Source organism: Hemitrygon akajei, chromosome 5 (genome assembly GCF_048418815.1).
Source record: "Hemitrygon akajei chromosome 5, sHemAka1.3, whole genome shotgun sequence".
Classification (NCBI taxonomy): domain Eukaryota; kingdom Metazoa; phylum Chordata; class Chondrichthyes; order Myliobatiformes; family Dasyatidae; genus Hemitrygon; species Hemitrygon akajei.
Window position 1 is genome coordinate 123,686,342 of NC_133128.1, and position 121,896 is coordinate 123,808,237.

General features: G+C 41.6%; 1 protein-coding gene across 2 annotated transcripts; it reads left to right on the forward strand.

Annotated features, from left to right (window-relative positions):
- Nucleotides 1-12,950: 12,950 nt before the first annotated feature.
- acadl (acyl-CoA dehydrogenase long chain) lies at nucleotides 12,951-120,114 on the forward strand. 2 transcript variants are annotated; one of them, XM_073046360.1, is made up of 11 exons: nucleotides 12,951-13,046; nucleotides 16,204-16,380; nucleotides 43,585-43,722; nucleotides 58,931-59,095; nucleotides 68,132-68,198; nucleotides 71,128-71,292; nucleotides 76,544-76,645; nucleotides 80,404-80,517; nucleotides 90,592-90,719; nucleotides 114,139-114,225; nucleotides 118,059-120,114. In XM_073046360.1, the coding sequence occupies exons 1-11, from the start codon at nucleotides 12,997-12,999 to the stop codon at nucleotides 118,147-118,149; spliced, it is 1,284 nt and encodes a 427-aa protein (XP_072902461.1). In that variant the 5' UTR covers nucleotides 12,951-12,996; the 3' UTR covers nucleotides 118,150-120,114. The 2 variants fall into 2 exon arrangements, with proteins under 2 accessions (XP_072902461.1, XP_072902462.1); XM_073046361.1 differs by lacking the exon at nucleotides 12,951-13,046 and adding an exon at nucleotides 15,815-15,858.
- The last annotated feature ends 1,782 nt before the right edge of the window (nucleotides 120,115-121,896 follow it).

The following is a 121,896-nucleotide window of genomic DNA, read 5'->3' on the forward strand; positions in this document are numbered from 1 at the left end:
CCTACAGACTCTCACAGCTACCTGGACTATTCCTCTTCCCACCCTGTCTCTTGCAAAAGTGCCATCCCCTTCTCACAATTCCTCTGTCTCTGCCACATCTGCTCTCAGGATGAGGCTTTTCATTCCAGGATGAAGGAGATATCTTCCTTTTTTAAACAAAGGGCTTCCCTTCTTCCACCATCAACTCTGCTCTCAAATGCATCTCTCCCATTTCCCGCACATCTGCCCTCACACCATCCGCCTGCCACCCCACTCGGGATAGGGTTCCCCTTGTCCTCACCTACCACCCCACCAGCCTCCAGGTCCAACGTATAATTCTCCGTAACTTCCGCCACCTCCAACGGGATCCCACTACCAAGCACATCTTTCTCTCCCCCCTCTTTCTGCTTTCCGCAGGGATCACTCCCTACGCGACTTCCTTGTCCACTCGTCCCCCCCATCCCTTCCCACCGATCTTCCTCCTGGCACTTATCGTAAGCGGAACAAGTGCTACACCTGCCCTTACACTTCCTCCCTCACCACCATTCAGGGCCCCAAACAGTCCTTCCAGGTGAAGCGACACTTCACCTGTGAGTCGGCTGGTGTGGTATACTGCGTCCGGTGCTCCCGGTGTGGCCTTTTATATATTGGTGAGACCCGACGCAGACTGGGAGACCATTTCACTGAACACCTACGCTCGATCCGCCAGAGAAAGCAGGATCTCCCAGTGGCCACACATTTTAATTCTACATCCCATTCCCATTCTGATATGTCTATCCATGGCCTCCTCTACTGTCAAGATGAATCCAAACTCAGGTTGGAGGAACAACACCTTATATACCGGCTGGGTAGCCTCCAACCTGATGGCATGAACATTGACTTCTCTAACTTCCGTTATTGCCCCTCCTCCCCTTCTTACCCCATCCCTGACATATTTAGTTGTTTGTTTTTTTTCTCTCCCTCTGCCCATCACTCTGCCTGTTCTCCATCTCCCTCTGGTGCTTCCCCCCCCCCCTTTCTTTCTCCCGAGGCCTCCCATCCCATAATCCTTTCCCTTCTCCAGCTCTGTATCACTTTCGCCAATCACCTTTCCAGCTCTTAGCTTCATCCCACCCCCTCCGGTCTTCTCCTATCATTTCGCATTTCCCCCTCCACCCACTAATTTCAAATCTTGTACTATCTTCTCTTTCAGTTAGTCCTGACCAAGGGTCTCGGCCCAAAACATCGACAGTGCTTCACCTTATAGATGCTGCCTGGCCTGCTGTGTTCCACCAGCATTTTGTGTGTGTTGTTTGAATTTCCAGCATCTGCAGATTTCCTCATGTTTCCTCTCTATCGCTACCTGGGATTAGGGATGGTATGCCGTGGACAAAATTTGTTTTGCTCCCAGTTCCGTAACTATCTGTTGAAATAGACCCGATGTAAAATTACTGCCCTGATCTGATTGTATCTCCTTGGGCAGATCTACTAATGTGAAGAACTTAATAAGTGCCTTCACCACTGTTTTAGCCTTTAGGTTCCTGAGGGGTATTGCCTCTGGGAACCTAGAGGCAGCACATATAATGGTTAACAAGTATTGGTGGCCACCTGCATTCTTTGGCAGTGGGTCAACACAATCCACAATGACCCTGGAGAAAAGTTCGCCAAAATCTGGTATGGGGCGAAGTGGCACTTTTGGGATAGTGCGATTCGGTTTCCCTACCCCTTGATATGTGTGACAGGTTTTACAAAAGACTGCCACATCCTTTCTTATACCCAGCCAATGAAATTCTTTCATAATCTTGTGCCCTGTCTTTCTAACTCCAAGATGTTCCCCTAAAGGCATTGCATGAGCCATCTTTAAAATTTCTGTACGGTAACCCTTTGGAACCACCACCTGGTGCACCACAGCCCAATCCTTATCGGCAGGTACTGTCAATGGTCTCCACTTCCTCATTAATACCTCGTCCTTCAGATAGTAACCCATTGACTCCCTCTGAATTTCATCCTCAGAAAGAGCAGTCTCTTTTAAAACTGCAATCTCAGGATCCCTATCCTGTTCTTCCATAAGCTTCTGCCTGGACAATGACAAACCCCTCTTATACGCCTCACTACCTGAGTCCTGGTCGAACACGGACAGTAGAAAAGTTTCAGATAAGTCAGTAGGATCCGTACCCCTGTCTTTGCTATCGTGGGCACCTAACCCCTCCCATCCAGATCGCTTCACTTCTGCAGCCTTCATTCTCATGCTTCTTGTGACCGCGCATGCGGGATAAAGTTCACTGTCTGTGCTTGTCTCATTAACAGCAGGACGGCTTGTTAGCTGTAACCATGGGTATACATCTTTTCCTGCCAGTTCATTTCCCAACAAGACGTCCACGTTAGTTATTGGTAATTTAGGTCGTATCCCTATCTCAACTGGTCCAGACACTAAGTCACATTTCAAAATTATTTTGTGCAAAGGCATGACCTCTGTTCCCTTGCCAATACCTTCCAGAATATTCACTTGATCCGTTTTTGTCTCATCACCAAATTCTAAGACATCATTTAATATCTGTGACTGAAAGGCTTGTCTTTCAGATATTGCACCAGATTCTCACTGGAACTAGGGGTGACCCCTCCTTCACAGACACAAAACCCTTGATAATAAACCACTCAATGCCTTCCTGAACTCAGCCAGACCCCACCTTCCTTCGTGTGGTCTGGGCCACTGGTGCACACATGTCGGGGCTTTCCCCCTTTTCCTTTCCATTTCTTTCTTCCGAATAAGACAGTTAGATGCCACATGGCCAGGCTTCCTGCAGTAGTAACAGGTAAAACTGGAAAACATATCTTTGGTCGGTTTCCCCTCCTCTTTACCTCTGTCACTAGCTCCTGCCTTGTTTCCTGTGTTACTCGGTGGATTATCCCAGTAACTCTTCTGATAACCCTTGCTCGGGAAAAACTTAATCTTGTGAGTCAGGGCAAACTCATCTGCTAACCTAGCGGCCGCGGAAAGTGTCTCAACCTCTTTCTCTTCTAAGTATGTCCATATCTCACTAGGGGCACACTCTTTAAATTCCTCGATCAGCATCAGCTATCTCACTTTGTGTTAGTCCTCATCTACCTCTTTCAAGGCACACCACCGATCAAAGTACCTCTCCTTTTCATGGGCAAACTCTATATATGTCTGGTTCCCAGACTTCCTCAAACCTCGAAACTTCTGTCGGTATGCTTCTGGCGCCATTTCATAGACCTTAAGCACAGCCTCCTTCACAGCATCATAATTAGTCGACTCAGTCACAGACAAGGCAGAATATGCCTTACCTTTTAACACACTTTGCAGCGATACTGCCCAGTCCTCCTTCAGCCACTTCCTGTTCTGAGCCATTTTCTCAAAATGTAGGAAGTACCTATCAACGTCTCCTTCAGCAAACGGAGGTAACAACTTAATTTCCTGACTGACATTAACTGATACACCCCTTTTGCCACCATGGCCTGACACTTGACCCTCTTGATACCGCATCTCCCTCTCAAACTCCGTCTGTTTCTCTGCCTCTACAGCCTCAAACTTAAGTCTCTCCATTCTTAATTGTTCTAGTCGTAACAGGGTCTCCTCATCACCTATCGGAAACTCCTGTAGCGACTTCTCCTCAAATAACTGTTTCCCAACACAATATTCACCTATTTTCCTCCTAATTCCTGCCTTTGTCATACTCCTCTGTATTCTGGAAAGTTTCCATTTTTTTAGCAATGTCACATAGAACCTCCTTTCTGGCTCTCCTCAAAAACAGAGGAGTAGGGTTCTCTATAAATTCAATAGCCTCTATTTCTGCTATTTTCCACACACAAATTAATTACAAGGGATTTCCTCAATCAAGTTAAGCCCCCACAATTTCAAAAATTGGCTCCAACCAAATTTGTTCAAATCCCAGACGCAGGCCCCAATTTTGTCACAAACCCCATGACAAGTGGAAAAGGACCAGCAGAAATGGAACACACCTGGAGTCTGGTTTACTATAAATTAAGACTATATTTATTACTACTACGAATTAATATCATTAAAACTGGATAATACGATACAGGTTATAAACTATTTTATATATATATCTCCATAAATGTGTGTGTGTGTGTGGATACAAAGATAATAGTCCCAGAGGTAGATATCAGTCTTACAGTGTCAGGTAAGTTTAAGCAGCTCAGTTCACTTTGTGTTGCGTCGAGTTGAATTGATGGAGTTAATTGAGTTGATGTTTACATTGGCAGCTTTAGTTATTCTTGCTTCTGAAGTCTTTAGAGTCACTTTGTGTGAACCCCACACAGACACAGATGGACAGAGCCCCTTCTAGGGAATGGTCTACTAACCCACGGCATGGGTTCACCACCAGCAGACCCCCACAGGCAAGCTCTTACCCGCACTGGTAATCACGGGTCAAAATAAATCAGTCCGTGGCCTCCACCCTCGTGGTGGTCTTAAACTCCATCAGTGGTTTCTTGGGTAGCTTCCGCAATTCTCCCGTGTCGTGTCTCCTCTGCCGTTATCAGACCCAAAAGCCTCAACTTTTTATAATCCATTCGAAATTCCAGCCGTCCGTTAGCTCAACTGTTCTGAGCTGTTACCATGGTGACTTCCCAGCTTGTGTCTCAGCTGGCGCCGTACTCTCTCTCTCTAGGTCACAATTATCAAAACCAAGTCAGAGTCCTCTCTCTCTTTTAATTGCCTCCTTGTTCATTAGGCTGCTGAATTTTCTAGCAGTTTCTCACCTGCATGACACCTATTAATAATTACTCTGATTATTATGATCAAATACCTTTTAATATTGCTATAAACTATTTTACTTACCTTGGTATTAAAATTACTAAAAATTTTAAAGACCTATATAAGTATAATTTCTCTCCTCTAATTGAATATACACAACAAATGCTCTCTAAATGGTCGCCTATGTCGATGTCATTAATTGGTCGAATAAGAGCTATAAAAATGGTTATTTTACCGAAATTTTTATATACATTTCAAGAGGTTCCATCTTTTGTTCCGAAAATGTTTTTTGATAAAATAGATTCCATGATTCTGTCATACATTTGGAATAATAAAAGCTCCAGAGTGAACAAATCTTTATTACAAAAATCAAAAAAAATGGAGGACTTGTGTTACCAAACTTTAGATTTTATTCTTGGGCAATTAATATTCATTATATCACCTTCTGGATTCACGGTATAGATAACCAGGACTGTCCTTGATGTTTACATTTGGAGGAGAATTCAGTAAGGGGGTTTTCTTTGGCTCCTTTACTGGTAGCTCCTCTTCCTTTTTTGCTCTCCAGGATAGGTAGACAAGGTCTTAGTCCTATTGTTAAAGCATACTTTAAAAGTTTGGTTTCAGTTTCGTAGATTTTTTGAATTAAATAACTTTGTACTCTCTAGTAATATCCATTTTAACTTTTTCTTTAAACCATCAACTCTGGATAAGACTTTTTTAATATGGAAAACCAAGGGAATAAAAACTTTTTTAGATTTGTTTTTAGAGGACTGTTTAATGTCTTTTTCACAGTTAGTGGATAAATATGATATATCTAATGCACATATTTTTAGATACTTACAAGTTAGGAATTTTTACGTGATTTTTTACCGAATTATCCATTTGTTCATTTACCAAATATGATGCATGCTATTTTTCAACTTAAACCACTTCAAAAACAATTGATAGCCATTATATATAAACAGTTAATGAATGCACGTATGATGCCTAATGATAAGGTTAAACGTGCTTGGGAAATGGAACTTCAGCATTCACTTTCAGATGATCAATGGAGTAAAATTTATTATCTAGTTAATAATTCATCTATCTGCACACATCACTCCCTAATTCAGGTTAAGATAGTACACAGGGCGCATATGTCAAAAGATAAACTAGCGCATATTTTTTGTAATATAGGCCCCACCTGTGACAGATGCAATGCTGCGGTGGCTACTCTAATTCATATGTTTTGGTCCTGTGCAAAGTTAAACAATTTTTGGAGGGATGTTTTTCGAATGTTATCAAAAGTCATAGGTGTGGACTTACAACTGTTACGACTTACAACGTGGGTATCTTATACTTGTCATGTGACAGTGGTGTTGAAGTTATACTGGACTTAAGGTAGTGGTCTTGTGATGGTGGAGTGATGTCATTTTCCTGCCAGTAGAGGTCATGTGACAGGCTTTTTTTACAGGGTATAAAAGGAAGACCCCTCCCTGTGAGGAGGGGCAGTTCGTGGCTGGATTTGCCATTTTGACTGTGTGGTCCAATGTTATGACGCAGTTTGGTTGAAAGGTGGAGTTTTATTTAATGCCTAAAGTTTAAAAGGTCATTGCCGGCAGTTTCATTACAATACTGCCAGTTAAAAATCAGTGGAGAGTGAAGATTGGAGTTCGGGAGTTAAAAGATCGAGGAAAATCGATTTCGACGGTGAAACAGGTTCGACCTTGTTTGATCCTCATTCGGAAGGAATTCGTTGGCTGTGCCCATGGTAACCCCTGCAAATAATAGCAGAAAGGATTGGGTACAATTTTGTCAAGGAAAGGTCAGTGCCTTTAAGCCGTTTCATTTTCATCTTTGTAAATTCTCCGGGAAAAGTATAGTTCAACTGGGAACCACAACAACATGACGTGAAAGAGAATTTAAATCATCTAAAAAGATTTTATTGGACTGTAAGCATTTTGAACTTTTGCAGTACTACTTTGAAGAACTGTTTTTGCAACATTGCCTTAAGAACTGTTTTCACTTTATTCCTTTAAGGACTGTTTAAGCTGCCGCACAGCAGCTGATTTCTGGTTACGTTAGTTGTTTGTTTACTTTTTGGGGGTTTGTTTTTCAGTGTTTAATAAATGTTTTATTTGTTATAAAAAAACCCTGCCTCACTTATATAGTTATTGTTGCTGAATCCGTAACACGACCTAATTCACTTATGGCAATCTTTGGGGTTATTCCAGAGGAAACAGGAAGTGTTCCTGCTTCCGCTCAACATGTGATAGCCTTTTCAACTTTACTGGCTAACAGAGCTATCTTGTTAAACTGGAAGGATTCTAATCCACCTACTGTTTTTCATTGGCTCTTCTTCATTATGTCCTGTTTAAGTTTGGAGAAAATTAGAAGCCAGACATTTGACACGTCTTTTAATTTTGAGCAAGCCCTGTGACCTTTTATTCAATATTTTCATATGATTTAATGTTTTTTCTCTTTTTCTATCTTTTTTTAGGTAAATTTTTTTCTTTCTTTCTTTTTTTCTCTTTTTGTTCCTCTTTATCCACGAAGGTTCAGAACTGACCAGAAGGATGTTTTCTTTTCTCTTTTCTAATTTTATCCTCAAATGGACTGCCCAGTCTCTCCTTTTTGTCTTAGGTTAGTTTAGAGGGTTTTTTCCACTCTATTTAAAAAATTTCTGTCTTTTTTTTCTGTATGATTTGCCAAGAGGAGTAGTGGTTTCTTGTTTATATATAATAGCTTAATATTATATTTATATGACTTTGACAGTATATATCCCTTTTGTTTGTACGTTTTTGCATTATTTTTTTGCTATAACTTCTCCTCTGATTAGTATCTTTTTCTGTTAAAAAGCAATAAAAAAGATTTAAATGAAATGAGAAATACACATTGCTATATTGGGGGGTTGGGGGAAGGGCACTGCACGCTAACACCAAAACCCCATCCCAACTGTGAAGCATGGTGGAAGGAGCATCATGGTTTGGGGCTGCTTTGCTGCATCAGGGCCTGGACAGCTTGCAACCATTGAGGGAACAATGAATTGAAAATTGTATCAAGATATTTTACAGGGGAATAGCAGGTTAGCAGTCCGTCACCTGAGGCTTAATAGAAGTTAGATAATATAACAAGACAATAATCCAAAAGATGAAAATAAATCAGCATCAGAATGGTTTAAAAAGAAGACAATTCATGCTTTGGGTTGGCTGAATCAAAATCCTGACTGTCCCAACCATAATCCTATACAAATGTTGTGGAAGGACCTGAAGCAAGCAGTTTGTGCAAGGAAGCCCACCAACATCCTAGAGTTGAAGCAGTTTTGTAAGAAGGAATTGTCTAAAGTTCCTCCAAGCCAATGTTCAGGACTGATCAACAATTACTGGCAATGTTTGGTTGAAGTTATTGCTGTACAAAGGAGTCACACCAGTTACTGAAAGCAAAGGTTCACACACTTTTTCCAACACGTACATGTAATATTGAATCTTTTTCTCAATATATACACAAACAAGTATAATTTTTTGTGTTATTTATTTAACTGGGTTCTCTTGATCTCATTTTAGGATTTACATGAAGATCTGATCATGTTTTAGGTCGTATTTATGCAGAAATAGAGACAATTCTATAGGGTTAACAAACTTTCAAGCACCACTGTATAGGGAGACATTGACCAGACTGGATCTTCATTTCCTGGAATTCAGGAGAATAACGAGCAACCTCATACAAATTTATAAAACCATGAGGAGTATGGATAAGATGGATGGTCATAATCTTTACCCCAGGGCTGGGGAGTACAAAACTATAGTGCACACATGCAAGATAAGAGATTTCAAAGAGACCTGAGAGGTAACTTCTTTAGACATGGGATGTGAGTACCTGGAATGAGCTGCAGAGGAAGTGGACAAGCAAGTACAGTGATGGATATTCACCATCCAGGGCCAATGAGCCTGTTTTTTGCCAAGCTGGTCTATCTAACAGCAGATGATATTTCTAGAGATCAAGGAGTTGTTTTTGAGTAACAAACTTCAAACTGATATTCTTTGTTCAGCTTCTTGTCATAAACGGAAGCCAGTCTTCAGTTCTAAATGTAAATTGTAAGGAATAATGAGTCTGAAGCTAAGGACAGCTTTGCACGCAAAGCACTGTCTATAGAACACAGACTACTGGCCCACAGCACAGGGCTGGTTCTTGAACAGACAAAGTATAAGACAATGGTGTTATGTTATCTGGCTTGCATCAAACCAGATAACACTGGCTAAGTTATTTAGTTCAGGGAAGCTTGCAGACCAGATTGATACTATCACTTAGCACTTCAATAGCTGATCTATTAATAGTTGGAAAGTTTGTATACTTAAAGAGTCAGTTCACACATTAATTGTGGGCATCTGGGAATCTCTGTCCTGGAGATTTTAGACCACCTGTGTGAAAGAATATCTGAAAGAATATCTCATGTGTGAAGTCATCCAAGTGCCCCAAAAAACAGTATAAATGTAAGTGAGCAGTCAGGCTTATTAGGAATGGTTAATAAACATCAAGAAGTATGACAAAGATGGGGTGAACTAGATTCCATGACTTTGCCTTCGATTTCTGCAATGGATGACTTGTTCATCTGCAATTAGTTTTGTGTCTTTTTAGCTTATAGGGATTGATTCTGTGTTTTGGAAATCCTTTGTGTTTTAGAAGTCATTGGTAATTTGGAATTTTTTTGTAAAATGGAAATCATCTGCGAGTTTTAAATATGCTTTAGGAATTGTATCTAAATTTAAACATGTATTGCTAAAAATAAATTAGCCATGTTTTAACTAGTTTGTTAGCTGGAAGTATCTCCTCCATGGCAGGGAGGGGGAATGCACCACTTAAATAATGGGTAGTGGAAGCTGAACTTGCTGTGGTGAATAAACAGGGAAGTGATCAAGCCTTTGAAGAGTACGTAGCCACAGTGTAACCTCTCTTTAGTGAGGATATCCATAGCTATCTATATCTGATAGGGCTTAACATCTTTGTTTGGGTTTAGAACTTTGCAGTCAGCAAACCAAATACCATCGCAGTACAATTGCAATGTTTAAGAGTCATTTGGGTAGGTAGATGGAGGGGAGGGGTTGTGTTGTTTATGGGCCAAAGTAACAGTTAGCAGGATGTGGTCAGCATAGACCATTTGGGCTGAAGGGCCTGTTTCCTTGTTGTATTGCCCCGTGGTTCTATCCTGCTATGTTCTGCTCATTCAAGTATCTGTCCAGATACTCCTGAAATGTTGTTATGTTTCTGCCTCCAACCCTCCTCATGTTGTGAAAAATTTACCCCTCAGTTCCCTTTAAAACTCCTCCCTCTCATCTTAAACCCAATATCATGTAGTTTTAGACACCCCTGTCATGGGAAATAGACTAAACATGCCTCTTTTAATTTTTTATACTTCTATCATTCCAACTTTCAGTCTCCTTCAATTTAGGTTAAACTGATCTAACTATTCAATCTCTTCTGATATTTCAGGCCCTCCAATTCAACGTACACTGTCTGCCTTCAGACAACATGGGGACCAAAACTGCACACAAGGAACCCTGTGGGGAATTCAGAAGAAACTTCTTTAGCAGATGTGTGCTGAGAATATTATCTCACTCCCATTTGCAGGGATTGTTGAGGATGGTAAAGATATGCAGTGTACAAGAGAAAGATGGACAAGCAGATGTGAAATAGAGGTTCACACGGTCAGAGTCAAAAGAGGAAGAAAGGAAACTATCCCTCTAATTTTTTTGTCCAGCTGTGTGGGCCAACCACTGCTCTGAGCAGGAAATTTTTACATGGCCTGAAATTAGCAATGTGTTTTTTTGTAATATGCATTCTCTGAATATTTAGAATGAAAATTGAAAAGTCACATACTTTTGATTATAGTTAGTAATTGTGTATTGAAATACGATACAACAAAGAAAATCTTTCACATTTTGTAAACTATTTCTCATCAGTCTTCATTACAAATCCATTGTCTACAAACACTGTCCAAATGATACGCCTTAATCCTCATTCGATCATCCAAATGTTCCACTTCCAGTCTGTTTCTGGATGTACATCCGACTGAATTCGTAAGACTGAATCCACGTTCACAGTCATGTCGAAAAGTTGAATCAAGAATTGACAGTTCTTCAAATTTCATCATCAGTGGATGTCTTATTTGTTGTTCCTTTCCACGCCTCGTGTCACACTGGGTGGCAACCTGGCCGTTTCTTTAGCATTTTCTGTTCTTTACAAGGCTGAGTTACTCAACCCAGCACGGATGGTAAGCATGCAGGGAGCCGCCCGGGTTTGAACCTGGGACCACTCGCCTTGAAGTCCAGTGCGGATGCCACTACACCACCAAATTGAACCAGTCTTAACTTTCTCAGTAGGGTCAAATTAGAAATCACAGTTTTGAAGCAATGGTTTGTCAAAGTCCATAATAGTAGCTGAGTATTGTATTATCAGTCATACAACATTCTCTTTTCCAAATTGATTGTGTTTGCAATAGCAACAGGGACGAAAGCTTGCCATTAACTCATCATCAGGAAATCTATTATCCAAGTGACGCACATTGAATGAATCGAATAATCGGTGCAGTGCTGATGTCAGACTTACAGATGCAAGCAGATCTTTCACTTTGTCACTCCAATAAATGGTATTGTAACTTAAATGTAATGTGTTTTTTTTGCTTTTGCATATTGCAGTATTTCAATTGTTTTCAAATAACCTTTGTGAAGGAATTTACAAAGAGATGTCAGATCTTCTAAAACATCATTTAGGACAATTAATGCTACTTGATATTGTGGATTGATGAAAATCTTGAGGCAGTAGTTGCTGATTGAATCATTACATTCATTAACTTGCTCTTTGCAATACTGGATTAAAACATCTTAATTAGCAAAATGTCTGAGAGCCAATTCTACTTTGTTCAGTTGTCTAAATGACACTACCTAAAATTCTGTGACATTAGCTAATCCTTCCAGCTTTCCTTTTTTAAACACAAGAATATCTGCAGATGCTGGAAGTGCAAGATATAACACACAAAATGCTGGAGGAACTCAGCAGGTCAGGCAGGATTTATGGAAAGGAATAAACAATTGACATTTCAGGCAGAGGCCCTTCATTCACCAGGACTATACGCTGTTCCTAGTAGTTTTTCTATATCCTGCATAATCGATATTTACAGGACATTTCACAATTATATTAACATAGATTTCAAAATTATATATTTTTAATCAAATTATACTTTATTCAAACATAAAATTATGTACAATAAACCATTCAATGACTCAGTCCTTTACAAATGTTTCCATTACAGTCTTTTACATTCCCACACTTTTGCCACCCACGTGGCACTCTGTTACTTCATATTTACATACACTTGTTCAGGGGTATACACCCCGCCCCCCTACCCCTCAACTCCCGCGGGAGAAGAACCCTAGACCGTGGTCCTTCCCCACCGGGCCCTTGCGGTGGCTGCACCAAGTTTGAGTGCGTCCCTCAGCATGTACTCCTGCAGCCGAGAATGTGCCAGTCGGCAGCATTCCCCCACGGACATCTCCGTGTGCTGGTAGACCATCAAGTTTCAGGCCGACCAAAGAGCGTCTTTCACCGAGTTGATGATCTGCCAGCAGCAGCGGATGTTGGTCTCCGTGTGCGTCCCCGGGAACAGCCCGTAGATCAGAGAGTCCTCTGTCACGCAGCTGCTGGGGATGAACCTCGACAATGTCCCTTCCATCCTCCTCCAAAATTTCAAAATTATATTAGCACAATTTCAGAGTTATACTAACATTAGGTAAAAGAAAATTCCAGCTGCGCGGTACCAAAGGTTATGTGCACAGGAGCATTTCAGTTGCGGTATGGCCATGCAGTTTAAAGGGAACAGTGAAGATGGGATAAGCTTGAATGGAAACTTTGGAGTGGCTGGGCTCAATGGCGTAAGAATCAGGATATCTGATAAACCCTAGGATTTATACCTTAATGCTAATGAAAAGACGCCAAGTATGCGAGTGGCACTCAAGAGGGTCAGTCTGTGTGGCTGCTGCCAGTGTGTTGCTAAGGAATAACGCTGTCAGAGGGGTAGCGTAAAGGTGTTCTGCACTGTGGGTGGGGGCGGTGCCGAGGGATTTCCGCACTCTTTGAGAGGGGCATTGCCGAGGGAGCTCCGCATTGTATGCATGGAGGAGTGATGTTGAGGGGGCTTGACACTGTGGGAGAAGGGTGATGCCGGGGCGGGGTGGGGCTCGGCACTGTAGGAGGGAGGGGTGGATCTGGGAGGACTCCGCCCCCAGGGTTGCCCTTCCCGCCGCACGCATGCGTAGCCTCAGGCAAAGATGGCGGCGTTGTGGCTGGGTTGGAGGTACAGCCGCGGTATAGCACGTAGGTGAGTGGCGCGTTCGGCCCCAGTGTTGGGGTCTGAGGCAGGGCAGTGACTGGACGGGAGGAAACTGTCTGTGGCAGGGGAGCTGTGGCCTGGCCGGGGTCCGGGTGGGAATTCGGAGTACCGTCTCCATGACTGGGCTTGGCTGGGTGGTAGGGCAAATGGGGAGGAGTTAGTGGCGGTGGTTTTGGATTGGGGGGAGAGGGATGTCAGTGGGCTTTTGTCGATAGTGGGGGTGGGATGAGAGGGTTACTGAGGGTCTAGGTGAGGGGGAATGTGGTCGTAGTGGTGGGGGTCATTGGGACGTGACTGACAGGAGATTAGCTATGTGGGTAGCGCAGTGCAATAGTCAGCCCCAGGATCTGTGCGCCACTTGATGTTCCTGTGAGTAGTGGGTTGCTGAAATGAGGTGTGCTCCTAGTTTGGAGAATCATTGAATGTGGTGGCTGAAGGGGGTGCTCTGAAAATTGAAGGTTACCATTGGAGGGTTAGTTACATTTTTGGTGGGCTTGTTGTCCCTGTGGTGAGGTAATTAATGGCCATTGAGGATGGGTTGGTCATTGAGTGATAGAGTGGATGGGGACTAGCTGATGGGATAGAGGATGTTGTTCCAGGACAAGACATATGAATCTCTTCATAATCAGTAGGGAAAGAAAGTTTCATAATCTTTATCTTTAATGATGTTTCTTAAGATTTGTTCCAATAACTTGACCTACCAGAGATAAACTACTATATCCTTTTAAAGCACCTGTATAATGCTAGCAGTTTACTAATCCTCTGGCATTGCCTCTGTAGCCAGGAAGGATCAGTATACAATGGTTGTAAAATAGTCATTTGAAATCTTACCTCCTGATATCATGCAGGTAATCTTTGGCTTTCCAATACTGCTTCATTTGATATCCTCATGCATTGAAAGTGCAGAGGGGCTTGGGGTTCTAGAGCAGGATGTCCTTAAGTTTACTTTGCAGGTTGTGGTTGCTAGTAAGGAAGGCAAATACAATATCAGCATTCATTTCCAGAGGACTAGAATATAAAAGCAAGGATGTAAAGCTGAGGCTTTATAAGGTGTTGGTCAGACCACATTTGCAGTATTGTGAGCAGTTTTGGGCACTTATCTAAGATGGGATGTTTTGGTATTTGAGAGGGTCCACAAGAATGAATCCAGAAATGAAAGGGTTAATGTGTGAGGAGCATTTGATGGCTCTGGGCCTGTACTCGCCGGAATTTAGAAAAATGAGTACCTCATTGAAATGTTTTGAATATTGAAAGTCGTCGATAGACTGGATGGAGAGGATTATTTCCAATAGTGAGAGCGTCTTTGGACCAGAGGGCACAGCCTGAATAGAATGACGTCCTCTTGGAACAGAGATGAGAAATACCTTTAGCCAGAAGGTGAAGAATCTGTGGAATTCACTGCCACAGACAGCTGTGGAGGCCAAGTCATTTGGTATATTTAAAGTGAAGGATGATAGGTTTGTGATTAGTAAGGGTGTCAAAGGTTCCGGAGGAAGGCAGGAGAATGAGCTTGAGAGGGAAAATAAACCAGCCATGATTGAATAGTATGTATGACATCTGTTAGTCTTGCGAGACCATGGATCTATGCCTGGAAAGTCTCCTCCAGGGCGCAGGCTTGGGCAAGGTTGTATGGGAGACCAGCTGTTGCCCATCAGCAAGTCTTCCTCTCCAAGCCACCAATGTTGTCCAAGGGAAGGGCAAGGGCTGATACAGCTCGGCACCAGTGTCGTCGCAGGAGTTGCTGGAACGAGGGTGAAGACAGCGTTGGACTGCCTTAGGGACTCCAGCTCCAGATTTGTCCTCAGGGTTTACTCCTGAAGCCTTTCCCATGAGTGGGTATGGTCGCAAGGCAGTGGAGGTTTGAAATCAGAGTGTTCTCTCTTAGATGGACTGCCTTCCCAGGCTGACGAGCCCATTTACCCAATCGAATAGTGGAGCAAACAGAATTGGTTGAATAGCCTAATTCTGCTTATATGGTGTTGTTCTTTATGTATGTAAAAGCAGTGGAGCAGCAGGTAATCTGGGTTCAGTGTCAACCTCCTGTGATTCTCCCTGGTCCTCTGGCTAAGGAGAATAGAACCAGGGTTACAGTGACTAAAAGTATAGTTCATTTATCATTTAGGGCTGGATTGAGGATTAAGTTTTTCTTGCAGAGGGTAGTGAACCTTTGGAATTCTCAAGCCCAGAAGGCTGTGGAGACTTTTGTCTGTGGTTAGGTTGAAACATATTTAAGGTTTTCTAGATTTTAAAGAAAGCAAGGAACATAGGGATAGTTGGTACTGATATGGAACATAACCTCTCACTATTCACCTGCCCACTCCAGAGTGTTCTGTGCGAACTGTGATAATCCTTGATACAGCATTGGAGAGGCACGATGACATCCTGCATTCGCATCTGTGACTGCAGGAACACCTCTCCTTTGACTAATGGTTCAATGCAAGTGTCACATAGCACCCATTGCACTGCACTCTGGTTGATTTTTCATTGATCCTGCAGTAGTTACTATTCTGTATATTTGTTGAGTGTGCTCACAAGAAAATGAATCTCAGGGTTGTATATGGTGCAATATGTACTTTGGACTTTGATAAAATAATTGACGTTGAACTTTTGAGAACATTAAATGAAAAATGAGTTCAGAGTACGGTGTATTTAATTAACTATTAACTTCATTGCAAACAGTGTCTGGATCGGTAAGCTATTCTAAATTCAATAGCCAGTCCATCAAATTATATTAATATGCAGCTAGTTAAATTCATGGACATATTTATACGATGATTCAGATTCTGCGCTCTAGTCACAGGTATTTTCACAGGCAACGTTTGCCTACGTTTGAAAATTAATAAAAAGATTTAAAAAGAAAGCAATGAATAGTTCACCCTTGGCTTTATTTGGGGCCCTTAAACTGCTGAACTCGTCTCTTGCATAAAATCTTTAGTCTTTTAAAATCAAAGGTTGTCAACACCTTATCGGTGAATTGTATTAATGTTGCATTAATAACACAAAAACAATTGATTAATGAAACATTACAAGAAATGCCAAAGATGTACAGGCACAAGGAAATATTAGTAAAGACTTTGGTGAACACATTTTTGTAAGCATTAACACTAATATTTGATTGTAAATGTTTATACAAATTTCTTTTTAGATTATTTACTACATCTGCACAATGTAATGAAACCCACAAAGTTTTTCGTCCAGAAACCTTCTCGGCAAAGAATCTAATGGACATTGGCACTCGTCGGATATTTTCTGAAGAACATGATATATTAAGACAAAGTGTGAGGCGATTCTTTGAAGAAGAGGTGGTTCCGTATCATACACAGTAGGTGGCCTTGTCACTATTGAGCATAACACATGAAATACATAGTTTGTGTTATTTTCTTCATGACACTTAATGATGTGACAGTATGATATTGTTGAACTCTGTTGATATTGATTTGTCCACTGTCAGATGTGTCAATGTTGTTAATGCTTCAAAGCCAGCTGTGTGTGATTCTGATCACGTTTGCTGCCTATGATATCAGTACCTGTTATATCTGTGTGATATTCATTCATGCTCACAGAGTTGTGAACTACTGAAGGCTGTGAAGTGTTGTATGTGTAATGCCCTGGTTCATATTTTACTGTTATGCTGTATGTATTTTTGACAGCTCTATTAGAGCAGTCTGTTCTGTTTTCATGCTTGTTTGGGTTACTGTTGAAGATAAGAGATGAGGGGAAATGTGTGCCATCCAATTAGGATGGTTGGATTAAGGGGAGGTTTCTCTGGTGAGGGACACTAAGGTTGGGCTTGGAGCTTTTGTTCAAGAGGAGATGAAGAGCGAAGACATTGTGGAGAATCGGTTATAGCATATGATCCGGTGGGAGACTCGTTTGTTCGAGATGGATTGTGAGTGACATTCGGAAGGTGGTGTGTGCTCTCATATTGACCGAGGGCCCAGCACGTGAGTGACAGAGAAGTTCAAGATGACCTCCAACTTGTGCACATTTGACTGTTTAATTAGAATGGGCCCTTTCCTTTCTGTTATTCTTTACTAACCCTTTAAGATTTGTAAATATTTCTTTAATTGTATGCAGTGTACTGTCTGTTATTTTGTGGGATTAATTTGTAACAGGGTAGCAATGACAGAGCATCCACACAATCTGGGGTTGGGATGGGTTCAATCATGCCTCAATCTCACAACTTCAGTGGAGGAGGTTGCCTTCCCTAGACTTACAGCCAAGGAAACCAGGGTGTTTCATTGTGGGGGCTCGTCCGGGATCGATTTCATTGGATGCTCTGCGATTGCCCTGAACATTGATCCAGTGGGTTGTGTGTTTAAGCCTGTGTTAAACTATTGTCCGGTAAGGTGATTACGATATGTGGTTATGAATACTGCAGGGATGGAGCAGAGGTCTGATAAAATGGCAGGGAAAGACTTTGTTCTAGTTCAGAAGAGCACTGAAGTAACGGCAGTCTGAGTTGGTAGCGGCCTTACCTCCCTGGCTAATAAATGTCAAAATCCCTGCTGTTGTAGGAACAGCCTGTTCTCGGGAAGGAAGCCCACCACTAAAGGGGAGGAGGAGTATGAGACTTGGGCAGAGCAGACCTCTCAGTTGCTGGATGAGTGGCAGTGCTCTGTTGACAAAAAAAGACAGTGAAAGTTTGAAGGGGCCAGTGAGTTTGATGTAGTGAGACCCATTGCTTCCTCTGCGGACTACATGCAAGTGCTAGAAAAGGTGTTTGGCATGATGGGAAGCCCATTAGAGTTTATGATGGGGTTTCAGAAAACGTCTCAGGAGAAGGAGGAGAAGCTTTCTGCCTACATTTTTCGGCTAGAGAGGCAACTAAATTGCGTGCAGCTTGTGGGGGGCGGGGGCATTCAAAAGGCTGAGGTGAATCCGTTAAGAATGGACCAAGTGGCAAAAGGCACCCATTCGCTGGACCTGATTGGGGTCTCCGAATGTCTTGTAAGATGTGTTCCCCCCCCCCCCCATTTGTCAATCTGATCAGAGAAGTAAGAGAGGAGGAGAATGCGATGGAGGCGCGGGAGTCCTCCATCCACAGGATACAATCCTCAGTAGTGGTCACCTTGGTTGAAGTGACCACTGATAACCCACCCCGGGAAGTAGTGAAGGAGCTCATGGCAGAGTTTAGGACTGAGATGCTTCCGTAGTTATCAGTGGGTTCACCCCCCCCATACAATAGGGCTGATAGGGAGGTACCCCTTAAAGGGGACGGACTATGCTGAGGGCTGCTGGTGGCCGGGGTTCCGCAAGAAGGGGAGGAGCCGCTATTGCCTGTTATAACTGTGGTGAATATGGATACAGCTTTCCCCCGCTATCTGAAGGTAGAGCATTCCTATGAAACCATTCATAAGCTGAAATGGCGTAAAGCGAAGCTATTACCATTAATTTATATGGGAAAATTTTTGCGCGTTCCCAGACCCAAAAATTAACCTACCAAATCATACCAAATAGCAAATAAAACCTAAAATAACACTAACATATAGTAAAAGCAGGAATGATATGATAAATACACAGCCTATATAAAGTAGAAATAATTTACGTACAGTGTAGTTTCACTTACCAGAATCGGGAAGATTGAGCCAAAACTGATTTGTAGAGAAAAATCGGCACATACACGCATGTGCACACACCTGCCCACACAAGGCTTCATGGTCATGGTAGTCTTTCTTGGGGTAAACACAAGTTTAAAGCGGGTGTCTTTTTTCGTAAAAGCGAAAATCCTCTTTTGGTTAGCGAAAACAGGTACTAATGTAGGTCTTTCATAAAAGCGAAATGTCGTAAAGCGAACTTCAGGTGGGACTGTGAACGATGGGAAACCCCTCAGCGAGTGAGCCCCTGTGTACCTAAGCGGAGAGACCCAGTGATGGAATGGCCTGGCATCTCAGGGGGGCGGGGGGAGAGGGAGAATCACATTTCCAGCGATATATCAAGGAACGACCTAAAGCCAAAAAAACCTTTTCCTGAAGGCTTCGAGGTGCCAAGCTCCAGTACATTGCTACAGATTGAGGGTATTTAAGCTAGAGCCATACTTGACACTGGCTCTCAGGTTACTCTACTCTACCGTTCATTTTACAACCATTATTTGTTGTCAAAACCAGTCATGTTACGGCCTGGGGAAATAACGAGAGTGACAGGAAACACCAAATTTCCAGGAGTGCCTGAGGCTAAGGCCCAGTTGGTGGATACTCCAGAAGACCACGAAGAGGAGTCAGGCTTACCTGCTGGGGTACTGGTGAGGCCTGAACTGCACCTCGGTTGTACAGGTGAACAGGATGACAGTAGGTGTCAGGAACACTTCAGAGCAGGAGGTCACCTTTGGGCGGGGGGATGCCAATGGTGCACTTCTTCCCAGTGACTGTAGTGTCTAGTGTTCCTGTGAGACAAGCTGGGGAGAAACTCTCTCTGAAAAGAGGAAAGATGACTGCTGAGTCATTCAACTTTGGGGACTCCCCAATATCTGGAGGTTGGAAGAAGAGGTTGATTGAGAAAATGTTGAAGCTGGAAGATGTCTTTTCTACTGACGAATTTGATGTGGGTTGTTCCAGGAGCACTCACTACACCATCTGGGTGACAGAGGACACCCTGTTCAGAGAAAGGTCATCTGCAAGGGAGAGGACATCCGGCAGCATCTGCGGAAGTTGAAGGAAGCTGGAATCATCACTGAGTTGAGAAGCTCTTGCGTGTCTTCAAATGTAGTGGCCAGGAAGAAGAATGGGAAGGTACAGATGTGTTTGGACTATCAGACTCTGAACAGGCATACAGTCCCCAGCCAGTATACAGCCCTGAGAATCGAGAACACACCAGCCTGCCTGAATGGTGCAACGTGGTTCAGTGTGCTGGACTTGAGGAGTGGGTATTACCAGATACCCATGAATGAGGCTGATAAAAGAGAAGACTTACCTGAAGTATGTGTCTGATATGAGAAGGAAGCTGAAAAAGGCTTATGAATTAGCTGAGGTCTTGGCTGCCAAGCAGAATCAAGGAAAGAGGAGGTATGATCAATAAGTTAGGTTCTCCCAACTCATGCCTGGAGACTGAATCCTCTTAAAGAATTTGGGGCTACCTGGGAAGCATAGTTGGCTGACCGCTGGGTGGCTACGCCCTATGTAGTGGAGAGTCAGATGCCAAATGTGCCAGTTTTCTGGGTGAAACCTGAGGATGGGAATTAGCCTGTCAAGATTCTCCATCGGAACCACCTTCTACCTCTGAGACAAGAGGTGTGTGTTGACCCAGAGCCTGACCTGGACCCTACACCTAGTAAGAGGACTCTGTGGCGACATGAAGAGACCGAAGAATGAGCAGCAGGAAAGATTATACTGGCCCCTGCTCCTGAATGGGATGTGGATTCGGAGGATGAGGAAGTAGGGGTGTGGTATATGCTGCCTTTTGCTCACCCCCCACTAATTGAGGAAGAGATTCCCAACCCTTCTTGTGCTGAGGCAGGTGAAGTCGGGGGGACTATCTATGGACAGGCAGGTTTGCAGCTGGTTTAAAAAGGGGAGCTGGGCTCGAAAGTAACTGGGAATGAAGCTGAACTCAGCCAAGTGGTTCCTAAGATGCCAGAAGGCACGAGTAATAGACCGGGGGACACCTCGCCATGTAGACCAGAAGTATCCCAAGGAGTGTCTGAAACTGAAGACTTGGATGATGGGATATGGAGGTCTCAAAGAGTCAGGAGACCCCCCCAGATAGGCTGGCCTATGTAGCACTGGGTGGAGCAGAGGGTTGTGACTATTCCCCTAGAGAGAGATGTCACTACCATTTACAAATGGATTGGAGGTTCTGACATCACAAGATTCCTTTGAAAATGTTATTAATGACGGGATGACAAATTATTTCAAAGTCATGAGGACATGACTTTTGGTGGGGGAGAGGGTAATGCCCTAGTTCATATTTTTTCTGTTATGCTGTATGCATTTCATTTTAGCAGCTCTGTTAGAACAGTCTGTACTGGTTTCATGCTTGTTTGGGTTACTGTTGAAGAGAGACGAGAAATGTGTGCCATCCAATTAGGATGGTTGGATTAAGGGGAGGTTTCTCTAGTGAGGAACACTAAGGTTGGGCTTGGAGCTTTTGTTCAGGAGGAGATGAAGAGAGAAGACGTTGGGAAGAACCGGTCATAGCATACGATCCGGTGGGAGACCCGATTGCTCAAGATGGATTGTGAGCGATGTTCGGAAGGTGGTGTGTGCTCTCATATTGACCGAGGGCCCAGCGTGTGAGTGACAGAGAAGTTCAAGATGAGCTCCAACTTGTGCACATTTGACTGTCTAATTATAATGGGCCCTTTTCTTTTTGTTATTCTTTACCTTTATAGTTAAGATGTGTAAATATAATTCCTTTAATTGTATGCAGTGTACTGTCTGTTATTTCGTGGCATTAATTTGTAACCGGGTAGTAAATGACACAGCATCCACACAAACCGGGGTTTGAGCGCGCCTCAATCTCACAAGTTTGGTGGGACTGGAGGTTGTCTTCCCTCGACTTGCATGCCAAGGAAACCAGGGTGTTTCATATGCAATACTGAGGTCAAAGTTAAACAGCACACGAACAAGACCTTCAGATCAACTAGTCCATACTAACTGTGATGCTTATTCAAGTACTCTTTCAAATGCCTTTTAAAATTTGGAGTTGTGTCTGCTGCTAACAGTTTCTCTGGCAGGATCTTCCGTATGCCCACCACCCTTTAACTTGCCTCTCAGATCGCCTTTAAATTTTCTCCCTTCTCATCTTAAACGCCACGCCAGATGGATTGAAAAGGCAGGGTGTTGGGACAAGAGATGAGGGTTGTGCTCCATGATGTTTACTCCTCTGTTCACTGTGCCGAGGCGGTGACCTGCTCCGGGCTTTGTGTCTGAGGACTCATTTTCATTCTAGGTGCCATTTGCTTACTTTTATTACTTGCACTATTTGTTTTTTTCTCTGTCTGCACATTGGGTGTTTGTCGCTCTTTATTTTAATGGGTTCTTTTGGGTTTCTTTGCTTTGTGGCTGCCTGTAAGGAGATGTATCTCAAGGTTTGTGCGTACTTCATGTATATTTTATTTGATAATAAGTGAACTTCGAACTTTTAATTCCGTCTTCTAGTTTTAGACACTCCTAGCCTGGCAAAAAGACTGTGACTGGCCTTTGCTGAATCTGTGCCCAATATAACTTGATAACCCTCTATACGCCACACCTGATTTTATAAACCTGTATAAGGTCATCCCTCAGCCTCTACTCAAGGGAAAACAGTTCCAGCATGTTCATAACTCAAGTCCAACATCTTGTACAGCTGTGTCATGACACCCCGACTCCTGCAGTTAACACGCTGTCTGATGAAGGCACATGTGCCATATGCATTTTTCACCATCCTGACTACCTGTATTGCCACTTTCAGGGACGATGTCATATTCTGCAACACTCCCCAGGGCCTTTCATTCACTGTGTCTGTCCTTTCCTGGGTTTTGTGTCATTTGCATATTTTCAAATCATGCCACATGCATTCGCATCTGTATAACAAACAACAGGGCCCAGCACCATCCTTGTGGTACACCACTAGTCACAATCTTCCAATTCCTAAAACAATTTGCCACCAAAACACTCTGCCCCCATCATCTAATTTTGTATACAATATTTCAACTTGACTTGGATCCAATGGGCTAACTTTTTAATACCTGCCTTTCCAAGTGTAGATTGATCTTGTTCCTCAGTATTTTTTCCAATAATTTGCCTTCCACTGGCATTTTCCTCTGGTAATTCTGGTTTGTTGAAATGTTATATCCGATCTAGAAGTGAAAGAAGAATAGAAGGGATGCAACTGATAGTGCTGCTGCCTCACAAGTGTATCAACCTGAATTCCTGTGTTCAATCCTGACCTTTGGTGTTGTCTGTTACTGTTTGCATGTTCTCACCATGGCCATTTAGGTCTGCTTCCACATCCCAAAGTCATACTGGTTGTAGGTTAACACATTACAATCAGTTACCTGTAATGTTGGTGACAGGAGGTGACTCAGTGGAGTGGCGGGGTGGGAGTTGGCAGCAGATGGACTTATGAGAGTGAACAGGTTAGAGGGAAATGATGGTTGAACTGGACTCACAAGAGAGACTGCAGCTACTAGGAATATGAAGCAACACTGGAGGAACTCAACAGGGTAGCATTCGTGAAGGGAAATGGGCAGTCAGCATTTAAGGTTGAAACTCTTCATTTGGACTCCTCCCTGAGATCCTTGCAGAGGTTACACTGGAAGGACTGGAAACTGAGTTGGAAGCCACATGGGACAAGCTGGTGGCAGAGACAAGCATCCATGGCTGCGATAGTGAGTCTAGCTGAACACATGATTGAAGCACAACAGTGCAGTAGAGACCACAGGGGAGCAGTGAGTTCACAGAACTCTTGTTGAAGAGAGGAGGAGAACTTTTGCATGGTAGAGATACTTTGGAGGTACTTCTCAATGGAGCAGCAAAATGAAACAGACTGCAGATGCTGGAATCTGAAGCACCACAAACACACTGGTCAGGCAGCATCTATGGAGGGAAATGGGCAGTTGACATTTCAATTCAGGACCCTGAATCTGGACTCAATCTTTCGTACTGTGATGTAATGAAATATGGGAATATAAAACTAACTGTTAACGGTTTCTGGATGAATGACAGTCGAATTTACTGGGCAAAGGCAGTAGCTCCCCACCCCCGAATTTGTTGTATTTGGAGGAAATGTAGCATTCTGGCAGACAAAGATTATGCAAAAGCAAAATCCTTCAGATTCTGATAGTCCAAAATAAATGCTAGGAGTATCAGGAGGTAAGGCAACAGTTTCCAAAAGAGAAACAGTTATTGTTTAAGAATGGTGATGATCAGTAACACCAAACACTGTGGACTCCTTGCTCCAATGTTAAGTGTCCCCAGGGTGATACAATGGAATGGTCAAGTGTAAGTCTGCGAGTCAGATAGTGACTCATCTGTATTGCAAGGAGGAGAGGTGTGGATTGAATACTGATATTGCAGCATTGTGTTCAGCAAATCGTTCAGGACATCTTCATGCTTTAGGTCCCAGAGCTATCTGGTCCAAATCACATTGATAAGCAATTGATTCCTGGCCTGTCTTAAGCTCTTGTAGCATTGGTAGCTTCACTTTCCCTTATCAGGCTGTAGCCACTGTAGTAAGCATTAGTGTCACGGTGTTAGTTTTACTAACTTATTTGGTAGACGAAGAAGCTCCAAAACAGTGACATCAAAGCAATTGGGACTATCAGCTCGCTAACAGTAAGTTCTATTGCAATTCATAACAGAAAGCATACTTCTGAATGATTATATCTTGTGATGGGTTTACAGTTTTTGCTTTGTGAAGGAGGAATTTGCCATTTTACGTTTTTATTCATTTTCAGGCACCCTACCATGCTCTGAACTTTAGAGATCAGTTGCAATGAACAGATCAGAATTAGAAATAAGTTAGTAAAGCAACAAGTCTGTTTGAACTTCCTTGCAGGCTGTCTTAGACGCTCACAATCTTTTTTGATTTGAGCACTAAAGAATGCACAAACTCACCACCAGTTATAATTTCAATATATCTCATGACACAAGCTGAAATATTTACTATATTTTTGACCCTTACTGTGTAATCTGTAAAATATTCAAGAACGGAATCCATAGCTATTGGGCACATATTGGCAGAGTAGCATAGTGGTTAGCACAACGCTTTACGGTGTCAGTGATTGAAGTTTAATTCTCACTACTGTCTATGAGGAATTCATATGTTCTCCCTTGTAATCCTGTAGGTTTCCTCTAGGTGCTTTGGTTTCCTTCCACATTCCAAATGATGTGTGGATTAGGGTTAGTAAATTGTAGGTGTGCTATGTTGGTGTCATAAGCATGGTAGTACTCACTGGCTGCCCCCAGCACATCTTCAGACTGTGTTAGTCACGAATACAAATGACGCATGTCACTCTTTTGAAGTACATGTGACAAATAAAGGTAATCTTAGATTTTAATCTTATCTAAGAAAAGATATACTGGCATTGGAGAGGGTTCAGATGAAGTTCATGAGAATGAACCCGGGAATGAAAGAGTTAATGTATGAGGAATGGTTGATAGGCCATTCACTAGAATTGAAAAGAATGGGGGGGGAAGGGGGGAGAATTTCATTGAAATCTACTGAATATTGAAAGCCCTAGGTAGAATGGTCATGTAGAGGATGTTTCCTATAGCATTGATGTCTAGGACACAATCTCAGAGTGCAAGGATGTCACCTTTAGAACAGAGATGAGGAGTTTCTTTTGTCAGCGGGTGGTAAACTTGTGGAATTCATTGTCACAGACTACTGTGAAGGACAAGTCATTGGGTATATTTAAAGTGGAGGTTGATAGATTCTTGATTAGCAAGGTGAGGAAATAAATCAAGGATTGATAAACCGGGCTGAGTGGGCTAACTCTGCTCCTATGTCTTGCATATTTATGGTTATGGTCTTAATGAAAGGCTGTTTAGCCATTGTCTACTTCTGTAATGAATCATCATTTCAGAGATCATCTAATTTCAGGAATAAACCTGCATTCAAAGATCATTCAAGATGCATAATTGAATTAATGGAGTTTATTTCAATTGTCAGTGCATTTCAGGAACAGACATTGCTCAGTGATTTTCTCAATATCGTTAATATAATTATTTAACATCCACTGTTTTCAGTTATATATGGTAGAGTGAAGGAACTAATGGCATTGTGACCAAGTTGCAGACTTGGTAGTTGGGGGGACATGGAGGGAGGGATTTGGCAGAAGGACTTGGGCAAGCTGGGATAGTGAGCAAAGTAGCGGATGGAACACAGCATAGGGAAGTTTGGAATTATGCTGTTCAGTAGGAAGAATCAAGGTCTAGATTATTTTCTAAATGAGAGAAAATTCAGAAACCGGAGATGCAAAGGGACTTGGGAATCCTAATTCATGAGTCCATCAAGATTAACTTTTAGGTTGAGTCAGTGGTAAAGAAGACAAATGCAATGTTAATATTCATTCTGAAAGGACTACATCATAAAAGCAAAGGTTATACTTCTGAGGTTTCATAAGGCATTGATCCAGACTACACTTGGAATATTGTAAGCGGTTTGGACTCTATCTGAGGAAAGGTGTACTGGCCCGGGAGAGAGTTCAGAGGAGGTTCACACGAATGATCCCTGGAATGAAAGGCTTAACATTTGAGGAGTGTTTGATCTATCTGGGCTTGTACTCGGGAGCTCAGAAGGATGTGGGACCTCATTGACACCAACAAGATACTGAAAGGCTTGAATAGAATGAACATAGAAATATTCTATTAATATAAGAGTCTAGATTCTGAGCACATGGCTACAGAATAAAAGAACCTTACTTTAAAACTGAGATGAGAAATTTCTTTAGGCAGTGTGTGGTGAATCTGGAATTTATTGCCACAGGGATGTGGAGGCAAGTCGTTTAGTCTATTTAATGCAAAGATTGATAGGTTCTTGATTGGAAAAGGGATATGATTTACAGGTAGGAGAATGGTGTTGCAACAAATAATCATTGAATGGTGGAGCAGACTTGATTGGCCAAGTAGCCTAATTATGCCCATAACATATGATCCAATAATCTCTGAAAGTGCAACATCCCATATCCTTAATACTTTGGCGCCAGACTAACAGATATTCTATATTACTGGATGTTGATTTCCGAACACATCTGTATTTCACCGTTTTTCTCCATGTTATTTTAAAAGGAGATAGAGACCCAGTTAGCTTCAACTCATATGTTTAATATATCAAAATGGGCTTAAACGTACAAGTACTCAGACCTCTCCTTCATCCTTGTTGGTTGTCAGTTGTATCCAACAATGACAGCAGACCTGTGTGGGAGGGTTTTTGAAGTATAAAAGCTGTTGCACTTGGTAGTTGTGCTATCTTGACCTTGGAAATCCAGGTCCATTGGTACGAGTAGACATCACAAACTGGGCCCTTGGTTGCAGTAGGTGACCTTGACTACTGTGACTTGTGATGCTCTTCACTCTCCACAAAGTGTTGCAGAACAGTCTCCCTGGCTGTCGGATCTTCTCTTTATCTCATCCTTCCAGTTTCCCAGAGCTGACTTCACATGCGAGGACAGATGTGTCCCTATCTCATCTCAACAGGGTATACTGAACTTCTGGAGTTTACTGTGCTTACCTTTCTCTAATATTGAGAATGCAAGGTGGCTTTTGATATCCTTTAGAGTTTCTTTTCACACCTGCATTTTGTAATGCTAGTTGCACTTTCTTGTTTTTTTTCTCTCTCCCTGTTACCATGACTGATGTATGCTTTAATCTTATTTACATAATCTTAAAAGTTTTACATTTTTGCTTAGCTCTTTAGTAAGGTTATATGCTTTAACATCTAAACCTCCCACCACTCTAATAATTTGCAAATTTGCTCTAAATCACAGGCATCAGTCTTCAAATTTAGAACTTCAGTTTTTTTCCAGTAATTGTTTTGCATTTCCCCTTTTTGAAATCAATAGTAAAACTATTGTGATTGCTTTTAGATAAGCGTTAATGCACAATTAAGGTTTAACCAAATCTGGGTTCTTTGAACAACACCAGATCTAATATATCCTAATCTTTGTTGTTTTGAGGAAAATCATTTGCAAAATATTGTCCTGAAAACTCTTGAAATTCACTATTTTTCAACCAGGAGATCATTTATTTTATCTAATCTGGATGGAAATCAAAATCTTCTGTTATGACTACTTTGCTCCATGCAGTTCAGGCTAGTTTGTAATTTGTGGCATATAGGAGTGTAGATGAGGAAAGTAGAAAGAGACATAAACCAAGATTCCCATTCTGACTGCAGTCATCTTAGTCCTGTGAGTGAGCATGCATAGACATCAAATTACTGCATCCAAGTTAACTGGGCACCAACTTCTTTTCTTTTACCCTATTCCTTATAACCCCCACCCCTCCCCACTTTCAAGGAGCAAGATTACAGGGAGTACTCTCAAAGAGCATTATATATTGTCATATCAGATAACTCACAGTGGACAAAAATAAATAAATTAAGAAATTATACATTTATTTATCTATTTATCTGTGAACAGCCATCAATATTGTTGCAGATATGATGAGCACAGTGTTCTGCAAAGTTGCAACATTATCTCCCAATTTTTATATTCTGTGTTCCAACTTATAAAGCAAGTATGTCATATACCTTCTGCACCAGCTATTGTTGGATCTCTGTTAGTGTTTTAACCTTGGTGGGCAGTCTTAATTCTTAATGATCATTATTTTTAACTTTAAACAAACATAGTAAGCAAACAAGAGAAAATCTGCAAGTACTGGAAGTAACACATGCAAAGTGCTGGAGGAACCCAGCAGGCCCAGCAGCATCTATGGAAAAGAGTACAGCTGACATTTCAGGCCGAGACCCTTCAGCTGGACTAAACAGTACGAAACAAACTAAGTAAATATAAAGAAGGATGGTGGGTTGGCATTACCCAATTTCAGATTTTATTATTGGGCAGTTAATATTAGATATTTGATATGTTGGTTGAAAGAATGGGATGGTCCTTTTGGCCCTCATTGGGTGAGTTTGGAAACCAAATCGGTTTCTGCTTATGCTCTGGGTTCTATCTTAGGGACATCTCTCCCTTTTGCTCTTTCTAAATTGCCGAAGCGAATTGACAACCCGATAGTTAAATATACCTTACGTATATGGTTTCAATTTCGGAAATTTTTCGGGTTGACTCAATTCATGTTAAATAGTCCTATTGTATCTAATTGTTTTTTCCATCCCTCAATTATAGATCATGCTTTTTTGGCTTGGAAAACTAAGGGATTATTAAGATTTTCCGACTTATTTTTGGACAACTGTTTTATGTCCTTTGAGCAACTAGCTAATAAATATAATTTGCCTAGATCTCATTTTTTTAGATACTTACAGGTTAGGCATTTTTTAAGTACGGTACTTCCTTCGTTCCCAAATTCTCTGTCTTCAGATACTTTGGAAAGTTTGTTTGAATTAAACCCTTTTCAAAAAGGGCTTATATCAAAACTTTATAATATAATTATGAAGATACGTTCAGTGCCCTTTGATAAGACCAAAAATGATTGGGAAAGAGAACTTAATCTTATTATTCCTATTGAGAATTGGGATAGAATTCTTAAATTAGTTAATACATCATCTATATGTGCCAAACATTCATTATTACAATTTAAGGTTGTACATAGGGCCCATATGTCCAAGGATAAATTAGCTCATTTTTATTCTCATATAAACCCTATTTGTGACAGATGTCATTTAGAAATCGCTTCTTTAACTCATATGTTTTGGTCATGTCCACTTTTGAGAAAATATTGGAAAGATATTTTTGATATTATTTCGGCGGTATTGAACATTGATTTACAACCCCATCCTATTACCGCAATTTTTGGTTTACCGATGATGGACTTACTTCACTTATCTCCTTCCGCCTGTCGAATGATTGCTTTTCTCACTTTGATGGCTAGAAGATCTATTTTGTTGAATTGGAAGGAAATTAATCCTCCCACGGTATTTCATTGGCTTTCTCAAACTATGTTATGTCTAAATTTAGAAAAAATTAGAAGTGCTGTATTTGATACTTCTATTAAATTTGAAAAGATATGGAGACCATTTATTCAATATTTTCATATGATGTAATGGCCCTGTGCCGGGCTTATTGTTTTTTTTCAGCTTTAATCGTATGTATGTTGAGAGGATCGGAGTTGACGTCATTGATGTTTATGTATACTCGTGAGATACTATGAACAGCCCTTTTTTTTTTCTCTTTTTAAAAGTTTTTTTTATTTTTTTTTCTTCTTTGTTTTTTGTTCTTTTTCTTGATACTAGATTAGTAGATTAGCTAACTTTCTTAGATAGATTTTTTTTTCTCTTTTTTACACTATATATTATGAAATATCTAAACTTACCTTGTTCATATATATACTATACGGTTTATGTTTTGGGAAACTTACTTATGCTCTATTCATTGTTTATGTATTACTTTATGTATAATGGGAGTCTATATATTTGTAATCCCTTACCATTATTTGAATTGTATCTCATTCATAATATTCTAAATATTAATAAAAAGATTGAAAGACAAACTAAGTAAATAGCTGAGAAACAAAAGAGAGGTGAATGAATGGCAAAGAAGACAAAAGTAAAAGATGGCACCTCTGAAAAATCCATCACCAATATAATCAAGATGAAAGAAATTTCTTAAAATAAACCAATGACTGATTGAACAATTACATCACATGGATAATGTGCTATAATGAGAAAGGTGATGAACCATTAGTTTAACTGTTATACCGCTTTCTGCCAGTAAGTGGTGACGAACCACCACATACTGTGCAAAATACATGAGTTTGTTCAAAAAATACAAATTATGATTAAACCTCAACTTTAGTATAAGTATAGATGACTTAACTACAACATTAGTCGTACATTAATTTATCTTTTATTTTTAAAAAAATGTTTTCCAACAGTTCTCCCCCACTTTGACTCTGTAAGGTAGTGGTCGCCAACCCGTCAATTGCGATCGACTGGTCGATCTTTGAGACTTTCCCAGTAGATCCCGAAAAAAAAATAAATATAAATACACAAATACTGTTGAGAGATTGTTTCCGGGTTGCGGGGTTTTAGTTCCGTTCTTTCTGCCCAGTGCACATGCGCGTAGCTCCCCCGCACCATACAGTGTACTTCAGTGGTCCCCAACCACTGGGCCGCGAGGAAACAATATGATTTGTCGATATGAAACGATATGAGTCAGCTGCACCTTTCCTCATTCCCTGTCACACTCACTGTTGAACTTGAATGCACACAAGGTCATTAGTCGCCTAAACGCAGTGATACCTTCGCACCAGGGATCACTGGTTGGCCTTGCGCGGCCGGCAAGAAGTGCAGTTGATAATGGCCTGGAGTGCGGACAGATGGGTGCTGATTTAAACCTGTTTAGCACACTGAATGTTTGTGGGGAACCCGGTGCTAAAATATTCGCAGCTGACCTAATTCGGGCTCAGGGTTTTGTAAGTAGCAGAGCAGCTACCGCGCTGCAATCTACTGAAAGTCATCCCTCGAGACAAACTTTTGTCGGCTGATAGATCCTACCTACCTACTGGGGTTGGGGGGTGTGGGCTCGCTCTCTCCGGACTGCGACCGCCGCGGCCCTGGCATGGGGACCTACCTAATCCTCTCACCCCACCCATGACCAGCCGCACCTGGCCAAAGCGTCTGGCGGCGGGCGGGAGGCTGGAGTTCGGGTCCCAAGGCTGTCTAATGAGGCAGTGAAGCACTCAAAACTGCTTCGGTACCTTGAGTCCAAGCACCCTGCACTTAAAGACAAACCCACTGAGTTTTTTCAGCAGAAAAAACGTGAGCAGGCGGGACAGAAGCTAAGTGCTGAGAGCCATGTAAACTAAATTGTGGAATAGACTGGACATAAGGAACCTGCTTCGAGTATCGCTGTATTCCGGTTGTGTTTAAACCCTCCCGGTCAGCCGGTCCACAAGAAAATTGTCAATATTAAACTGGTCCGCGGTGCAAAAAAGAGTGGTGACCCCTGGTGTACATACATTATTTCTACTTCTGGGTTGTGGGGTTTTACTTCTGGTCTTTTCTGCCTGGTGCGCATGCATATGACTAACCGATTTTGATCTTGCCTTTCACTAAGGCCGAGGTAGGGGATCTTGGGCTTAAAAAGGTTGGTGACCACTACTGTAAGGGATCCTGGCAGAATCAGATCTGAAAATTCAGAGCTGGAAAAAAACTTTAAAGTATCTACGTTGCAGAGTAATCGAAAACTACTTCTCAGAAGCATTTATAGTACTGCATATTCATTTTTACCGGCACATCATGAGAAAGGTAAACAGGCAGATATATAATAACAGCAAAATAAAGTCTATAATGTCCAATAATTATTTTCATGCTTGAAGTCTTACACATTACTTGTTTTACTCTGGAGTCACTTAGTTCTCTCACTTACTTTAACCTTCTACCTTAACTGTTGCATTGGTAATTAACAGTACTTGGTAAGGACCTTCCCACTGAGCTCTGAGGGGTTCCTTATGTGGTTTCTTGACCAGGACCTACTCGCTAGATATCAAGGTGTGTCCTCCTCCTGATGGACCACTTCAATAACAGTAACCTGTTGGGAAGCAGACTGACCAACTTGGGTTAATTTCACACAATAATCAATTAAGCTGTTATCCATAATGTGTATATCAGCTTCTCTGAGATCGAGAGCTTCTGGTATTGTCATAGGTTTCCCCGTCACCACTTCAAATGGACTCAATTTTGTTTTCTTGTTTGGGTTTGTCCTGATGCTGGATAAAACCAAAGGAAGTGTTGTAGGCCATGGTACACTTTCCTCGTAATTTATTCTTTCAGCTTGTCCTGAGGACTTTGGATGATGTGGACAATGAAAAGACCATTCAGTATTCATCACTCGACATAATTCTTGACAAACAGTGAAATGTGTTCCTTGGTCAGAGTCAATGTGGCATGGCAATCCCCATCTAGGAGCATAGTCCTTCTTCAGAGTTTTGGCTGTGTGTATGCCAGTAGCTTTTCTTCGTGGTATGGCTTCCACCCATCTTGAAACATCTGAATATCCTTGGCACTTCGTTAGAGTAATATAGTCCACTGGTAGATGTAAAATAATGGACAGCTGGGGCAGGATTACTTGGTTGAGTTAGCTTCTCCATTTATCTGGGGTTGTTTCCTGGCAAGTCATAATCTCTCAACTGTTTGTTGAGCTTGTAACCTGAACGTTGGATTCCACCACCATTGGCAGAATCTGTCGACTATTTCCTGCACTCCAATGTGTCCTAATGAGTATCTCTGTTGTGCCAGATAAGGAGGCAGCTCAGCTGGGGCTACCAGTCAATGACTACTGCTGTATCCCCATACTCCATATTTGTTTAATAATCCACCATTTTCTATCCTGTATCACTTTTCTTCATTTGAGCACTGATCTTGCACTTCTCCAATATCTTGCATGTTCGTCTGTGACATAATGTTTACCTTGGTTTTCATGGTTTCAGGTATTGGGTTTTCTTCCATTTTTTTTTTCAATTTTCTTTATTCCTTCTTTCACTACTCTTTTTGCAGTTACATCTACAAATGCACTTCCATGGCTTTCCAGTGTGGTCATTTTAGAGTGACCTTTACATTTTAATATGGCAGCTTCTGATGGTAGTTTCATAACTTCCATTGGTTCTTGTACTAGTTTGTCATTCTTGATTGGAGTTACCACGGCTGTAAGAAATTCTCTTTGTCTCTATAAGTTTCCAAAGGCTTGAACATCTCCGAAAGCATAACAAGAAACCATCAGATATTAGCTGATCTTCCTTCTGCTGACTTGCAGATATCTATGAAAGCTTTTAGTCTGCCTGTTGTGCAGAGGTGCCAAGAGCCATGTTTTCTTTTTTTTAAAACTTTTTTTTTATTGTTTTCAAATGGTTACAGAATAAATGTGTATGAAAAAAAATGTTACCCAGCCCCCCCTCCCCTTAACCCCTCCCCCCTAACATCCCTATTAAAAAAATAAGAAAGAAAAAAAAAGGAATGCCTGGATATTGGGAGCCATGTTTTCTGAGGGTATCACTTCATTTTCTGTGACCACAGCCATTCGAATTCCTCCCTCAATGGTTCAGCCGTCAGTGAACAGAATCAGATCTGGGTTTAACAAAGGCACTTCTTTATGGTAATTTGCATCTGCTTGGCATGTTATTGTTCTTGCACAGTCATGATCATGAATAGTCTTCCATGTCCACTGACAACAATGTAACTAGATTCGCTAGTCTTGCTCATTGGATGATGGTATTAGGTGCTTCAAGAACAGTGGACCATTTGGACCACTGGGCAGCTGTCACTTGTGATGGTCAGTAAAGTATGCACTGAATGTGGACTTCGAACTTTTAAAGTCTGATCCAGAGCAATGTTAGAAACAGTCACAACTGCTAGATAAATTGCTTGCACTGCTCATAGACATGAACCCTATGTTAAGGCTACATTATCCAATTTGGCAGAGTAATATCCAACAGGATGCTGCTAATCTCTCTGTCCTTGAGTTAAAACTGCCTTCATGTAGCCGTGCTTCTCGTTGACGTACAGGGTAGATAGTCTTCTTGTATCAGGGATTCCAGGTGCAGTACTTCATATTGTCTTTAAAGTTTGAAAAGTTTCCATATGTTCTTCATTAAAGTCACAGGATTATCAGAATGCTAGCTGCCCTTCAGCAGAACAGTAATGGGTTGAGCAATTTCAGCATTTGAATTGACCCACGCTCTGTTATAGTTGCATAAACCCAGGAATGATGGAAGTTTCTGGACTTTTGTAGGTGGTTTTGTTGATTTAACAGCCTTGACATGATTTTCAGTGATTTCCTGTTTGTCTTGGGAAATTTTCTGTCCCAAGTAAATCATTTCTTGCTCTTACAATTGTGTCCTGTCCATATTTGCTTTGTATTCCTTGAAGGCTAGATAATCAAGCAAATAAAGTACATCACTTTCATTTCCAACTAGTAAATAATCATATTGCTGTGAATTCCAGTTTCTTGTTCTGTTGGTTATATGACATAGACAGTTCATTCACCTTATTTGGACTTTGTTATCCCGCTCCACTTGTTTGGTAGTTTGCACCAGATCACTGTAGGAAATGACAGTTTCATTCCAATTTGCTCTTGTTATCTTCACCATTTTGGCAACATCTGGTTTCAAACCATTCATGAAAGTCAACTTGAGAAAGCCGTATATGGATTCTTCCATGTTATCTTCAGTTGTTGCTTGAACTCCTGAGTAGCTGATCTAAACTGTCTTCATATTCAGAAACATCATCTAAAGCCTTTTGTTTGCAGTCAGTCACTTCCATTCTATATTGGGGATTAACCATTGGCACCGTTCACCATTTTAATTTTCTAAATCAGTGCGTTCACTTTTTAAAGCATCTGTCTGTTCTTGCATCTCGTTATGCTTGCACTTCCGCAGCTCTGTTAAGGTCGCTAGCATCCAAGTTGTCTTCTTAGTTCTTGACCACACCTTTCTGATCTGACTACATATCATTTCAACATCACTTATATAGTGGCATGCAAAAGTTTGGGCACCCCTGGTCAAAATTTCTGTTACTGTGAATAGCTAAGCGAGTGAAAGATGACCTGATTTCCAAAAGGCATAAAGTTAAAGATGACACATTTTTTAATATTTTAAGCAAGATTACTTTTTTTTTATTTCCATCTTTTACAGTTTCAAAATAACAAAAAAAGAAAAGGGCCCGAAGCAGAAGTTTGGGTACCCTGCATGGTCAGTACTTAGTAACACCCCCTTTGTCAAGTATCACAGCTTGTATATACTTTCTGTAACCAGCCAAGAGTCTTTCAATTCTTGTTTTGGGGATTTTCGCCCACTCTTCCTTGCAAAAGGCTTCGAGTTCTGTGAGATTCTTGGGCCGTCTTGCATGCACTACTTTTCTGAGGTCTATCCACAGATTTTTGATATTTAGGTCAGGGGACTGTGAGGGCCATGGCAAAACATTCAGCTTGCGCCTCTTGAGGTAGTCCATTGTGGATTTTGAGGTGTGTTTAGGATCATTATCCTGTTGTAGAAGCCATCCTCTTTTCATCGTCAGCTTTTTTATAGATGGTGTGATGTTTGCCTCCAGAATTTGCTGGTATTTAATTGAATTCATTCTTCCCTCTACCAGTGAAATGTTCTCTGTACCACTGGCTGCAACACAAGCCCAAAGCATGATTGATCCAACCCCGTGCTTAACAGTTGGAGAGGTGTTCTTTTCATGAAATTCTGCACCCTTTTTTCTCCACACATACCTTTACTCATTGCAGCCAAAAAGTTCTATTTTAACTTCATCAGTCCACAGGACTTGTTTCCAAAATGCATCAGGCTTGTTTAGATGTTCCTTTGCAAACTTCTGACATTGAATTTTGTGGTGAGGACGCAGGAAAGGTTTTCTTCTGATGACTCTTCCATGAAGGTCATATTTGTGCAGGTGTCGCTGCACAGTAGAACAGTGCACCACCACTCCAGACTCTGCTAAATCTTCCTGAAGGTCTTTTGCAGTCAAACGGGTTTTGATTTGCCTTTCTAGCAATCCTACAAGCAGTTCTCTCGGAAAGTTTTCTTGGTCTTCCAGACCTCAACTTGACCTCCACCGTTCCTGTTAACTGCCGTTTCTTAATTACATTACAAACTGAGGAAACGGCTACCTGAAAATGCTTTGCTATCTTCTTATAGCCTTCTCCTGCTTTGTGGCATCATTTATTTTAATTTTCAGAGTGCTAGGCAGCTGCTTAAAGGAGCCCATGGCTGCTGATTGTTGGGACAAGGTTTGAGAAATCAAGGTATTTATAAAGCTTTGAAATTTGCATCATTTGGCCCTTCCTCACAATGACTGTGAACAAGCCATAGCCCTAACAAGCTAATTAAGGTCTGAGACCTTGGTAAAAGTTATCTGAGAGCTCAAATCTCTTGGGGTGCCCAAACTTTTGCATGGTGCTCCTTTCCTTTTTTCCCCACTTCAAAATTGTACAAAGCAAAAATAATACACTAATCTTGCTTAAAATGTTGAAAAGAATGTTTCATCTTTAACTATGACTTTTGGAGATCAGTTCATCTTCTACTCAACTATTCACAGTAAGAGAAATTTTGACCAGGGGTGTCCACACTTTTGCATGCCACCGTTGGCTAGTCTTCACTAGACTTGGCATCGATAGCAAATTTCTTCCATATTTCTTTATCAACAGGATCAAGTTTATATGCATCACTTAAATAAGTGCTTAAGATTTCAGTTAACTTTTCTCTCCCATCTGAAAACTTGAGGGAATCACAGGTCTGTTGTATTAGAATCAATCTTAAGGAGACGTCAAAAATCTCACAACCCCATTGTGACTATAATGTCAGGTTATAACCCTGAAACAAACAATCATCCGGTACATTAAACTTTTGTCTGCTTCTTGTCCGACAACATATATCAGACAAACGAGAAAATCTGCAGATGCTGGAAATTCAAGCAACACACACACAATGCTGGGGGAACTCAGCAGGCCAGGCAGTATCTACGGAAAAGAGTACAGTTGATGTTTCCGGCCAAAACCCTCCTGCCAAAGAGTTCTGGCCCAAAACGTCAACTGTGCTGTAACTTATATCGGACTTTGGGTTTCTTCAGTAATTTATACTGGCCCCTCAGGTTGCACAACCATGAGCATTTTAACCTGATCCACCACAGGTAAAAATAAAATACAGCCTCCACTCACTCTTAACCTCCTTTTAAACTATATACTGAAGTTATTTATTCTCGGACAGTTGAGGAACGGAGGAAGTTGTTTTACCTCCCTGATACACGATTAAACTTCCTTTCTTTGTTCAGTTTTCTTCAAGTAATTATCCTATGTTCGGGTGCCAAATTGTTGTTATTTTCTGATCCTTAGGGTTCTTCTGGGAGTCAAGAATGGTGAGCTATCTTAATTCTTAACAATTGTTTATTTTAAAGTTTAAACAAACAAAGAGCTGAGAAGTGAAGCAGAGAAGAATGAACAACAAAGAAGGCAAAGATAAAAGATGGATCTCTGTAAAATTCATCACCTTTATAATCTAGATAAGAGAAATTTCTTAGATAAAATAAACCAATCTCTGGTTGCACAATTATATCATATACGTAATGTGCCAATACTTAGCCAATGAAAAATTAGAACGGTGATAAAATCTTAGTTTAACTCCTGTACTGCTTTCTGTCAGTAAGTGGGGACAAACCACCACATACTGTGCAAAATACAGAAGTTTGTTAAAAAAGGACAAATTCTGATTAAAGTAAACTTTAGTAAATGTACATATGATTTAACTACAGCTATAGTATTACATTAATTAATTTAATATCTTATAGCAAGTATTTTAAAAACAGTGGTTTCCAACACTACCTGTTGTTTTAGAGAAGTATGGACTTGAACCCTGAGGGCTCTCTGTTTGTCAATATTCCTTAGTGCTCTACCAATTATATATGTCCTATCCTTATTTCCTATAGTGCATCACTTTCAGTTCGGGTTTAAATACCACTTCCTCTGTTTAACTTTCCATCTGATCCTTATTCAATTTAGACAACCTTCATCATTATCTACAGCACCACAAGTTCCTGTGTCATTTGCATTCATAAGATCAGAAGACTTTGGGACAGAATTAGGTCGTTCAGCCCATCGAGTCTGTTCCGCCATTCCATCATGGCTGTTTTATTATCCCTTTCAACCGCATTCCCCTTCATTCTCCCCTTAACCTTTGATGCCCTTAGTATTTACCTTTGCATGAAATATAGTTAGACTATGTTTAGTCATTAGAGCTTTATTTTCATTGTTCAGGACAACAAATTGCAATGCTACTCCATCCAGTGCAAAACAGCACACTGGCAATTCAATTACTAAAAACACAATGACGACATTTAAAATAACAAGTGATTTATTTAGAATGACATCTAAGTTTCAACTAAGTTAAAAACAAGCATCTCTAAAATGAAGAGAAACAGTGCCTGTCCCATTGATGTTGTTCATGACAATGTTATAAAATACATTGATTAAATATAAAATAGCTTCGAGAATTAAAAAAACAGCTTTGAAATCAAAGGAAGGTAACTGCCCCATTTAAATCCAAATATTGCACATGTCTGTGTATTGCACTTGGAGATAGTCCATAGTGTCTATGAATTATGGGTAGGTGGGGGGGGGGCATTGTTCAGATGCATGACAGCCCCAGGCAAAAAGCTGCTTTTCAGTCTGGATGTCTGCGCAGAGATCTTTCTCTATCTCCTGCTGGAAGGTAGGAGATTGAACAGGTGATTACTGGCCTGGGATGAACCCACCGTGATGTTGTGAGCATGCTGTAGACAGTGTGAGTTATAGGTGGCTTCCATATCTGGTAGTTGTGTCCCAGTGATGATCTGTACAGTTCTGATTACTATTTGAAGTGCTTTCTGGTCAATTTTGTTGCAGCTAGTGTACCATACTGTCATTCAATAGGTCAGTATGCGTAGTGGCGCATCAGTAAAAGTTCACCAGTAGTTTTTTGGGCAAATTTGCTCATGTAAACTCCTAAGTTCACACAGGCGCTGCTGAGTCTTCTCTACTATCAAGGAGGTGTCGGTGGTCCAAGAGAGCTCCTCTGTGATGTTCACTCCCAAGAACTTAAAGCTGGAGACCCTTTCCACTGCTTCACTGTTTGAGGAGTGGAGCTTTTTCACACTACCTTGATTTCCTGAAGTCGATAATTATTTACTTGTTTTCTTTTTTATGTTGAGTAAAAGGTAATGATTATCGCACCATTCAGTTTTCGCACCTCCTCTTTATATGCTGTTTTATTATTTGTAATTAATTCAGCACTTTGGTGTTGTCTGCAAATTGGAGGATGGAGATGGTGGTATAGGCAGGGTTACAATTGTGAGTGAAAAGAGTGTAACGGGGTGGACTTGATACACATCCCTGCGGTGCACTAGAGTTCACTGTCAGGGAGATTGATGTGTACTTGTCCATTCTGAGTGTCTGGGTGCAATTGGTAAGGAAATCCAGAATCCAGCTGCAAATTGATGTATTGAGTTCCAGATTGTCAACTTGTTGGGGAGTATGGTGTTGAACGCAGAACTGTAGTCACTAAAAAGTATTCTGGTGTAGGTGTCCTTTTGTTCCAGCTATTCCAGTACAATACGGAGAGCAATGGAGGAGGTGTCTGCGGATTATCTCTTTGCCTTATAGGCAAACTTGGTGCTGGTCAGAGTAGCAGGGTGGTGTTCGTAACAGGGGATATAACCAGTCTCTCCAGGCACTTAGCAACTATGGAGGTAAGTGCAACTGGTCTGCAGTTGTTGAGGCATGTTGGGGTTGGTGTGATGATTGATGTTTTAAAGCATGCAAGGACTGCAATAAGGGACAAAGAGGGGTTGTAGATTTCAGTAGAAGCCTCTGCCAACTGGTCAGCGTAGTCCCTGGGTACACTGTCTGGTTCAACTGCTCTGTGTTATTGATACTGCAGAGAGTGCATCTCACGTTCTGTGCTCAGTGTCCTCCTCAGGTGTTGAGGCCTTTGTCACTGTTGTCCCTGCCAAACCGAGCAAAGAAGTTCTTCAGCTTCTCAGCTAGTGTGGCATCACTGTTTGCAGGGCAGGAGATCTTTCCTTTATAGTCAGTGATGAACCTGATGTCTTCCCACATGCATCGGGGGTTGGTGGCGTTATTGAAGTGTGTCTTTCTGTTGTTTGTATCTGTCCTTGCGATTTTAATGTCTCTCCTAAGGTTTGACTTGGCTTCACTGTATGCTGCAGCATCGCTGGATCTGTAAACAGCATCTCGAGCCCTGCACAGGTTCTGGACTTTGTTGTTCATCCATGGCTTCTGATCGGGAGCACATGGATGTTTTTATTGCTGGTGACATTGTCTACATAGTATTTGATACGGTGCATGACGAATCATGCGTTACTTGGCATGCAAACAGGTTGTAGTCTGTGCCCTCAAAGCAGTCCTGAAGCAATGAGACAACTCCCTCAGGCCATTCTGTCACTGACTTGGTAATTGGTTTTGCATTCCTTTTTACTGTTTTATAGGTTGGTTTAGAAATAAAGACAGATGGTTGGACTGTCCCAGGTGAGGACATGACAAAGCCCTGTATGCACCTGCAATATTGGTGTAAACCTGATCCAGTCTATTGTTGCCCCTTGTGGGCATTTCACATTCCTGCAAAAATGTAGGGAATACTGTCTAAAGGCTGGCTTGATTGAAATCACCAGCTAAGTTGAAGGTGCCATCAGGCTAGGCAGACATTAATAGCATCATGTAACTGTACTAATGCTAACTTAGTGTTGGCTCGTGGTGGGATGTTGACCACTGCAATGCACTTTAGCATGAGATATTCCAGTTTGGGACATCAGTGACCATCTGGAACAGACAGGAGCTCTGGGTCAGAGTACCTGCACCAGACATTGTTAACATGAATCCATAAACCACCACCTGAATCTTGCATTCTGTCAGCTCGGTAGGCCAGATGGCTTGCTGGCTCAATAGCTGCATCAGGTGCATTTTGATCCAGCCAGGTTTCAGTGAAGATCATTACACAGCCGTTGAGTAAATTCCTTTTGTATGGTAAGTTTCAGTCTGATTTCATCCATTTTATTAGCGATCGATCAGGTGTTTTCAAGGAAAACGCTTGGAAGCAGAGTCTTGAAAAGTGTAGCTTTTAGCTTAGCACTGTTCCAGGCTCACCTGCCACCTTTCTGCTTCCTCTCGTTGTGCTGTCTGCAGCATCTCCCGGCTGGTGCTTGTGCCTGGCTTCCCCAGTGTTATGGCGATCTCTGATGGTATGTGTTCTGTCAGAATAAGCTGAGATTTCTTAATGTTCTTCATACACTTGATAATGATAGTCAGAAATTGCTGTCGGCTATATCTTAGAACGTTTGCTTGAAACTGCTGTGACTATGCGTGCCACCATCTCCATAGCCAATAACTTGGCCTCCAGCCATCTGTGGCAATGAATTTCACAGATTCACCACCCTCTGACAAAAGAAATTCCTCCTCAGCTCTGTTATAAAGGAACATCCTATTCTGAGGCTGTGCCCTCTGGTCCTAGAGTACCCCACTATAGGAAACATCCTCTCCGTGTCCACTCTATTTAGGCTTTTCAATATTTGAAAGCTTTCAATAAGATTCCCCCCCCCCCCCCATTCTTCTAAACTCCTGCGAGTTCTGGGCCAGAGCCATTAAACACTTTACATATGTTAATCCTTTCATTTTCAGGATCATTTTTGTGAACCTCATCTGGACCCTCTCCAATGCCAGCACATCCTGGGGTGTAGTAATAGTAAATCTGGTCTAGTGGATTTATCTACCATCAAACCTTTCAGCTTCCCAGGCACCTTCTCCTTCGTAATTGCAACTACACTCATTTCTGCTGCCCCCTGACACTCAAATTTCTGGCACCTTCCACAGTGAAGATTAATGCAAGAGGTCACTGAGGTCCTTTGACCCATCTAGTCCATGCTGAAAATATCTGGAAAAATCTTTGGTATCTGCGTTATATTATTTGCTCACATAACTTTATATTTCATCTTTTATTCCCTAATTTTTTAGTTGCTTTCTGTTGGTTTTTAAAAGCTTCCCAGCCCTCTAACTTACCACTAATTTTTGCTATATTATATTCCTTTCTCTTTTGCTTTTATGCTGCTTTTGCCTTCCCTTGTCAGCCATGGTTATCTCATCCTTCCTTTTGAATGTTTCCCCTACTTTGTTATGTATTGATCCTGATGCTTCTGAATTGTTTCCAGAAACTCCAGCCTTTGCTGTTTTGCTGACATCCCTGCTGGTGTCCCCTTCAAATCAACTTTGGTCAGCTCTTCTCTCATGCTTCTGTAACTCCCTTTACCCCATGGTGATACTGATACATCTAATTTTATCTTTTCTCTCTCAAACTGTAGGTGAATTCTATCATATTATGATCACTGCCTCCTAATGCTTCCTTTACCTTAAGTTCTCAATCTTACTAATCATATCTCCTATATTCCCATCCTCAAAGGTTCCAAAGGTACACCTAATGTCAGAGAAATGTATACAATATACATCCTGAAATGCTTTTTCTTCGCAACCATCCACAAAGACAGAGGAGTGCCCCAAAGAATGAATGACAGTTAAATGTTAGAACCCCAAAGACCACTCCAGCTCCTCTCCCTCCCATGCATAAGCGGCAGCAAGCAACAATTTCCCCTCTCTCCACTGGCAAAAAAAAAAGCATTGGCACCCGCCACTGAGCATTCAAGCATGAGCAAAGCAACAGCAAAGACACAGGCTTGCAGTTACCCCAAAGATTTTGTGTTTTACTCGGTATTCAACATCACACAGGCTCGCTCTCTCCCTAATAAGGGAGAACGAGGTCTTTTCGTTTTCACAGTGAGCGGGAGATATAACAAACAACTAGCTGGTTTATGATGTTAAAAATATGTTATGTCGCTTTTTTCGAGCTCTGTGCCCAAAGATCTGGGCACACAAGCTGTAGGTATTCCAACTCCCCCGACGACACACGGGTCTCCTGCCTTGACACCCACCTTTGATCCACTCCTCTCCAGAGCCCTGAGATCCTAGGCCTCCAAGGCCGAACCGTTGACGTGCCACACAACAACGGCCGGTTATGAAACCCCAGGAGTGGATCCCATTCCTGCAAAGAACCGTAGTCAGTGTGCAACTCCAGGTCAGGGTCTTCAAAAAAAAAACCCTGAAAGGGGAAAATAAAGATATTAAAGATGGAAATAGAGCTGTTTCCAAAGATCCAAGCAAAGGAGTTGCTATTTAGTGCCATCATCACTCCGCTGTGCTCCTAGTTGTTAATGTATATGTGTAACAGCAAAGGTGATACCATATGTGAAACTATAATAAAACTGAGAATAGAGATGTCATTGCTGTAAGAATTAACAAATAGAAAACTGTGCAAGAAATGGTGAAGTGCTGCAGACACATCATGTACATTCAGTGCTCCCACTTGGAATCAGGTGTCTCAGTATATAACTGTTATTGTTCCAGATGGGAGAAAGATGGCCAAGTGAGTCGAGAAGTTTGGGAAAAGGCTGGACAGCAAGGTCTTCTAGGAGTCAGTACACCTGAAGAACATGGTGGGCTCGGTGGTGATATACTTTCTGCTGCTGTGGTTTGGGAAGAACAGTAAGTATGTTATGTGTAATAATGGCTGAGAATAAGGAATGTTTGCTAATGTTTATACTGATCTACAATAGCTGTAAATTGAGTGTCAAATTTGCCTTTTTGCACACAGCTCGAATATTATTGGGAAATTGTTTCAGCCTTCACATCAACATCTCTGCAAAAGTACATCTGTTAGTTCTGTTAGTAATCTGTTATTTATGGTTATTTATGTCAAAAAGCTTATATGGTCATAGTAGACCCTCTGGTTTTCATTATCAAGCTAAATAGGTAAACTGGTTTATTATTGTCACGTACACTCAGTAGTCACTTCATCAGGTACACTTGTACACCTGCTCATTAAAGCGAATGTCTAATCAGCCACTCAATACATAAAAGCATGCAGACAAGGTCCAGACATTCATTTGTTGTTCAGGCCAAACATCAGACTGGGGAAGAAATGTTTTCAGAATCAGGTTTAATATCACCCGTGAAATATGTTGTGAAGTTTGTTAACTTTGCGACAACAATAGAACGCAATACATGATAAATATAGGGTAAAAGGCATGTGTGTGTGTGCATATGTGTGTATAAATGTATCTTAAATAGTTAATTTATGATATGTAGTGCAAAAACAGAAATTTGAAAACCATTTGTGAGGTAGTGTTCATGGGTTCAATGTCCATTTTTTGAAATCAGATGGCAGAGGGGAAGAATCTGTTTCTGAATTGCTGAGTGTGTGCCTTCAGGCTTCTGTACCTCCTTCCTGACGGTAACAATGAGAAGAGGGCATGTCAAGTTGGTCGAAGCAGTCTTGAGGAGGACTTTGTAGAATGCATATGTGACAGCTTTCTTGAAAAGCATGTTACTGAACCTACAAGGCTTTCTTGGATCTGGTCCTGTGCAATGAGACAGGTAAAATTAGCAATCTTGTAGTTGGGGATCCTCTTGGAAAGAGTGATCACAGTATGACTGAGTTTCTCATATAAATGGAGGGTGCAATAGTTTTGTCTAAAACCAGTGCATTATACCTAAACAAGGAAGACTATAACGGGATGAAGGAGGAGTTGGATAGCGTAGACTGGAAACACAGGCTATCTAGTGGGACGGTTGAGGAGCAGTGGAAGACTTTCAAAGAGATTTTTCACGGTGCCCAAGAAAAGTATATTCCAGTTAAAAGCAAGGGCAGTAAGGGTGGTCAGAGCCAGCCATGGTTAACTAAGGAAATAAATGAAGGTTCAAACTAAAGCTCGTACGTACAAAGTCACCAAGACAAGTGGGGAAACTGGAAGACTGGGAAAACTTTAAAAAGCAACAAAGAACCATTAAGCAAGCAATAAAGAAAGGGAACATAGATTATGAAAATAGACTAACACAAAATATCAAAACAGATAGTAAAAGTTTTTATAATTATATGAAGCAGAAAAGGGTGGCCAAGGTGAACGTAGGTCCCTTGGAGGACAAGAAGAGGGAATTGATATTGGGTAATGAGGAAATGGCTGAGGCTTTGAATGACTATTTTGTATCGGTTTTCATGGTGGAGAACACATTTAACATGCTAAAGAGAGATGATATGGATGCAATGGGAGGTGAAGACCTTCATACAATAACTACCATTAAAAAGGTAGTGCTGAACAAACTAGTGGGCCTAAAGATAGACAAGTCCCCTTGTCCTGATGGAATGCATCCCAGGGTACTGAAAAAAATGGCAGAGGTTATAGTTTAGACTTCAGTGACAATTTACCGAAATTCTCTGGACACTGGGCAGGTCCCGGTGGAATGGAAGAAGGCGAATGTCATGCCTCTGTTCAAAAAAGAATGTAGGCAAAAGGCAGATAACTATAGGCCAGTTAGTTTAACATCTGTAGTTGAGAAAATGCTTGAAGCTATCATTAAAGAAGAAGCTATCATTATAGAAGAAAGAGAAAGAAATGGATTCATCAGGCAGACACAGTATGGATTCAGCAATGGCAGGTCCTGTTTGACAAACATACTGGAGGTCTTTGAGGATATAACGAGCACGGTGGATAGAGGAGAATAGATGGACGTTATTTTACTTGGATTTCCGGAAGACATTTGATAAGTTGCTACATAGAAGACTTATCCATAAGATAAGGATGCATAGAGTTGGGGGTGATGTATTAGCATGGATAGAAAATTGGTTAATCAATACAAAGCAGAGAGTTGGAATACATGGGTGTTTCTCTGGTTGGCAATCAGTGGTGAGTGGTGTGCCACAGGGGACGGTACTGGGTCAACAACTGTTCATGATATATACATTAATGATTTGGGAGAGGGGACCTAGTGTAGTGTATCTAAGCTCGCTGATGACACTAAATTGAGTGGAAAAGCAAATTGTGCTGAGGATACGGAGAGTCTGCAGAGAGATATAGCTAGGTTAAGTGAGTGGGCAAGGGTCTGGCAGGTGGAGTACAATGTTGATAAATGCGAGGTCATCCACTTTGGAAGGAAAAATGGAAGATCAGATTATTATTTAAATAGTAAAAGATTGCAGCATGCTGCTGTGCAGAAGGTCTTGAGAGTGCTTGTGCATGAATCGCGAATGGTTTGCAGGTGCAGCAGGCTATCAAGGCACATGGGATGTTGGTCTTCATTGCTAGAGGGATTGAATTTAAGAGCAGGGACGTTATGCTGCAACTGTATTGGGTACTGTGAGGCCACTTCTGGAGTACTGCGTGCAGTTTTGGTCTCCTTACTTGAGGAATGATATACTGGCTTTGGATGTGGTGCAGAGGAGGTTCACCAGGTTGATTCCAGAGATGAGGGGGTTAAACTACGAGGAGAGATTGAGTCACCTGGGACTGTACATGCTGGAATTCAGAAGGATGAGAGGAGATCTTATAGAAACATAAAATCATGAAAAGGATAGGTAAGATTGAGGCAGGAAAGTTGTTTCCATTGCTAGATGAGACTAGAACTAGGGGACATAGCTCAAGATTCGGGAGAGTAATTTTAGGACGGAGATTAGGAGGAACTGATTTTCCCAAAGAGTAGTGAATCTGTTGAATTCTCTGCCCAATGAAGCAGTGGAGGCTACATCAGTAAATATATTTAAGACAAAGTTGGATAGACCTTTGTATAGTAGGGAAATTAAAGGTTATGGGGTAAAGGCAGTTAGGTGAAGAGGAGTCCGTGGCCAGATGAGCCATAATTTTATTGAAGGGCGGAGCAGGCTTGATAGCCAGGTGGCCTATTCCTGCTCCTATTTCTTATGTATTTTTGTCCTGGGTGGTGAGGGGTCTTTGATGGTGGAAGCTACTTTTCTGAGGCAATACTCCTTGAAGGTGTCTTGGATATGACGGAGACTAGTACCCATGATGGAGCTGACTGATTTTATAACTCTGCAGCTTACTTTGATCCTGTGCAGTAGCCCCCCCCCCCACCCCTTGCCCCATACTAGATTGTGTTATAGCCAGTCAGAAGGCTCTTCACGGTACATCTGTAGAAGTTTTCGAGTGTTTTAGGTGACAAACCAAATCTCCTCAAACACCTGATGAATTCTAGCTGCAGTCTTGCCACCTTTATAGCTGCACCGAAATGTTGGGACCAGGTTAGATCCTCAGAGATATGCTGGTAAGATAATGCTAAAGATCATGCAAGCAAGACTCCAGCAATATATGGAACAAGAACTGCCAGATATACAAGCTGGTTTTAGAAGAGGCAGAGGCACCAGAGACCAAATTGCTTACCTACACTGGATAATGGAGAAATCGAGGAAATTCCAGGAAAGTATTTATGTTTTATTGACCACTTTAAAGCCTTCGGCAGTGTGGACAATAATAAACTGTGAAAAATCCTTAAAGAACTGGGGATATCTGGATATCTGATCTGCCTTTTGAGAAACTTGTACAAAGATCAAGGAACAACAGTTAGAACTGAACATGGAACAGTAAACTAGTTCAAGATTGGGAAAGGAGTATGACAAGGCTGCATACTGTCACCCTAATCTATATGCTGAACCCATCATGAGGAATGCTGGTCTAGAGGACTCAAATGTTGGAATCAAAATTGTTGGACAAAATATTAACAGCCTCAGATATGCAGATGACACTACTCAAATGGCAGAAAGTGAGGAGCATCTGAGGAAGCTTCTAATCAAAGTAAAAGAAGAAAGTGTAAAAGCTGGCTTGTTGCTCAATATTAAGAAAACCAAGATTATGTCGACCAGCCCTATTAATTCCGTGGTAATAAATGGAAAGGAAGTAGAGGCAGTGATGGATTTTGTCTTCCTCAGTTCAAAAATTTCTATAGATGGTAACTGCAGCCATGAAATTAAACAGTGCTTACTTCTGGGGAGAGCAGCAATGGCCAATTTAGAAAATACTGAAGAGCAGAGACATAATATTGTCTACGAAGATCCGTATAGTCAAGTCTATGGTATTTCCAGTTGTGATGTATGTCTGTGAGAGCTGGACTATTAACAAAAGAAACAACGCCTTTGAACTTGGATGCTGGAGGAAAGTGTTAAGAGTTTGATGGACAGCAAGAAGATCCAACAAGTCAGTTCTTGACAAAATACAGCCAGACTGCTCACCACATGGCTTGATTATGAGACAAAAGCTCAAATATTTTGGCCATATCTTGAGGAGACAGGATTCCTTGGAGAAGACTCTCGTGTTAGTTAAAACAGAAGGTAAAAGAAGGAGAGGGCAACAGGCTATGATGGATAGATAATATTGCTCAGACAATGCGTATCACCTTGGGGGATCTTATAGAGAGACAGGTTCCAACAAGAAGACTTGGTGTGCAGGAGTCCATGAGGTCACAAAGAGTTGGACTCAACGACTGAACAACAGATTTGAGCTATGCCTAGCCACACTGTCATGGGACAGTAGAGCGGTGGGCTAAGTACGTACATCCCTGAGATGTGCTAGTGTTGATTGACAGTGAGGTGGAGATGTTATTACCAATCTGCACAAATTGTGGTCTTCCGGTTAGCAAGTGGAGGATCCAGTTGCAGAGTGAGGTACAGAGGCCCAGGTTCTGTAGCTTTTCAATGAGGACTTTAGGAATAATCTACATGACTTTGACCATGGATTGATTGTTGATGCCTGTCAGGGTGCTTTGAGTATCTCAGTAACTGCTGATCTTCTAGGATTTTCATACATAACAGTCTTTAGAGTTTACAGAGAAACAAAAAGCATCCAGTGAGTGGAAATGCCTTGTTAATGTGAGGGGTTAGAAGAGAATGGCCAGACTGGTTCAAGCTGACACGAAGGTGACAGTAAATCAAATAACCATATTTTACGACAGTGGTGTGCAGAAGAACATTTCTGAATGCATAACATATTGAACTTTGAAGTGGATGGCTACAGCAGAAAACCATGAACATGCACTCAGTGGCAAGGGTAAAAGGACTCTGATGGCAGTTGTATACAGGCCTCCAAACAGTAGCCAGGATGTGGATTGCAAATTACAGCAGGAGATAGAAAAGGCTTTGTTAGAAAGGCAATGTCATGATAATTGTTAGGGATTTTAACATGAAAGTGGATTGGGCAAGCCAGGCCAGTACTGGACCTCGAGAGAGAAGTTGTAGAATGTCAAAGGGATGGCTTTTCAGAACAGCTTGTTGTTGAGCCCACTAGGAGATTGGCTGTGCTGGTTTGGGTGTTGTGCAATAACCCAGAGGTGATAAGAGAGTTTAAGGTTATGGAACCCTTGGGAAACAGTGATCACAATATGATTGAGTTCACTTTGAAACTAAATTCCAATGTGTCGGTATTTCAGTGGAATAAAGGAAATTACAATGGCATGAGAGGGGAACTGGCTAAAGTTGACTGGAAAGGTACCCTTGCAGGATGGACAGCAGAGCAGCAATGGTTGGAGTTACTGCAAAAAAAAAAAATGAGGGAAGTGCAAGACAGATATATTCCAAATAAGAAATTTTCGAATGGAAGAAGAACACTTCCAAGGCTCACAAGTGAAGTCAGAGCCAAAGTAAAAGCAAAAGAGAGGGCATGCAAGGAAGCCAAAGCTAGTGAGAAGATAGAGGATTTGGAAGCTTTTAAAAATTTGCAGAAGGAAACTAAGAAAGTCATCAGGAAGGAAAGGATGAATTATGAAAGGAAGCTGGTGACTAATATCAAAGAAGAAACTAAAAGCTTTTTTAAGTGTATAAAGGGTAAAAGAGAGTTGAAGGTAGATATAGGACCAATAGAAAATGACACCAGAGATACTGTAATGAGAAACACACAGATGGTAGAGGAACAGTGGAATCAGTCTTCACAGTGGAAGACATCTACAGTATACCGGACATTCAAGAGTGTCAGGGAAGTGAAGTTTGTGCAGTGAAAATTACAACTGAGAAGATGCTCTGGAAGCTTAATGGTCTGACGGTGGATAAATCTCCTGGACCTGATGGAATGTACTCTCTGGTTCTGAAGGAAATAGCTAGAGAGATTGCGGAGGCATTAACAATGATCCTTCAAGAATCGATAGATTAAACATAGAAAAAAGTACAGCACAATACAGGCCTTTCAGCCCACATTGTTGTGCCAAACATGTACTTAACTTAGAAATTACCTAGGGTTACCCACAGCCCTCTATTTTTCTAAGCTCCATTTACCTATCCAGGAGTCTCTTACAAGACCCTATCATATCCGCCTCCACCACCGTCGCCAGCAGCCCATTCCACGCACTCACCACTCTGCCTAAAAAAACTTACCCTTGACATCTCCTCTGTACCTACTTCCAACCACCTTAAAACTGTGCCCTTTCGTGTTAGCCATTTCAGCCCTGGGAAAAAGCCGCTGACTATCCACACGATCAATGCCTCTCATACACCTCTATCAAGCCACCTCTCATCCTCTGTTGCTCCAAGGAGAAAAGGCCAAGTTCACTCAACCTATTCTCGTAAGGCACGCTCCCCAATCCAGGCAACATCCTCGTAAATCTCCTCTGCACCCTTTCAATAGTTTTCACATCCTTCCTGTAGTGAGGTCACCAGAACTGAGCACAGTACTCCAAGTGGGATCTGACCAGGGTCCTATATAGCTGCAACATTACCTCTCGGCTCTTAAACTCAATCCCACGGTGTACCGTATGCCTTCTTAACCACAGAGTTAACCTGCATAACCTAATCTATCTAATGGAATGCTAGAACAGGCCCAATACAGTAAATGTCCTTCTATTGTTTCAATGACTATTCACACTGCAAATTTACCCAAAGATGTAAGTTGGAATGGTGAGGTGTGTTGTCTCTTATCCACTCCACTTTTACCTTGTACTTTATTTGTGATTGTTTGTTTAGATATTTCACTGATGATATGTCTTTTGTATATTGCTGTGTATCAAAAATCAGTCAAATATAATCCATGTTTCATTACAGTAGTAACATATTCATGATTCAGATTACTGATTCAACTCCTCAATTCTTGTATTTCAAAGAAGCAGAAAATATGATGACTATTCAATTGCTGATCTTTTCCAACCTGACAATTCTCCTGAGTATCTGCACTTCTGAAGTTTGGCCCTTAGCATATTCCTGATGTTAATTAGTAGTTATCAATTCTGGAATGCTTTGCCCCATCATTTCTGGCATTGTACTGGATGACTAGAAAATTGCAGATGTTACTCTGCTATTTAAGAAGGGTGGGAGGGAGCAAAAAGGAAACTAGACCAGTTAAGCCTGACATCAGTGGTTGGGAAGTTGTTGGAATTGATTATTAGGGATGAGGTTACAGAATATCTGGAGGCACATGACAAGATAGGTCAAATCCAACATGGTTCCCTAAAAGCAAAATTCTGCCTGACTAACCTACTGCAATTTTTTAAGGAAATTACAAGCAAGGTAGACAAAGGAATTGCAGTAGATGTGCTGTACTTGGATTTTCAGAAGGCCTTTGACAAGGTGCCACACATGAAGCTACTTAGCAAGGTAAGAGACCATGAAATTACAGGGGAGTTACTAACATGTGTGGAACATTGACTGATTGGCAGAAAACAGAGAATGAGAATAAAGGGATCATATTCTGGCTGGCTGCTGGTTACCACTGGAGTTCCACAGGGGTTGGTGTTGGGACCGCTGCTTTTTACAATGTATGTCAGTGATTTGGACTATGGGATTAATGGATTTGTGGCTAAATTTGACGATGATACTAAGATAGGTGGAGGAGCGGGTAGTGTTGAGGAAACAAAGCCTGCAGAGAGACTTGGATAGTTTAGGGGAATGGGCGAAAAAGTGGCAAATGAAATACAATGTTGGGAAGTGTATGGTCATGCACTTTGGTAGAAGAAATAAACGGGCAGACTATTATTTAGATGGGGAGAGAATTCAAAATGCAGAGATGCAAAGGGACTCGGGAGTCCTTGTGCAGGATACCCTAAAGGTTAACCTCCAGTTTGAGTCGGTGGTGAAGAAGGTGAATGCAATGTTGGCATTTGTTTCTAGAGGTAAAGAATATAAGAGCAGGGATGTGATGTTGAGGCTCTGTAAGGCACTCGTGAGACCACACTTGGAGTATTGTGTGTAGTTTTGGGCTCCTTATTTTAGAAAGGATATACTGACCTTGGAGAGGGTTCAGAGAAGATTCATGAAAATGATTCCAGGAATGAAAGGGTTACTGTATGAGGAACATCTGGCAGCTCTTGGGCTGTATTCTCTGGAGTTCAGGTGAATGAGGGGGGGATCTCATAGAAATGTTCCAAATGTTAAAAGGCCAGAACAGATTAGATATGGCAAAGTTATTTCCCATGGTAGGGGAGTCTAGGACAAAAGGGTATGACTTCAGGATTGAAGGACATCCACTTAGAACAGAGATGTGGAGAAATTACTTCAGTCAAAGGTTGGTAAATCTGTGGAATTTGTTGCCACGAGCGGCTGTGGAGAAGTCATTGGTGCATTTAAGGCAGAGATAGATAAGTTCTTGATTAGCCAGGGCATCAAAGGGTATGGGGAGAAAGTAGGGGAGTGGGGATGACTGGAAGAATTGGATCAGCCCATGATTGAATGGAGGAGCAGACTCGATGGGCCGACTGGCCTGCTTCTGCTCCTATAACTTATGGTCTTATCTCCCTTGTTCTGCCATTACTCTAAACCAGTTTCATTAGGATTATGGTAGGACTTGCTGGGTGCAGCATCAGACAGATAATATGTGAAGCTGCAATTGAGGACAATATGCACACTAAATCATTAAAACGACTTTCATTAGGTAGAGCTATGCATTGCACCATCAATGCATCAGATCTGATTTCTGTGCTCTACCACATCTTGTCACAGTGGCGGTAATGAAACAGCTAAAGGAAAGAGCTGAATAAGGATAGGGAAGGAGAAAAAGTCTCTCCAGACAGATTAGCTGCAACTCACCTTCCATCAGCTGGCAACACCACCAGATTTATCTCTTTTGGTCCCCATCTGATCACACAAATTCCCTTTGTTCTCTTCTTCCCTTCCTTTAACTTAAGTTAAAACTTAAAACTTTTCCTAGTTTTAATGAAAGGACCTTTGACCCAAACATGGATGTTGTTTGACCTGCTGAGTATTTTCATTATTTTTTGTTTGTTGTGTTACGAACCCCGTAACTGGGTATCTTACCAGCAAAGATAGGAGTATCCGTTGAAGTCTGATGATACTATTTTTAACAGCATTTATTAGTAAAAATACACAAAAATAATATCAATGCAAATATACAGATAATATACGTCATCAATACTAAACCTAAAAGTGCGGGTATAATAATAATCAATAAGAGATAAGCTCTATCGTTGTCTAGGGGATAATGAATTGTCCGATGGAAATATAAAGTTCAGTTCAGTTCAGTTCATGCAGGCTGTGGTAGTTGTTGATCACTGTGTTGCAATTGTTGGAGAGAGAGAGAGTAACAGCTATTGACTTGCCGACTTTCCTTTTACGATCTTGATCCGTCGTTGTTGTGGCCATTCACGTATGACCCCTCCGTCCTTTAGCTAGACCGTTCCGTGGAGGACTCGTCACCCAGGCAAGGGTAGACACACACACAAGCCTCCACCAGTCTCGTAGCGTCTCTCCTGGTGCGTCTGAGGGGTGTTTCCCCAGACCCTACTTTTATCCCCACTCACGGGGTCTCAGGTGTCAATCAGGTTGGGATGATGCAACACATCAACCAGACCACTCTGGTTGCCCCTTGAGGGGTTTCAATGAATAGAACAGTACTCAATACACAATTCCTTCTCCAAGAGACAATAGCAGTAATCAGTGGTTCCGTTCCACTTTTGTTAGGAGGAGACATTCCACCTTTGTGTATCCCTGCGTTGTCTCTCTCTCTCATTACTGACATGAGCTGTTTATCTCTCTCATTTTCTTGGTATCAGACCCAAAATAATAGTGATTTTGCGATTCTCAAAAAGGGGGGGGGGCGACTTTGCACCCTTCTGCCCATCAGAGTTGCTCCTCATTCGTAACACCCCCATCCTTCTAAGAATTTTCACCCAAAAAGGGGAAAATTAACTAATACAGAGTCTTACAGAATTTCAGAATCTAACGTAATACAAGAGTTTTCACTACAGAGTAATACAGTTATACATTCAATTTAGCATCTAGATAAACAGTCAGCGAGTACATTATCACTTCCTTTAATATCTTAATATCTTGTACCTTAATAAATTCCAGTAGCATCAGACTCCAATTTAATGACCACTTTTTTTATTCCTTTTCTTCAGCAAAAACAAAACTAAAGGGTTATGATCTTAAGTATATAATACAAAATGTGAACCAATACATGTGTGATTATTCTGTAGTACATTACAAAAGTTTATGCAAATACTAATCTTTATTTTACTTTTAAACTTAACTGTCAATCTTCCATGGTGTTGTCTTTATTATTTACATGCTTTGTCGAAATCCCTTAAAACCAGATTCTGTTATTTAAAGTGGCATTTTTTCAACCGTCGCCTCTTTTCCAGTTAACTCTCACGTGGTTAGCTTGCTCACCAGTGTGGAATAGGCTTTCGCATACTCCTTTAATAGGAGTTATTTTATCAACAATGTTTTCCAAACTTAGCCCATCTTCTGAACTTCCACACCATTCTTTATTTTTAAGCAAGTCGTTAGTTTTATCTTCAGGACCCTTCATTCTATTAGTTTTCAGTTTAATATCTGCAAGCGATCCCTCTTTGTCCAAACAAGATTTCAAATTCTGCCTCTTCACAGCACACCCTTGAATAAAATTAGCGAGTGGGGTACCTTTACATTCCAAATCAAACTGTAATTGATTCGCAGGCACCTTGTTAACAAGCCATTGTTCCTTCAGCCTGGTTACTGCTTCTGACACCAATCCAGACTTTAAATTTTCTTCATTCAATTTAGGAATTACACTTTTCCCTTCTCCTTCAATAATAATATCCACATCACCACCTTTTATCTCCTCACTAACTTTTAACACACCTTCTAACACAAACAACTGGGAATTCTCACTTCCCACTCGTACCAAGGTTAACCCTTTCTTCACTGAACCAAGTCCATCTGACCCAAAAGGACTGCATACCTTTTCAACTAAATCAGATACCTCAGACTTTTCCTGCGTTTCATTACTAGGTTCAGTACCATGTGCATCCACATCTTGAACACACTCAAACGGGACATCTGCCTCTTCCAGGCTTTCAATACCTGTCCCCTTTTCAAATTCTAAGTTCCCCTGATCCTCCCAGTTACTCTCTGGGCAACTCCCTTTCGGAGTAAACTCAACCCTGCGGATTAAAACAACCTCATCTGCTAACCCAGCAGACTCCTTCAAGGTAATGGCATCCTTTTCATCTAGGACTGCCCTTTTTTCATTATCGGGAACACCTTTAAATTCTTCAACTTCTTCAAACAGTTCTGTCAAGCCAGACAGATCATCCATGTCCAACCTTGGACCTTCTAACAGACTTATCTGTTTCTCATTTTTACTCTGTGCCTCTATAAATTTCCTCCTGGCTAAGGGTAGGTCTACCTCCTCTCCTTTACTCTCTTTCACCTCCCTATTCTCCGTTTTACCACCCTCTAACCCCTCTTGGTACAGGGTCGGTAAAAACGTCTCAACCAAATCGATACTGGACTGATTTAAACTGGTCTCTTTCTCAGCTGCCTTTTTCGACGTGCTGCGAGTGATCGCACATGCGGGATAGATCTTGGAACCTAGGGACGGGTCCTCAACACTTACAGGCTAGCTCGTCAGCTTCCTTGCTGAACACACGTTACCACCTGCTAAATCATTACCAAGAAGGACGTCCACGCCTTCTCTCGGTAATTCTGACTGTACCCCTATTTCAACTGGTCCAGATACCAGATCACAATTTATAATGATCCTATGCAAAGGCACAGCTTCTGTCCCTTTTCCTATGCCTCTCAAAACTACCTCTCCAGTCTCAGGACCAAAATCTAGTACCTTACCGAGAATCAATGACTGCTCAGCTCCAGTATCTCTCCAGATCCGCACTGGAACTGGTGTTTCTCCCTCTTTCACAGACACGGTCCCTTCTGAAATAAATTTCTCACGCCCCTCTCGTATTTTATCTACCTGGGGCTTTCTCGTCGATTTGCTGATCGACACAATACACCCTGTAGGGACTGCTGCGTTCCCTTTTCCTGTCTCCTTCCTCGGAGCAAAGCACTTAGATGCAATATGACCAACCTTTCCACAATTAAAACAGGTCAAGCCAGGAACCCTCCTGCCAGCTTGCCTTTCTTCCTCGTAACTTTTACCACTAGCTCCCTGCTGAATTTCTGCCTCAGCCGGCGGGCTTTCTCTACCGTTCCTATGGTCTTTCTGGTAACTCTTATTCGAGGAAAACTTTGTCTTGTGGGTTAGGGCATATTCATCTGCAAACCTGGCAAGTTCTGATATGGACTTATTCAGCTTCTTGTTCAAATAAATCCGGATATCATCCGAAACACAACCTTTAAATTCCTCAATCAGAATTAACTCCCTGAAACGTCGAAAATCCTCTTCCACCCTTTCTGCCGCACACCAGCGATCCAAGAGCACACCCTTCTCAAAGGCAAACTCTGCATACGTCTGATTCCACACTTTCTTTAAATCTTTGAACTTTTGTCTATAGGCCTCAGGTACCAATTCGTAGGCCCGAAGAATGGCCTGTTTTACTTCCTCGTAATTTTCATACTCCTCCACAGACAACGCCGCATATGCCCATTGTGCCTTCCCTTTTAATACACTTTGTAACAACGCCACCCACTGATCTCTGGGCCATTTCTGATTCACTGCCACCTTTTCAAAAAGCAAGAAATAACTATCAACATCCATCTCCTCGAATGGAGGTACTAACCTAAACTCCCTACTAACATTAAACCTCTCCTGTCGGTCTGCCCCTTGGACCCTTCTCTCTTGCTTTAACTTCTCCATGTCCAGCTCATGCTGCCTCTGTTTCTCCTTCTCCCTTTCCTCTGCTTCCTGCTCTTTTAACCTAATTTCATGCTCCCTCTGCTTTTCAGCTCTGTCCTTCTCCTTTTCAGCTGCTTCCAGCTGTTTTAACCTAATTTCATGCTCCCTCTTCACCTCTAACTCCTTTAGCTGGAGCTCATACTCCCTTTCCTTCTGTTCCAACCTTAATTTTTCCAACTCTAACTGAGCCGTCCCAATAGCTGGTACCTTTTCAGGGGTAGGATCCATTACCTCAGCCGAAAACACCTCCTTATTAACATAATACTGAGCTATGGCCCTCTGTATCTCCCACTTTTTCATTGACGACTTCACCTCTGTGAGTTTTAATCTTTTCGCAATATTTACCAAGTCCGACTTTGTGGCATCCTCTAGCGCCTCCGGAGTCGTGTTTTTTGTAAATTCGTCTACGTCCATCTTTGCTGGTTTCCCATCTGGTTACCCGCACAACCAGATCCAAGTCTGGACTTAAAAGCCCGATTCCCTGGCCCTCCCAATTTGGTATCAAATCTCGAGACGAGGCCCTAAGTTGTTACGAACCCCGTAACTGGGTATCTTACCAGCAAAGATAGGAGTATCCGTTGAAGTCTGATGATACTATTTTTAACAGCATTTATTAGTAAAAATACACAAAAATAATATCAATGCAAATATACAGATAATATACGGCATCAATACTAAACCTAAAAGTGCGGGTATAATAATAATCAATAAGAGATAAGCTCTATCGTTGTCTAGGGGATAATGAATTGTCAGATGGAAATATAAAGTTCAGTTCAGTTCAGTTCATGCAGGCTGCGGTAGTTGTTGATCACTGTGTTGCAATTGTTGGAGAGAGAGAGAGAGAGAGAGAGAGTAACAGCTATTGACTTGCCGACTTTCCTTTTACGATCTTGATCCGTCGTTGTTGTGGCCATTCACGTATGACCCCTCCGTCCTTTAGCTAGACCGTTCCGTGGAGGACTCGTCACCCAGGCAAGGGTAGACACACACACAAGCCCCCACCAGTCTCGTAGTGTCTCTCCTGGTACATCTGAGGGGTGTTTCCCCAGACCCTACTTTTATCCCCACTCACGGGGTCTCAGGTGTCAATCAGGTTGGGATGATGCAACACATCAACCAGACCACTCTGGTTGTCCCCTGAGGGGTTTCAATGAATAGAACAGTACTCAATACACAATTCCTTCTCCAAGAGACAATAGCAGTAATCAGTGGCTCCGTTCCACTTTTGTTAGGAGACATTCCACCTTTGTGTATCCCTGCGTTGTCTCTCTCTCATTACTGACATGAGCTGTTTATCTCTCTCATTTCCTTGGTATCAGACCCAAAATAATAGTGATTTTGCGATTCTCAAAAAGTGGGGGGCGACTTTGCACCCTTCTGCCCATCAGAGTTGCTCCTCATTCGTAACAGTTGTAGTTCAGATTTCCACCATTTGTATTTTTTTTAGTGGTTCAATTAGGTAAAGTAGAGTTGGTCTAAATTAGAACTAAATCAGGAGCACTGCTGTAAGTGAGAAAGAATAAAGAGAGGAGGGAGGGGGGAGACCTGAAAAAGAATGAGAAAACTGATTTCTGGATGGATATCAGTGATTCTAAGGAACACATGGACTTTGCTGAAAATAAAACATGCAACAACATAACTGCAGTACATGAAGTTACTTACCTTTCATCATCTCATTTAAGATGGTTTTTAGTTCCATGTAAAGAGTAAGTTTCCTCCGTTGATTTGTACAGTACTAAGTGTTAGTGTAAAATGGGATTGGCATAGTGTTTAATGGTTGGTGTAGACTCAATAGGCAAAAGGGCCTGTTTGAGATGCTGAATGATTGTATGACTGATGATTGTACTCTTTTCTAGGATGTATGCGAACTGCAGTGGACCTGGCTTCAGCTTACATTCAGACATTGTCATGCCTTACATCACTCATTATGGATCTAAAGACCAGATTGAGCGTTATATTCCTCAGATGGTTTCTGGAAAATGTATTGGTGCCATTGCAATGACAGAACCCAGTGCTGGCAGGTAGGAGATTTGAAATATGCCATCAGCTTTTCTGATGTGAAGTACATTGTGTTGTAATTCACTGTGAAAGAAATCATCTTTCTTTCTCATTCATTGGATAGGTTTCTTCCTTGTGATGCTTCATCTCTTTCCCAACTCCCTCGAAGATGCTGACTTTCACCAGGATTATGTTTCCTACTCACTAATAGAACAGATGATCAATTTTTTAGGTTCTACACATTTTAATGCAGCGGTCAGTAAACTGACATTAAGAGAAGGCATCTTGACTAAAGATATGTACACAACGCTGGAAGAACTCAGCAGGCCAGGCAGCATCCATGAGAAAAGAGTAGCCAACGTTTCGGGCCGAGACCCTTTATCAGGAATGGGGGGGGAGAGAGGGCTGAAGCCCAGTAATAGAGATAGGGGAGGGGGTAGGGCCTAGAGGTGCCAGGTGGAAAACCAATCAGAGGAAAGATAAAGGGGAGAGAGGGAGGGGATAAGCATGAAAGAACTGTAGAGATAAAGAAGCAGAAAGTTGAAAGGGGAGAGAGGCAGAGAGGGACCTGGGATTTGGAGTGAGGTTAGAATAGGAGAGAGGGGTTGTATGTGTATTCTTTGGAACTCGATCTGCATGACTTCATACTTTACCGCCGTTATCATACTTTGTCGCTATTATCCCTTAATCTGGTCTAGTATAGGACCAGAGGGCACAGCCTCAAAAAACAAGGACATCCCTTTGGAACAGATAAGATGGAATTTTTTTTGCCAGAGAGTGGTAAATCTATGGAATTCATTGCCACAGATGGTTGGCCAAGCCATTGGGTACATTTAAAGTGGAGATTGATTCTTGATTAGTTAAGACATCAAATGTTACAGGGAGAAGGCAGGAGAGTGGCATTGAGAAGAATAATAAATCAGCCAGGATGGAATGGCAGAACAGACTCAATGGGTTGAATGGCCTAATTCAACTCCGAAGCCTTATGGTCTTATTAGAGAATCTTGAGTGCTGCTCTTAAGTTACAGCTTATTACAGGTGTGTGTTCTGAAAATTCTAGTCAAAACAGAGATGAATAGATACCTGGATAGAGGATATGGGGATGGAGTGGGAAAATTGTGTTACAAATCAGCATGCATCTTACTGAATGGGGAGGGGCCTGCATCTCCTCCTATTTGGTTGCTTGGATGGACACTTACTCCTATTCTTGTGAATCAGGAGTGCACATTCAAGCAACCCAACTTTCCATTTGTAAGACTTAATTATGCTTAGAGTATGCCTTTAAATTTAAGTAATGTTTCACTGCATGGAGTCCAGATTGGCCATGAAGTACCCCATTTAAGGTTTCTATTTACAGTACTCTGCATTAGTCTTAGGCACATATACAGTTGCAAGAAAACATTTGTGAACCCTTTGCAGTTACCTAGTTTTCTGCATTAATTACTCAAACAATGTGGTCTGACCTTCATCTAGGTCACAATAATAGACAAATACAATCTGCCTAAACTAATAAACACACAAGCAATTGTACTTTTCATGTCTTTATTGAACATACTGTTTAATCATTCACAGTCCAGGCTGGAAAAAGTATGTGAACCCTTGTATTTAATAACTGGTGGAAACTCCTTTAGCAGCAATAACCTCCACCAAACATTTCCTGTGACTGCTGATCAGACTTGCACAATGGCGAGGAGGAATCTTATATTATTCCTTGATACAAAACTGTTTCAGTTCATCAATATTTCTGGGATACCTTGCATGAACAGCTCTCTTCAGGTCTTGCCACACCATCTTAATTGAGTTAAGGTTTGGACTCTAACTTGTCCTTTCCAAAGCATGAATTTTCTTCCTTTTAAACCATTCTATTGTTGATTTACTCTTGTGTTTCAAATCATTGTCTTGTTGCATCATCCAGCTTCTATTAAGCTTCAAGTGACAGACCGCTACCCTGACATTCTCCTGTAAAATGTCTTGATACAATTTTGAAATTATTGTTTGAAACAATTGCAAACTGTCCTGGCCCTGAGGCAGCAAAGCAGCCCCAAACCTTAATGCTCCTTCCACCATGCCTCACAGTTGGGATGAGGTTTTGGTGTGCAGTGTCCTTTTTCCTCCAAACATAGTGTGCATTTTTGCCAAAAAGTTCAACTTTTGTCTCATTTGTCCACAGAACATTGTGGAACATCCAGATGGTCTTGTGCAAACTTGAGACGTGCAGCAGTGTTTTTTTTGGCAAGCGGTGGTTTCCTTCGTTATGTTCTTCTATGAACACCAGTCTCGTTCAGTCTTTTTCTTATAGTGGACATGTGAACAGAGACCTTGGCAAATTTTAAGAGATTTCTACAGGTCTTTTGCTGTTACCTTTGAGTTCTTTTTCACCTTAGTCAGCATTGTACATCGTGCTGTTGGTATGATCTTTGCAGGATGCCCACTCCTAGGAAGAGTAGCGACAATACTGAATTTTCTCCATTTGTAGATAATTTCTGTTACTGTGAACTGATGAACAGTCAGGTCTTTAAACTGTTTTTGAACCTAGGCTGTGACTGTTTAAATGGTGTACTGAGAATTGATGAGAAGTACAGTTGTTTTTTGGTGTTACTAGTTTAGTTAGATTATGCTTGCCTATTTTTGTGACTTAGATGAAGATGAAATCACATTTATTGCAAAGGGTTTCCAAACTTTTTTTTGCAAATGTGCCTTGGGTGCTTCAGACGTTTGCATAGTACTGTAGTAATTTTATGTATTGTACTGCTGCAAAGAAAACAAATTTCATGACGTGCAAGTGGTGATAAATCTGATGTAGTTCTCTTATTGTGGACTGAGAGTGAGAAGGGGGCAGAAAAGGGAATCATGGTTGGGGAAAAAGGGAAGGGACAGGGGAGGAGCAGGAAGCACCAGACAAACATCCTGTAATGGTCAATAAACCAATTGTTTGGAATCAAGTGACCTTGTCAGTGTCTTAGGGCTGGGTGTGTCTGCACCCATGACACCCCACTCCCATCCCTGGCACTCCTTTGCCACCTGTCCCATTCCCTCCCATGGCACTCCACCCTCGCCATGCCCAGCGTACTTTACTCTCACCAGATTTACCAACTCGCTCTCTGTTGACAAATACAGCACCGTGCAAAACTGTTAGGCACCCTAGTTATATATACGTGCCTAAGACTTTTGCATAGTACTCTATATACAGCATCTGGAACCACATGGATTGTATTACAGACATAAGTGTGAGAGTAAAAATCTAAAGTGCTTATATCTGGCTTTTTAACATTTATATTCAGACTCTAGTTAGGCTGCCTTTTTGAATAAATGCATCCGGTTAGTTTGAATTAGTATTTTGTTAACTACTGATGCCTAATAATATTTTTTTTCCAATTATATGGTTATGTAGTGTTCAGCCTTATTGAGAGGTTTTCAGTTTCCGTTTGGCTCCAGTGTGACCTTGAGGGTGAGCTCAGTTTGTCGAAAGCAGACAATTCCCTAAAGCTCTGCCTAATTACTTTACGTGTAAGCTTGAAGAGAAAAGTACTGGATGTTCATTTGATTGTTGAGGATATAATAGCTGAGAATGTACTTAACGCTCAGTGCTTTTTCCAGCTAGGCAAGGTCCATGATCACAATCAAAATCAGTTTTAATATCACTGGCATATGTCATGAAATTTGTTTTGTGGCAGCAATACATTGCAATACCTTAAATCTATAAATTACAATAAGAAAAAATGATTAAAATTAAATAAGTAGAGCAAAAAGAGAGGAAAAAAATAAATGCTAGTGTTCATATGTTCAGAAATCCGATGACAAAGAGGAAGAAGCTGTTCTCTGAAATGTGTGTGTGTCTTCAGGTTCCTGTACGACTTCTTTGATAGTAGCAATGAGAAGAAGGCATGCCCTGGTGATGGGGGTCCTTAATGCTGCCTTTTGAAGGTATCCTTGATGCTAGGGAGGTTAGTGCCCATGGTGAAGCTGGTGAAGTTTACAACTTTCTGAATCTTTTTCTGATCCTGTGCAGTGGTCCCTCCATACCGTATGGTAATGCAGCCAGTTAGAATGCTCTCCATGGTACATCTGTAGAAATTTGTGAGTGTCTTTGGTGACATACCAATTCTCTTAAAACTCCTAATGAAATATAGCTGCTGTTGTGCCTTCTTTGTAATTGCATCATTATGTTAGGCCCAGGTTAAATCCTCAGAGATTTGACACCCAGGAACTACTTAACCTTTTCCACTTCTGGTCTCTCGATGAGGACTAGTGCATATTTCCTGGACTTCTTCCTGAGGCTTGCAGGCAATTCCTTGGTCTTCCTGACGATGAGCACAAGGTTGTTGCTGCAGCACCACTCAACCAGCTGAACTACCTCTCTCCTGTACAGCATCTCGTCACTATCTGAAGTTCTGCCAGCAATAGTTGTGTTGTCATCAAATTTATAAATGATGTTTAAATTGTACCTAGCCACACAACTGTAGATGTAGAGAGAGTGGAGCAGTGGGTTAAGCATTCATTCTTGAGATGTGCCAGTACTGTTCATCAGCAAGGAGGAGATATTATTTCTGATTCGCACAGGCTGTTGTCTCCCAGTGAAGAAGTCAAGGATCCAGTTGCAGAGGGAGGTACAGAAACCTAGGAACTTGTTGATTAGAACTGTGGGTATCATGGTATTGAACACTGAAACGTAGTCAATAAACAGCAGCCTGGCATAGATATTACTATTGTTCAGGTGATCCAAGGCTGAGTGGAGAGCCAGTGAGGTTGCATATGCTGTAGACCTATTGTGGTGATAGGCAAATTGCAGCGAGTCCAGGTCCTTAGGCAGGAGTTGTTTCTACCCATGACCAACCTCAAAACACTTCATCACAGTAGATGTGAGTGTCACTGTGATAGTCGTTGAGGCAGCTCAGCCTGCTCTTCTTGGGCACTGGTATGATTGTTGCTCAATTGAAGCAGGTTGGAACCTCTGACTGAAGCAGTGACAGACTGAAGATGTCCTTGAACACTCCTACCTGGACTTCTAGTATAGTTCTGGATCATCCATCTTAAATGCCTCAGATCTAGTCCTCAGCGCACTACGTCTCCTGGTTCAATCACAGCTTTTGGTTTTGGTATATCTGGTATGTTCCTAAAGGCACACACTCATCCACACAGGTCCTGGTGAAGTCAGTGACAACTGTGACATACTCATTCAGACTCAAAGATGAATCACTGAATATTGTTCAGTGCACGGACTCAAACAGTCCTGTGAGCACTCCTCCGCAGCCATTGACCATACCTTCTTGGTCCTCACCACTGGTGCTGCAGTCTTTAGTTTCTGCCTATAGAAATACAGCCAGGTGATCAGATTTCTCAAAGTGTGGGTGTCAAGTGGCATGGTCAGTGTTCTAGCCACACAGTCATGTGTATACAGAGAGCAGAGCAGTGTGCTAAGCACACACCCCTGAGGTGCGCCAGTGTTGATCGTTAGCGAGGAGGATATGTTATCACCAACACGTACAAACAAGCTGGATGAACTCAGCAGGTCGGGCAGCATCCGTTGAAATGAGCAGTCAACGTTTCGGGCCGAGACCCTTCGTCAGGACTGAAGAAAGAGGGGGCAGGGGCCCTATAAAGAAGGTCGGGGGAGGGGGGAAGGTGCTAGGTGAAAAACCAATCAGAGGAAAGATCAAGGGGTGGGGGAGGGGAAGCAGGGAGGGGATAGGCAGGAAAGGTGAAGAAGGAATGTAAGGGGAAAGCACTCTGGGTAGTAGAAGAAGGCAGAATCATGAGAGAGGTGATAGGCAGAAGAGGAGGCAGAGTGAAAGTGGGATGGGGGAAGGGAGAGGGAGGGAATTACCAGAAGTTGGAGAATTTGATGTTCATACCAAAGTGCTGGAGATGTTCCAGATCGGCTGAACAGGACTGAGACAGAACCGTCATGTTTGTGTACTGCGATAAGCTAATCATAAAGCATACATCACATCCTCTGCCTTTAAAAGAATGAGCTGTCCTGTCTTTGCGGAGAATGGTGAAGCCATCGGGCTGCAGCACTGCATCTGAAGTTGCTGGTGTGGGTCATGTTTCCATGAAGCAGAGGATACAGCAGTCGCTGATTTCCCTCTGATACAGCAATCCTGCTCTGAGATTTCTAATTTTACTTTCTGAATACTGTACATTTGTCAGCAGGATAGTTGGAAGTGGAAGTTGAAGGCCACTGTGTTTCAATCTTACCTGTAGGCCAGTAAGGTGTCTCTGTTTCCATTTTCTTAAAGGGAATCGGCACTTGTGACCCGAGTCTATCTTCCGAGGCTCATCGATTTTGAGTATTGATGTTTTTATTTTTAATATCTTAAGACAATGCTGCTCTATTTGCTTTATACTTATGACTGTGCAGCTAAGCAGAGCTCCAATGCCATTTTTATTTTGCTGATGACACCACTGTCATTGGCCAAATCAAAGGTGGTGACAAATCAGTATATTGGAGGGAGATTCAAACTCTGGCTGAGTGGTGTCATAACAACAGTTTCTCACTCATTTTCAACAAGATCAAGGAGCTGATTATTGACCAGGAGGAGAAATCCAAAGATTCATGACCTAATGCTCATTGAGGCATCATAGGTGGAAAGGGATAACTTTAAATTCCTCAGTGTTATCATTTTAGATGACCTGTCCTGGGCTTAGCACGTAAGTGCAATTACAAAGAAAGAACGGCAGCATCTCTACTTCTTTGGAAGTTTGTGAAGATTTAGCATTACATCTAATACTTTGACAAGCTTCTAAAGATCTGTGTTGGAGGGCATGTTGAGTGATTGCAATGCAGCCTGGTATGGGAGCACCAATGCCCTTGAATGGTAAATCCTACAAAAAGTACTGAATAGAGCCCAGTCCATCATGGGTAAAGACCTCCCCACCATTGAGCACATCTACACGGAGCCCTGTCGCATGAAAGCAGCATCTATTATCAGGGACCCTACCACCCAGGTCATACACTCTTCTTGCTGCTGTCCTCAGGAAGAAGGTAGAGGAGCTCATGATTCACCACCAGGTTCAGGAACAATTATCATCCCTCAACCAGCAGGCCCATGAACCAATGGAGGTAACTTCATTCAACTTCACTTTCCCTATCACTAATCTGTTCCCACAACCTATGAACTCACTTTCGAGAATTCTTTATCACATGTTCTTAATATATATTGCTAATTTGTTAATTTTTTTCTCTTCTGTATTTGCAATTTGTTGTCATGCACATTGGTTGTTTGTCCTGTTGGATGTGCTTTTTCATTGATTCTATTATCTTTCATGGATTTACTGAGTATGCCCGCAAGAAAACGAATCTCATGATTGTATATAGTGACATATATGTACTTGATAATAAATTTACTTTGAACTTTAAAGTACGCATGGCTGTGACTCCAGTTTTCAGTTGTCGTAGTCCTAAGTAGAAATATTTGATGATTTCCATTGGAGTTGCACACAAAAAGTCGCCACTTAATGGTGCCATCTTACCATGTCTATTAATTTAATTAATAATTAGAGGCGCTGTAATTTTTGTTTCCTCTCTGCATTGACTGACATTTGCCAAATAATGTGCAACTGAAATAATTTAGATGTTGCTCTTCCCGACCCACTGCTAGCATTAGTTAATGTGACACAGTAGAGGTTTAAACCTTGCATCTACTTGTCTGAAATGGTTGCATACATCAGTCTGATCACATGTTACTTTGGAGACATAAAGGCCTGCAGATGCTGGAATCTGGGACAAAAGCAAACTAATGGAAGAATTCAGCAGATTAGTAACATCTGTGGATTGAAGTGGGCAAACAGTGTTTCAGTCAAGATCCTTTCTTTGGGGGGAGGTCTTAACTCAAACAGCTGACTGTCCATTTCTCTCCACAGATGTTGCCCGCCCCACTGAATTCCTCCAACAACACGTTACTTTAGGTTTGTATTAATGTCTATATTGAGCTCTCAAAATTGATGTCTACCTTGGTGGTAAGATAACACCATAAAACAAAGGAGCATAATTAAGCCATTCCGCTCATCAGTTTTCTCTGTCATTCAGTCATGGATGATTTATTTTGTCCTCTCTAGCTTTGTCTCATAACATTTGATGCCCTTACTGCTCACAGTGCTCCAAATGTGGTCTGATCAATGCCTTTATAAAGCCTCAGCAATCCATCCTTGTTTTTGCATTTGCCCTCCTTGCTATCAACTGAACCTGCAAATTAACCTTTAGGGAATCATGCACTAGGACTCCCAATTCACTTTGACCTCCAATTTCTGAATTCTCTTCTCATTTTGAAAATAGTTTATTTCTTCTGTGAACGTGCATGGCCGTATACAGAAATGTACATCCCTATATTGCATTTAATCTACCACTTTGCCTACTCTCCTACTATGTCCAAGTTCTTCTACAGACTCCCTGCCTCTCCATTTAGCTTTGTATCATCTGACTGGTTCATGCAGAATACCACTGGCAGCCAACTAGAGAAGGCCTCCTCTATCCCTACTCTCTGCCCTCTGCCAGTCAACGATGCTAGTCTTTCCTGTAATGCCATGGGCTGTTCTCTTGTTTAGCAGCCCCGTGGATGGCACCTTGTCAAAGGCCTTCTGAAAATCCAAATAAACAATATCCACTGACTCTTTTTGTCTATCTTGCCTGTTATTTCCTCAAAGAATTCTAACAGATTTGTCAGGCAAGATTTCCCCTTAAGGAAACCATGTTGCCTTTTGTCTTTTGTCAGATTCCATCTCCTGCCATTCACTATTTAACTGCTAAATAATAGTGATATTCATGACTGGATGCAGAAGAACAGCCGAGGTTTGACTTGCTATGTTCAACAGGATTTAATTTGCAAGATAGGAAAGGGGCTTGCAAATAAAATGTAGTATTAAATGAATCTTCACAGTGGCTCCCTTATAGCCAGAGAGAAATATGAGCCAACTCTGCCTTATCTACCTGAAACACCAAACAAGCTGACCATGTTCTTAACTCTGCTATCAGCTGTCAGCTGATACAGTCAAGCATCTTAGAAATAAGAGACAGGGTTTCCCACCCCATGCTTGCTTAACTTTAAATTTTGACTCTTTAGTGATTTACAAGGAGTACGAACAAATGCCAAGAAGGATGGTGGTGACTGGATTCTCAATGGCAGCAAAGTAAGGAATAATTCACAATAAAATTCCTTTAGTTAATGTGCCTCCTCCTTGATAATGATCAAGTGCTACAGTATGCACATTTTGCTCTTCAGATGCCAGTGGAAAGTAATGCCACATAAAGACCAGTGTTTATTTGATACTTCAGTTTGCTGTTATTTCTGGTCAGTCAAACAACTTAAGTTATTATTTTTAGAATCATTTGTCTACATTAAACTCCAACTTCCAATTCATTTGTCTGCTTAAAAATAGCTTTTACAGCTTTACTATGAACACAAGGCATTCTGAAGATGCTGGAAATTCATAGTAACAGACACAAAATACTAGAGGAACTCAGCAGGTCAGGCAGCATCTGTGAAGAGGAATAAAGAGTTGATGTTTCGGGCCAAGATCCTTCATCAAGACTTCCCATTTCTCATCACAAGTCCTATTTGACTGGGATGCATGTTTTTACATACTGTCAAGAGTTTATGGATGTCTCAACACTACCATTTTTTTTCTTTTCAATAATTTCATGGACTGAGACTGGGCACAGAAAGCAGTGGCAAATGTTGAGTTAGACTGCTTATTATTTGTTGATAACCACGTTATATAAAAAGGATAGGACAAGTGTTCTGCTGACCTTCATTCCACAGATTTGCTGTGTAAAGTTCCCAGGCTCTGGATTCAACTGCAGTCCGCTGCTCCCAGGTCTGGTGTATAGCTGAGCCTCTGCCTGTATCAGACATTATTTGTTGCCTCCACCCTTTGACTAGAGTGCCTTAGCTTGCACTTTGAAAAATGATCACCTTTGTTCAGCCGTCTCTGGCAGAACAAGGTCAAGTGAGCAGTACTGAAATAATTGCCAGGCTTTCCATTTTAATGATGTTGCTTGAGAGATAAATGTTGGCTTAGACGCTAAGATAACATTGAGGTTCCTTGTCAGAATAATAGACCTACCTGATCCACCAAAGAAAAAGAAAAGATAACGTACACTGTTACATGCAAAAGACAACATTACAGAGTGTGCAGTGGAGCACTTCGTCAGTTCCAAGCTAGATTGTCTCTCAATGGTAAGTGCAAAACCACAAAATGGAGGACCTCAGCAGATCAGGCAGCATCTACAGAAAGGAATAAAGAGTCAACGTTTTGAGCTGAGACCCTTCATCTGGTCTGTAATGTCTTTGTTCTTTTCTATAGACGCTGCCTGACCTGCTGAGTTCCTCCAGCATTTTGTATGTGCTGCTCTGGATTTTCAGCATCTGCAGAATCTCTTGTTAATGGCTTGTCGCTGTTTCTTTTGTATGGTATCCAATGATAGCTGAAATGGAATTTTCAAACTAAGATAAATGAAATTTGGGTTCACATGAGCTAAAAGGAATAATTCTGATTTATTTTCACATTTATCTTGGCTAAAAGGCAAAAATTTTGGCAAGTAGTTTGAGGGGTTGGTTGAAGGGGTGGTAAGTTATTGAAAGGACAAAGTGGTAACAAGGGGGGGGAGGAGGAAGGGGAAATTTGGTTTTTGCTGGGTTGCGGGTGGCAATACACAGTCTCTTTCAGATTCCTTTCTGCTGTTATTCCAAAGGTGGACTGTACCCAGGCCGCATCAATTTTAACTGATCACTGCCTGAACAACACCAGAGGTGAAGGAATAAAAGTAGGAAACACAATAAACAGCAGTGGCTGCCTGGCGACTGGGAAGGTCAGGGCAGTGGGGGTGGGGGTGAGAAATAAAACAATAATTTTAGAGGTCGCACAGTAGTGTAGCGGTTGTACAAGACATTGGTGAGATCGCATGTGGAATATTGTGTTTAGTTTTGGTTATTTTGCTGTAGGAAAAATTACATTAAGCTGTGAAAAGTGCAGAGGAGGTTTATGAGGAGCAACACACACAAAATGCTGGAGGAACTCAGTAGGCCAGGTAGCATCTATGGAAAAGAGTAAACAGTCAGAGTTTAGGCTGAGACCATCTGCTGAGATGTGGCCACACTCAGTTTGGAGGAGAAACACCTGGTATTCCGTCTGGGTAGCCTCCAATCTGTTGCATGAATGAACATTGATTTCTCAAACTGCCAGTAATTGCAGTCCCTCCACTATTCCCCATTCACATTTCCCTCTCTCACCCTGTCTCTTTACCTGCCCATCACTTCCCTCTGGTGCTCCTCCCCCTTCCCTTTCTTTTGTGGTCTTCTGTCCTCTCCTGTCCCAGATTCTTCCTTCTCCATCCTTTTATCTCTCACCAATCAACTTCTCAGCTCTTTACTTCACAAATCACCCCTCCCACCTATCACCTACCGCCTTGTACATCTTCCTCTCCTCTCCCCAACCTTTTACTCTGACGTCTTTTTTTCCATTGAAGGCATAAGTTTAAGGTGAGAGGGGAGAAATTTAATAGGAACCTGAGGAGTAAATTTTTCTCACAAGGAGTGGTCACCGTATGGAATGAACTGTCAGAGAAAGTGGTAGAAGCAGGTACACTAACGACATGTAAAAGGTAGTTGGACAGGTACATGGATAGGAATGGTTTAGTGGGATATGAGTCAAATGCAGGCAAATAGAACTTAACTAGAAATCTTAAGCAGGATGGACCAGTTGGACTGAAGGGCCTATTTCTCTGTTATATGACTGTGATTATTGGTACAAAAATAAGTGATGTTTTCACTGGCAAAGATCATTAAGCAAAGGACGTCATGCTTTCATAAATGGCCAAATAAACAGAGGAGACTGCAAATGTATTTTGTACACAATATATTGAATTCAGGCGCGCTGTCTGAAGGACTGGTGGAAGCAAATTCAATCTTAAATCGTTGAAAAAGAATGAGATGTGGAAAGGAGAGGTTTATAAGCAGAATGGGACTAATTAGAGATGGTTTCTCAAAAGTACAGACACAATGAAGAATAAATATGGTTCGAAAGCTATCTCCCTTTACCAGTAATTTCTCTGTCGTAGGTTTTTATAACAAATGGCTGGATGTGTGATGTGGTCATTGTTGTAGCTGTAACAGATCCTCAAGCCCGCTCTAAAGCCCATGGGATAAGCTTATTTCTTGTGGATAATGGCATGAAGGGATTCATCAAAGGAAAGAAGCTGGAGAAGATTGGCTTGAAAGCACAGGTTAGTTTGTCTTTATTTGCACTACTGAACTAAATTTTTAAATAATTGTTTTCCATAACTTTGTTAGACTTCAAGTTTGAATTACGTATCAGAGAGGTTGCATGGTACCTAAAAGACATGATCAACACAGTAGAAGACCATTCTGGAATGGAGGAATTTCATGTAGTCCTATTCAGTCTCACCCAGTATTGTATCAAATTAAATCTTATGGCACATCTGGCTTGGCTCCTGTAGCTAGTTAATTTAATGGGTTTTTATTATAATAATGTCTGAGTAAGTCAATTTAGAACATAGAGCATAATAGAGTACGGCACAGGATCAAGGCCCTTTGGCCCAGGTTGTTTTCGCTGAACATAATGCCAAATTAAACAGAAACGCTTCAGCCTGCATGAAATTCATATCCCTCCATTCCCTGCATATTCATGCATCTCTTAACAACCTCTACTAGTGTATCTGCCAGTAGTACTAGCCCTGGCAGCTAGCTTCAGACATTTACCATTCCTTGTATAGAAATTGAATTTGCCCTGCACATCTCCTTTGATCCTTCTCCTTCTCACTTTAAATACATGTCCTCTTATACTTGACATTTCTAACCTGGGGAAAAGATTCTCACTATCTATCCTATCCGTGTCTCTCATAATATTGTAAACTTCTATCAGGTTTCCCCTCATCTTTCAATGCTCCAGAGAAAATAACTTAAGCTTGACCAACCTCTCCTTTTAGCCCATACCCTCAAATTAAGGCAACATCTTGGTAAACCTCTCATGCATTTTTTTCAAAGCTTCTACATAAAGGGACCAGAAATATACTCAATACTTCAAGTGTGGCTGAACTAAAGTTTTAAACAGCTGCAAACGAAGAGTACCCTACTCTATACTTTAATTTCTTCCATCTAATTTTAATTTATGTTGATGCTGTCATGGCATAGAGTATTACAGCACAGGAACAAGCCGTTGGCCTAACTGATCCACATCGACCAAGACTTCCTTCTGAGATAGTCCCATTTGTCTGTGTATGGTGCATATACCTCTGAACCTTTCCTATCTATGTACATCCAAGTGCCTTTTAAATGTTAATGTACCTGCCTCAACCATTTCTCTGGTAGCTCATTCCATGTACTGACCACTCTACGTTAATTATATCCAGTGTGGTGGCCAAAACAGTGCACAATATTCCTAGTGTGGCCTAACCAATGTTCTCTACAACTGTAATGTAATGTCCCAACCCGTATACTTAGTGCCCCAACTGAGGAAGACAAGCATGGCATACTCCCTCCTCACTCTCTATCTACTAGTGTTCTTATTCAACAACACTTTCTGGAGACCTGCAAATTATGGTTCAATTTCAAGTCTATTGTCATCTGACTGTACGTACAACCAAACTAAACAATGTTCCTCCGGACCATGGTGCACCCTCAAATAAAATATCACACATAGCACATCAACTTAAAATATTACCATAGATAAGTAAATAAAATAATTCAAAATACATGTAGTGCACAGCACGGGTAAACAGTGTAATAAATATTCCTGCCCTTGTTTAAGTTCCAAAATGCACCACCTCTCAATTGTTTGAGTTAAATTCTGTTTTCTCTTTCCTTGCCAACTTGCCCACCATTAGTTAATTGGTTTAGTTCATTGTTATTTACATCGGAGTGCGAGTAAATTCCTTGCTCAGTGAAGCTGATCAAAATCTTGTTATAAGCTTCAAAAGCTGTCTGCACACTTGGCACTTATATTCTCATCAAAATTATTAATAAATATCAGAAACCACAGGGGAGCTAGCACCAGTCTCTGCATCATACAGGTTTTAGGCCTCCACTGTGGAAACACAACCCTTCAGAAATCAACAGCCTCCTACTGTCAAACCTGTTTTGTATTCAATCTACTTACTCGCCCTGGATCTGAGTATTCAAATCCATTATCAGAAACTTTGCTGGAGTCCATGTAGACTCTACAAGGATGTTCCTTCAGAACAGAGATGAAAGGAATTTCTTTAGCCACAGGGTGTTGAGTCTGTGGAATTCATTACCACAACTGGCTGTGGAGGCCAAATTATTGGGTATATATAAAGCAGAGATTGATAGATTTGTGATTAGTCAGGGCGCTAAAGGTTACAGGAAGAAGGCAGGAGAATGGGATTAAATGTTAATCTATGTTTGGAGCCAAAGGAGATGGGGGAGATCTTAAATAGATTTTTTGCATCTGTATTTACTTGGGAGATGTATTCAGAGTCTTTGCGATTGAGGCAAAGCAGCAGCAAGGTCATGGACCCAAAACAGATGACAGAGGAGGAGGCGTTTGCTGTGTTGAGGCAAATTAGAATGGATAAATCCCCAAGGCCTGACAAGGTGTTGCCTCAGAATGCCTTGTGGGTGTCAAGTATAGAAATTGCAGGGACCCTAGCAGAAATATTTAAAATGTTCTTAGTGACAAGTGAGGTACCAGAGTATTGGAGGAGAGCGATGGTTGTTCTGCTCTAAAAATAAACAGGAAATTATAGGCTGGTAGGCATGACATCAGTAGTGGAAAAGTTATTGGAAGGTATTCTAGGGATCCAATATATGAGTATTTGGATAATCATGGACCAATTAAAGATAGTCAGCATGGCTTTTGTGTGAAGTATATCATGTCTAACCAGTCTTAGAGAGTTTTTCGAATAAGTTACTGGTAAAGTTGATGAAGGCACTGCAGAGGATGTTGTCTACATGGACTTTAGCAAGGGATTTGACAAGGTCCCATGCGGGAGGCTGGCCAAGAAGGTTCATTTGCTTGACATTCAAGATGAGGTATAAATTGGATTAGACATTGGTTTTATGGGAAAAGCCAGAGAGTTGCAGTAGATGACTGACTGTAGGCCTGTGACTCTTGGAGTGCTGCACGAGTATTGGGTCTGTTGTTGTTTGTTATCTATATCAATGGTCTGGATCATAATATGGTTAGCTAGATCAGCAAATTTGTAGAAGATGCCAAGATTGGGGGTTTAGTAGACAGCAAGGAAGACTTTCAGAGCTTGCAACAGGATCTGGACCAGCTGGAAATAATAGGCTGAAAAATGGCAGATGGAATTTAATGCAAACAGGTGTGAGATGTTACACTTTGGTAGGACCAAACAGGGTTTGGTTTAGCCCACTGAATGTTTTGGCACTGAGGAGTGCATAAGAAGAAAGGGATATGGATATACAGGTCCATAATTCGTTGAAAGTGCCAGTATAGGTAAATAGGGTAGTAAAGAAAGCTTTTGGCACATTATCCTTTGTAAATCAAAATATTGAGTTCAGGGAATGGGATGTTATTTTGACAAATTTTAAGACATTTGTGAGGCCTAATTTGGAGTATTGTCCTGACGAAGGGTCTCGGCCTGAAACGTCGACAGTGCTTCTCCTTATAGATGCTGCCTGGCCTGCTGTGTTCCACCAGCATTTTGTGTGTGTTGTTTGAATTTCCAGCATCTGCAGATTTCCTCGTGTTTCCCCGTGTCTGCAGTTTTAGCCACTGATCTACAGCAAAGATATAAATAAGGTTGAAAGTGTATGGAGGAAATTTACAAGGATGTTGCCGTGTCTGGAAGACCTGAATTATAAGGAAAGATTGAATAGGTTAGAACTTTATTGCTTGGAGTGTTGAAAATTGAGGGAAGATTTAATAGGGTTATACAAAATTATGAGGAGTATAGATAGGGTAAATGCAAGCAGGCTTTTTTCATCAAGGTTGAGTGGGACTACAACTAGAGGTCATGGATTAAGGCTGAAAGATGAAAAGTTTAAGGAGAACTGTACTGTACTGCCAGTGGCAGTTTAAATGGTTTGGCATGTACTGTACTGTTTGGCATGGACTAGATGGGCTGAAAGGCACATTTCAGTGCTGTCCTTCTCTATGACTGAGAAAGAGAATAAATCAGCCATGGCCAAATGGCCTCATTCTTCTCCTATGTTAATAGTCTTAGACAATATCTACACCCTGGCCTCACCAATCTTGATTATTTCTTCAAAAAACTCAATTTCATTTGTAAGACACAATTTCCCATTCACAAGTGCATGCTGTCTATCCCTAATCAGTCCTTGCCATCCCAAATAAAAATAAATCTATCCCCTCAAAATCTCTTCCAGTAACTTTCCCTGCACTGATGTAAGGCTCACTGGCCTGTCGCTCTCTGACTTATCCCTGCAGCCCTTCTTAAATACAGGAACATCGTTATCTATCCTGTAGTTTCTAGTACCTCACCTGTGGCTCACAAAGGTACAAAAATCTCTGCGAAGGCCCCAGTTTCCTCTCTCTTCCCATATCATCCCAGGACACACTTTGTTAGGCACCCATGCTGATTGTTGTACCCTCCCTTCTACCATCCCCACTCCTGTACAATATAACCCTCTTCAAACACACTTTTAACTTCCTTATTTATGTTACAAGTTCTGTTTTGTAGCCTATAAATAATCCCTCTGAATGAGTTCTACCCTGTGCTGTTCATAATCTCTGCCCAAAACGATTCTATTTCTACATCATGAACTGCTGAGACAAGTTAATTTCTCACCACTCTGCTGATCTCGTCCCTGATTAACTGTACTACATCTTCTTTCCATTTTTAACTGTTCTTTTAACTGAATGTCATCTCCCTGTTTTGGTCACCCGGCTGCTATATTTCCATTGTATTTCTGTGTTTCCTAAGAAGCAGAGTCTCAAAAAATAAATGGCCTCCCATGCGAAGGAGTTTATTGTTAAGGATCATTAAACCTTTGGCTTAGGCTATTTCGTACAGCTATGGACGCAATTATTGAGTATATTCAAGTGCCTAATCCTTTTATCTAGATTCCAGCTAAATCAAGTCTCTGATGCTGGGGATCTGATTTACATCTCTTCTACACATTGCCTCCGGAAGCTGTAAAATCTCCTTTATGCGGGTATCTAAAGGCATGATATTGAAATCCATTTGGTATACTGTTATTTCTAAGCATGGTGGTTTCTAATTTTAGATTTATTGATTTAAGATAATTCACTTTTCTTTAGTTTTATAGAAAATATTTGATCATGGTTATGTATTACACTGCTGGTTGAGTGTTTGTGGGACATTTTCTCCTTTTAAAAAAAACTTTTCTGTTGCAGTTTCAACAGTTATTTAGTCTGTTCCTTGTGTCATTTGAACATAAGCACTGAGCTTTACTGATGTTCTTTGAGCTAATGGAAAAGATACAGAAGCTGTAAGTGTTGCTGCCTTGATTGACATGAAAATGCCCTTGTTGTTTTTCAATGGGAAGGATACATCTGAGCTCTTCTTCGAGGATGTCCGCTTGCCAGCTGATGCTCTACTAGGAGAGGTTAATAAAGGATTCTACTATTTAATGACCGAGCTTCCACAGGTAACAGCTGCACGTTTATGTATTGCTGTGTTTGTGATTTGACAGTTTATATCCTTTTTATATTCCAAGATCCCTTTTACCTTCTTACCACTTTTGTGTGCTAGAAAAGAAAATCCAATCATAGAAAAGCTCACCGCATTTCTAGCCCCAGATATTGACACAAAATGCTGCAGACTGAGATCCACTGGTTCTGTGTGAAACATTACATTGTGAGGAAAAATTACTGGAACTACTCAGCAGGTCAGGCAATGATAGGTCATTGACCTGAAATCTCTTTCTCCCTGCTGAATGCATATAGCATTTTCTATTACAGTTTTCAGAATCCGCAGTATTTTGCAACTGAACCTGGCTTCTGCAGTGAGCATAGAACAGTGCAGCACAGGAGCAAACCCTTCGGCCCACAGTGTTGTGCCAGACTAATTAAGATAATGATGTCTCATTACACTAATGCCTCCTGGTGACACAATGACCCAATCATTCCATTATCTGCGCATTCATCTGCCCATCTAAGAGCTTCTTAAATGCCTCTATCGTATTTGCCTCCACCAATAGCCCAGACACTGCATTCTATGCAGCCACCACTCTCTGTGTAAATAAATATCTTGCCCACGCACTTTTGAATTTTCCCCCTTCTATCTCAAATGCATGCCCTTGAGAATTAAATATTTTGAACTTAGGACAAAGATACCAACTGTCTACCTATGCCTCTCATAAATGTTATAAACTTCATTTGGGCCTATGCTCAGTCTCTGCATCTCCAGAGAAAACAACCCAAGTTTATCCAAGCTTATGCCCTCTGATCCTGGCAGTACCATGGTAAATCTCTTCTGCAACCTTTCCAAAGCTTCAATGTCCTATAATGGAGCAACTTAAATTGAATGTGGCCTAAGTAGAGTTGCCTAAAGTTGCAACATTAAGTTCTTGACCCTTGAATTCAAAACCTCGACTAATAAAGTCAAGCTTACCATACACCTTCTTTCCCACCATATTGTGCAGTGCCTTTAAGGGAGCTATGGACTTGGACCCCAATATCCCTCTATACATCAGTGTTAAGAGTCCTGCCATTAACTGTGTACCTTCCCTTTAAATTTGATTTTTAAAGTGCAGCACCTTACATTTGCCTGAATTAAACTCCATCTGCCATTTTACTGGCCATATCTCCAACTGATCAGTATACCACAGTTTCCTCAGCAAGGACCAGGACCCATTGTAATTTTTCTATTGCCACAAAAGGTCAGCAGCGGACGCAATCTCAATGGTTCTCCACATGGCTTTAGATCACCGAGACAACACAAACGCCTACATCAGGATACTGTGCATTGTCTGTAGCTCAGCATTTAATACCATCATTTCCACAATCCTGATTGAGAAGTTGCAGAACCTGAGCCTCTGTACATCCCTCTGCAATTGGATCCTCGACTTCTTAACCGGAAGATCGCAGTCTGTGCAGATTGGTGGTAACATATCCTCCTCGCTGACGATCAACACTGGCGCACCTCAGGGGTGTGCTCACTGCTCTACTCTCTGTATACACATGACTGTGTGGCTAGGCATAGCTCAAATACCATCTACAAATTTGCTGACAATACAACCATTGTTGGTAGAATCTCAGGTGGTGACAAGAGGGCATACAGGAGTGAGATACACCAACTAGTGGAATGGTGCTGCAGCAACAACCTGGCACTCCACGTCAGTAAGACAAAGGAGTTGATTGTGGACCTCAGGAAGGGTAAGACGAAGGAGCACATACCAATCCTCATAGAGGAATCAGAAGTGGAGAGAGTGAGCAGCTTCAAGTTCCTGGGTGTCAAGATCTCTGAGGATCTAACCTGGTCCCAACATATTGATGTAGTCATAAAGAAGGCAAGACAGCGGTTATACTTTATTAGGAGTTTGAAGAGATTTGGCATGTCAACAAATACACTCAAAAACTTCTGTAGTTGTACTGAAGAGAGGATTCTGACAGGCTGCATCACTGTCTGGTATGGGGGGTGGTGGGGCTACTGCACAGGACCAAAAGAGCTGCAGAAGGTTGTAAATCTAGTCAGCTCCATCTTGGACACTAGCCTACAAAGTACCCAGGACATCTTTAGGGAGCAGTGTCTCAGAAAGGCAGCATCCATTATTAAGGACCCAGCACCCAGGGCATGCCCTTTTCTCACTGTTACCATCAGGTAGGAGATACAGAAGCCTGAAGGCACACAATCAGCGATTCAGGAACAGCTTCTTCCTCTCTGCCATCCGATTCCTAAATGGACATTGAATCTTTGGACACTACCTCACTTTTTTAATATACAGTATTTCTATTTTTGCACATTAAAAAAAATCTATTCAATATACATAATTGATTTACTTTATTATTATGTTTTTATTTTATTTTTATTACTTTTCTCTCTCTGCTAGTTTATGTATGGCATTGAACTGCTGCTGCTAAGTTAACAAATTTCATGTCTCATGCCAGTGATAATAAACCTGATTCTGATTCCTTTGGCATTCTTACTGTATCCACTTGCAACCAAAGTTCAAAGTAAATTTATTATCAAAGTACATATTATCATATTCAACCCTGAGATTCATTTTCTTGCGACAGTACTCAGTAAATCCAGTAACCTTAACAGAATCAATGAAAGACCGCACAAACCAGTGTGGAAAAGAGAACCAACTGTGCAAATACAAAAGGAAAGAAAAATAAATAATAATAATAATAAATAAGGAATGTGAGTTGAAGAGCCCTTGGAAGTGAGCCCATAGGTTGTGGGAACAGTTTCGTGATGGGGCAAGTGAAGTTGAATAAAGTTGTTCCATTTGGTTCAAGAGCCTGATGGCTGAGAGGTAATAACTGTTCCTGAACCTGGTGGTGTGGGTCCTGTGGTTCCTGTACCACCTTCCTGATGGCAGCAGCTAAAAGAGGGCATTGCCAGCGTGGTGGGAGGTCCCTGATATGGATGCTGCTTTCTTGCAACAACCTAGATGTGCTCAGTGGTGGGGAGGGCTTTAGTTTTGATGGGCTGGCGCTTATCCACTACTTTTTTTGTAGGATTTTCCATTCAAGGGCATTGGTATTTCCATACCAGTCTGTGATGCAGTAAATATACTCTCCACCACAATACAAGTTTTTCAAAGTTTTAGATCTTTGTGTGAGCAATATATTTATTAATGTGCCCTCCAAGGCATTCATACTTATCACATTCTTAAGCAGTGGACTGGGATATGTCTTTGACTACCAGCATTAGGAGTGGAGCTGTCCACGAGTTGTTAAATTAAGTTTTGGGAGCAGTGATCTGCACTGAGAACCCCTAAGAATTAATTCCAGTGTGATGATAGTATGACCAGTTACTGGGGAGAGGTTGCTGAAAAGATCTTTACAGGTAGAAGTACTGAACTTTATTTCCAGAACTAAATTGGCAGGGATGGATGGTTTATTGCCATGTCGGGCTACTATAGGTCTCTGCTAAGTCAGAAGTTCATCAGGTTCACTGGAATGGGATATAACCAAGACTGAAAATAGGTTCATGCTACTCGAGATTCGCTTCCCTTAACACCTGCTAGGTAAATTTTGGAAAATATCCATTCTGTCAGGAGAGGGGAGAACATTGAACCATAGCTTTATTCCTGCCATTGACAAACTTTTTGTATGATTGGGTTTGATGTTTTTAGAAGAGTCAAATTTGTACTATTATATAACCAAAAATAGTCAGATGTTGTTACCGGTAAAATGACTACTGTCTGAAACAACCTTTGACCCTTTATGTTTATAGGAACGATTGCTCATTGCAGACATGGCCCTTGCCAACTGTGAATTCATGTTTGAAGAAACAAGAAAGTATGTGAGACAGAGAAAAGCCTTTGGAAAAACTATTGCTGATTTGCAGGTGAGTTTGTATTCTTTAACACTGCAGAAAAAAGATGGAATTGAGATGTTAAAAGATGTTACCTGCCTCTGGAGGAATTGAGTGTCTTCTTTGACAGGACTGTTGATGAACGAAGAGGATATAACAAACTAATCAGGCTTATTATCACTCTTATATGATGTGAAATTTGCTGCTTTGTGGCAGCAGCACAGTGCAAAGACCTAAAATGACATCAAATTATGTTTAAAAAGTGCAAAATAGGAAATAATGAGGTAATGTTCATGGGTTGATGGTCCGCTTAGGAATCTGGTGGAAGAGGGGAAAAAGCTTTTCCTGAATCGTTGAATGGATCTTCAAGCTCCTACACCACCTTCCCAATTGTTGTAACATGAAGAGGGCATGTCCAGGATGGTAAGGGTCCTTAGTGATGGATAACTACTTCTTCAGGCACCTCCTCTTGAGGGCAGGAAGGGTTGTGCCCATGATGGAACCAACTGAGTCTACAATCCTCTCTATATGGCCTCTTGCAATCTTGTGTATTGGAGCCTCCCTTACCAGACTGAGCTAATCTGTCGGAATACTTTCCACAATACATCTTTAGAAATTTGCAAGTCTTTGGTGACAAACCAGATCTCCTATGGTAAAAATAGAGGTGCTGGTCTGCTGCCTTCATGATTGCATTAATGTGTTTGGCCCAGGACACACCCTCAGATGTTGTTGCCCAGGAACTAGAGGCTGCTCATCCTTTCAGCCATTGACCCCTCCATAAGGACTGGTGCATGTTCTTCCAACTTCCCCTTCCTGAAGTGCACAATCAGTTCCATGCTCTTTCTGATATTGAGTGCGAAGTTATTGTTGTGACACCAATCAACCATCTGTTCTGTCTCATGCCTGTACACCACCTTGTTGCCATATAGGGTATTACCAATAACAGTGGTATCATCTGCAAATTTATAACTGATGCTTAAGTGCTGCTTAACCACACAGCTATGAACATAGTGAGGTAGGCAGCAGACTTAGCAAGTGTCTTTGAGCTATATGTGTTCATTGTCATTGAAGAGGAGATGTTACCACTGATCTGTACCAAATGTGGTCTTCTAATAAGGAAGATAAGGGTCTTGTTGCAGACCATGGTACAGACACCCAGGTTTAGAAGCTTGGTGATTAATACTGGGGGGATGATGGTATTGAATGGTGAGCTGTAATCAATGAATAGCAACCTGATAGATGTTTTGTTGTTATTTGTGCTCCAAAGCAAACTGGACAGCCAGTGAGATTGTATCCTCTGTAGATCTGTTGTGGTGTAAGCAAACTGTAGCAGATCCTAGTCCTTCTTCAGGTAAGAGTTAATTTTAGCACCTACTACTTTCTCAAAACACTTCAGAACAGTAGATGAGAGTGCCACTGGGTGATAGTTGTTGAGGCAGCTCACCCTGCTCTTGGGCACTGGTTTAAAAGTAGATGGGACCCTACATCTGCAGCAGTGGGAAGTTTAAAGGTTCAAAAGTCCAATTTAATGTCAGAGAAATGTATACAATACACATCCTGACAACACAGGGAGCACCGGACACAATATACCACACCAGCTGACTCACAGGTGAAGTGTCGCCTCACCTGGAAGGACTGTCTGGGGCCCCGAATGGTGGTGAGGGTGGAAGTGTAAGGGCAGGTGTAGCACTTGTTCCGCTTGCAAGGATAAGTGCCAGGAGGGAGATAGGTGGGAAGGGATGGGGGGGACGAATGGACAAGGGAGTTGCATAGGGAGCGATCGCTGCTGAAAGCAGAAAGGGGGGGGAGGGAAAGATGTGCTTGGTAGTGGGATCCCGTTGGAGGTGGCGGAAGTTATGGAGAGTTATACGTTGGATCCGGAGGCTGGTGGGGTGGTAGGTGAGGACAAGGGGAACCCTATCCCGAGTGGGGTGGTGGGCAGATGTGTGGGAAATGGGAGAGAGGCATTTGAGAGCAGAGTTGATGGTGGAAGAAGGGAAGCCCCTTTGTTTAAAAAAGGAAGACATCTCCTTCATCCTCGAATGAAAAGCCTCATCCTGAGAGCAGATGCGGCGGAGACAGAGGAATTGTGAGAAGGGGATAGCATTTTTGCAAGAGACAGGGTAGAAAGAGGAATAGTCCAGGTAGCTGTGAGAATCTGAAGGCTTATAGTAGAAATCAGTAGATAGGCCGTCTTCAGAGATGGAAACAGAAAGATCAAGAAAGGGGAGTGAGGTGTCAGAAATAGACCAGGTAAATTTGAGGGCAGGGTGAAAGTTGGAGGCGAAGTTAATGAAGTCAACGAGCTCAGCATGCGTGCAGGAGGCAGCTCCAATGCAGTTGTTGATGTAGTGAAGGAAAAGAGGGGGATGGATACCCAAATAGATTTGGAACATGGACTATTCCACAAAGCTGACAAAAAGGCAGGCATAACTGGGACCCATGCGGGTGCCCATGGCTACACCTTTGGTTTGGAGGAAGTGGGAGGAGCCAAAGGAGAAATTATTGAGAGTAAGAACTAATTCGGCTAGACCCGACGCAGACCAGTAGACCGTTTCGCTGAACACCTACGCTCTGTCCGCCAGAGAAAGCAGGATCTCCCAGTGGCGCCACATTTTAATTCCACGTCCCATTCCCATTCTGATATGTCTATCCATGACCTCCTCTACTGTCAAGATGAAGCCATACTCAGGTTGGAGGAACAGCATCTTATATACTGGCTGGGTAGCCTCCAACCTGAGCATCGACTTCTCTAACTTCTGTTAATGCCCCTCCCCTTCTTACCCCATCCCTGAAATATTTAGTTTTTTTTCTCTCTCTGCCGATCAATCTGCCTGTTCTCCATCTCCCTGTGGTGCTCCCCTCCCCCTTTCTTTCTCCCTAGGCTTCCCATCCCGTGATCCTTTCCCTTCTCTAGCTCTGTATCCCTTTTGCCAATCACCTGTCTGGCTCTCAGCTTCACCCCACCCCCTCCAGTCTTCTCCTATCATTTCGCATTTCCCCCTCCCCCTCCTACTTTCAAATCTCTTACTATCTTTCCTTCAGTTAGTCCTGACGAAGGGTCTCGGCCCAAAACGTCTACAGCGCTTCTCCCTATAGATGCTGCCTGGCCTGCTGCGTTCCACCAGCATTTTGTGTGTGTTGCTTGAATTTCCAGCATCTGCAGATTTCCTCATGAATACACATCCTGAAATGCTTTTTCTTCACAACCATCCATGAAAACAGAGGAGTGCCTCAAAGAATGAACGACAGTTAAATGTTAGAACCCCTAAGTCCCCCCCCAGGTCCCCTCCCTCCTCCACGTAAGCGGTAGCAAGCAACAATCCCCCCCAACCCCACTGGCAAAAAAAAAGCATTGGCACCTGCCACTGAGCACTCAAGCGTGAGCAAAGCAACAGCAAAGACACAGGCTTGCAGTTACCCCAAAGACTTCGTGTTTCACCTGGTATACGACATACCACAGGCTCTCTCTTTCCCTGATAAGGGAGAAAGAGTTATCTCTGTTTTCCCAGCGAGCAGGGAGACATAACAAACAACTCGCTGGTTTCACGATGTTAAGTCTGTTGCGTCGCTTTTTTCAAGCTTTGTGCCTGAAGACCTCATAAATCAAGGATCTCTGGGCACACAGCCATAGATATTCCGATTCCTTCGACGACACACAGGTCTCCTGCCGTTACACCGACCCTTGATCTGCCCCCTCCAGAGCCCCAAGATCCTCGGCTTCCAAATCCAAGCCGGACTCTTGGGCCAAACCCTTTGCATGCCAAACAACAACAGCCAGTTACAAAACCCCGAAAGCGGGTCCCATTCCCACTAAGAACCAAAGTCAGCATGTAACTCCAGGTCAGGGTCTTCAAAAGAACCCTGAAAGGGAAAAATAAAGATATTAAAGATGGAAGTAGATTAAAAGGCATGTTATAGTATAAAGAGAGGTTGGGCAAACATGCTATTTTAGAATATAGAACACTATAGCACAGTGCAGGCCCTTCAGTCTACGGTGTGCTGTCCTTTTAATGCACTTAAGATCAATCGAACCCTTCCCTCCTACATAGCCTTCTATTTCTCTCTGGAGTATTAGAGTCTGAGGGGAGATGTGATAGAAATTTATAAATTTATGAGAAGCATAGACAGAGTAGACAGAATCTTTCTTTTGTAGGATAGAAATATCAAATATTAAAGGGCATGAATTTAAGGTGAGAGGGGGGAAGTTTAGAGGAGATTTGACGAACGAGGTTTTAATACAGAAGGGTAGGTACCTAAAATGAGCTGCCAGAGTAGTGATGGAAGCAGGTACATTAGTAGTGATTAAGAGGCTGTTAGATAGACACACATGATTATGTGAGCAATGGAGGGATATGGATAATGTAAAGGCAGAAAAGATTTAGTTTAATTTGGAATTGTGTTTGGTGAAAGTGTTGTGGGCTGAGGGTTTGTTCCTGTGTTCTACTGTTTGGAGTTCAATGTTGATTCAGTTATCAAAGCGAAAAGTGAAAGTTGTTGAATTGTAGATCAGCTTTGAGTTGTGGAGTGCATGAATAACATTAGTTGCTATCTATATCCCCTTTTGTCCCTCACTCTCGGAAATTTAAGATGACTTTCTTCACTGCCCTTTTGCTCTTCCTAGATTCTGATTATTTAAAACCCTGTTCAACAAGAGATTGACTGTCTTCACCAATGACACAAATACGGTAGCTACAAGATCAGATCAGAGGCTGGAATGCTCTTTGTTTGACTGAACAGCTGCAAGTGTCAACAACTCAAGTTCAACCACCTTGGGCAAAGTAGTTCACTTGACTTGTACATTAGCTAATACCCTTAACATCAATTCCATCACCATCACTGTCCCGTAGGCTCCATCTACAAACACATTGTGTTAGTTGCTTAGGCTACTCAGAGTTTTTCCCAAACCTGGCAAGAAAGACAAGGGAAATCAGGTGCATGGGAATTGCAGGTTCCCCTCTAAGATGAACTTTACCCTGACTGGGGTATTCAAAATGAAGTTTATTAATACAGATATCATGAATGTCATAAAATTTGTTGTTTTTGTGGCAGCAGTACAGTACAAGACATTAAAAATTACTATAAAGTACAAAAAATTAATAGTGCAAAAGGTGAATGGTAAGGTAGTCATGGGTTCATAGACTATTCAGAATTCTGATGGCAGAGTGGAAGGAGTTCCTAATATTTTGGCCGTCTCTTTAGACTCCTGTAGAAACCTCACCAATGGTAGTAATGAGGATCAAACATACCTCAGATGATGAGGGTCCTTGATGATGGATGCTGCCTTCTTAAGTCACATCATAAACACAGATTCTGCAGATGCTAGAAATCCAGAGCAATGCACACAAAATGTAGGAGGAACTCATCAGCTTCATAGATGCTGACTAACCTGCTGAGTTCCTCCAGCATTCTGAGCGAGTTGCCTTCTTGAGGTGCCACCTTTTAACTAGTGATACAACCAGCCAGTGTGTTGTCTGCCGTACATACATAGAAATTTGTGACAAACAAAATCTCGTTAAACTCCTAATGAAGTTATAGCTGCTGCTGTGCCTTCGTAATTGCATCAATATGTTGGGTCCAGATTAGATCCTCAAAGCTGTTGATGCCCAGGAACTTCAAGCTGCTCACCCCTCACTGAGGACTGTTGTGTGTTTTCCTGACTTCCCCATCTTGAAGTCCACAATCAATTCCCTGTTCTTACTGATGCTGAGTGCAAAGTTATTGCTGTGACACTACTCAACTAGCTAATCAATCTCGCTTTTGTATGCCTCCTCATTGCAATCTGAGATGCTACCAACAGAAGTTGTATCATTGCTGAATTGTAGATGGCGTTTGAGCTGTGCCTAGCCAGACAGTCATGAGTATAGAGAGAATAGAACAGTGGGCGAAGTACGCATTCTTGAGGTGCTTCTGTGTTGATTGTGAGGAGCAAATATTACTTCCGATCCACACTGACTGTATTTCTGATGAGGAAGTCACGGATCCATTTGCACAGGCAGGTACAGAGATCCAGGTTTTAAAACTTGTTGATTATTACTGGGAAGATGATGGTGTCGAACGCTGAGCTGTAATCAATAAATAGTAATCTGATGTAGGTATTGCTGTCCCAAGGCTGAGTGGTAAGCCAGTGTGATTGCATCTATTGTAAACCTATTGAGGTGGTAGGCAAATTGCAGTGAGCCCAGAAAGTTGTTATTCCAGGAGTTAAACCCCGAGGAAAAATTCAGAGTTGGAGTCCTGAAGGCGGCTGACTGCTGTACCCAGCACAGGCATAACAACTCCTGTGATGCTGCTGGCACTAAACTGTATTAGTTTTGATCATTCCTTTGGACCTATCATCAGCTTGGAGAGGGGGGTCCCACTACTTGGGCAACAGACAGAGCTCCATATCAACTCTGCCTTAGAAGCACAGCCAGATGATCAGACTTGTCAAATGGGATGGCAAGCTAAGCATTGTTGATGGTGGTGTAACAGTATCAAGTGTGTTGGCTCCTCTGGTTCCACCAGAGGAAGTATGGAGCTAATCTGTTAAAAGAGTTTCTCAGGCTGGCCAAGTTGAAGTTCTTCACAATGATCAGGAAAGCAACAGGGTATGCTGCCCCGTGACTTGATTAGGTGATTAGTTCCTCCAGTACCAGTTTGAGCTTTCAAGAAGAACTTGAAAATATGATAATTATTATCAGTACATAAGCCAACTAGAGGAGAGGCTGTATTTGATCTGGTATTGAGAAACGAACCTGGTCAGGTGTCAGATCTCTTGGTTGGAGAGCATTTTGGAGGTAGTGATCACAACTCTATCTTCTTTACCATAGTGCTGGAGAGGGATAGGAGCAGACAATTTGGGAAAACATTTAATTGGGGTAGGGGAAAATAAAATGCTATCAGACAGGAATTTGGGGGCAGATATTCTCAGGGAAATGCATGGCAGAAACATGGCAAATGTTTCGGGAACATTTGCATAGGGTTCTGCATAGGTATGTTCCATTGAGGCAGGGAAATGATGGTAGGGTAAAAGAACCATGGTGTACAAAGGATGTGGAACTTGTAGTTAAGAAAAGGAAAGATTACGAAAGGCTTAAGAAACTAGGTACTGATAGAGTTCCAGAAAATTACAAGGTTGCCAGGAAGAAACTGAAGAATGAAATTTGGAGAGCTAGAAGGGGCCATGAGAAGGCCTTGGTAAGCAGGATAAAGGAAAACCCCAAGGCATTCTACAAGTATGTGAAGAGCAAGAGGATGAGCCTTGTGAGAATAGGACCAGTCAGGTGCAATAGTGGAAATGTGCATAGAGTCAGAGGAGGTAGTGGACATGCTTAATGAATACTTTGCTTCAGTTTTCACCAGGGAAATTGTGGACTGAAATGCTTAAGCATATAGTCTTTAAGAAAGAGGATGTGCTGTAGCTGTTGAAAGGTATTAAGTTAGAGTTGCTGGGACTGGATGAGATATACCCCAGGATACTGTGGGAAGCGAGGGAGGAGATTGCTGAGTCTCTGGTGATGATCTTTGCATCACCAATAAGGGTGGAAGAAGTACCAGAGGATTGGAAGGTTGTTCTAGAAAGGGAGTAGAGATAACCCAGGAAATTATAGACCAGTGAGTCTGACTTCAGTAGTGGGTAAGTTATTGGAGAAGATCCTGAGAGGTAGGATTTATGAGCATTTGGAGAGACATAATCCGATTAGGGATAGTCAGCATGTCTGTGTCAAGGGCAGGTCGTACCTTACGAGCCTGATTGAATTCTTTGAGGATGTGACAAAACACATTGATGAAGGTAGAGCAGTGGATGTAGTGTGTATGGATTTCAGTAAGGTATTTGATATAGTTCCCCATGCAAGGCTCATTCAGAAAGTAAGGAGACATGGCATCCAAGGAAACCTTGCTTTGTGGATCCAGAATTGGCTTGCCCACAGAAGGCAAAAGGTGGTTGTAGATGGTTCATATTCTGCATGGAGGTTGGTGACCAGTACTGTTCTGCAAGGAACTGTTCTTGGAGCCCTCCACTTTGTGATTTTCATAAATGATCTGGATGAGGAAATAGAAGAGTGGGTTAGTAAGTTTGCTGATGGCACTAAAATTGGGAGTGTTTTGGATAGTCTGGATGGTTGTCAGAGGTTACAGCGAGACATCAATAGAATGCAGAACTGGGCTGTGAAGTGGCAGATGGAGTTCAACCCAAATAAGTGTGAAATGGTGCATTTTGGTAGGTCAAATTTGAATACAGAATATAGTGCTAATGGTAAGATTCTTGGCAGTGTTGAGGGTCACAGAGATCTTGGTATCCGTGTCCATAGGACACTCAAAGCTGCTGTGCAGGTTGATGTCATTAAAAGGCCGTATGATATGTTGGCATTCATCAACCATGGGATTGAGCTCAAGAGCCGTGAGGTAATGTTAAAGCTATATAAGACCTTAGTTAGACCCCACATGGAGTACTGTGTTCAGTTTTGGTCACCTCACTACAGGAAGGGTGTGGATACTATAGGGAGAGTGTAGAGGAGATTGACAAGGATGTTGCCTGGATTGGAGAGCTGGCCTTATGAGAATGGGTTGAATGAACTTGGCCTTTTCTCCTCGGAGTGACAGAGGATGAGAGGTGACATGATAGAGGTGTATAAGATGTTGAGAGGCATTGATTGTGTGGATAGCCAGAGGCTTTTTCCCCAAGGCTGAAATGGCTAACACGAGGGGGCATAGTTTAAAGTGCTTAGAAGAAGATACAGAAGGTATGTCAGGGGTAAGTTTTTCACACAGAGAGTGCTGGGTGCATGGACTGCACTGCCAGTAGTGGTGGAGGCAGATACAGTAGAGGCTTTTAAGACTCTCAGTTAGGTACGTGGAGCTTAGAGGAATAGAGGGCTATGTGGTAGGGTAATTCTAGGCAGTTTCTGGAGGGCCAAAGGGCCTGTAATATGCTGTATATTTCTATGTTCTATAATTCCAGCAGTTCAGAACAATTGATATTAGGAGGGAATAGGCCAATTCAATAAAGCATGACAAAGTACTTATGCAATATTACTAACATATTACAATAAAATCAAAAATGCTGCTTTACATCTGCCTATGCTTTTAAATTCTCTTCATCCTTGAAACCACTAAAACGTCAGATACTTACCACTCAGTATTACAATAAGGAATTTCATGTTGTGAAGCACTCCATATTTGTACATTCAACTTCAAGTTTATTTGTCATTCAGCCAAACACATGTATACAATTTTACAAAACATTGTTCCTCCTGGGCCAAGATGCAAACACAGTGTTTACAGTCACATACAGCACACAGCACATATAGTTAATGATAGCACATACTGTCACAAAAAATGATACTAGCACAAGTTGTAAAGTGGCATGGCCTGAAGGTTGATGGTGTCTGGAGCCACATTTCTGCAAGAACAAGCACGCAGCAGTTCCTCATCTCCTGCAGATGAAGGCAATCCAGCTTGTCTTTTTGGAGCAAACACTGGAGAGCAGCACCAATGGAGGGGCCCTCTCAGCCCCCCCCCCCAACCCAGTGTGCCCACTACAGCTCTGTTGTTTCCCACACCACCTCCAAAACCTCCTCCCCTGGGTGACTAACAGACAGTGGTCTACCCAACAACTGAGGCTATGCAGCCTCCCCACCTTCAGTCTTGCGAATGAACCAATGAACTGGACTTGCGGTGTTTTATTATATTACCAATGTATGACAGGGTCTTGCAATCAGAAGAAAAACATTTAAGACAAATATTTGCACCATTTGTTGGACTGTGCACCACTTCCAATGCCTTCCCTGGGTGACTGTGGCAGGTGATGACATGCTATGCAATAAGGCAGTGCTGTGTAACTCCTCTGCCATCCAACGACTTGCTAGTGAGGTAGACTTGGAATACTTGATGTTCTTAATCTCCATCAGTGTCTTGTGATCATTAGAAAGACGTAAAGGATCAACAATTACACCATTGGTTGGACCCACAGAGACCACTTCAACCAAGCGTGCAGCCATCTTACTGGAAGGGTTAGATGGGGAGTTGGTGATATTTTGCCATTAGAAATTTTAAAATCCAGTATCATGAAAATTCAATATTTGCTGTCTTATCATGATCAAGAATTTCCTTTTCCTTTTGCAGACTGTACAGCACAAACTGGCAGAAATTAAGACCCAGTCTTGTGTGGGCCGAGCATTTATTGACAGCTGCCTACAGCTGCACATGAAGAAGCAACTGGATTCTGCTTCTGCTTCCATGGCTAAATATTGGTATGTATGCTCCATTCATTTATGTGCATGCTTCAGTTATCTTCCTTTGTATTAGAAATAATATTGAATCCGATTCAGGTTTAATATCACCGACAGGTGTTGTGAAATACATTCTTTTAAAACTACAAATTTCAATAAGAAATATACCGTGGATTCTGGTTAATTGGAACACATCGGGACCAGTATATTTTGGTCCAATTAGCCGAAGTTTCATGGAAATAATTGAAAAAGTAAGGCCACAAAGCTGTTAAGTTTTATCGAAGTTTAATTTTTTAAAATAGTTTAAAATGAACTAATTAAAATAAGACATTATAAAATAAATTCTAAAATATAATTACAAAAATTTTGCACTAGATATTTAAAAATATTGGTTGGAGCAATTAAGTTAAACTATTTTAAAATTAGTTTTTTTCCCTTAACTGCCTTGCATCTCTCCCACCCCCAGCCCGCGTGTGCGTGAGCACACCCACACCCCACTACCTAATAAAATAAGATTATTTTACCTTCATTAATGTGTCAAAACTCCACTTTACTTTGTTTTTGAAATACATTAACTGCTCTTTATTCTGCTTGTTAAAGGCTGGTTATGCTCTGATGGAATTGTACCATATCTATTTGAGAATGGATTGTGAAATATGATCTTTAAATTAATAGATGTAGGATTGAGAGCTGCAGTTAAATTGAGCCTAGGTGTCACTGTGCTCTTGTGGTGTTATTATTCATTCACTGAGACCCATTAAAATGGCTCATTGCATTTCACAGGCCACATGAGGGGGTACTTGACACGAAAATACTGTTGACTAGGCTTAGAACATGTGGAAGCTATTCAGTTTGTATCTACTGGCTCTTTGCTAGAACATTTGAAAGCAAAACCCACTGACCTTCAAAGTCTTTTGAGTCCCCTTGTTTACAAAATTTGTCCTACTTTCTCTGAAAAGATAAATGGAATATTTTTCAGCACTTTTGATGTAAAGAGATTTACTCTTTACTCACTTTGTAACAATTTTAAATTGATGTTATTGATTTTCCATAGAGGAAATTGATTTTCCTTCCTGTATAAATTGATGATTTTGTAAATTCATATTATTTTCTCCTACTTACTTTGCTAAATAAGCCTACTACCTCAGATCCTGCATAATTTCCATCTATTGAATCTGCAGTGTTTATTCTTAATGGCTTTAATGGCCTATCTGAAAGTGATCAAATCCTGTTTTGTCTGACTTTCTCAGTACTTGTACTTGAATACTTTTAGCTCAGGAAGAAAAAGTTAGGTCGCCCACATTAAGTACATTCCTTTTGTCACTACATCTTCATTATTTTTCTTATTATTTAAACATACAGCGTGAGCAGGCCCTTTTGGCCCAACAAGTCACACAGCCCAGCAACCCACCTATTTAACCCTTGCCTTGGACTGAGAGGAAACCGGAGCAACCGGAGGAAACCCAGATGCTTATAAGAAGAATGTACAAACTTCCTTACAGAGGGTGCTGGAATTGAACTCTGAACTCCCAACACCTCAAGCTATAATAGTGTTGCCCTAACCACTATGCTACCATGTCACCCCAAAATTTATTTCTTCTAAAACAATCTTTTCTACTTTTCCACATTAACTTGAATCATTGTACACTTTCTCAACCACATGTTTTAATTCAGTCAAAGTCTTAGAGTTGCAAAGTACAGAAGCGGACCCTTCGGCTCATCCCATCCATTGTCAACCACTTATCTACTATAATCCCATTTGCTTGCAATAGGGCCATATTCTTCCACCTCTTTCCTCTCCATGTACCTGTCCCAATGCCTTTTAAATGTTGCAATTGTTCTGTTTCTGCCAAGTCTGCTGGCAGCTCATAAGGGTGTAATGCTGAGGCTTTATCAGGCATTGGTCAAATCACACTTGAAGTATTGTGAGCTGTTTTGGGCTTTTCATGTAAGAATAGATGTGCTGGCATTTGGGAAGGTCCAGAAGATGTTCAAGAGAATGATCCTTGGAATGAATGGATTAATGTATGAGGATCATTTGATGGCTCTGGTCATGTATTCAATGGAGTTTAGAATTATGAGGGGAGAGGGGATCTCATTGAAACCTATCACATATTGAAAGGCCCTAATGGATTGGATATGGGGAGGAATGTTTCCTATAGTGGGGGAGTTTAAGACCAGAGTGCACAGCCTCAGAATAGAGGACATCCATTTAGAACAGATGAAGAATTTCTTTAGCCAGGGCTAAAGAATCAATGGAATTCATTGCTATAGATGGCTGTGGAGGCCAAATCATTAGGTATATTTAATATTTAAAGTAGAGGTTGATGTGTTCCTGATTAATAAAGGCAGCAAAGGTTATGGGTAAAGGCAGGAGAATGGGGTTGAGAGGAACAATAAATCAGCCACAATGAAATGGTGAAGCTGCTCCTGTACTTAGTGCATCAATTGGTGAAGACAACGAAGCCAAATGCCGCCTTTTCGACCCTATTCACCATCCACTTTCAAGGAAATATGAACTTCCACATCAAAGTCTGTCTGTGTATTAGCACTCCTAAGGTCCCTGCCATTTACTGTGAGCATCCTATCAGAATTTCACTTCTCAAATTGCACTACCTCACACTTGCCTGGATTAAATTATTTCAGCCATCACCCAGCCCAAATTTCCAGCTCTCTGCATCATTACTCCCTTCTCACCCATTTAGGTGATACAATTAGTGAGTGTGTTGTTGGCACCAAAATTGTGGTGGTTGTAAGTAGCTAGGAAGGTTTTCTAATGATAGAGACAGCCATGGCTCCAGCACTAGAACTTCCTGACCAACAGCAGTAAGGAAACATTTCACTGCAGAATGATTCACCAACGCAAGTGTATGGAATAAGATAGCGTCAGAGACAAGTTCCCAGCAAGGACACCTGGGTGTAGTGTGTGTCCTTCACCAAAAGCATACAATAATAACTATAACAAGATCCATGAAAGATCACATCATTAATTCTTTATAGTTATTATTGTATGTATTTATTGAGAATGCCCACAAGAAAAGACTCTAAGGGTTGTATCTCGTGACATATGTACTTTGATAATAAATTTACTTTGAATTTGAAGATATCAACAATCATGATGAATGTTACAATGAAGATGAAGAGTTGGAGGATCAAATCATTGATACCACTGTATGAAGACAGTCCATTATCTGCATTAGGTGTTTGCACTGATTTTGTTCATTTCTAGTCAATCAAAAGAATGTATCCTCTGTGGATAACTATTAGGAACAAATAGTTTTATAATAATGTAGTAATACTGATAGTATTCTAATTTGTTATGTATTTCATTTAAATGGTTTGTTACTCAGTTACATGGTAGTTTTTCTCTTTATACCTTTTTAGTCTTTTCCATGAAACTTTGGCTAATTGGGGCAGCTGCTTAATTGGTCGAAAATGTACTGATCCCAGTGTGTCCCAGTTAACCAGAATACACTGTATATAAAAACATAACCCTTTCTAATTGGCTCACAGCTTGTAACATAAAAGTTTTGTGTTTGGACAAGTAGCCAAAAGTATCCCATCAACACGCAAGCACTTAGCTTCCTTCTCAAATGACTTAGACAACTACTTAATTAAACCAGAGGCAATGTATGGACTACCTACATTGGCATGGAATTTATACAAGGAGCATACACCTTCAATCAAATGGACCATACAAAATGTTCCTTGCTAACACCTGAGAATATGTCAAGAACAGTCCTGCAGAAGTTGAAACAACCTTTCTGTAATGGTATGAGGGTCAGATTTGTTATCACTGACATAAGTCATGAAATTTGTTGTTTTGTGACAGCAATGCAGTGCGTGACATAAATATTACTCTTAAGTACCAAATAAATAAATGGTGCAAAAGAGGACTGGTGAAGTAGTACTCGTGGACCTTTCAGAAATCTGTGTTTACTGCCATATATCCATCCTCTGTTGTGGTGGTAGTAATGAGAAGAGGGCATGTCCCAGGTAGTGAGGATCCTTAATGATGGATGCTGCCTCCTTGAGGCACTGATGCGGGGAAAGTTGTTCCCTTGATGGAGCTTGCGTCTGCAGTCCTCTTCAGTTTCTTTTATTCCTGCACATTGGAACCTCTATACAAGGCTATGAGGCAACCAGTCAGAATGTTCTCTAGGAATTTGCTAGAGTCTTTAGTGACATTCCAAATCTCCTCGAACCCATAATGAAGTATAGTTGCTGGTGTGCTTTCTTCATGATTGGATCAATGTGTGGCCAAGGATAGATACTCAGAGATGTCGATGACCAGGAACTTCAAGCTGCCCACCTTTTTCCCCCACTGACCCCCTCAATGAGTGTTCTCCTGACTTTCTCTTCCTGAAGACTGTAATCAGTTGCTTGGTCTTACTGATATCAAGGGCAAGTTTGTTGTGTGACCAGCACTTAACCAGCCGATCCGTCTCACACCTGTATGCCTCCTTGCTGCCATCTGAGACTCTTCCAACAACAGTTACTTGGACCATCAGCAAATTTTGTAGATTACATTTCAGCTGTGCCAAGCAACGGTCATGAGTATAGAAAGATTAGAGTAGTGGGCTAAGCACACATCCTTGAGGTGCACCTCATTTGATTATCAGTGAGAAGATATTATTTCCAGTTCCACACTGACTGGTCTCCCAATGACGAAGTTGACGATCCAGTTGCAGAGGGAAGTACAGAGGCCCAGGATTGAGGTATTCCATCATAGTTCTCAGACCTGTCATGTTCTTAGGATTGCAGTACGGCCCCAATGGATTCAGCATAGAGTATAAAATCACTGGAGTTTCAGAACAGCTCTAAAACAGACAGGATATGTTTAGCTAATTATGGACTACAGCTTTCTATCAGTCGATGAAAAGTGCTCCATCTCCAAAATGACCTTGTTGAAGCAATGATGTTAACAGCATATTCTTGGTAGCAGTATATATGAATTGTAGCCTAATTCCACCATCACTGACTGTGCCCTGAAAAAAATCTGTCAGCAAGAAGCTAAGACTGTTGATGAGAGAACTAGTATGAAGGAGACGCCTAGCTGACCTCATCTTCAGTCTACATGTAGCAGATGAATCTGCTCATTTGGTGGCAGGAAATAGTACTATCCACCCCAACAATCAGCGTAACTTCATTTGCTGATCTAATTTCCTCATAAACAGATCTCTACTATTTGTTTCATCTACATTATGTTTCATATGTTCCATGTTGTCACTGCTCTGCAAACAAGTTTCTTCTGAATTTCCTTTATTTATTCAATTTTGGGATCTCGGAATTGCTGGCAAGGCCAAAATTTATTACTCATCCTGAATTTCCCTCACATCCATCTTTACATCGATGGAACCACAGTGGAAACTGCGAGCAGTTTCAAACTCCTGGGAGTATTCATGTTGACCTCTCATGGTCACAGAATACTTCCTACACAATAAGGAAAGCTCACCAATGCCTCTACTTTCTGAGAGGCTGAAGTGGGCCAGACTATGCACATCTATACTCACATCCTTGTACAAATGTGCAGCATGCTGCATTACTGCATAGTACAGAAGCAGGAAGGCTCTATAATGGGCAGTCAAAACTGCCCATTGCATCACTGACACCAGCCTACCTGTTATCAAGGACCGGTATACAGAAAGGGCCAGTAACACACACAAAGTGCTGGAGGAATTCAGCAAGTCAGGCAGTGTCTATGGAAAAGAGTAAACAGTCGACATTTTGGGCCAAGACCTTTTATCGGGACTGCAAAAAAAAAGACAAAAAGTTAGGAAGGATATACTGGCTTCGTAGGCATCGCAGAGGAGGTTCACTAGGTTGAGGGGGTTAGTCTATGAGGAGAGATTGTGTTGCCTGGGACAGTACTCGCTGGAATTCAGAAGAATGAGAGGAGATCTTATAGAAACATATAAAAATTATGAAAGGGATAGGTAAGATAGAGGCAGGAAAGTTGTTCCCACTGGTAGATGAGATTAGAACAAGGGGACATGGCCTCAAGATTCTGGAGAGTAGATTTAGGATGTTGCTGAAGAGGAACTGCTTTTCCAGTGAGTGGTGAATCTGTGGAATTCTGCCCACTGAAGCAGTGGAGGCTACCTCAGTAAATATATTTAAGACAAGGTTGGATAGATTTTTGCATAGTAGGGGAATTAAAGGTTATGGGGAAAAGGTAGCTGGGTGGAGATGAATCCATGGCCAATATCAGCCGTGATCTTACTGAATGGCAGAGCAGGCTCACCAGGTCAGATGGCCTACTGCTGCTCCTATTTCTTAAGGAGAGCAAGAAGGTGGGGGAGGAGAGGAAGAAGTACAAGGTGGCAGGTGATAAGTGAAAATGGGAGAGTGGGAGGGGTGAAGTAAAGATCTGGGAATCTGATAGGTGAAAGAGCTAAAGGACTGGAGAAGGGGGAATCTGATAGAGGGTAGAAGACCATGAAAGGAAAGGGAGGGGGGGCAGGGAAGGAGATGAGGCGAGAGAAGGAAGCGGGAATGGTGAAGGAGGGGGGAAATTACCGAAAGTTCGAGAGATTGATGTTCATCCCATCAGGTTGGAGACTACCCAGACGGCATATAAGATGTGTTGCTCCTCCAGCTTGAGTGGGCCTCATTGCAGCAGTAGAGGAGGCCAAGCATAGGCATATCAGACTGGGAAGTAGAATTGAAATGGGTGGCCACCGGAAGATCATGCTTTTCCTGGCGTTCGGAGCGTATAACTAATATCAATTGTTCTGAACTGCTGGAATTATAGAACATAGAAATATACAGCATATTACAGGCCCTTTGACCCTCCAGAAACTGCCTAGAATTACCCTACCACATAGCCCTCTATTCCTCTAAGCTCCACGTACCTAACTGAGAGTCTTAAAAGCCTCTACTGTATCTGCCTCCACCACTACTGGCAGTGCAGTCCATGCACCCAGCACTCTCTGTGTGAAAAACTTACCCCTGACATACCTTCTGTACCTTCTTCTAAGCACTTTATAACCATAGAACAATTACAGCACAGAAACAGGCTATCTCGGCCCTTCTAGTCCATGCCGAATGCTTGCTCTCACCTAGTCCCATCGACCTGCACTCAGCCCATAACCCTCCATTCCTTTCCTGTCCATATACCTATCCAATTTTTTTTTTAAATGACAGTATCGAACCTGCCTCTACCACTTCTACTGGAAGCTCGTTCCACACAGCTACCACTCTCTGAGTAAAGAAATTCCCCCTCGTGTTACCCCTAAACTTTTGCCCCTTAACTCTCAACTCATGTCCTCTTGTTTGAATCTCCCCTACTCTCAATGGAAAAAGCCTATTCATGTCAACTCTATCCCCCTCAAATTTTAAATACCTTTATTAAGTCCCCCCTCAACCTTCTATGCTCCAAAGAATAAAGACTTAATTTGTTCAACCTTTCTCTGTAACTTATGTGCTGAAACCCAGGTAACATTCTAGTAATCTTCTCTGTACTCTCTCTATTTTGTTGACATCTTTCCTGTAATTCGGTGACCAGAACTGGACACAATACTCCAAACTCGGCCTTACCAATACCTTGTACAATTTTAACATTACATCCCAACTCCTATACTCAATGCTCTGATTTATAAAGGCCAGCATACCAAAAGCTTTCTTCACCACCCTATCCACATGAGATTCCACCTTCAGGGAACTATGCACCATTATTCCTAGATCACTCTGTTCTACTGCATTCTTCAATGCCCTACCATTTACCATGTATGTCCTATTTGGATTATTCCTACCAAAATGTAGCACCTCACACTTATCAGCATTAAACTTCATCTGCCATCTTTCAGCCCACTCTTCTAACTGGCCTAAATCTCTCTGCAAGCTTTGAAAACCTACTTCATTATCCACAATGCCACATATCTTAGTATCATCTGCATACTTACTAATCCAATTTACCACCTCATCATCCAGATCATTAATGTATATGACAAACAACATTGGACCCAGTACAGATCCCTGAGGCACACCACTAGTCACCGGCCTCCAACCTGACAAACAGTTATCCACCACTACTCTCTGGCATCTCCCATCCAGCCACTGTTGAATCCATTTTACTACTTCAATATTAATACCTAACGATTGAACCTTCCTAACTAACCTTCTGTGTGGAACCTTGTCAGAGGCCTTACTGAAGTCCATATAGACAACATCCACTGCTTTACCCATGTCAACTTTCCTCGTAACCTCTTAAAAAAAAAATCAATAAGATTTGTCAAACATGACCTTTCACGCACAAATCCATGTTGACTGTTCCTAATCAGACCCTGTCTATCCAGATAATTATATATACCATCTCTAAGAATACTTTCCATTAATTTACCCACCAAAGACGTCAAATTTACAGGCCGATAATTCCTAGGTTTATTTAGAACCCTTTTTAAACAATGGAACCACATGAGCAATACACCAATCCTCCGGCACCATCCCCGTGTCTAATGTCATTTGAAATATTTCTGTCAGAGCCCCTGCTATTTCTACACTAACTTCCCTCAAGGTCCTAGGGAAAATCCTGTCAGGACCTGGAGACTTATCCATTTTTATATTCTTTAAAAGCGCCAGTACTTGCTCTTCTTTAATCATCATAGTTTCCATAATTACCCTACTTGTTTCACTTACCTTACACAATTCAATATCCTTCTCCTTAGTGAATACCGAAGAAAAGAAATAGTTCAAAATCTCCCCCATCTCTCTTGGTTCCACACATAGCTGTCCACTCTGATTCTCTAATGGACCAATTTTATCCCTCACTATCCTTTTGCTATTAATATAACTGTAGAAACCCTTTGGATTTATTTTCACCTTACTTGCCAAAGCAACCTCGTATCTTCTTTTAGCTTTTCTAATTTCTTTCTTAAGATTCTTTATATTCATCGAGCACCTCATTTACTCCATGTTGCCTATATTTATTGTAGATCTTTCTCTTTTTCTGAACCAAGTTTCCAATATCCCTTGAAAACCATGGCTCTCTCAAACTTTTAACCTTTTCTTTCAACCTAACAGGAACATAAAGATTCTGTACCCTCAAAATTTCACCTTTAATTGACCTCCATTTCTCTATTAAATCCTTCCCATAAAATAAATTGTCCCAATCCGCTCCTTCTAAATCCTTTTGCATCTCCTCAAGGTTAGCCTTTCTCCAATCAAAAATCTCAACCCTGGGGTCCAGTCCTATCCTTCTCCATAATTATATTGAAACTAAAGGCATTGTGATCACTGGACCCGAAGTGCTCCCCAACACTTACCTCCGTCACCTGACCTATCTCATTCCCTAACAGAAGATCCAACACTGCCCCTTCTGTAGTTGGTACCTCTATGTATTGTTGCAAAAAACTACCCTGCACACATTTTACAAACTCCAAACCATCCAGCCCTTTTACAGAATGGGCTTCCCAGTCTATGTGTGGAAAATTAAAATCTCCCACATTCACAACCTTGTGCTTACTACAAGTATCTGCTATCTCCTTACAAATTTGCTCCTCCAATTCACGCTCCCCATTAGGGACCCCTATAAGTGTTACTACACCTTTCCCATTCCTCAATTCCACCCAAATAGTCTCCCTAGACGAGCCCTCTAATCTATCCTGCCAAAGCACCGCTGTAATATTTTCTCTGACAAGTAATGCAACACCTCCTCCTCTTGTCTCTCTGATTCTATTACACCTGAAGCAACGAAATCCAGGAATAATTAGTTGCCAATCACGCCCCTCCTGCAACCATGTTTCACTAATAGCTACAACATCATATATCCAGGTATCAATCCATGCTGTAGGCTCATCCACTTTTCTGACAATGCTCCTAGCATAAAAGTTGATGCATTTAAGAAATTCTCCACCTCTTACTCTCTGTTTATCCCTAACGGTGCAAACAACTTTATTATCTTTTTCTTCCTTCTCCCCTACATCTTCAGTCTGAGTGCTCCCCTTCTCTATCACCTGCCTATCCTCTCCCACAAGGTCTACTAGCTTTCTCTATTTGTGAACTAATCTCCTCTCTCCTAGTCTCTTCAATTTGATTCCCACCCCCCAACCATTCTAGTTTAAAGTCTCCCCAGTAGCCTTAGCAAATCCCCCTGCCAGGATATTGGTCCCCCTGGGATTCAAGTGCAACCTGTCCTTTTTGTACAGGTCACACCTGCCCCAAAAGAGGTCCCAATGATCCAGAAACATGAATCCCTGCCCCCTACTCCAATCCCTCAGCCACGCATTTATCCTCCACCTCATTCCATTCCTACTCTCACTGTCGCGTGGCACAGGCAGTAATCCCGAGATTAGTACCTTTGCAGTCCTTCTTCTCAACTCCCTTCCTAACTTCCTATATTCTCCTTTCGGGACCTCTTCCCTTTTCCTACCTACGTCATTGGTACCTATATGTACCACGACCTGTGGCTCTTCACCCTCCCACTTCAGAATATCTTGGACACGATCAGAAACATCATGGACCCTGGCACCAGGGAGGCAAACTACCATCCGGGTCACCTGACTGCGTCCACAGAATCACCTGTCTGACTCCCTATGTATCGAGTTCCCTAATACTACTGCCTTCCTCTTTCTTTCCCTACCCTTCGGGGACTCTGTGCCAGAGGCACAGCCACTGTTGCTTCCCCCAGGTAGGCTGTTCCCCCCCCCAACAGTACTCAAACAGGAGTACTTATTGTCAAGAGGTACAGCCAGTGGGGTACTCTCTAGTACCTGACTCTTCCCCTTCCCTCTCCTAACCGTGACCCACCTGTCTGCCTCCCGTGGCCCTGGTGTGACCACCTGCCTGTAACTCCTCTCTATCAACTCCTCACTCTCCCTGACCAGACGAAGGTCATCGAGCTGCAGCTCCAGTTCCCTAACAAGGTCCCTTTGGAGCTGCAGCTCAGTGTACCTGGCGCAGATAATGGACATCCGGGAGGCTAGGAAACTCCAGGACCTCCCACATCCGACACCCAGAACAACAAGCTGCCCTCACACTCATAATTCCCCCTTTCCTCACATAACAGGAAAAATTGAAACCTAAACCTATCTTGCCTCACCCGTTTCCACCTAAGCTCGTTGAGCCAAAGCCCTTAAGCCTTCACTCTGCTCCCGGCTCACTCCACTGCCCACTGTATAAGCCTGTATTCCTTTTAAATCTTCCCCACTTCACTGTCCGACGTCACATGCCTGCGCAGTCCCGCCTCTCTTAACTCTGATGAGAAGAAGAAAAAAATCAAAATGGCTCCCGCCATACTCCCATTCTGATTCTCAGACTTCCTTCTCCAAGTTAAACCCAAATCAGGGTTTCTGTCCTTTTTAAATCTTTCTCGCTTCACTGTCGGACGTCACACGCCTGTGCAGTCCAGCCTCTCTTAACTCCGATGAGAAGAAAAAAATCAAAATGGCTCCCGCTGCACTTCCATTCTGATTCTCTGACTTCCTTCTCCAAATGGTAGCCCACAGTGCATGCACAGTTTTGAGCTGTTGGGTATATTCTTTGTCTAACCCTACTTATAGCAATTGCAATGTCACAATGGATGGTGTAAGGATAGTTTTCTGCATAAGGTCTCCAATTGTAACTTCTACCTCTGGTAGCACAGACAGATGCATCTGCTACCAGTGACTAGCAGGGCTAATGATGGAGATTTAGCATGTTGTTCCATTTATGGAAGAGTCCCAGTTCCCAGTTTGGTTTTGTTTGTCACCTCGGAAAGCACTTTTTAAAAAAAAGCGAGTCATTCGCAATCCCAAGGGACTAAGAAAGTTGAAGAATTTTCTTCAGCCCTTAAAGAACTTCAGTTTAAAAAAAAGGAACAAGAGTAGGCCACTTCGCTTCTCAGGCCTGCCACAGGATTCAGTATGATCATGGCTGATCTGACCTCATCTCACAGTCAGATCCAGTTCTCATTGCCCTTATTTCTCTGTTCTTTCAAAGAGAATTCTGCTTCTCCTAAGTGCCCCCAATGAACTAACCGCTACCATCCCCTGGTGTAGAGCATTCCATTGATCAACACCCTCTGTGGAAAATTGTTGTTCCTCATCATTTCAGTTGCCTTTAAATGATTTTCTTTAGCTATGTCCCCTCAATTGAGGTAGAAATATCTAAACATTTACTCTGTCCTTGTCCTCTAAGGATATTTCAGTAAGGTCATGTCTTACTTTCTTAAGCATGAAAGACTATAAATCTAATTTCTATAGCCACTGCAATGAGACAACACCCACTCCAGATATTTGCCCAGTGAAACATTTTTGGACCACCTTACACCTCCAACTGGCTTGTGATTAGCACTCAGGTTAAGTTCCCCCACCATCACTAGTGGACGTGTCCATAAGACATAGGAACAGAATTAGGCCATTCAACCCATTATGCCAGCCCCACCATTCTCTCATGGCTGATTATTATCCCTCTCAAACCCATTCTCCTGCCTTTTCCCTATAACATTTGCCGCTCTTATTAATCACGAACCTATCAACTCTGCTTTAAATATACTCACTGACTTGGCCTCGAAACCCATTTGTGGCAGTGACTTCCACAGATTCACCACCCTCTGGCTGTCATGTCTTCATCTCATGTTCTCGATATTTATTGCTTTGTTCTTTATTATTTTTTCTCTCTTTCTTTTTGCACATTGATTGTTGTCTGTCCTGTTGGGTGTGGTCTTTTGTTGATTCTGTTGTGTTTATTGTATTTACTGTGAATGCCCACAAGAACAGGAATCTCCGTTGTATATAATGACATACGTATGTATTTTGTAATCAATTTGCTTTGAACTTCTGAAGTAATTCTTTTTCATCTCTGTTCCAAAGAGATGTCCTTCGGTGTTCTCTGTAGGTTCTAGTTAAGGGGACCAAAACTCAGCTATTAAGGTCCCAAGTTTGGGAGAACTCCCTCCCTTGTAGTCAATCTTTTGATCTTAACAGCACATTTTGAATTTGGTTTGATTAGACTTGTGTGGAAAAACCTAAAAAATATTGTTATTTAAATATGCTGTAGGAATATCTATAAACAAGTCACATAACTGTTAGCATTACTACAATATATTGAATGTAAGTGCCATTGACAATAAGGCAGCATTTGATCATGAATAGCAACAAGAGGCCCTGGTAAAATTAAACTGAGCGCAAACTACAGAGAGTTAGCTGAAGTTGTACATGTCCCAAAGGAAGATAGAAGCAGTTGTTGAAAGCTAATGTCTTTAGTTCAGTGCGTTGCTGCCCAGAATTCTCAGGATTAGGGAATTGTTCAGTAATAAGCCTTCACCAGAGGTGGAGATGTTCATTGATAACTGTAACTTTTTAAGTTCCATCTCCATTTCCTGAAATACGGGTAGCAACATTTCAGTAACTTCTGTTTTATGGCATTGATAGGGACAAAGTAATAAAGGAATGATATACATGTTGAGCTTCACCTAACCTTTAATCCCATTACCTTTGATATAGTCCTGGGATTCCCCACTGATAAGAAACTTAATCAGATCTTAATATGTGACTAATTCTAATTTTATAGCAAATAACTTTCCTAAGCCATTCCATCAAGATGTAAGCTCAAGTGTGATGGAATACTACCCATTTTTCTGAAGAAGCTTGACGGTATTAGGACAAAGCAACCCATTTTTAAAAAAAAATATTTTTATTAGTTTTTCGAAACATTTTACAAATTAAAAACCCCAAATCCCAATGAGGAACATTAATACAGTGCAAAATTAAGCATACAATAACAATATGCTACAAAGGAAGAGAATTTAACAAAAAAGCACCTAAATTAAAGACAAGTAAGCTTAGTATCCTCCCCAAGCCCCACAACACAAGAAAAAATAACAACAACTCCAGACCAACCACAACACAATATAGAGAGTATAAGTCAGGACAGTCAAACTCCCAGACTGTGAATACACTTAGCAACAGAGGATAATAATGCCTACTACCAGAAAAAAAAGGGAGCTGAAAGCAAGGGACCGAAAAGAAGAAGAAGAAAAAAAACCCTAGTCAAGAGGAAGGTTATGAAAGTACTCGATAAAAGGTCCCCAGACCTTATGGAACTTTAGATCCGAATTAAGAACCGAATAATGAATTTTTTCGAGGTCCAAGCAGGCCATAATGTCGTTAAGCCATTGCGCATGAGTGGGCGGGGCAACATCTCTCCATCTAAGGAGGATCAAGCGTCTAGCCAGGAGAGAGGCAAAGGATAATATTCGGCATTTGGTCGGACCCAGACATAAATCTGTCTCGCACCAAAAACCGAACAGAGCAATTAAGGGGTTTGGTTCTAGGTGCTGATTCAGAATACACGATAACGTAGTGAAGACATCTTTCCAGAATTTCTCCAAGCTAGGACAGAACCAGTAATATGAATGAGAGAGGCCACGCCCCTCTTGCATTTATCACAGAGCGGACTAATGCTAGGGTAGAATCGAGATAGTTTAGATTTAGACATATGGGCTCTATGAACAATCTTAAACTGTAAAAGGCAATGGCGAGCACAAAGAGAGGTTGAGTTAACCGATTTGAAAACTGAGTCCCAGCTCTCCTCGGATAAGGAGATATTTAAATCCTGCTCCCAGGCCATTTTAATTTTATCCACAGGGGCCCGTCGTAAGGCTGCTAGTTTATCTCGGATAATTGATATTAAACCTTTACCTAGTGGATTAATGGAAAGAAATAGGTCTATAGCATTTTTCGCAGGCAATTCAGGAAAGTTAGGAATTAAAGGAGCAATGAAGTGTCGGATTTGGAGATATCTGAAAAAATGAGTGTTAGGCAGATTGAACTTAACAGAGAGCTGCTGAAAAGAAGCGAAGCGATTATCAATGAAAAGATCTTCAAAATGTCTAATGCCCTTCCTATACCAAACATGGAATGCTGAATCGTACGTAGTAGGTAAAAAAAGGTGATTATGTGCGACAGGGCTGGAAACGGAAAACCCCTGGAAACCATAGCATTTCCTGAACTGAGCCCATATACGCAAAGTGTGTCTAACAAGAGGATTAGCTATTGATCTGGGCAGACTACTAGGGAGTGCAGAGCCAAGAAGTGCAGAGATAGATAATTCTTTAGTGGAGCTCAACTCCATTGCCACCCAGTTAGGGCACTCGGGTTGGCTGTGGAAGAAAGACCAAAAGGTAGCACAACGTATATTAGCTGCCCAATAATATAAACGAAAGTTAGGTAAAGCCATGCCACCCTCTTTTTAAGATTTTTGGAGATGGATTTTATTAAACTGACAAAATAATAGAGTCTAAGGAATCAAAAAAAGATTTAGGAATAAAAATTGGGATAGATTGAAATAAGTATAAAAATTTGGGGAGAACATACATTTTAACAACATTAATACGACCTACCAAAGACATAGATAGAGGTGACCATTGTACCAGACTCTGTTTTATAGCATATGAAAGATTGGCAAAGTTTTCACGAAAGAGATCTTTAAACTTCCTTGTGACTGTAATTCCAAGATAAGTAAGTTGATTATGGACTACTTTAAAAGGGAGATCACGAAATGTTAGTTCTTGTGCTTCTTTATTAATTGGGAAAAGTTCACTCTTATGTAAATTAAGTTTATAGCCAGAGATCTGGCTAAACTGGTCAAGAAGTGAAAACATTAGAGGTAAGGATGTAGACGGATTTGAGAGAAAGAGTAATAAGTCATCAGCATAGAGAGAAACTTTATGCTCAACACCCCCTCTCCAAATCCCAGTCAATTCAGGACAGTTTCGAAATGCTATCGCCAGAGGTTCTATAGCCAAATCAAAGAGAAAGGGACTTAAGGGGCATCCCTGACGGGTGCCACATTTGAGATTAAATACTTGGGATTTCTGAAAATTAGTTAAAACAGAAGCAGTAGGACACAGGTACAGCAATTGGATCCAAGAGATGAAACTTTGGCCGAGGTCAAATTTTTCTAAAACTGCAAAAAGGTAGTTCCACTCTATACAATCAAATGCTTTCTCCGCATCGAGGGAAATAACACATTCAGGAATCCCAGTTGGAGGTGAGTATAAGATATTAAATAAACGCCGAATGTTAAAAAAAGGGAGACGGTTTTTAATAAAGCCTGTTTGGTCATCAGAGATAATGGAGGGAATAACGGTTTCTAATCTATGAGCCAAAACTTTAGCTAAGATCTTTACATCAACATTGAACAGAGAGATCGGCCTATACGAGGAACACTCTGTTGGGTCTTTGCCCTTTTTTAAAAGAAGAATAATAGATGCCTCATTGAAAGAGGGTGGCAATTTGCCGTAATTAAACGAGTCAAATAATACTGAAAGTAACTGAGGAGAAAGAAGTGAAGAGAATGATTTATAAAATTCTACAGGGAACCCATCAGGTCCAGGAGATTTCCCTGAGGACAGTGCAGAAATTGCAAAAGATATTTCTTCTGATGATATAGGCGCATTGAGTTTGGCTTTGAAATCAGATGAAAGTGAGGGGATATTCAGATTCTGTAAAAATTGATCAACAGAGATATTGTTATTCAGAGATTCAGAGGAATAAAGCTGAGAATAAAAATTTTTAAATGCGTCATTAATTTCTAAATGATCCGATGTAAAGTCTCCGTGCTCCTTCCAGATCTTTGTAATATGTTGTTTGGCTTTGGAACGCCTCAGCTGATTGGCTAGGAATTTACCAGACTTATCCCTGTAACGTTCTTGCTCGGGTGTAACGGAACCCGAGTTAAACATCGAGATAAACCGTTGTCAATGAAGACAGAATCACAATAAGATTAACCGTTTACTGTTCACTCTTCCACATTAACGTATGGTGAAAACTGTTGATAAAACAATACAAGATTGGTACAGTGTTTGTTTCCTTCTAGATATCACATTTACATCGTGAATACTTGCAAAGGTAAAACTACAACAACTACATTACATTAAAGTGCAGCATACAGTCAGAATCTACCTACTTCATTGACTGCTTTAAATACACTTCAACACAAACTATCCGCAACTCTTTAACTAACGAAAACATAAACCTTATCGACTGTCGTTACTTTTAACAGAATCAGCGTTAACATTTTAATTCAACATATCGATTATCTCATGACTTACAGCGTTGCTTTCACTGTGTTTCTGGTGCGTAGAAAGAAAACTCTGCTTGCGCTGAACTGGCACATGTCTGGCCCCCACCCTTGCGTTTATCCCAAACCGGTATTTTCCCACAAGACGCGGTGAAACCGGATGTGACGTCATCGCATGCCACGATATATTACAGACAAATGAATTTACTTAAACAATCCTAACTTTAACTAAAAAATGCTAACAAACGAATTACTAAGCGAAAATATTATAAACTAAATAACTGCCATAAAGGCAGCACAATCCCCATGAATGTAAAAGTGACTCTTGCTTTCGAGAAGTTGGCGTTCGACAGGTTGAGTGGACAGAAGGTTAAATTTAGTTTGGAGTTCAACGCGCTTCTTGTATAATTCAGGGTTCTTAGTTTGGGCATATATTTGATCCAATTCTTTAATCTGGTTAATGAGGTCTAATCGATCTGCACGGGATCTTCTGTTGAGATTTGCTGTGTAAGAGATTATTTGACCCCTTAGATATGCTTTCATGGCATCCCAGACAATCTGGGATGGCACTTCAGGTGATGTATTAGTGTTAAAATAAAAGGTTATCTGATCCTTAATAAATTTTTAAAAATCATCATCCGATAATAAAGTTGAATCAAACCACCAGTGTTTATTCCTCTGAGGGAGACCAGGAAAGTTCAGAGAGAGAGTAATTGGGGCATGGTCAGAAATCAGTATACTCTGATAGTCACAAGAGTGGGCAAATGGAATAAGTTGGTTATCGAGTAAGAAATAGTCAATTCTAGTGAAGGTATGGTGAACATGTGAGAAAAAAGAATAATCTCTCTCCGTAGGATGAAGGAAACGCCATATATCAGAGATACCAAAATTAGAGAGAAACGATTGGATAGCTAAGGCAGATTTAGTAGGTGATCTGGTAACAGAGGACGATCGATCCAGATTAGGATCCAACCAACAGTTGAAGTCACCACCCAGTATAAGAGAGTATGAGTTTAAGTCTGGTAGTGAGGAAAAAAACCGTTCAAAAAAGTTAACATCATCAAAGTTGGGGGCATACAGGTTTGCTAGTGCAACTTTAGTGTTATATAGTTTACCAGAAATAATAATAAAATGGCCATTTGTATCAGATATTTTATTATGGAGTTCAAAAGGAATATTTGAGTTAATAAGAATGGAGACTCCCCTAGCTTTAGCGGCAAAGGATGAATGAAAATGCTGACCCGCCCACTTTGACAGAAGCCAGGAGTTATCAAAACAACGAATATGAGTTTCTTGAAGGAAAGCAATGTCAGCTTTGAGTTGTTTGATATGTGAGAATACCTTCCTCCTTTTAACAGGGTGATTCAATCCCTTTACATTCCAGCTCACAAATTTAAGTGCACTAGCCATTATCAATTACTAATGCATAAAAGGCAGCAGGCATATAAAAAGTCAAGCAGTACAATAGCAGTCTGGGAGCAGAGATGTAAACATAGATTCGTAAAATCAAAACTTATACATGTCCTGAGCAATAAAGAGAAACAATAAATACAGTGAGTGATGTTGGAACTGGAAAATCCACCCCACCCACACAACCCAAAACTAGACGGCTACCAAAACAAGTAGCTAGCTCTACCAAAAAAATTAACCCAAATACAACTTCCAGATCTGTGTCATTAACAGCAGTTCCGTATAAATACTATAGCAAATAGTAACTAGTTTATGCACTAGAAAACATAACTACAGATTAGAACACCTTCTGCAGAAATATAAAACTTAATACAGAGAAAAGCGGAAGAAAACCAAAACTAACCTACCCGCGAAAAATTATAGAAGAATAAAGTAAGAGAAAGGGGAAAAGAAAAGTAAAAAAAAGAGGAAGGGGAAAATTATAAATTCAAGATGAGTATTTATCAACCATTTACAGAGAGGAGAGAAAATTCAGAGATTAGAAAAAAGGGTGAAGAAAAGATCAAATAAAATAAATAAATATTTAAAAAAGGAAAAATAAATCAGCAATTAAACTGTGAACCAACAAACAGGGAGGCCTTCACTAAAGACTTCAAACCTCCAAAACAAGTTAGAGTCAGTTGTAGAACTCTGTAGATAAAGTTATACAAGAATAAAAATAGATTACATACACACCAAATCCAGGGAGAGATTGTCAACAGCCCTTAGAGTTTCAATGAATAATGTCTGAGTGATTCAAGTAATGTCTGAGTCCAGAAAAAGTAATTTTACTACGAGAAGTACTTATCCACCATTTTAGGAGGTCCGATCGGATTCCGAAGATGACTGGATAGCCGGAAGACTTGCCACAAATGCTTCAGCTTCCTTCACTGACCTGAACCACTTGTATTTTCCAGTATTAAGCTTGATTCATAGATCGGCAGGAGTACAAAGAGAGGGTTTAAAACCACGATCAAAAAGCACTTTCATTGCGCCTTTAAATTCAGCGCGCATCTTTAAGGTCTGGGGTGCAAAATCTTCCACAAAGCGAATGGTTGTATCCTGGAAAGTAAAAGAACCTCTGCGACGTGCCTCCACAATCAGACTGTGTTTTACCTGGTATTGATGGAAGCACAAGATTACTGGTCGCGGGCGGGAGCCCAGAATTCCGGGGGGAATGTAGACCCTGTGTGCTCGTTCGAGCTCAGGCAGGTTCGGAAGCAAATCTTTCCCGAATATCTCACAGAGAAACTCGGCGAAAAACTTCACTGTTGATCCCTGTTCGGTGGCCTCTGGCAATCCAAGAATTCTAAGATTGCAGCGTCTGCTGCGATTTTCAAGATCCACCATTTTGGAAAGGAGTTTGTTACATTTTTCCTCTAAGCTGGAACAGAGAGTCTCCAAGTATCGAACACGACTTTCTAAATCTTCAGAAGTCAAATCGATACGAGATAAGTGTTCAGCATGTTTGTCCACTTTATCGTTGATCCGATCCAGTTTGTCTTCCAACTGTTTGAAAGCGGTTTTGAATTCTTTTAAAATTTCATCTCGGAGCTGTCCGAGCGCAGCCAGGGTCTCGTCTGAGAGAGCCGTAGCTTCCTTTCTCCCGGATTTAGAACTCTTGCTAGACATTGTAAGTTAGATGTGTTCACAGGCAAGTAAGAGATACCGAAAAAGTTCCTAACTAAGGTTTAAAAAATGGAGACATTTAGTGCAAAGATAGCGACAGTAACGGAACAAAAGTTCGGAGCAGCTAAGCAATCGCCATCTTACTGGAAGTCCCAAAGCAACCCATTTTATTGAAATGGAACTCAGCACCCTGAACATTCATTCCTTCTACCATTAACTCCTCTAGAGTCCTTAGAGATGATCAGTAGGTACCAGTCTAGCCAGTTATGTCCAGTTTTTGTGAATGTGGGAAAACAGCCTGCCATTTAATGAAGAAACCCAGAATTCTAAAATGTAAAGGAAGTGGTGAATATCAACATAAAATAATTAATGTGTTTTTCACAAGATGTAATTAAAAAGTAAAATCTTAATGCTGAGTTTTTTGTGACGTATCCACAAGAAGTATTTGATGAGGTAAGATAAACTAGGATGAAGAGTTATTTTTGGCCATCTGACATGTCTGGGGAGGATGAAATCTGCCAGACCTTCATGAGGTTGGAGAGGCCTTCCTCCTTGTTCTCGCAGCCTTATAAGCAGAACAAATGTTGTGTTGATAATTAAAAAGTGAAGGCTAACCCTTCCTGAGCAAAGGCAATGGTTTGATTAAAGCAATCTAAATAGTACTGAAACAATTCAAACTCTGTTCAGCATAGTTCTGTATTTTAAAAAATCTTATTTTCATGCTGAGCATTTAGGAGAAAGTTCCACTAAATAGTTAAAAGCTGCTAGTTTAAATTGAAGCCCCTGGTATCTTGTACTGTAACTATGCACTGTAATAATGATTCAAAATCATTGTAACTAGATGATTTCTTTCAGTAGTCTTTGGTAAACAATTTATTGTTTAACAGCTACATATTTGATGCTTCAGTGATCCTTAAAAAAGCAGCTTTAAATACAAAAAATGTTTTTGTTAGCGAAGTAGTGAGAAGCTGAAAGGCTGTGTGGGAGCTGCACTTTCAACAGCTTCGATCCAACCTAATTGATTTTTCAGTCAGCTTAGTTCCTCGTGAGGTTTCATTTGTACATTTATCAGTTGATGGGGGGAGAGGGGAGTTTGAGTTAAAGTACCTACTCTGTTTAAGTACATTTAAGATGATAAAACAAGTGCCCATTATTAAGTACACTCCCAGGTCAGGTATAGGCATAATACTGAAAATAAAAATTGATGCAAACATCAATGTGTGATGATATTAAGTTCTTTTCATTACTTGCAGTTCCAGCTATGCTGCAAATGCCTGCTATGCAATACGATCAAGAAGATAAATTGATGATATAACGTCAAACTCAAATAAAGAAATGTCCAGTGGAACATTCTGAAATATTTTAAGATCTGCAAAATTGAATACCAAAAGATTCAATGAATTGTAATAAATAGATTACCTTGGTAGGGTGGGCTGACTACTCCCATTTTCATATAAAATTCTATTATTCTGGGTACTGTTTAAACTTCTACAAAGTTTATTGAAGAGTTATATTTTGCCTTTCTCTACAGTTGCTCACGGTAATAGGTTGCTCACAAAAAAACTAACATGTAAAGCAAGGGTAGCCATGAGCTCCCAACTAGACCCGACTCTTCATTGGCTACGTAGAACAGTCCATGTTCCAAGCCTTCACCAGTAATACTCCCCAACTCTTTCTCTGCTACATTGACATCTGCATTGGTGCTGCTTCATGCATCATACATTGAGCTCATCAATTTCATCAACTTTGTCTCCAACTTCCCAGGATGCAGCTTTCCTCTCCAGAACTTCTAAGATGTCCTCTTCCTTCAAAGAACGGGGTTTCCCTCCCTCCACTATGGATGCTGCCCTCACCTTCATCTCCTCCATTTCCCAAATGGCTGCGCTCACCTCATCTTCCCACCACCTTAACAGTGATAGAATTACCCTTGTCCTCGCCTACCGCCACATGAGCCTCCGCATCCAAAATAATCGTCCTCCGTAACTTCTGCCATCTCCACCACTTATTTTTATCTCCCCCCCCCCCCCCCGCATTCCGCGGGGATCACTCCCTCCGCGATTCCCTTGTCCACTTATCCCTCCCCACAGTTTTCCCTCTCAACATTTATACCTGCAATTGGCCTAAGTGCTGCATCTGCCCATTTGCCTCCTCCCACACCTCCATTTGGGGTCCCAGGCAGTCCTTCAAACTGAGGCAACATTTCACCTCAGAATCTCTTGTGTCCAGTGCTCCCGATGCAGCCTCTTCTGCATTGGTGGGGCCCACTGTGGATTGGGGGGCTGCTTCATTGAGCACTTCTGCTCCATCTGTCAGAAATGGCACTATCCGGCAACCAAAAATTCTCATTCCCATTCCTGTTCTGACATATTGGTCTGTGGCCTTCTCTTGTGCTGAGATAGGGCCGCCCTTGGGATGGGGGAGCGCTGCCTTGTGTTCTGTCTGGGCAGCCTCCAACCTGATGGCATGAATATCAATTTCTCCTTACAGTAAAAAAAATTCCCCTCCCCCTCCCCTTCACTCTTCCCTCTTCCTCTTTTCTCCACTCTGGCCTTTTACCTCCTCTCATTTGCCTATCACTTCCCCTGGGTCCTCTACTCCTTCCCACTCTCCTGTCACATTCCTTCTTCTCCAGCCCTTTCCCTTTCCCACCCACCTGGCTTCATCTATCATTTTCCAGTTAGCCTCTTTCCCCTCCCCCCACCTTTTTATTCTGGCAACTTACCCCTTTCCTGTCTTGAAGAAGGGTATCAGCCTGAAACGTCGACTGGTTATTCATTTCCATAGATGCTGCCTGACCTGAGTTCCTCCAGCATTTTATGTGTTGCTTTGTGAAGTAGAATATGTCTGTTGCAGCAACGCTGTTGATTATTTAAACACATACCAGCTGTTAATTAACAGAAAGTGCCAGAGTTCATTCAGAGCATTGGGTGAACTTTCCATTTGTTGGGATATTTAGGTGTAACTGAGCCATACATACCATGTCGTTCCAGGTTTGTTTTCTAGCCTCTGCTGATTTGGCTGATGATAGCTATTCAGGGAACAGGTGGTGTGTCACATTATCAACTTGAGCACACCCAACTTAGCAAATCAGTAATCTCCCAGGGAGCTGTACATCCAAGTGTTGGGTAGACGTGGCAGCATGGTTGATCGAATAGCTTGCCAACACCGCAGCCTGAGCTCAAATGTGAAGACTAGTGTTTCACACAAGGGTGCAGGAGGTGTTTGGGGTCTGGTAGAAAAAAATACACAAAGCTAAGACATCTGGTGATTCTGTAAAAAATGAGGTACCAGTCTTGGTGATGATTGCTGTCTTTGGATATAAAGGATAATGAATGTTTTTAACCTTTTTGTTTTTATAAAGGGCAACTGAGCTCCAGCATAATGTAGCCAACCAGTGCCTACAACTGCATGGTGGATGGGGATACATGTGGGAATATCCAATTGCTAAGTAAGTCCTAATTTATGAAATTATTGTAAGTTAATTTGAAGAGACAAGTTTGTCCAGAAGAAATATTTTTGTTGTTATTATTGTTTCTCTGCTGAAACTGGTACTTTATGCTTCTGGCTACTGTACACCAGACTCTCTACAAACAGTGATAGACCTGCAGAATATAACCAAAGGCAAGCTGGGGTCAATGAGTGCAGTTACTTGGACAGAATGTGTTTATCAGCTGCAGGCTGTCAGAAACACCCTGCTTTTCAAAAAAATTCTTTTACAGCATTTTACTGTCATGCAGTAAAGAAACAGATCCTTTGGCCCACTATGCCCACACTGACCTATCAAATGTCCATCTATGTTAATCCCATTTGGTTGTAGACTCCCACAGCTTGGAGGTTCAAGAGCTCATCTAGGTCTTAAATATTGCATGAGTACCTGTATAATTCTTGGCAGGGCTTCATTTTAAAGATTTTTAAAGTGCAATGAAGCTCAGGTAATCTGCTACCCAGTCATGGGAAATAGTGATAGTTCAACATCTGACTAACATGGCCATGCTGACATCTGACACTAACATCTGACTTGCCATGCTGGTTATCCACTGCACAGAGCCTCAATTGCTGAAATCCCCATCCACTCGCTGATTCCACAGTTCCCGCGTTCCTCGTCCTGTCATTAGTTCCCGTGTTCCCCGCCCACTCGCTGGTTCCCTAGTTCTCCATCTCCTCACTGGTTCCCCAGTACCCCAGTTCCCATGTTCCCCGCCCACTCACTGGTTCCCATGTTCCCCGCCCCCTCAGTGGTTCCCCGCCCCCTCAGTGGTTCCCCAGTTCCCGTGTTTCTCGTTCACTTGCTGGTTCCTCAGTTCCCATGTTCCCCTCATCACTGGTTCCTCAGTTCCCATGTTCCCCTCATCACTGGTTCCCCAGTTCCCATGTTCCCCGTCTCCTCACTGTTTCCCCAGTTCCCGTGTTCCCCTCATCACTGGTTCGCCAGTTCCCATGTTCCCCTCATCACTGGTTCCTCAGTTCCCATGTTCCCCTCATCACTGGTTCCCCAGTTCCCATGTTCCCCGTCTCCTCACTGTTTCCCCAGTTCCCATGTTCCCCTCATCACTGGTTCCCCAGTTCCCATGTTCCCCTCATCACTGGTTCCCCAGTTCCCATGTTCCCCTCATCACTGGTTCCCCAGTTCCCGTGTTCCCCGACTCCTCACTGGTTCCCCAGTTCCCATGTTCCCCGCCCACTCACTGGTTCCCCAGTTCCCATGTTCCCCTCATCACTGGTTCCCCAGTTCCGGTGTTCCCCGACTCCTCACTGGTTCCCCAGTTCCCATGTTCCCCGCCCACTCACTGGTTCCCCAGTTCCCATGTTCCCCTCATCACTGGTTCCCCAGTTCCCGTGTTCCCCGTCTCCTCACTGGTTCCCCAGTTCCCATGTTCCCCGCCCACTCACTGGTTCCCCAGTTCCCATGTTCCCCTCATCACTGGTTCCCCAGTTCCCATGTTCCCCGCTCACTCACCAGTTCCCATGTTCCCCGTCTCCTCACTGGTTCCCCAGTTCCCATGTTCCCCTCATCACTGTTTCCCCAGTTCCCGTGTTCCCCGCCCACTCACTGGTTCCCCAGTTCCCGTGTTCCCCTCATCACTGGTTCCCCAGTTCCCATGTTCCCCGTCTCCTCACTGTTTCCCCAGTTCCCATGTTCCCCGCCCACTCACTGGTTCCCCAGTTCCCATGTTCCCCGCCCACTCACTGGTTCCCCAGTTCCCATGTTCCCTGCCCACTCACTGGTTCCCCATTTCCCGTGTTCCCCGCCCACTCACTGGTTCCCCAGTTCCCGTGTTCCCCTCATCACTGGTTCCACAGTTCCCGTGTTCCCCGCCCACTCACTGGTTCCCCGGTTCCCATGTTCTCCGCCCACTCACTGGTTCCCCAGTTCCCATGTTCCCCGCCCACTCACTGGTTCCCCAGTTCCCCAATTCCCGTGTTCCCCACGTCACTGGTTCCCCAGTTCATGTGCTTTTGTCTACTTGCTGGAGCCCCACTTCTTTGCTCCCCACCAAACTGGGTATTGGCATGAGTCCAGAATGTTAATGCTTCTTTTGCCTTGCTGCTTGACTGACAAGTGTTTCCAGGATATCCTGCCATTAAATCAGATTTTCAGCATTGTTGGTGTTTTTTGATTCTTTTGGTATTTTCTGTTTGCCTGATAATCTTCCCAGTGCTTGGAACAGGGCACTGCCTTGGGAGAGAGGTGTTTAGTCTGTGAAAAAATGTTCTGAGAACATTGACTTGGGCAAGGATGCTTCCATTGTTTGACTTATCCTTCAAGAAAGTTGAAAGATTTTGTCAGGACAGTATTGGTGACATTTTCCACTGTGCTTTGCGAGGTTTGCTGTGAGTAGATAGATTCTCAGAAGCAAATAAGAGGGCAGGTCTGATTGTCAAGGACAGAATAGGGAAGACTAACTCTGGCAGGTTCTTTCTCTTGACAAGATTTAGATCAGAGACTTGTCAGGATGAACAGCCTGTTTCATCAGAAGAGCAAGCACGAAGTGTCACGGTAACATCACCAGTCCAAGCATGTGACTCACATTGGCCCATTAGCTGAATATGGTACATTATTCATCACACTCCATAAATTTCTCTGTTCCTTTGACACTAACTGATAACGGAGAAGTATTTTGGTGTTTGGTTTAGCAGAAAGACCTTGAGTATTTCTCGGCTTTACAAATTTTAATGCCTTAATTATAGGATAGAAAGTGGCCATTGAGCCTAACGAAGTTGTTCTGTGGCAAAACTCCTCACAGATTAAAATCTGAAATAATTCTTCTCAATTTGAAGAAACTTTCAAAGTTAGGTAACTGGTTATTTGTATCTATATACTGGGTTGACAGGTTATTGATTATGTTTTCTTTATTGAGAAACACAGATGCTTAAATAGATGCATACATTCTTTTGAGATTATAACACAATCCAAAATTGAATTTTAATTGACAATTTATAGTCTACAGTTTCACAGTTTTAGCATTACTCCCCCCCCCCCCCCCGCCACAAAGTCCATGCACTTCAAGTTCTTTATTGAAATAAATCTAATGATGGTAATGTAACTTGGCCATTTCCAGTGTCCTGTGGAGGAAATTAAATCAATTCCAGTCCACGTAGCCTAGAGGATTCTGTGCTAATTTTGCAGATTTATGCTGAGGTAAAGCTAATCAAGAGTCAATAGGTACATTTAATGTCAGGTACATTTAATATACATTTAATGTGTATACAATATACATCCTGAAATTATTTTTCTTCGCAAACATCCACGAAAACAGAGGAGTGCCCCAAAGATTGAATGACAGTTAAATGTTAGAACTCCAATCCCCCTCCCACACAGAAGCAACAGCAAAGCAATGACCCCCCCCCCCCCAGCAAAAAAGTATCGGTGCTCGCTACCAAGCGCTCAAGTGTGCAGCAAAGCACCCAGTGTCCTTGGCCTAACAAGGCCCAAAGGCCTCCAGGTTTCCCACTAGTGATTGCTATCCAGTTACCCCAACTAGAAAGTATATTTGCTTTTCCTGATCCCTATGTACCATGAATCTCTACCCAGCTTTCAAGTGTTGTTTTAAAAACTCATCTGAGTCAATCTGTTCTTTAGTATGTAATATTTGCATAATGTATATTTAAATCATCTTCCTGTCAAGAGGAAAGGAGAGGCCAAGGAAGAAATTCCCCTTGGAATTTTGGATTTTAAAAAAATTATTATTTTAGAGAACTTGAAATTGGACAGTGACTTATTTTTATGATTTTGTGCGTTAGACTATGCTCTAAACCTAACGTCAGCCATTTTATTTCCAGGTCTTTTGTTGATTCCCGTGTTCAGCCAATTTACGGTGGAACAAATGAAATAATGAAAGAGCTTATTGCTAGACAAATTGTAAGTGACTAATGGTCCTGTGAGCTGAATGCTGATTCGTGCCAACAGTACCTTCACATGCAGAAAACTTGTGATCCTCTTTCTCTTCATTTCATCCAGCAAAAAAATAAATCGGGGATTGTTCACAGATGGAAAACTTAGCTTACTTTATACAGTGCATTTCACCTTGATATGATCTGTGTAAGTTGACTGGAATATGAATGCTTTTACTTTTGCCTTTTTGTTTACTTGCTATTTGTGGAACTGTGTCAGCAACAATTTTAAGAGCCAACTGTGACATGTTCTGGTGGTAAAATCTTATGCAAGAATCTGTATTGTTGAGGCAACAAACCAAGATAAATGCTTTATTTTTTTTTTGGATCTGGGTGGGGGGAAAAATCAAATCATATACTGATAGTAAAAAGAATGGAATTTTTTAAACAACTTCCCACTGTATTATCTTGAGTTTTGAAATTCTTTGTGTATTTTTAGGGAATTTTAAGGTTCTAATAGACATATGATCAGACTGTTATAGAATTATCTGCTAGTTCTCAGAATTGTTTTATTAAAAACATCTTGATAACTTGGGCTCAGATAAGCCTTATGTTTGAGTAAAGAAGGATATTCCACAGTGCAGTCATAATCTTAAACATCTAACTCTAAATTGTTGGAATCTGAAAATTCCCCAAGTAACTGATTTGAGGCAGATAAAATCCGAGTGTATTTCCTGGATGACAGTTGTACTGTTGTAGGTAAAGTAACCCAAAGGATTTGTATCTTATGAGGGAAAATCGGCCAGTGTTTATACTATGCAATGCCTCTTTTTGAGGAGCATTTGTGTCAGTGTAACTTGTGCCCATCACTTTAAATAGTTTTCTAATGTTCACTCCCATGAGTTACTGAGGAGTGATCACCACTAATGAAACTGTAACTCTGAGGATGCAAAGGGAAAGGAAATCAGCAATAAGAAATGCCTCAGAAGATCTCCATAATTTCATGTACAGAGATCGTATGGGGTACATTGGCTCCTTCATTCAAATGAATCACATTAGGACTAAATTCATGAGAAATAGAGGCAGCAGTAGAGGAGAGTAGGTTCTTGAATGTATTTCATCAATCAATGTTATGCTTCATGTTCACTTCCCATTAGATGTACTTGTGATTTGATCCCCACTGGCTCCAAAAATCTATCAACCAGGAATATATCTGGTTATTCTTTGACCTATAGGAGAACGTACAAAGGTTTGACAACTGGAACTTCCACCTCATCTTAATCTTAAATGGCCGAACTCTTCACCCAATGATGTACTGCTTGATTCTAGACTCTCAATTTAGAGGAAACAGCTTTGCAGCATCTGCTCCGTCAGTCCCTCAGGAGCTTTTACAGTATATCTGATCACCTTTCATTCTTCTTGTATAACCTGTAGTGAGGATAGACAGATCCTATTTGATCTTGCTTCTTTTGCCAAAATTATCATCGCTGGAATTCATGTAGAGAATCTGTACTGCTTGACAATCCTGTCCTTCCCCATCTGGACCCTAAAGCCCTAAGTACTTGCACTGACCTCTTTACCTTGATGTTCCCTTGCATCCTCCTCCACTTTCCCACTTTGTATTTTAGCAAATTAGCAACAAACAGTATACTTGGCCCCTTCATCTAATTCATTGATAAAGGTGATTAATAACTGGTTAAGTCAAGTCTGCCAACCAATCCCTAATCACATTTGCCTCAACTTCATGGGCTCCTATTTTGTTTAACACTCTTTCTTATTGTACACCTTGGTTGCCTTTTGAAAATCCAGAGGTACTGAATCCACTGGTTCTCCTAATCTAACCTACTAGTTACGTACTCAGAAACTCAGTTTTTAAAGACATTATCTCCAATTTCCAGCTATAAAACTTTCCAGTTATAAAACTTTCCATTTCATAGCCATGAACAAAGTGACTTTTATGTTATGAACAATTTACTTTAATTTCAATAAATGTTTATTGAAAATATTTTGCCTCTGTTCTTTACTGTTTTGGCCAGATTAACAAAAGTTAGTCAGATTTTGAGTTCATATAAGATTCCTGATATAAGTTTGGACTGATTAAATAATTTAGTTGAAGAATCTTATAAGACCAACTGTAATCCATTTTAATTTCCTTGACAGTGAAAATTGAAAGCTTAGAGGTATTGAAAAAGTTTATTGAATTTAATTAGCTAAGTCATCAGGACTGGATAGGATGTGTCCTAAGAATCTGAAGCAAATAAAGAATAAATCAAGGGGCACTGACGTCCTTGGATGTGGCCAGAAGACTTGAAAGTGGTGAATGTTACTTTGTTGTCCAATAAAGTGAGTAAGGGTAAGCCCAACAATTTAAGCCAATCAGTTCAACCTGAAAGCTTTAAGTTAAACTGATTGGGCTGTAGTTGTAGGGAAATCTTTAGCAACAGTGAGCCAGGACAAGAGTAATAGAATCATAATTAGGTTTATGATCACTGATATATGTTATGAAATTTGTTCTGTAGCAACAGTACAGTGCAAAACTGAAATATTGCAGAAGAAGAATAGCAAGATGGTGTTCATGGACCATTCAGAGATCTGATGGCAGATAGGATGAACCTGCTTCTAAAATATTGATATAGGTATTTGGGCTCCTGTACTTCCTTTCTGATAGTAATGAGAAGAGAGCATGTCCTGGATGATGAGTGTCCTTAATGATGGATGCTCTGTAATGGAGCTGGCTGAGTCCTCTTTCGATCCTGCGCATTGGAGCCTCAGTGCCAGGCTGTGATGCAGCCAGTCAGAATGCTCTCCATTGTATCTCTGTGGAAATTTGCTGACGTCCCTCTTGCCAAGATTCACATTATCACTGTATCATTTCCTGACAGGGTCACCTTACCCATAAAGCACTCCAGCATTTAGCATCATTTTAGGTACTTGCAGTCAGTTTGTATATAAGCTAGTCTCATGTATTTATGGTTATACTCAATTACTTATATATAGATGCTGCCTGACTTGAGTTCCTCCGGCATTTTGTGTGTATTGTTCTGAATTTACAGCTTCTGTAGAATCTCTTGTGTTTATGATTTGCTGCTCCACTGCAAAGTCTCTTTGAGGGATGCCTACACTGAAGGTTTAAATCTTCTCTTTGGCAGGAGTTCAATGAAACCTTCTCTCACTGCTCACTCTCTGTGATCTCTGCTGCCCTCCAACTCTTCGACCATGTGCTCACCCAGACTTGCTACCACAGATTTCTCCAACCTATGGTTTTTCTTTCTTCTTCCCCTCCCTCTTCAATTCCCCACTTTAGCTTCTTGCCTCTTATCACCTGCCAGTCACCTCCCCCTAGTGCCCATCATCCTTCCCTTTTTTCATGGTCCACTCTCCTATAAGATTCCTTCTTCTCCAGCCCTTTGCCTTTTCCACCTATCACCTCCCAGTTTCTTACTTCATCTCCCCTCCCCTGCCCAGCTACTTCACCTATCAGATTCAAGCTTGTCTTTCTTCCCCTTCCCCCACCTTCTGGTTCTGGCATCATCCCCCGTACTTATCAGTTCTGATGAAGGGTCTTGGCCCGAAAGGTCTAGTTATTCATTTCCATAGATGCTGCCTGACCTGCTGAGTTCCTCCAACATTTTGTGTGTTTGCTCTGGATTTCCAGCATCTGCAAAATCTCTTGTGTTTATGATTTGCTGCCCAACTGCAAAGTCTCTTCAAGGTATCTCTGAAGAAGTTTAAATTTTCTCTTCAGGAGTTCAGTGAAACCCTTTCGCACTGCTCCCCTCTGACTCAT

Bases quoted from the DNA above. Each gene is read 5' to 3' on its own strand.
- acadl (XM_073046360.1), top strand. From the start codon at position 12,997: ATGGCGGCGTTGTGGCTGGGTTGGAGGTACAGCCGCGGTATAGCACGT. The intron at 68,199-71,127 runs GTAAGGAATAAT...TCTCTGTCGTAG, and splicing joins GGATTCTCAATGGCAGCAAA to GTTTTTATAACAAATGGCTG. The intron at 114,226-118,058 runs GTAAGTCCTAAT...TTTTATTTCCAG, and splicing joins TGGGAATATCCAATTGCTAA to GTCTTTTGTTGATTCCCGTG.